At 46.2% G+C, this 144,179-nt stretch overlaps 1 protein-coding gene across 1 annotated transcript; it reads left to right on the forward strand.

Moving 5' to 3' along the window:
* Nucleotides 1-6,101: 6,101 nt before the first annotated feature.
* Nucleotides 6,102-111,646, forward strand: LOC141201378 (retinol dehydrogenase 7-like). The gene is made up of 6 exons (XM_073663379.1): nucleotides 6,102-6,248; nucleotides 40,278-40,606; nucleotides 42,284-42,542; nucleotides 89,925-90,088; nucleotides 98,502-98,744; nucleotides 110,727-111,646. Exons 2-5 carry the CDS (start codon nucleotides 40,294-40,296, stop codon nucleotides 98,720-98,722), a joined length of 957 nt encoding a protein of 318 aa, XP_073519480.1. The 5' UTR covers nucleotides 6,102-6,248; nucleotides 40,278-40,293; the 3' UTR covers nucleotides 98,723-98,744; nucleotides 110,727-111,646.
* The last annotated feature ends 32,533 nt before the right edge of the window (nucleotides 111,647-144,179 follow it).

The raw sequence follows: 144,179 nt of genomic DNA on the forward strand, positions 1-144,179 counted from the left end.
CTCCAGATGTGACAGCTGTTCATGTGAGATCTGCGTGGGAACATGTCAGGCAAGTATTTTTATGCAGATGCAGAGTTAATGCATTTCCGCGGTGGCATTTCAGTGCCCTTCGTGTGTATAGGCGCAGCAGGTTGGTCATTAAGAGAAATGCCTCATCCAATACCATCATAAAGGGAACTGGATCTGTGGAACCCGGAAAAGGTTTTGGGGCTAGGAGCATTCTGCCACCTTGAAGAATTTGCAGCCCAATCTGTGATGATCTCAACACTCGAGAGTCCCCAGTACTGCCATAAGCACCAACGTAAATGGTAACATTTGTAATGTGCATCAGCCACCGCCATCAGGACCACAGAAAAATACTTCTTATAATTAAAGAAGCGTGATCCTGATCGTGGTGACTGTTGAATCCTCACATGTTTGCCATCAACACCACCTATGCAGTTGAGGAAATTGGCCACAGTTTGAAAGCCTGCTGCAACCTGCGGCCGAGGCTCCTCAGTTGGGGAAGGCATCACGATGGGCTGCAACTTCTCCCTGATGACTGTACATATGCACCTCACAATTTGTGAAATGGTGGATTTACCAACCCTAAATTGGAGGTGCAGTGATGTATAGCTCTCTCCTATGGACAGAAATCTGCAAAGTAAAATAAGATAAATAGAAACGCAACAAAAAAAGGAATACAAGGCAACATTATTACATTAAGGCCACAGCCCTACTTTCAATATTTGGTAAGGAAAAACCTGGCCACTTACTAAATACTTTTCCAGCTCTGAGCTCGTCAATATAATTTTTTTGTTTTGTTTGAAATTTTCTTGCTGTGTTTTGTAAGTGATTTGTTTGCTCATCAGTTCAACATCAGATATCAATTCTGTTCAGTGACCATATCTCAGGGACCTTGGCCCATTCTCTCAGCCAACAGACCTTTTATGTACATGGAAAGAGTAGACGAAGAGGAGCCGTCACGACAGGGAGTCTCACATGCAAACCCAGGTGATGACTTCCACCTGAGAAAATACCTCCACAATTAGCTGGGGGAGAGAGGGGTGAGCTCTTTTGCCCATTCGGGTAGTGGAACTATTGATACCGGGTTGGAAATTCGAGGACTGAGAGAATTGCCTGTAGGACATTTATCTGGAATTGTTGTTTAGCGTGGTCAGAAGGAATAAAACTAATTGCATTGTTAATCTTCCTACGTGATTATTAAAATTCACAACCACACATCTTTACAGTCAGTATTTTTTCTCAAGAGTGGGAGCCAAAACCAGGAGTGGGTGATAAATGCAGAATTGGTGACTTGTACCTTTTCTCTGATTGTCCTACACCTGGTTTTGGCTCCCACTCCTGAGAAAAAAATATTAACCAAATACTGATAGTAGGGCCATGGCAGCATATGTAGACTATATACTTTTTTAAATTAAAAATCACAAAAAATAAACTAACACATTAAATGACTGATGAAGTTATCAGATGCAGGTCATGGCTGCAGTTAAATGCTGCCAAACTGTGACAGGGGGATTTAACATATGGCGTCTGGAAGCGCATTCTTGTAAACAAGCATTGGTGCACCCATGACATGATGGCGTGGTACCAATGCATTGCCATAACTGTATTGGCATCACATGATGACACCTGTTGCTGTCATGAACACCCTCCTCTGAACAGCAGCCCGAGGCCGGTATTCAAAGAAGACGTTCGTTTCTGTTGTTAACAAGAGGTTTTGGCACATTTAATAAAAAAAAAAAAAAATTGATAGCACTGCATTGAAAAAATACCTGATCAGCCAAAGAAGAATAAAAAAGACAGCGATAAAATATGTATATATAAAATAATCTTATTTTTACTTACCATAAGGTGATGAGTAGCCTTTCCTCAGCAGAGATGGCCCTTCTCATAACTGTGTCGCTGTTGTCCAGCTCGGGTGAGAGAAGACTCAGCGGGCTTTCAAATGCATGAATGGGAATGTGACAGAATTGCTGAAATTTATCGGGATATCTTAATATTAATTTGGGTGAAAACTAGGTAGATCCTTGTGAAGGTATGGTGCTTATTGGAGTAATATGTAAATTCTCTCGAAGTAGCAAACATAAAAAAAAACTTGTTTTAGGACAACTTTATTGATACAGTCAAGTGCAGACTACGTGTTTTTTTACCTGCTGATTTTCCACATCTAATGTGATTCTATGGGGAAATCTGCATATTAAACTCACTGCAACCGAAAAAGAATATAACATATTGCGAACTTGAAACAAGCACCGAAGGTCTCTTTTTTTTTTTTTTTCTTTTTTTTTACACAGCATAAAAAGCATGTGAACATTTATATAAATCCCACCCATACACTTTGCTGGAACTATATAAATTGCGTAGCGGCAATAGCTCATGAAAAACTCACCATGGGCATACAGCCTTAGAGTGCTGATTGGTGTAGTTATGAGTCCTGTATATAGAATTTGTAACTGAGCAGGACCGGCTGCAGGTTTTCGTGGGCCCCGGTCGAAAGAGTCTCAGTGGGCCCCTTTAAGTATAATGGGCCCCACATAGTGCTCCATACAGTATAATGGGCCCCACATAGTGCTCCATACATAAAAAGTAAATTAAATACTCACCTCTCCCCATTCCCTGCTGTTCTGGTCTCAGTGTCTTCTGACCCTCTTCATTGCTCTGCACAGAGGGCGCTCTGTAGCAACGTCATCTCACCTTCTGCGCTGAGACGTCACAGAGCTTAGACACAGAGGGGAAGATGATGGGAGAGAGAGCGTCAGATGACATTCCCTCTCCCATCATTGTTTTCAATCATATCGGTATCCAGGATAAGGCTATGTGCACGCGATCAAGATTTGAAGCAGACATTTCCTAAGCGTTTCTGCATCTCCTTGGCAGGAGAAACGCTGCAGAAATTCTGCACTTTTTTTACGCTTTTTTTAACATCAATGAATGCTTTTTGGAGCTAAATAAAGTTATTTGGTGGGATATTGATTAAACCCTTGGATTACCGGCAGAACTGGGGTGAGTATATTGGTTAATTTAAATTATTAAAGATACTTTATTTGAAATACAAGACACTATTGGCTGTCTGTGTCCATTTAACTTTTTACTTTAATTAGGTTTGGTTATGAAAAAGTATGACACCTTGACATCACCAAACAAAATAGCTAGGTGTCAGCTGATCCCATACACCCAATCTTTATTAGCATTTCTATGCATGTAATTTATGCAGCTGCTATGAGCTGCTATTTTTAGCCTGGGAAGGAGCCATTTGCAAACATGGTCCCTGGCCATTATTAACAGCTCACAGCTGGTTCATTAGCCGCTACGTCCTCATGAACAGCAACAAGCAGCGCTTTCAACGCAGCATATTTTTGTTGCGTCCAAAACGCGGTTTTCGAATGCTGCACTTTTGTTGTCAGTAAATGTGAATCCACCGCATATAATGACACTTCAATCGGCTATGTGGCCACGATGCAGAAATGCTCAGGATTTTTTCCTGAGCTTTTCTGCATCTCCCTGGCAGAAAAAAACGCATGCGGATTGCACATGCGTTTTCCTGCCAGGGACATGCGGAAGTGAAGCGTTCTTCACATGCATTTCCGCATGCTGGTTGACAAGCGCTTTCCAAGCGATTTTAGCATCACTTGGAAAATGCTTGACAACTTTGTCACACTGTATAAATCCATGCAAACGGCATGGATTTATATACTGTGACCTTTAAAGAATGGTAAAAAATAAAAAAATAAATCTATACTTACCTTCCGATGGCCCCCGGTGTCTTGATTCCCTCCGTCCTGGCTGCCGGCAGCGGTACACTGAAGTACCTGCCGACGTCAGCGTTGCGTGACCCGTCACATGACTATGACGTCAGCGCAGGTCCTTCAGTCCACTAGCTGCCGGCATGAAAGGACGAGTGCAACGGGGGCCGTCAGAAGGTAAATATAATCTTTTTATTTTTTATTTTATTCTTTTTTTTCACAGTTTCTATGGTACCCGGGTCCGGAGGAGAGTCTCCTCTCCTCTAGACCTGGGTACCATCCGCACATTGAACGCACGTATTTCGCATGTCCTTATCTAGTGAAGCGGAATGCATGTGTTTTAATGCAAGTCAATGGCGGCGAAAACGCAGCACTTCCGCAAAATAATTGGTAGTGCTGCGTTTTTTTCCGCAATGATAATCCGCAGCGGAAATTTCCGCAGCATGTGCACAGCACATGCAGATTATCATTGGGGAACATGGCAAGCCTTCTACCATGTGTTTTTTTTAAGCATTTCTGCAGCGTTTTTGCCGCTGCGGAAACGCTTAAAAAATGCATCGTGGGCACACAGCCTTAGAGCACGCTTAAAACTGTGGATACTGGGAATTATCAGAGTTGTCTGGAGTAGTGCATTGGAAAGAACTGGTGAGGCACAAGAGAAGTCCTGGAGATAAAAGTGGGAGTTTCAGATTATAGAGGTTGTTAGCCTTAGATCATTAGCAGAATGCAGAGCATGAGTAGAGCGGTAGACAGAGATGAGGGAAGAGATGTAGGGTGGAGCAGAACTCTGGAGCGCTTTGTGAGTGAAAATGATAAGTTTATGTTGTACTCTGCAGCCGATGGTGAACGAGTGCAACGGCTGGCACAATGTGGCAGCATTAGTATTGGACAGAAATATGACCCTGACTGCTACATTTAGGATAGATTGGGGAGAGCAGGTTTAAGTAAGATGGAGACCAATTGGTAAAGAGCTGCAGTAGTCCAGGCGAGAAATAATCAGAGCAACAGTAAGAGTTTTTGCAGAATCAAAGGTAAGAAAGATAAAAATAGATCAAATTCTATATATGTTTTTGAGGTGCTGGTGGCATCAGCATGTGATTGGATATAGGCAGTGAACAAAAGATCTGAGTTAAATATAACCTTAAAATAGCGAGTGTGCTGTTGAGGAGTTATAAAAGAACCACACACGGAATTAGCAATATTGGGTTTAGGTAGATTGGTAGAGGGAGGAAACACATGGGACCCGATTCATTGAGACTGGCGTTGTTCACATCGGTATTGATTAGGGTGCGTGGTAAAGTCAGACGCTCCTGATTCTGGAAAAGACGCCTTATTGCGCTACACCAGAAATCTCTCTCCAGCTAGATACTGGAGTAAGATTTCTGACATAAGAAGTGCCACAGCTCTTCATGAATTAGACAATCTGTGGCATCACATCCCTCTGTGCCCCATCCCCTCTCTGCTCTACCTATTCCAGGGGAGCTGGGAGAAATTGGCGCGAAGATGCAAAAAGTAAAATGGGGAATTAGCTTTATGGATTGCAAAATATAATAAAAGCATTGTAAATTATTATAATTCTCACAGTAGGAATATCAAGTTATCCATCTAATAACTTGTATAAAACATTGTTCCAACATTCCATCTGTATGTGTAAAAAAAAAAAAAAAAAAAAAACATGTCAGAACAAAATATTTAATTCTGCAATTTTTTTTAACTCGCAGATTTGGTCAGTGAAAAAGAAATTGCTCATCTGCTCTGCCTGATTGAATAACATTGATTGGAGTGTGGTCCATTTTTTTACGGACCGCAGTCAGACTGAAAATATGGTCATGTGAAAAAGCCCTAAAAGTGCCCTCTATCGGGATGTTCCTTTTTACTGATCATTTTTGACTGTGTATGTTTAAAAACAAAGGTTGTCGTCTTTTGGGTTTAATTCACACATGAGTCAGTAAAAACATTACTGTTTGTCTATATTTATGAATGGGTTAAAAACTGGCATTGTACATTTAGATGTTATTGGACTGTTGCTATCTAAGTTAATGATAATTTCAGCAAGGCAGCTCCAAAAGTAGAACATTAACTTTTAATGAAAGGTACAGCAAGTGTGTGGCAGCCATCCATTTTGACCTGACTGTATGACTTTTCACAGCATAGTTATAGTGGTGGTGCTGTCACTGAAATAAAGGTTTCAATGTGTTTCTTGTGTCCTTGTAAGTTTGTATAAAATGCATATACCTAAACTGTGCCAAAAGAGAGATCAACTATTAAATATTAATCTTGAGTCAATGTTAATTCAGTGAGACATACAATCTTTTTCTTTATACTTCTCCTCCCTTTTGGATCCACTCCAAGTTTTTGTGCCAAAAGCAGCCCTGAGTAAATGCAACTTGACCAATTACACAGTATGATATAAAAAACTGAAGTCCATTACTTATTTCCTGTTTGCTGAAATATCAGTTGTGATCTCTTATTATATAAAATCCCAAGAACTGGAGGTAAAAGGTAGGACTAATCTTTTATACATACCCATATGGTCACTATTCAGTAATAGCCACATTGTATGACCATAAGGCCGATCTCATACATCTGACATTCATGGTCCGAGCATGAACTGCAATGTCTGGACCAGCTGAGGGTCTCAGGAAACCAGCATTACATAGTAAACATACAGGGATTCAAGCGTCAGTCAGTGCTGAAAATGTCATAATTCAGGACGCCCGTTACCTGCATCATATGCAGAAAATCTTTTCCTCTGACATTTTGCTTGTTTCCACACATACAGCTAAAATGTTTGTAGAACATTTTACACAATCCAACTCATAGTTAACATTGTATTGTACTATTTTTATACAGCAAGCTATATTTTTAGACACAACTGAGACGCGTTTGCAACATTTGTTCAGATTAAGTTTTAATAATGAACACAGTAAAATGGTGAATAAGCTTTATGGAACGCAAAATATAAGCATTGTAGATTAAGATTCTTACAGTAGGAGTACTATTGCCAAGTTAAAGGGTTTGTCAGTCCTTGGGGTACAATCTGCAGTCACTCTGTGGATCCTTACACTGCAGGATTTGAAAGATTCTCCGGAGCCAGGAGCTGGCGGTCATGTGACTGCAAGTATGTGAGTTGCATACTTCCAGGTACATTGTGACTAGATGTCCAGCCCCGCTCAATTCACTTGTACTGAGGGGACGCAAGTCTAGTCTGCATGTGATCTCATGTATGCAAATTGCATACTTGCAGTCATGTTCCAGACCATTTCCGACGTTGGAGAATCCTCACAGTGTGCAGAGTGTGTGATGTGAGGATTCACAAGTCTGTGGTCACATAGAGTGACTGCAGACATGTATCCCAAGTCTCACAACACCTTTAATTTTCACAGAATGTGCTATTCTATAAACCTATAAATGTGACATATAATCAAGATATCAAATAAAATAATATGCATTGGTTACAAATTAAAAACAAGATTAAAACATCATAACATTGTAACAAGAAGATACTAACCCCACGATGGGCACGTGCAGGCATCATGGGGTTAGCATCTTGCTGTTACTTTATTGTGCTGCTTACATGCTGCTGTGTATAATATCTTTTCAACCTACTGTTATGATCACCTGTGGGCATATTACAATAACATAGCACTTGTTACTTTAACTGTTATATATTTTACTGCTGATATACTGATGTGTATAATATTCTTCCTATTTATTATTATGATCATTTGTGGGTATACTATAATATATATATATATATATATATATATATATATATATATATATACAGTGACAGTGATACCCCCATCTGCCTGTATTTTCTTCCCTGCATGTTTTAATCTTGTTTTTAATATGTAACTAATAAATATTATTTTATTTGATATCTTGATTATGTGTCACATTTATACACTGCTCAAAAAAAATAAAGGGAACACTCAAATAACACATCCTAGATCTGAATGAATGAAATATTCTCATTGAACACTTTGTTCTGTACAAAGTTGAATGTGCTGACAACAAAATCACACAAAAATCATCAATGGAAATCAAATTTATTAACCAATGGAGGCCTGGATTTGGAGTCACCCCCAAAATAAAAGTGGAAAAACACACTACAGACTGATCCAACTTTGATGTAATGTCCTTAAAACAAGTCAAAATGAGGCTCAGTATTGTGTGTGGCCTCCATGTGCCTGTATGACCTCCCTACAACACCTGGGCATGCTCCTGATGAGATTGCGCATGGTCTCCTGTGGGATCTCCTCCCAGACCTGGACTAAAGCATCCGCCAACTCCTGGACAGTCTGTGGTGCAACGTGACGTTGGTGGATGGAGCGAGACATGATGTCCCAGATGTGCTCAATCGGATTCAGGTCTGGGGAATGGGCGGGCCAGTCCATAGCTTCAATGCCTTCATCTTGCAGGAACTGCTGACACACTCCAGCCACATGAGGTCTGGCATTGTCCTGCATTAGGAGGAACCCAGGGCCAACCGCACCAGCATGTGGTCTCACAAGGGGTCTGAGGATCTCATCTCGGTACCTAATGGCAGTCAGGCTACCTCTGGGGAGCACATGGAGGGCTGTGCGGCCCTCCAAAGAAATTCCACCCCACACCATTACTGACCCACTGCCAAACCGGTCATGGTGAAGGATGTTGCAGGTAGCAGATCACTCAGCCACGGAGTCTCCAGACTCTGTCACATGTGATCAGTGTGAACCTGCTTTCATCTGTGAAGAGCACAGGACGCCAGTGGCGACTTTGCCAATCCTGGTGTTCTGTGGCAAATGCCAAACATCCTGCACGGTGTTGGGCTGTGAGCACAACCCCCATCTGTGGACGTCGGGCCCTCATACCATCCTCATGGAGTTGGTTTCTAATTGTTTGTGCAGGCACATGCACATTTGTGGCCTGCTGGAGGTCGTTTTGCAGGGCTCTGGCAGTGCTCCTCCTGTTCCTCCTTGCACAAAGGCGGAGGTAGTGGTCCTGCTGCTGGGTTGTTGCCCTCCTACGGCCCCCTCCACATCTCCTGGTGTATTAGCCTGTCTCCTGGTAGCGCCTCCAGCCTCTGCACACTACGCTGACAGACACAGCAAACCTTCTTGCCACAGCTCGCATTGATGTGCCATCCTGGATGAGCTGCACTACCTGAGCAACTTCTGTGGGTTGTAGAGTTCGTCTCATGCTACCACAAGTGTGAAAGCACAACCAACATTGAAAAGTGACCAAAACATCAGCCAGAAAGCATTGGTACTGAGATATGTTCTGTGGTCCCTATCTGCAGAACCACTCCTTTATTGAGTGTGTCTTGATAATTGCCAATAATTTACATCTATTGTCTATTCCATTTGCACAACAGCATGTGAAATTGATTGTCAATCTGTGTTGCTTCCTAAATGGACAGTTTGATTTCACAGAAGTTTGATTTACTTGGAGTTATATTCTGTTGTGTGTTTCCTTTATTTTTTTGAGCAGTGTAGTTTCATATTGTCTGGTGGAAACGTAACACAAAGAATCAAGTTGCAAACAGTAAAAAGCTGAAAAATAGAGCACACATGCAAATCAAAGCTGAACTTTGAATTGGTCACAAATCAGCTCTGAAAATCATTCAGGAAAGGAAAGATGTGGATTAGAGAATCTGAGCTCTGACAGATATCAATTCTGCTGCACTCTTTGTCCAGTATTACATTGCTGTTGAAAAAGCCAAAATGGTCTAAAAAGTTTTTAAGGAAACCCTATTGCAAAAATGCTTTAGATATGAAAATAATTACATTTAGGATAAGTGCACATTACTCAGTTTCTCTCCAACCAAGAAAAACAGACAGATTATTCTGATCAAAGTTTGAGAGTGGCATCAGTTTTTTTTTTTGAGGTAGAGCGAAAAAGAGATGTCTGCATTCAGTTATCATCCAAGTGCGGTCCGATGCTTTTCACGGACCCATAGACTTGCATTGCCGCTATTGATCTGACAGTCGGATCAAAATTGGAGATGTCTCCAATTTTTTTCCTTGGACCACTTTAAAATCAAACATGTACACAGGCCTGTAGAATATCATGGGTTCGAGTGCTATCTGTGAAAACCGCGGAGAGCACTTGTCTGATATAATCAGTCATGTGCATGAGCCCTTAAGTAGAAAAACAAAATGCCAGCAAAGGTGTCCATATTTTTAAACCCCTTACCAAACATTCACAATACATGGATAGCAGATGTCAGGTGCGCTTTTATGGTGCAGGCTTGGGACCTGGGTTTGGATAGGAATATATGGACAAGATGATGTTCCATAAATTATGTATTTGGGGTGGAGGTTCACTTGACTGTCTCAGGCCAAGTGAACACCGCATCTATGCACTTAGCTGAAAGCATACTTTTCCTGGTAGTATGCCATTTATCAGACAGAGACCAAAAGAGCTTTTGCACCTAAATTTTGGCAAAGGCCACACCCATTTCCATCAAAGCCACACCCCTTTTACAAGAAACCATTGAACAATTCTAAATCATGACAAATTTGATCCCTGTTATATCAATCTGTCTGTCCTGGTTTCTGTCTGTTAATTCTTGTAACATCCCTCATAATCATAGCACTAAATGCACACTTGTGTACCTGTGTCTCCCAGTATATTTTTCTAGTTGTAATTTCCTGTCCTTTGATCCCCATACACATCTCACTATCTATCCATTTTGGCCTGTCTGCAGTCCTTGTTCTTTAGCAAGTAATACACCCATATTAGCTCCTCTGTCTTAATTAACTCCTGCTGTGTTTCTCTGATCCCTGGCTTTTCCCCTCTGCTCACACCTGGTTTAATCATAGATGTATGTGCACCGATAGGTCTGATGACCGAGGTCTGTGTATCTGCAGCAACTGTATCAGCAATAAGTGTATTATTAAAGGAATAAACCAGATGGGAACAGTAAGCACTGCTTATCACATTTAACCAGCTTTCCTTTGAACCTACTCCTATCCTTTCACTATGCTTACATATACTCTTAAGCCCCCGTCACACTAAGCGAGATCGCTAGCGAGATCGCTGCTGAGTCACAAGTTTTGTGACGCAACAGCGACCTCAGTAGCGATCTCGCTATGTTTGACACTTAGCAGCGACCAGGCCCCTGCTGTGAGATCGCTGGTCGTGTCAGAATGGTCTGGACATTTCTTTGATCGTTGAGGTCCCGCTGGGTAGCATGCATCGGTGTGTTTGACACCTTACCAACGACCTTGTTGACGACTCAGACACAGAAACACATAGGCGTGCATCGTTATACAGATCATTACGGGTCGCCGCATCGTTGCTGCGTCGTTGAGAAGATCTGACTGTTTGACATCTCACCAGCGACCACATAGCGACGCAGCAACGATCCCTGACAGGTTGTATCGTTGTCGGGATCGCTGTAGCGTCGCTTAGTGTGACGGGGGCTTTACAGTTTTTGCTAATCCTCACTCTCCTTCGCTATCCCCAAACCCCAGCACCCTCTAACCAAATATTCATCTCTCCGTCCCTCTTACCTCCCCTCCTGAACTCATCTACCGACCTGCTCGTCAACTTCAGATCTATCCTACTAAAACACAAAATGACGTGGCGACTCCCTTTCTCCCACCTGCTCTCTCTCTCTGCTTCTCCTGACTTCCGGCGACATATCCCCCAATCCTGGACCCCCACAGCTGCCGATTCCCACTTATTCCCCATCCTATGTCTCCAAACCAAAAATTAACTACTGCAACCTCCGCTACCTAAAACCCGCCCTCCTGACCCCCACCCCCCTGCTCCCTCTCTCTGGAGCATTCTGGAATGCCCGCTCTGTCTGCAATAAGCTCCATGTGATTCATAACCTCTTTAACTCCCGCAATTTCTCCTGCCTGGGACTCACTGAAACATGGCTGACACCCTCTGACACTGCTTTCTCTGCTGCGCAGTGTTCCGGCGGCCTCCACTTCACCCACACTTCTCGCCCTGGCAACAGACATGGTGCAGGAGTGAGTATTCTCATTTCTAACAACTGCACGTTTAACCCAATCCCACCTCTACCCTCCCTTATTCTCTCTTCTTTTGAAGTCTACTCTGTCCGCATCTCCTCTCCCTCCAACCTCCAAGTGGCCATCATATACCGACCCCCAGGCCTAGTCGCTGCCTTTATTGACCAATTCCCCACCTGGCTTCATCACTTTCTCTCTCACATTCCCACCATCATCACGGGCGACTTCCCCATTGACACCCACTAGCCACCAGCTTCCAAACTCCTGTCACTTCACCTTTTAGACTTACTCAGTGGTCCTCGTCAGCCACCCACACAGACATACATTAGACCTTATCTTCACCCGTCTCTGCTCCCTATCTGACCACCATCTACTCACTTTCTCATTCCTGTCCTCCTCTCCTGTCACCCATGTCCAGAAACTAGCACACACACAGAAACCTTGTACATCTAGACACTCATACACTCTCTGACTCTATTCTACCACTGACATCCATAACTTCACTCCATGACACACAGAGCCACTGCCTTCTACAATGCCACTCTCACATCAGCTATTGATGCGGTGGCCGCTCTCGTGCGTGGCAGAGTGCGACAAATCAATAGACAATCCTGGCACAATAACCTTACTAAAAAGCTTCAGCAAGTGTCCAGGGTTGCGGAGCAGCATTGGAAGAAAACACATTCGCAAGATGACTTCACTGCATTCAAACAAGCAACACTCACTTTCAAATCAGCCCTCACCTCTGCTAAACAAACCTACTTCACACCCTTGTATCTTCCTTATCCTACAATCCCAGACAGATATTCAACACTTTTAACTCCATCCTCCACCCTTCACTGCCCCTTCCGACCTCCCTCATCTCTGCTGAGGACTTCAAAAATAAAATTGACCAAACAAGGCAAGTCTTTATTGTTCAACCACCACAACCTCTTTGTATACTAGGCCAATGCCCTTCCCCCTATAGCCTCCCTCTCCAACATCACTGAAGGAGAGCTTACTCGCCTCCTCTCCAAATCATACCTCACCACTTGTGCACTCGACTCCATCCCATCCCACCTCCTCCCCAACCTCATTACCATACTTATCTCGGCCCTAACCCACCTCTTCAACCTATCACTAACCTCTGGTACCTTCCCTTCAGCTTTCAAACATGCCACAATCACACCTATCCTCAAAAAGCTATCCCTCGACCCGACCGCTATGTCAAGCTATTGCCCCATATCACTGCTCCCATTTGCTTCCAACCTCCTTGAGCAACATGTTAAACTTTCTTCCCATCTCTCATCTAACTTGCTTTTTCACAACCTACAATCTGGTTTCCGTCCCTATCACTACACTGAAACTGCCCTGACCAAACTTACTAACGACCTACTTACAAAAGCTAACAGACAATTCTCTATACTCCTCCTTCTAGACCTGTCCTCTGCCTTTGACACAGTTGACCACTGCCTACTACTACAGATCCTCTCTTCCTTTGGCGTCAAAGACCTTGCCCTATCCTGGATCTCCTCATACCTTTCCAACCACACATTTAGCATCTCCCACTCCCACACTACCTCCTCATCCCACCCTCTCTCTATTGGAGTCCCTCAAATCTCTGACCTAGGACCCATACTCTTCTCCATCTATAAACTTGGCCTAGGACAACTCATAAATTCACATGGCTTCCAGTATCACCTATACGCTGATGACACTCAGATCTACCTCTCTGGCCCAGATATCCCCTCTCTAGTGTCCAGAATCCCAGCATGTCTGTCAGCCATATCCCCCTTCTTCTTCTCTCGCTTCTTCAAGCTCAATGTGGACAAAACTGAACTCCTCATCTTTCCTCCATCTCACGTATCTTCCCTACCTGATCTGTCTATCACAATAAACGACATTACGCTTTCCCCTGTACCGGACATCCGTTACCTCAGAGTAACCCTTGAGTCTGCCCTGTCCTTCAAACCGCACATCCAAGCTCTTTCCACCTCTTGTCGACTCCAGCTCAAAAATGTTTCCAGAATAGGTCCCTTCCTCAACCCTCAATCTACTAAAATGCTTGTGCATGCCCTCATCATCTTCCACCTGAACTACTGCAACATCCTCCTCTGTGGCCTACCTGCTAACACTCTCGCACCTCTCCAAACCGTTCTTAACTCTGCTGCCTGACTAATTAATCTCTCTCCTTGTTACTCCTCCGTTTCTCCCCTCTGCAAATCTCTTCACTGGCTCCCATTTCCCCAGCATATCCAATTCAAACTACTAACACTGACCTATAAAGCCATCCATAACCTTTCTCCTCCGTACATCTCTGAACTAATCTCCTGATATTTTCCCTCACGTAATCTCCGGTCCTCCCAAGATCTCCTTCTCTCCTCCACACTTATTTATTCCTCACCCAATCGCCTCCAAGACTTCTCCCAAATATCCCCCATCCTCAGGAATTCTGTACCCCAACACGTCCGACTATCTACCACACTCGGATCCTTCAGACGGAACATGAAAACCCATCCATTCAAGAAAGCCTACAGCCTGCCATGACCCTGCTGGCTCCTCAACACCACTGGAGCTGCTGCCTTATTAACACCGGACCTGCGCCTCACCAACACTGGAGCTGCTGCAACCCCCCACCTACTGTCTCCTTCCCCACCATCCTGTAGAATGTAAGCTCGCAAGGGCAGGGTCCTGCTCCCTCATTACCAGTCTATCATTGTTTGTTTCTTTGTTACTGTGATATCTGTATTTGGTATGTAACCCCTTCTCATGTACAGCACCATGGAATCAATTGTGCTATATAAAAAATAATAATAATAATAATGTACAAGGAATATAAGTCCTCACTCACATGTCAATTATTTCAGAATTCTGGTGCATTTAGCTTAGTAATCACTCCATATTCAGCTAGGTGCACTTGAGCATGATACATACAGTACAGACCAAAAGTTTGGACACACCCTCTCATTTAAAGATTTTTCTGTATTTTCATGACTTTGAAAATTGTACATTCACACTGAAGGCATCAAAACTATGAATTAACACATGTGGAATTATATACTTAACAAAAAAGGTGTGAAAAAACTGAAAAAATGTCTTATATTCTAGGTTCTTCAAAGTAGCCACCTTTTGCTTTGATGACTGCTTTGCACACTCTTGGCATTCTCTTGATGAGCTTCAAGAGGTAGTCACCGGAAATGGTCTTCCAGCAATCTTGAAGGAATTCCTAGAGATGCTTTGTAGAGATGAGCGTTGTTTGACTCGAACTGTTCGCCAATCTCAAATTCGAGCTGTTTTGGGCGGTGTTCGAGCCGTTCGGCGAACACGAACGATTTGAAAAAAATTCGGCTGTTCCAGGTTATGTTCGATAACTGTTCGTGCACCAAAATCATAACTGGATTTTTTCTCAGTAATGATGAAAATTAATGTTAATACGCAGTTTGAGTGTACAGCTGGGCGGGGGGAGGGGCAGGGGATGGATCTCTGCAGGAATAATGAAGATCTGCATTTTTTTTTCTCTTTCCCGCATTTACAGTGGGGAGGTGCAATCTGTCAGCCTATCAGCAGCGCACACACGGAGCGAAGTGCTTTTTTTCACACAAGCAAGGGCATGTGTCATTGGCAGTGTATGTCACATGTCCTTGCCCTATAAGACCCAGCCATTTTCCCCGTCGCCACCATTTTCTCACTGCTGCAGCTGCGTGTTAGACGGCACTGCTGTTGCTGTGTGCGCTATACCTTGATAATTTCAAGCCAATTTTCGCACAAATCTACAGATAGCTTGGGAGTAGGGAATAGTTGTGATTGCAGTCCTTTTAAGGACTAGGTTACAGCATTTCCTACGACTTTTATCAGGCAGGTCTGTGCTCTTAAATAGATAGGTTGGGAGTAAAGACTAATTGTAATTGCAGTCCTTTTCAGGACTAAGTTACATCAGTTCCTATCAGTTTTTGCCAGGCAGGTCTGTGCCAGTGCTGTGCAAGTTTTTTCACAGCATTTGGCTAAATCTAGCAAAGCTAATCCTTTTTGGCCTATTGCAGAGTGTGTTAGTCAGTGGAGTAGCCTATCTGTGTTGCAAGCTACACCACCTGTGTATAGAATACCAATTTTTTTACTGCACCTAGTGAAGTAAAACCTTTTGGGCATAGCATCAGTCTATTAGTCCATCTATACTGACCTCCATCAGGTTGCAAATTGAATATAATTTTTTTCTGCATCTAGCTCTGAAAAAATATTTGGGCTTCTAGCAGTGTGTGGGACTTGGTCTATTAGTCCATCTATACTGACCTCCACCAGGTTGCAAATTGAATATAATTTTTTTCTGCATCTAGCTCTGAAAAAATATTTGGGCTTCTAGCAGTGTGTGGGACTTGTTCTATTAGTCCATCTATACTGACCTCCATCAGGTTGCAAATTGAATATAATTTTTTTCTGCATCTAGCTCTGAAAAAATATTTGGGCTTCTAGCAGTGTGTGGGACTTGGTCTATTAGTCCATCTATACTGACCTCCATCAGGTTGCAAATTAAAAAAAACTTTTATCTGCATCTAGCTCTGAAAAAATATTTGGGCTTCTAGCAGTGTGTGGGACTTGGTCTATTAGTCCATCTATACTGACCTCCATCAGGTTGCAAATTCAATATAATTTTTTTCTGCATCTAGCTCTGAAAAAATATTTGGTCTTCTAGCAGTGTGTGGGACTTGGTCTATTAGTCCATCTATACTGACCTCCATCAGGTTGCAAATTAAAAATAATTTTTTATCTGCATCTAGCTCTAAAAAAATATTTGGGCTTCTAGCAGTGTGTGGGACTTGGTCTATTAGTCCATCTATACTGACCTCCATCAGGTTGCAAATTCAAAATAATTTTTATCTGCATCTAGCTCTGAAAAAATATTTGGGCTTCTAGCAGTGTGTGGGACTTGTTCTATTATTCCATCTATACTGACCTCCATCAGGTTGCAAATTGAATATAATTTTTTTCTGCATCTAGGTCTGAAAAAATATTTGGCCTTCTAGCAGTGTGTGGGACTTGGTCTATTAGTCCATCTATACTGACCTCCATCAGGTTGCAAATTAAAAATAACTTTTATCTGCATCTAGCTCTGAAAAAATATTTGGGCTTCTAGCAGTGTGTGGGACTTGGTCTATTAGTCCATCTATACTGACCTCCATCAGGTTGCAAATTCAATATAATTTTTTTCTGCATCTAGCTCTGAAAAAATATTTGGGCTTCTAGCAGTGTGTGGGACTTGGTCTATTAGTCCATCTATACTGACCTCCATCAGGTTGCAAATTAAAAATAATTTTTATCTGCATCTAGCTCTGAAAAAATATTTGGGCTTCTAGCAGTGTGTGGGATTTGGTCTATTAGTCCATCTATACTGACCTCCATCAGGTTGCTAATTGAATATAATTTTTTTCTGCATCTAGCTCTGAAAAAATATTTGGGCTTCTAGCAGTGTGTGGGACTTGGTCTATTAGTCCATCTATACTGACCTCCATCAGGTTGCAAATTGAATATAATTTTTTTCTGCATCTAACCCAGCCAATAGTTTTGGCCTAATACTACAGTTTGGCCACTCAGCTCTGCTCCGTTCCCATCCATTGTTTTTTTGTGCAAACAACTGCAGAGTTGTGAATTAGTTAACCACCAAAATGAGTGGAAATAGGCCTGCTGCTGGTGGAAAGGGGAATAGGCGTGTTGGGAAGGGGAAAAAAGGTTGTGTCCGTGGGGTAGGTGTTAAAGCAACAGTAACATCTGCAGAAGAAAGACCATCTTCCAGCCAAACTAAAATGTCTACTTCTTTTAGCGGACAATGTGATAAGATCGCTTTCTTACGGCCATGCCAATCGCTACAAATTCCAGATGAGGCACAAAAACAGCAGGTGCTTCAACGGATATCAAGTGCTCCTTTAAGTGGGCTCTCCTCCACATCAACTTCAACATCACAAATACTCCAGTCCTCAGAGGAGTCACCCCAATCACACTTGCTTCCTCACTGCTCCCAAATCTCCAGCTGCCCGTCTGAGTATGAGGTAGAACAGATGGTTGAGTCTGCAGAGCTGTTTACTCATACTATAGCCTGGGAATCAGAGGTCGGCTCCAGCGCTTCTGTGAATCCAGACGAGTAAATGATCTGCACTGATGCCCAGAATCTTTATGAGTCGGATCCAGGACCAGACGCAGAAGGTTCTGACCATAATGTAGACCCTCATTCCCAAACTGTAACTCCTGTTGGTGGAGACAATGAAGAAGACGATGATGAGACTCAAATACCTGATTGGAGCGACAACTTTAGTTTTTCGTCAGGGCAGGAACAGGTTGGCTCTGAGGACGACGGGTGTGATAACACACAGGGTGATGATGATGAGGTTGGAGATCCCACTTACGGTCAACCCACAGTCAGCCAAGAGATGAGGTCAGCAGAGGAGGTGGAGGAGAATGCTAGTGACGACGAGGTCAGGTTGCGCCTTCCTGGACAGAGACATAGTACTGGAAGCACGTCAACAACTGCATCCTCAAACACAACTCTGCCTCTCATCACAAGTCGTGGTGGCTCTTCAGGTCGCATGGGTGCTAAGCCTTGCATAGCCTGGGCATTTTTTCAGATCGATAAAGATGACCCAACTCGTGTTATCTGTAACATTTGTCAGCAAAAGCTAAGTAGAGGCCAAAAAATACATAGTTTGAGTACTTCATGCATGAACCGGCACATGGACATGAAGCATGAGTTGCAGTGGGAAGCTCACTGTGCTACAATGCGGCCTAGCCGGCCCGGCCAACCGCCGTCTGCCACATCTTGTGCATCTGCGGCCTCTTCATCCTCTGTGACTGGGGGGACAGCAGTCACACCTGTTTTGGGACGCAGACCTGCCACCTCTTTACCCTCAACAGCCAGCGTGATTGGCAGGTCATCATTTTCATTGGAGGTAGTAACACCAGCTGGTGTTGAGCGCTGTCCGACATCGATAGCACCACCTTTGGATCAAGGCAATCTAACATGTCCGCCTGCATCTTCCTCACAGACCGGCAGTTTGCCGGGGACACCCTTATGAACCCCGTATAAGCACAACAGCCAGCCCTCGGTCCCTCAGATGTGGACAAGTAAAAGACCATTTCCTCCTAGCCATGAGAAAGCTAAGAGGTTAAATTTCACCATCTGCAAGCTCTTGGCTACAGAAATGCTGCCTTTCCGCCTGGTGGACACAGAGGATTTTCGATACCTTATGTCCGTCGCAGTGCCCCAGTACCAGATGCCCGGTCGGCACTACTTCTCAAAGAAAGGTGTGCCTGCGCTCCACCAGCATGTCGCACACAACATCACCGCTTCTTTGAGAAACTCTGTGTGTGACAGGGTGCATTTCACCACAGACACTTGGACGAGTAGGCATGGACAGGGGCGTTACATGTCGCTGACTGGGCACTGGGTAACTATGGTGACAGCAGGACAAGGGGCTGCTGTCCAAGTCTTGCCGTCCCCACGAGTTGTGCGTGAATCCTCTTTATCTCAAAGTTCCTCCACTGCTTCTGCCTCCTCAATCTCCTCTCGGTCCTCCACCTGCACCCAAAGCCTGTCTGGTCATGCCACAAGCTTTCTAACTGCGCCGAAGGGATCCTGCACACCTCCTTACTATGCTGGCAGTAGGGCTCAACGTCATCAGGCGGTTTTTACTTTGAAATGTCTGGGAAATGTGAGTCACACAGCTGAGGAGTTGTGGTCAGCTCTGGAGAACCAATTTCATGAATGGTTGTCTCCACTGGTCCTGAAACCAGGGAAGGCCGTGTGCGACAATGCTGCAAACCTGGGTGCGGCCCTTCGCTGGGGCAATGTCACACACGTGCCTTGTATGGCTCACGTGTTGAACCTGGTTGTCCAGCAATTTTTAGCCCACTATCCCGGACTAGATGGCCTTCTGCAGAGGGCACGGTCGCTGTGTGCTCACGTCCGCCGTTCGCATCCTGCAGCTCAGCGACTTACATCTCCACAGAAGTCGTTGGGCCTGCCACTTCACCGGCTAAAATGCGATGTGCCTACCCGGTGGAATTCAACTCTGCACATGTTGCAGCGACTGTGGCAGCACCGACAAGCCCTGGTGCAATACGTTGTGACGTATAGCCTGGGCCAACGAGATCCAGAGGTGGGGCAAATCACGCTGGAGGAGTGGTCTCAGATCAGGGACCTATGCACCCTTCTGCACAGTTTTGAAATGGCGACGAAAATGTTTAGTGCTGACGATGCCATTATCAGCATGACTATTCCGGTGATTTACATGCTGGAGCAAATGTTAAACAGAATTCGGAGTCAGGTGGTGGCACAAGAGGAGGTGGACGAAGTAGAGGAGGAGGAGTTGTATGCGGAAGGGCTAACATCTGCAAGGTCCAGACGGTCGGCAGCACCAAGGCGGCAGGCATGTGAGGGTGGGGGAGATGGTTTTACCAGGGCGCATGGTAGCAGCCAAACTAGTGTGGAAGGTGCAGGAGCCCAGGAAGATGTGGAGGACGAACTGATGGAAGAGTCATCAGATGAGGGAGACCTTGATCACATTTCTGTTGTGCGAGGTTGGGGGGAGAGGACAGAGGAAGGAAGCATGATTGTTACCTCGCCACCAACACAACAGGGACTTGGTGCTCCTGGATGCGCAAGACACATGAGTGCCTTCTTGCTGCACTACCTGCAACATGACCCTCGAATTGTGAGAATTAGAAATAATCCTGACTACTGGGTTGCCACACTGTTAGATCCCCGGTACAAAAGTAAATTTGCAGAAATTATTCCTGCCATAGAAAGGGATGCACGCATGCAGGAGTATCAGCAGAGACTGTTGCAGAATCTTACATGTGCTTTTCCACAAAACACCAGTGGTGCACGTAGTGAATCTCACAGTTCCAACTTGCCAACCGTGGGACCGTCGAGTGTTCAGCACTCAAACCGTAACAGAAACACAGTATCTGCTGGTAACATCAATTTTGCGGAATCATTTCACCACTTTTTTAGCCCATCCTTTGCAAGGCCACAGGAGACAAGAAGTCTGACACATAGTCAACGCCTAGAGACGATGGTACAGGAGTATCTCCAAGTAAACATTGAAGCCATGACTGTGTCACTGGACCCTTGCTCTTTTTGGGCTTCCAATCTGGATAAATGGCCAGAGCTAGCCACTTACACCTTGGAGATCTTGTCATGCCCCGCAGTCAGCGTTCTGTCTGAACGTGTGTTCAGCGCTGCTGGTGGTGTGCTGACAGATAAGCGCACGCAGCTCTCCACTGATAATGTAGACAGACTCACGTTCATAAAGATGAACAAATCATGGATCCGAAAAGACTTTTCTACCCCTGTGTCATCCTGGGGAGAGTAAAAGCTTGATGATTGGTTAAAATCACCTCACCAATAGTGTTGAGCATTCCGATACTGTAATATCGGGTATCGGCCGATATTCGCGGTATCGGAATTCCGATACTTTTACAATATCGAATACCGGAATCGGAATTTCCCATAATGCCTGCGCTCTGCAGTGTCTGTGAAGGATGGCAAGTTGGATGGCAGCGCGATCCAGCCTGTCATCAGAATGCCATCCCAGCGGGGGAGAATTCTCCTGATTGTTTAAAAGCCGGCGCGCGGTAAAAAGCCGCCGGCTTTTAAACAATCGCACAGCCCCATACTGCTTCCCCGCAGCCTCCCACCCCGATCCTCCGCTCCTCTCGCCACCTCCCATCCCGATCGTAAGCTAGGACCGGGCGGGGAGTGCAGCACCAAGGAGCGGGGAGCGAAGAACCCGGGCGGGGAAGCCGGCAGTGAAAAGACTTCACCGCCGACTTTCCCGTTCTGTGCTGCGCTTTCCCGCCGGTTATTTCAAATGAACAGCTGAGGTATCAGGTGATGCTGATCAGCTGTTCATTTGAAGTTGCCGCGGTGCCCTCGGAGGGTTCATGTGAGTTCATGCTTGACTGCATTGCATGAACTCACATGAACTTTCCCACGGCCGCACAGGTCAGCCTCACCTCCCAGACCATCAGCCCGTCATGATTAGTGTGTGCAGGGTGTGTGTGCGGGGGTGTGTGTGCGGAGGTGTGTGTGCGGGGGTGTGTGTGCGGGGGTGTCTGTGCGGGGGTGTCTGTGCGGGGGTGTCTGTGCGGGGGTGTGTGTGCGGGGTGTGTGTGCGGTGTCTGTGTGCGGTGTCTGTGTGCGGTGTCTGTGTGCGGTGTCTGTGTGCGGTGTCTGTGTGCGGGGTGTGTGTGCGGGGTCTGTGCGGTGTGTGTGTGCGGTGTGTGTGTGCGGGGTGTGTGTGCGGGGTGTGTGTGCGGGGTGTGTGTGCGGGGTGTGTGTGCGGGGTGTGTGCGCGGTGTCTGTGCGCGATGTCTGTGCGGAGTGTGTGCGGTGTCTGTGCGTGCAGGCAGACATAGGCCGATGTGACACTACTACTCCCATCGGCCTATGTCTGTCCCCCGTCCACTCGTGCCAGCAGGATCAGCTCGATGGGAGCAGTAGTTCCCATCAGCCTGATCCTGCTATTTAAATTGCCCCATGGTCCCCAATAAATGTTAAATACATGTCATTGGTGGCCAGTGGTTACCTAAAATAAATTAGTTCATACATTACCTGTCCCCGCCGATCGCCACCTAAAATAAAGTAAAAAATAAAAAACTACACCTATACTCACCTAGACACCTAATTCCCCGAAGCCATCGATCTCCTGTAATAAAATATAAAATAATAAACCACAACCTTATCCTTACCCCTCCGTAGTAGTCCACGAGTGTCCCACGATGATCTCCAGTTCAGAGCAGCCACATAGAATGTGACCGCTCTGAACCGCTGCCGCCGCTAGAATGACGGGGCCGTAAGGGTTCGCCGGAGTTCAGGCAGCGCTGCTCCGGTTAGCTGCTTTACGGCCCTGCTGTATCGTGAGAAATTCCCACGGTACAGCAGTGCCGTAAAGGAGGTCTCCGGAGCTGCGCTGACTGAATGCACTCCGGTGACCTCAGTCAGTGGCTCCTGCTGCCGGGAGCGGACGTGTTCCCGGCAGCGTGAGCTTACAGCAGCCATGCACAGCTGTCACCATCTCCAGATGTGACAGCTGTGCATGGGAGATCAGCGCAGGAACGTGGACAGGTAACTATTATTTTTAGTAAACTAAGAATTAAATAAAATGGTGTGTTTTATTTCAAATAAATTATTTTTTTCTGGGTGTAGTGTGTGTTTTCTTTTTAACACTTTGTAGGTTAGTAATGGGGGTGTCTTATAGACGCCCATCATTACTAACCTGGGCTTCATGGCAGCTGGCGCTGACATGAACCCCACCACTATTACCCCCTGCCACCGCACCAGGGCAGCGTGGAAGAGCGAGGCTAAGTGCCAGAATTGGCGCATCCTATGGATGCGCCATTTCTGGGGCGGCTGACGGCTGGTGTTTCTAGCCTGGGAGGGGGCCATTATTCATGGCACCCTTCCTGGGCTATTAATATCAGCCCCCAGCTGTCTGCCTAGCCTTTGCTAGCTATTAAAATAGGGGGGACCCCACGTCATTTTTTTTGGGGGGGTCCCCCATTTTAATAGCTAGTAAAGGCTAGGTATTCAGCTGGGGGCTGATATTAGTAGCCTGGGAAGCTCCGTGGGTTTTACCCCCTTCCCAGGCTTCAAACATCTGCCCCAGCCGTCTGCTTAACCTCCGCTAGAGACTAAAATAATGGGGGATCCCACGCCATTTTTTTTTTAAATAAATCCTTTATTTTAACACTAAATGACATTTGAGGAGTTAATAAAGATGCAGTCCCTAAATTATTATTTATTTTTTAATTAATTTTTCCCAAAACTTTTGACGTGGGCTTTGCCATATTTTTGTATGCCAGCCAGGTACAGCATCCAGCTTCTATGAACGCGCCATTTTCCGGGGCGGCTTGCGGACTGCAATTTTCAGCGGGGGCGGGGGGGGGGCAGAAAGCTTGGGCCTCCCTGCGCTGCAGATTCCATCCCCCAGCTGCCTAGTTGTACCTGGCTGGATACAAAAATAGGGAGAAGCTCCACGCTTTTTTTTTTTTTAATTATTTCATGAAATTCATGGAATAATTAAGAAAAAAAGGGCTTCCCTATATTGTTGTGTCCAACCAGGTACAAATAGGCAGCTGGTGGTTGGGGGCAACCCGTTCCTGCCTGCTGTACCTGGCTGGACACAAATATAGTGCGAAGCCCCACGTCAATTTTTTTTTAATTATTTCAGGAAATTCATGAAATAATTAAAAAAAAATTATGTGGGGCTTCGCCCTATATTTGTGTCCAGTCAGGTACAGCAGGCAGGAACGGGCTGCCCCCAACCACCAGCTGCCTATTTGTACCTAGCCGGACACAACAATATAGGGAAGCCCTTTTTTTCTTAATTATTCCATGAATTTCATGAAATAATTAAAAAAAAAAATACGTGGGGCTTCGCCCTATTTTTGTGTCCAGCCAGGTACAACAAGGCAGCTGGGGGCTGGAATCCGCAGCGCAGGGAGGCCCAAGCTTTCTGGGCCCCACCCGCTGCAAATTGCAGTCCGCAGCCGCCCCGGAAAATGGCGCGTTCATAGAAGCGCCATCTTCTGGCGCTGTACCCAACTCATCCAGGGCCCTGGTGCGGTGGCTCACTGGGTAATAAAGGGGTTAAGGCCAGCTTGGCATTATCAGCTGGCCCTAAGCCCGAAATTCATGGGGTCACGCCAATATTAGACATGACCGCCATGAATTTCTAGTAAAGTATTTAAAAAAAACACAAACACCCAGAAAAAAGTCCTTTAATTTAAATAAAGACACAATTCTTTATTGTTCTAAATTAAACCATACTTACAGTCACGCCCATTCCAGCTGAAGCCAACGATCTCCTGCAATAAAAGTAAAATAATAAAGCAACCTCATCCTTACCTTTCCATGGCTCCCACGACAACTTCAGCTCTGCTACATCGAGATGACAGGCTGGACCGCAGCAGAACACTGCCATCCAGCTCGCCATGCCGCACACACTGAGAAGCGCAGGCATGCTTGCGCTCCTCAGTGTCTGGCTGTGACGGCATAAAGATGAGCAGAGGTCAAGTCCAATGAACTCAGCTCACCTCATGCACGTCACTGACAGCGTGGGAAAATTCTCCTGCACTCAGCGCTTCAGCGTGAGACTTCTCCCACGCTGTCAGTGACATACATGAGGTGAGGTCATGTCCAATGAACTCAGCTCACCTCATGCACGTCACTGACAGCGTGGGAAAATTCTCCTGCACTCAGCGCTTCAGCGTGAGAATTTTCCCACGCTGTCAGTGACGTGCATGAGGTGAGCCGAGTTCATTGGACATGACCTCGGCTCATCTGGATGCCGTCACAGCCAGACACTGAGGAGCGCAAGCATGCCTGCGCTTCTCAGTGTCTGCGGGATGACAGGCTGGATGGCAGCATTCTGCTGCGGTCCAGCCTGTCATCTCGATGTAGCAGAGCTGAAGCTGTCCTGGGAACCATGGAAAGGTAAGGATGAGGTTGCTTTATTATTTTTCTTTTATTGCAGGAGATCGTTGGCTTCAGCTGGAATGGGCGTGATGGTAAGTATGGTTTAATTTAGAACAATAAAGAATTGTGTTTATTTCAATTAAAGGACTTTTTTCTGGGTGTTGTGTTTTTTTTTAAATACTTTACTAGAAATTCATGGTGGTCATGTCTAATATTGGTGTGACCCCATGAATTTCGGGCTTAGGGCCAGCTGATAATGCCAAGCTGGCCTTAACCCCTTTATTACCCAGTGAGCCACCGCACCAGGGCCCTGGATGAGTTGGGTACAGCGCCAGAAGATGGCGCTTCTATGAACGCGCCATTTTCCGGGGCGGCTGCGGACTGCAATTTGCAGCGGGTGGGGCCCAGAAAGCTTGGGCCTCCCTGCGCTGCAGATTCCAGCCCCCAGCTGCCTAGTTGTACCTGGCTGGACACAAAAATAGGGCGAAGCTCCACGTATTTTTTTTTTAAATTCATGAAATTCATGGAATAATTAAGAAAAAAAGGGCTTCCCTATATTGTTGTGTCCGGCTAGGTACAAATAGGCAGCTGGTGGTTGGGGGCAGCCCGTTCCTGCCTGCTGTACCTGACTGGACACAAATATAGGGCGAAGCCCCACATCAATTTTTTTTAATTATTTCATGAATTTCCTGAAATGATTTAAAAAAAATTGACGTGGGGCTTCGCACTATATTTGTGTCCAGCCAGGTACAGCATCCAGGAACGGGCTGCCCCCAACCACCAGCTGACTATTTGTACCTGGTTGGACACAACAATATAGGGAAGCCCTTTTTTTCTTAATTATTTCATGAATTTCATGAAATAATTTAAAAAAAAAAATACGTGAAGCTTCTCCTTATTTTTGTGTCCAGCCAGGTACAACTAGGCAGCTGGGGGATGGAATCTGCAGCGCAGGGAGGCCCAAGCTTTCTGCCCCCCCCCCCGCTGAAAATTGCAGTCCGCAGCCACCCCGGAAAATGACGCGTTCATAGAAGCTGGATGCTGTACCTGGCTGGCATACAAAAATATGGCGAAGCCCACGTCAAAAGTTTTGGGAAAAATTAATTAAAAAAATAAATAATAATTTAGGGACTGCATCTTTATTAACTCCTCAAATGTCATTTAGTGTTAAAATAAAGGATTTATTTAAAAAAAAATTGATGTGGGGCTTCGCCCTATATTTGTGTCCAGCCAGGTACAGCAGGCAGGAACAGGCTGCCCCCAACCACCAGCTGCCTATTTGTACCTGGCCGGACACAACAATATAGGGAAGCCCTTTTTAAAAAAAATTATTTCATGAAATAATTAAAAAAAAATTGACGTCGGGCTTCGCACTATATTTGTGTCCAGCCAGGTACAGCAGGCAGGAATGGGCTGCCCCCAACCACCAGCTGCCTATTTGTACCTGGTTGGACACAACAATATAGGGAAGCCCTTTTTTTCTTAATTATTCCATGAATTTCATGAAATAATTAAAAAAAAAAATGCGTGGGGCTTCGCCCTATTTTTGTGCCCAGCCAGGTACAACTAGGCAGCTGGGGGCTGGAATCCACAGCGCAGGGAGACCCAAGCTTTCTGGGCCCCACCCGCTGCAAATTGCAGTCCGCAGTCGCCCCAGAAAATGGCGCGTTCATAGAAGCGCCATCTTCTGGCGCTGTACCCAACTCATCCAGGGCCCTGGTGCGGTGGCTCACTGGGTAATAAAGGGGTTAAGGCCAGCTTGGCATTATCAGCTGGCCCTAAGCCCGAAATTCATGGGGTCACGCCAATATTAGACATGACCACCATGAATTTCTAGTAAAGTATTTAAAAAAACACAACACCCAGAATAAAGTCCTTTAATTGAAATAAACACACAATTCTTTATTGTTCTAAATTAAACCATACTTACCGTCACGCCCATTCCAGCTGAAGCCAACGATCTCCTGAAATAAAAGAAAAATAATAAACCAACCTCATCCTTACCTTTCCATGGCTCCCACGACAGCTTCAGCTCTGCTACATCGAGATGACAGGCTGGACCGCAGCAGAACGCTGCCATCCAGCCTGTCATCCCGCAGACACTGAGAAGCGCAGGCATGCTTCCACTCCTCAGTGTCTGGCTGTGACGGCATAAAGATGAGCCGAGGTCATGTCCAATGAACTCAGCTCACCTCATGCACGTCACTGACAGCGTGGGAAAATTCTCCTGCACTCAGCGCTTCAGCGTGAGAATTTTCCCACGCTGTCAGTGACGTGCATGAGGTGAGCTGAGTTCATTGGACATGAACTCGGCTCATCTGGATGACGTCACAGAGAGACACTGAGGAGCGCAAGCATGCCTGCGCTTCTCAGTGTCTGCGGGATGACAGGCTGGATGGCAGCGTTCTGCTGCGGTCCAGCCTGTCATCTCGATGTAGCAGAGCTGAAGCTGTCGTGGGAACCATGGAAAGGTAAGGATGAGGTTGCTTTATTATTTTTCTTTTATTGCAGGAGATCGTTGGCTTCAGCTGGAATGGGCGTGATGGTAAGTAGAGTTTAATTTAGAACAATAAAGGATTGTGTCTTTATTTCAATTAAAGGACTTTATTCTGGGTGTTTGTGTTTTTCTTTAACTTTGACTATGGGGTTAGTAATGGGGGTGTCTTATAGACGCCTCTCCATTACTAACCTGGGCTTGATGTCAGCTGGCATTATAAGCTGACCTCAACCCCAGCCCTATTACCCCACTGCCACCGCTACAGGGCAGTGGGAAGAGCGAGGCTAAGTGCCAGAATTGGCGCATCCTATGGATGCGCCATTTCTGGGGCGGCTGATGGCTGGTGTTTCTAGCCTGGGAGGGGGCCAATATTCATGGCACCCTTCCTGGGCTATTAAAATCAGCCCCCAGCTGTCTGACTAGCCTTTGCTAGCTATTAAATTAGGGGGGACCCCACGTTATATTTTTGGGGGGGTTCCCCCATTTTTAATAGCTAGTAAAGGATAGGTATTCAGCTGGGGGCTGATATTAGTAGCCTGGGAAGCTCCGTGGGTATTACCCCCTTCCCAGGCTTCAAACATTTGCCCCAGCTGTCTGCTTAACCTCCGCTAGAGCCTAAAATTAAGGGGAACCCCACGCCAATTTTTTTTTAAATAAATCCTTTATTTTAACACTAAATGACAAGTACAGTAATCAACACTGTCACTGTACTTCTTATATATGTGACTGACATGTTTCTATCTATCTAATCTATGTGTGATGCTCTATTCTTTCTATTCTAAATTGTCGGGTACAGATGCTGAATTGCCGGCCGGCTTTTTTAAAGAGACGGTGCATGAAAACACTAATATTTTTTTAAATAAATCCTTTACACTAAATGACAAGTACAGTAAGCAACACTGTCACTGTACTTCATATATATGTGACTGACATGTTTCCATCTATCTAATCTATGTGTGAAGCTCTATTCTGTCTGTTATAAATTGTCGGGTACCGCTGCTGAATTGCCGGCCGGCTTTTTTAAAGAGACGGTGCACGAAAACACTAATATTTTTTTAAATAAATCCTTTACACTAAATGACAAGTACAGTAAGCAACACTGTCACTGTACTTCATATATATGTGACTGACATGTTTCTATCTATCTAATCTATGTGTGAAGCTCTATTCTTTCTGTTGTAAATTGTCGGGTACCGGTGAATGCCGCTGATGAATTGCCGGCTTTTCATGTCATTCTACATTATTCTTAGTTGTTTTACTTCATGTAGAATTAACCTACAAGGAAAGAAAGGGTTTATTTTCATTCCGATATTTGTGTCCCATTGACTTGCATTGGTTTCCGGTATCGGAATCGGCGATATCCGATACTTTTTGGGTATCGGCCCGATCCAATCCGATACGATATTTCCTGATATCGGAAGGTATCGCTCAACACTACTCACCAACTGTTTTAAGCTTTCAAATTACTAATCATGTTTATCTGTATCTTGGCTAGAAAATAATTTGGGCTTTGTAGCAGTGTGCAGTACTGATTCTATTAGGCCATCTATACTAAACTCCACCAGATTTAAAATTACTAATCATGTTTATCTGTATCTTGGCTGGAAAATAATTTGGGCTTTGTAGCAGTGTGCAGTACTGATTCTATTAGGCCATCTATACTAAGCTCCCCCAGATTTAAAATTACTAATCATGTTTATCTGTATCTTGGCTGGAAAATAATTTGGGCTTTGTAGCAGTGTGCAGCACTGATTCTATTAGGCCATCTATACTAAGCTCCACCAGATTTAAAATTACTAATCATGTTTATCTGTATCTTGGCTGGAAAATAATTTAGGCTTTGTAGCAGTGTGCAGTACTGATTCTATTAGGCCATCTATACTAAGCTCCACCAGATTTAAAATTAAAAATTTTTAGCTGCATCTAGCCCTGAAAATAATTTTGGGGCTCCGAGATGCGCAAGACACATAAGTGCCTTCTTGCTGCACTACCTGCAACATGACCCTCAGATTGTCAGAATTCGAAGTAATCCTGACTACTGGGTTGCCACACTCTTAGATCCCCCGCACTCTTTGATCAACCTTTTCATTTTAATAAAGACCAAAAAAATGGTAATTTTTGAAATTATAAGCATTAGCTGGTTATTAGAAACTGAAATCAAACAGTTTTCAACTCAAACTTTATTCTAGGTGATGTTACATTTGCACATAGGACCCCTTGTTCGAAAGGAGCTTCTGAACTCTCTCGTCCATTGAATTTGTCAGGTTTTGGATGGTTTCTGCTTCAATTGTTTTGCATGAGGACAGAATACCCTCCCAGAGCTGTTGTTACAACTCTTCTGTTAGTTTTTTTTTAGTTTGCTGGTCACATGACCAGTTTTGCCTATTTAATCCGGCTCCGCCCTCCTGGCATTGCTGGACTTCATTTGTATTTACTACTGTTGAGCTAGCTTGGTGCTCTGTTGCCGTTCTCTGTTAGTTTTGCTAGGTCTTCTGACCTCTTTACTTTTTGTTGTGTGTTTGTCTTTGACTGCTACGATTTCTGCTAGGAGGTGTCCAACTTTTCCCAGTCCCTAGTTCTTGTAGGGATTCCTCCCTCACATCTATAGGTCTTCGTACAGACTAGCCGAGGACTTTAGCGGGTCTGATCGCAGGATCAGGTTCCCCGTTACATCGTAGGGATCTAGTTTAGTTCTATTGTAGGGACAGATCTCCTGTCTTTCCTTAGTCTCTGTAGCAGATCATAACAGTAAGTCCAGCCTTAAAAAAAAAAAAAAAAAAAAAAAATTTCTCTAAGGAAAGACCTCCAGTTTTCCATCATGGTCTCGGTGCAAGATTTGGCTCAACGCTTGCAGGGACTCTCTCTGGAGGTGGCCAAGCTCCAACAACATGTGAGTAGCTGTTCTGGAGCGCATTTTGTGGAACCAAAGGTACGTCTGCCTGATCTATTTTTTGGCGAACAACAAGATTTTTTTTCTTTTAAAAATGCTTGTCTATTATATTTTCGTTTGAGACCCGGATCCTCTGGTGATGAATCACAGCGCATAGGGTTCATAATGTCACTTTTGCGCAAAGATCCTCAGGGATGGGCCTTCTCTCTCCAACCTAGTGATCCGTGCTTTAGATCAGTGGATAGTTTTTTTTCTGCTTTGGGTTTATTGTATGATGATCCTGATCGTGTCTCATCTGCTGAGTCTGAATTAAGACGTTTGAGGCAGGGATCAGGTAATGTGGAAAAATATTGTTCTCACTTCCGTCGGTGGTCTGCCCAGGTGGGGTGGAACGATTCAGCTTTGAAAAGCTTGTTTCTTGCAGGACTAGGTGAAAGGGTTAAGGATTTACTGATTGCTTATCCCACACCTGGAAACTTGCAGGAAGCAATGTAATTAGCTATACGGGTGGACAGGAGACTGCGTGCAAGGGTTAATGAGAGCAAATCCTCTGCTATGTCAGCTTCGAGTCCTGAGAGGTTCAGTGCTGACAATGGTGAGCCGATGGAAATTGGGGCGATGAAACCCGCTCTCAGGAAAAAGACCGCCGACTTTCTGAAGGCTTGTGTTTCTATTGCGGAAATTCTGGTCATTTTATTAAGAGCTGTGTGCTTCGTATGAAGAAAGAAAAAAAAATGGTCAGTCATGCCCGTATTGCCTGTTTAAATTCTAAGGGAGTATTCCTATCTGCCACTACTGCTGCTCAGGATGAATTAATTGAATTTCGGGTATTTGTGGATTGTGGATCTACTCTGAATGTGATTGATGGGGGATTCTTGGAAAAACTTAGATTAGAACCTAAAACTTTGTCATCCCCTATTGCTGTGGTTTCTGTCGATGGCTCTCCCTTGAAGAGTGTTACTCACAAGGTCTGTGAATTTCCCCTCACTATTAATGGTATTCATCAAGAGAATTTGGATTTGGTGGTATTGGATAATTTGCCTTCTCCAGTAATATTGGGGTTACCCTGGTTAAAATTGCACAATCCTGTACTGGATTGGTCTACCAATGAAATTAAGTCCTGGAGCCCTAAGTGTTATGACAAGTGTTGTAACGAGCGCATTGCTGCTGTGGATAGAGGGGAATTGCCTGTACCTTATTCAGGATTTTTGGAGAGTTTTTTCTGAGGAGTCGCAGGTTTTGCCTCCCCATAGAGACTATGATTGTACCATTGAATTTGTCCCTGGAGCGACTCTTCCTAAGAGTCGTTTATTTAATCTTACTATTCCTGAGAGAAAGGCTTTGGAGGAATACATACAGACAAGCTTGGCCGCTGGTCACATTAGGCCTTCCAAGTCTCCTGTGGCTGTTGGATTTTTTTTTGTAAAAAAAAAAGATGGCGGTTTACGTCCTTGTCTGGACTTTCGTGAGATTAATAAAATTACTGTACGCAATCCTTACCCACTGCCATTGATTCCTGATTTATTTAACCAGTTAGTGGGGGCCAAGTGGTTCTCTAAAATTGATCTCCGGGGGGCATACAATTTGTTGCGCATGAAGGAGGGTGATGAATGGAAGACTGCTTTTAACACTCCTGTGGGTCATTTTGAGAATCTGGTTATGCCTTTTGGTCTCACCAATGCTCCAGCATTTTTTCAGAATCTTATTAACGATATCCTTAGACCTTTAATCGGCAAAAATGTGGTTGTGTATTTGGATGACATTTTGATTTATTCGCCTGATCTGGAGTCTCATTGGCGGAGCGTACGTGAGGTATTACAGTTATTAATGGACAATTCGCTTTTTGCTAAGCTGGAGAAATGTGAGTTCGCTGTACAGAGAATTAGTTTTTTGGGCTACATTATCTCCAGTGAAGGCTTTGAGATGGACCCGGTTAAAGTTCAAGCTGTGCAGGAATGGCCTAGGCCTATTGGTTTGAAATCGATACAGAGGTTTTTGGGTTTCGCCAATTATTACAGAAAATTCATAAAAAAAATTTCTATTATTGTCAAACCGCTGACCGATCTCACCAGGAAAGGTGCTAATGCGGTTCAGTGGACTTCTGAGGCCATTGAAGCTTTTGTGTTTTTAAAGGAGAGGTTCACCTCTGCTCCCATCCTTATGCAGCCTGATGTGACTAAGCCGTTTTTGGTTGAGGTTGATGCTTCTTCGGTGGGGTTGGTGCGGTGTTGTCTCAGGAAAACAAGGATGGAGTACATCCCTGTGCCTTTTTTTCAAAAAAATTTTCCGAGACTGAACTTAATTACGATATTGGTAATCGGGAATTGCTGGCGATTAAACTCGCATTTGAACACTGGCGTCAACTCTTGGAAGGTGCTGATTTTCCCATTCAGGTTTTCACTGATCATAAAAATCTGATCTATCTTGATGCTGCCAAGCGCTTGAATGCCTGTCAGGCTAGGTGGGCACTTTTTTTCTCGCGGTTTAATTTTTCCGTTACTTACATCCCGGGTACCAAGAATGTTAAAGCGGATGCTTTGTCTCGCAGCTTTTCTCCCATGGTCGGTGTTGAGGAGGAAGAGGAGACCATTTTACAAGAAGGTGTTGTGATTGCTGCTTTGGACTCCGTTTTGGAGGATGAGATTCTTAAAGCACAGGAGAATGCCCCATCTAACACTCCCCATGGGAGGTTGTTTGTGCCTAGGACCTTTAGGAGAGATTTGTTTGTTGAGTGTCATGAGTCTCGGTTGGCAGGTCATCCAGGAATTTCTGAGACCAAGAGACTTGTGGGTCGCAGTTTTTGGTGGCCTGGATGGCAGAAGGAAGTCATTAAGTGGGTGCGCCAATGTACTGTGTGTGCTAGATCCAAGTCTTCGCATGCTCCTGCTGCGGGGTTGCTTTGCCCTCTGGAGGTTCCTAGTGCACCTTGGACACATCTGGCTATGGACTTTATTACTGACCTTCCTCCCTCTGAAGGTTTCACGGTCATCTGGGTGGTCGTGGACCGTTTTAGCAAGATGTGTCACTTCGTTCCCTTTATCAAACTGCCTTGCGCTAAGACACTCGCTAAGGCCTTTGTCAAGGAAATTGTCAGACTACATGGCGTTCCTACTGACATTGTTTCTGATAGGGGACCTCAGTTCGTGGCTCGTTTTTGGCGTGCCTTTTGTGACAGGTTGGGAGTCCATTTGTCGTTTTCATCCGGATATCATCCTGAGTCTAATGGCCAGACAGAAAGGAAGAACCAGGATGTTGAGCAGTTCTTGCGTTGTTTTGTGGCAGACAATCAAGAGGGGTGGTCTGAGTTTCTGCCACTTGCTGAATTTGCTCTTAACAACCATACATACTCTTCTGCTGGGTGTTCGCCTTTTTTTTGTTGTTCTGGGAGACATCCGTCTTTTAGGTCATTCTCCAAATTGGTTTCGGCTGTGCCTGAGGAGGAGAGTTTTTCCGGTGATTTGGAGAGAGTTTGGACGGATGTGCGTGGTAATCTTCAGGAGGCTAACAAAAAATCTAAGAGGTACTTTGATAGGAAATGGCAAGAGGTTTTGTTTGCTGTTGGTGACATGGTTTGGTTGTCCTCTAAGAATCTGCGATTGAGGATTCCTTCTAAAAAATTGGGTCCCAAGTTCGTAGGGCCCTTTAAGGTGCTTCAGATAGTTAACCAATCTGCTGTTAGGCTGGAGGTTCCTACGTCCTGGAGGATTAATCCGGTGTTTCATGTTTCTCTGTTGAAAAAAGCTGATGTGTCGGATGGTGACGCCTCTGCCGCTGTTCCTCCGGTGGTGGAGGACGGGGAATATGAAATTTCCCGCATCCTAAATTCTAGACGGTATAGAGGGAGTTTGCAGTATCTCGTCGCTTGGAAAGGTTTCGGACCTGAGGATAACTCATGGGTGAGGGCGGATGATGTTTCTGCTTCCAGACTTGTCCGAGAGTTTCACAGGAGGTTTCCTGGTAAGCCTGGGCCTAGGGGATCCGGAGGATCCTCTTAGAAGAGGGGGTACTGTTACAATTCTTCTGTTAGGTTTTTTTTAGTTTGCTGGTCACATGACCAGCTTTGCCTATTTAATCCGGCTCCGCCCTCCTGGCATTGCTGGACTTCATTTGTATTTACTACTGTTGAGCTAGCTTGGTGCTCTGTTGCCGTTCTCTGTTAGTTTTGCTAGGTCTTCTGACCTCTTTACTTTTTGTTGTGTGTTTGTCTTTGACTGCTACGATTTCTGCTAGGAGGTGTCCAACTTTTCCCAGTCCCTAGTTCATGTAGGGATTCCTCCCTCACATCTATAGGTCTTCGTACAGACTAGCCGAGGACTTAAGCGGGTCTGATCGCAGGATCAGGTTCCCCGTTACATCGTAGGGATCTAGTTTAGTTCTATTGTAGGGACAGATCTCCTGTCTTTCCTTAGTCTCTGTAGCAGATCATAACAGCTGTTGCTTAGATGTGAACTGCCTCCCGCCATCATAGACACTCCTTTTGATGATGCTCCAGAGGTTCTGAATGGGGTAAAGGTCAGGGGAGCATGGGGGTCACACCATAAGTTTGTCCCCTTTTATGCCCATATCAGCCAGAGATGCAGATGTGTTATGTGCAGCATGAGACGGTGCATTATCATGCATGAAAATGATCTTGCTGTGGAATACACGGTTCTTCTTCTTGAACCATGGCAGGAAGTGCTGTTTGAGAAACTCCACATACATTATGAAGTTCATCTTTACCCCTTCAGAGATCCTAAAGGGGCCGACAATCTCTCTCTCCATGATTCCAGCCCAAAACATTACTCCACCTCCTCCTTGTTGGCGCTGTAGCCGTGTTTGCGTGGGGTGTCCATCAACCAGCCATCCTCCACTCCATCCATCTGGACCATCGAGCGTTGCACCGCACTCATCCGTGAACAAAACAGTTTTGAAATCAGTCTTCATGTATTGTTTGGCCTACTGGAGCCGTTTCTGCTTGTCTGCAGTGGATAGAGGAGGTCGACAGGATGGCGTGCGCACAGCTGCAAACCTCTGAAGGACCCGGCATCTTGTTGTTCGGGGGACGCTGGAGGCACCAGCAGCTTCAAAAACTTGTCTGCTGCTATGACAAGGCTTTTTTGCCGCTGCTCTTTTAACCTGACGTAATTGCCTGTAGGAAAGAGTCCTCAATTTGCCCTTATCAGCACGCACACGTGTGTACTGTGAATCAGCTACATACTTCTTGATTGCCAAGACACTTCATCCTGATCATCGCACAATGTTGATTGTAGTCATGCCTTGACCTAAACACTCCACAATTTGTTGCTTCTCAGCAGCCGACACATCCTTTTTCTTTCCCATTTTGGCAGAAAATGTAGGCTGCTTAATAATGTGGGACAGCCTTCTTAAGTAGTCTTGCCTTTCATTGGACACACCTGCCAAACTAATTAGCACAGGTGTCTGCAATTGCTTACAGTGATATAAAGAGCCCTGACACACATCACCATCAATGAGATTAACTGACAAACAAACAAATTCTTTCCTTATCACTCCTAAACACTTTTTGCATAATAATTTGGAACACAGTGTACATGTGCTTTTCCACAAAACACCAGTGGTTCACATAGTGAATCTTACAGTTCTAACTTGCCAACCGTGGTCTGTATGGAGTTGTTCAATAAAGGGCCCAAAATTAAGATAACATAGATGGGAGAGGTCTCTATGAATAGGAATTCCTAAGTATTTGATACCCTGTGAGGGCCAGGCAAAGGGAAAGTTGGACTGGATGGAATCATGTATGGATTTGGGGAGGGAGACATCGAGGGCCTCAGACTTCGCTGCATTGATTTTAAAATTTGACCATGTAACAAAGTGATCTATTTCAGCCATAACAGCAGGGATGGATATATGTGATTGAGTGATATATACTAGGACATCATCAGCAAATAGAGAGCACTTGTATTCGGTGCCTCCCACCTCAATCCACCTAATATTGGGGTTATGGCGAATTGATGAGAGCAGGTGCTCCGTCACTAGGATATATAAGGGAGGGGACAGAGGACATCCCTGCCTTGTCCCATTGGTGATTATGAAAGGTGATGAAAATGTTCTGACGCGCCCCCTGGGCCTTGGGACACCTGGAGCCGGACCCTTTTTGGTGGATGCTGGTGGTTGTAGTCTCCGTGACGGCGACTCGGTTCCGTGGCTCAGGGCGGTCAAACCAGTGGCGGAACTATTTATGTGGTTTTGATGTTTAAACGTCCGACTACGCCACCCGTGGATTGCGGTCAGAGTGAACCGCCGCTGCAGGGCAGACCGCTGAGGCTGGTGTTGTGGGTGCAGCAGAGCGTAGCATAACTCCCCACGGGAGGAGTATAGCCTCAGGGCAGTGTATGCGGAGGATGGGGGTGATGGTGCAGGGCAGCAGCAGTAACGACACGGAGTCAGTGATGCAGTCCAGGGCCTTTACTCACAGTTCTTATTATCCAGACCTCTTCTGCAGGTAACGGCTGCCCACGTCGTACTGTGCTCACCAGGTGAGGGGCTCAGACAACTCCCAGATAACTTTGGAGCGCTTCACAGGACCCCTTTTGTGTGTCCTTTGTCTGGCCTTTCTTACCAACCCTTCTGTCCGGCTGCCTCGGGCCTCCTCTTGGTAAACTTGGCGCCAGTTTCCCTGACCCTATGTGGTGCCTTCCTAGCGGGTGTAGCGAGGGGCTGCGCCACATAAAATGTCACAGCTTCCGGTTTCTAGCTGAGGGTCGTTTCCCGCCTCAACTAGTTTCGGGGACTGGTCTCCCCCTTTGGCCTGACCCCTCCATGCAGGTGGATTCGGGCGTGCGGTGGCGACTCGCCCGTCCGCACCCCTGGGATCCCTTCGTTCCTCGTTCCTGGAGCCTTCTCCGCTCCTCTTCCTTCCTTCTCCCTCTTCCAGGCCTGGGCCTCTGTTACTAAGCCCGCCTCCGGAGCAGAGCTCATGCAGAGCCCCTGCTCCCTGTCACTTCTGCTCAGACTTCTCTGCACTGAACTAAGATGGTGCCCACCTTTTATACTCCCTTCTCAATGCACCCAGGAACTGCTTCCTCCCTGCTCCTGCACTACAGGGTTCCCCTTCCTCAGTGTTCCCTCCCCCCACTCCAGCCAGGGACAGGGACTGTCGTGCCCATCTCAGGGGCATATTGGTCGCCCTGCCCCACGGCAATGTGGTGTAATGCATGCAGGTGTCGGGTCCTGATCCACACTCCATCCTTACCTGAGAGTGAGATATCACACCTCTGGGTGAGGTGCAATACCTCTGTAGCAACCGAGCCCTCAGGGTGCTACAGTTCCATTTATCTTCAGCCTAGGTGACGTATTGCGATACAGGGCCGTGATTTTGGCTATAAAAGGGTCCCCTAGACCCCTACCCCAAGCTTTTTAAGAGAATAATATATGGCGTGCCAGGAGACTCTATGGAATGCTTTCTCAGCATCCAACGAGAGTATCTAATTACAAATTTTTAACTGCATCTAGCCCAGGAAATACTTTGTGCCTAGTAGCAGTGTCTGCTAGTCAGCTGATTATCCCGGCTATTAAGCAAGCTACACCACCTGTAGTTTGGACACTTAATTTTTTCAAAGGAAATGCTTCGGGACCACGGGATACTCAGTGAAGAGCATCAGGAGGCACCCCAAGGCATAGGGGCTGGGACTGGCGGTAGGATGCCTTGCGGTGGACAGCCGAGCTCGATCCTTATAAAAGCTTTTTAACTGCAGCAGCTTTAGTGGACGCTACTGGAGCTGGAATTACGCGGCTGCTGGCATGAGACTTGCCCTCCAATAGATCCTTGTAAAAGGATTTAAAGTGTATTCATTCAAATTAGAGAGACAATTTAAATTAAAAAGCTTAGAGCTGCCTCCACCACAGGGGGGCTCGCTCGACCCACCAGCGGACAGGCACCAGTATTGGGAGAGGGGGGCTGGCCGTCAGGGTCCACCGCGGCTCTGGCACAAACCCGGCGACACGGAGGTGGCACGGGCAGGAACGGACTGGCCGTGTCGGCTTCTCACTTTTTGGATTTTAGAAGGGCATGACATGCCTATATCTGTGTCTCCCCCTCCTTTTACTCCTCAACCTCTTTTCTTTTCACATGTCTATATGTACTTGTCACTTTTCCATGTGTTAGTTATGTCTTCTGAGCAGTTTGTCAGCTTTTGGACACCTTTGAAGGTGTTTTCTATGTGTTTCTATGTGTTTTTGTTTGCCTGTCATTGGTTTTAACGGTGTTCGAAGGTGTTCGACGAACAGTTCGGCGAACACACGGGTGTTCGACGAACCGAACCAAACTCGAACACTACGGGGGTGGCTCAACACTAATGCTTAGCACTTGTTGGACCTTTTGCCTTCTCTCTGCGGTCCAGCTCACCCCAAACCATCTCGATTGGGTTCAGGACTGGTGACTGTGGAGGCCAGGTCATCTGGCGTAGCACCCCATCACTCTCCTTCTTGGTCAAATAGCCCTTACACAGCCTGGAGGTATGTTTGGGGTCATTGTCCTGTTGAAAAATAAATGATGGTCAAACTAAACGCAAACCGGATGGAATAGCATGCCGCTGCAAGATGCTGTGGTAGCGATGCTGGTTCAGTATGCCTTCAATTTTGAATAAATCCCCAACAGTGTCACCAGCAAAGCACCCCCACACCATCACACCTCCTCCTCCATGCTTCACGGTGGGAACCAGGCATGTAGAGTCCATCCGTTCACCTTTTCTGCGTCGCACAAAGACACGGTGGTTGGAACCAAAGATCTCAAATTTGGACTCATCAGACCAAAGCACAGATTTGCACTGGTCTAATGTCCATTCCTTGTGTTCTTTAGCCCAAACAAGTCTCTTCTGCTTGTTGTCTGTCGTTAGCAGTGGTTTCCTAGCAGCTATTTTACCATGAAGGCCTGCTGCACAAAGTCTCCTCTTAACAGTTGTTGTAGAGATGTGTCTGCTGCTAGAACTCTGTGTGGCATTGACCTGGTCTCTAATCTGAGCTGCTGTTAACCTGCGATTTCTGAGGCTGGTGATTTGGATAAACTTATCCTCAGAAGCAAAGGTGACTCTTGGTCTTCCTTTCCTGGGGCGGTCCTCATGTGAGCCAGTTTCTTTGTAGCGCTTGATGGTTTTTGCAACTGCACTTGGGGACACTTTCAAAGTTTGCCCAATTTTTCGGACTGACTGACCTTCATTTCTTAAAGTAATGATGGGCACTCGTTATTCTTTACTTAGCTGCTTTTTTCTTGCCATAATACAAATTCTAACAGTCTATTCAGTAGGACTATCAGCTGTGTATCCACCAGACTTCTGCACAACACAACTGATGGTCCCAACCCCATTTATAAGGCAAGAAATCCCACTTATTAAACCTGACAGGGCACACCTGTGAAGTGAAAACCATTTCCGGTGACTACCTCTTGAAGCTCATCAAGAAAATGCCAAGAGTGTGCAAAGCAGTCATCAAAGCAAAAGGTGGCTACTATGAAGAACCTAGAATATAAGACATATTTTCAGTTGTTTCACACTTTTTTGTTAAGTATATAATTCCACATGTGTTAAGTCATAGTTTTGATGCCTTCAGTGTGAATGTACAATTTTCATAGTCATGAAAATTCAGAAAAATCTTTAAATGAGAAGGTGTGTCCGAACTTTTGGTCTGTACTGTATGTATGTATATATATATATATATTTCTTTTTTCCTCTGGGACAGATCCATTACAATTTTTCTATTGTTTTTTCTTTTTATTTAGAATTTTTTCTTCCACCATGTGGCCCCTTGTGCTGGCGCTGTTGGGTTTGCTATTTGTGTACAGATGGTACAGGCAGAGTCAGATACTTGAGAAACTGTCAGATAAATACGTCTTCATTACCGGATGTGACACTGGATTTGGAAACCTGCTAGCCAAGCAACTTGATAAACGTGGAATGAAGATTCTGGCAACTTGCCTGACAGAGAAAGGGGCTGAGAAATTGAAGAAGGAATCATCAAGTAGACTGCAAACAACGATACTAGATATTTCTGACAGCAAGAATGTGAGTTCTGTAGCTGAGTGGGTGTCTCGTATTGTTGGAGACAGAGGTAAGTTAGATAAAGAAATCACAGTAAGACCACAGCCCCACTATTAGTATTTGTATGTGATATTATTGCTCATTCTAAAAATTGTATATAACACATTCCCGTAAAGAAAAATAAATGAAAATATACCTAAAAAGGGTATTGGATATTTTAAGAAATTTTTAATAGGTTATAGTAGAGTAGGGCCCTACCAAAAGATTCTACCTTGTCGTGGTGGCAGGCTTAAACATATTTTGGGCCAAAACAAAAGTTGATGGCTTTGTATGTAATATGGTGTTTGATGGGAAATGTTAGGCCACGGTCCCACTATCAGTATTTGGTCAGTATTCGGTCAGTATTCGGTCAGTATTTTTTCTCAGGAGTGGGAGCCAAAACCAGGAGTGGGTGATAAATGTAGAATTGGTGACTTGTTTCTATTATACCTTTTCTCTGATTGTTCCTCACCTGGTTTTGGCTCCCACTCCTGAGGAAAAAATACTGATCATGGGGCCGGGGCTTAAATGGGATCATCCTAAAAAATGTTCCAATTGCAAAACACTGAACAGCTGCTTACAAACTTGAGAGTGAGGAAACAATGCAGCTGGCTCGCGCTCAAAATGCACTCACCACCGTTGGCCATTGCACAATTTTGTTTCTTGATCATACTGTCATTGGTCCCACCAGGTTTCAACTTCAGAGCCAACCACACCATGTAGCATCACCTTTAAGGCAGGGGCAGACATCCGTAGATTCTCTCATCCGAGAGAATCAGGTCAATAATGTAAATGACACTGAGAGTGTGATCCAATTCTCTCGGACAAGGAGGAGGTGGAGAATAAAAATTCTTCATCTACTTCATTCTGTCAGTTCGTGAAAATCGGATTGCACTCAGAATGTCATCCGAATATCAGATCAAAAGCTGGCATGCAGTATTTTTTTTCTTCCTTGGACAGACTGTGTCTGGGGAAAAAGTTAGACATGTGCATGGCCCCATAGACTTGCATTAGTCCAAGTGCGATCCGATGTTTTGTCGAATCACACTTGGACAGAAAATACACTCCTCTGCTCCTGCTCTAGGGGCTTGTGTACACAACTGTTTAAATTGGATGAGTGCTATCCGTGGTTTTGATGACTAGCACTCGTACCATGTAGGTTCTATGGGTCTGTGCACATAACCGATTTTCTTCTTTGACCATGTGATCCAAGGAAAAAAAATCACAGCATGCACGATTTTCCTCCAAGAGACGGATGGCACTTACCCATTCATGTCTATGCATCCATGAAAAAAAAAATCGGACTGTACCCATACCACTCACGATTTTCATATTTGATATCATGCTAACATTTTAAAGCGAAAATCATTTACTATGAAGCAAATAAAGTAGTGAGAGAGGTCTTGTTAAGTATACAGGTGGGATACATTTGGTTTTTATGCTATATAAATTCCTGTTTATAACGAGTACATATTTATGATAGGCAGCTTTGTTTTACTACCACTGACAGGCATTGACTGGATTTTAGGTCCTAGTGACGTTTTATATCTTTTTTACCTACATATTCATTAAAGATTATGTTGTAACCTCTCTCACTACTTTATTTGCTTCATAGTACCTTTATTGAGTGGTGACCTATTTTTGAAAACCCTCTTTTTTGCTGCTGTTTCAAAAATCATTTACGTTTTAAACTTTCATATTTTTCTAGGACTTTGGGGTCTGGTGAATAATGCCGCCATTCCTGGTTCAATGGCTCCTCTTGGATGGCAGAAAAAAAATGACTTTGTTAAAGTTTTTGAAGTGAATCTACTGGGGATGATTGATGTGACACTGACATTACTGCCACAGGTCAGGAAAGCCCAAGGAAGGATTGTCAATGTTTCCAGCATTGCTGGCAGAATGGCTCTTATTCCAGGTGGTTACAATATCTCCAAATATGGTGTGGAAGTTTTTTCGGACACATTAAGGTAAATATATTGTATTGAACATGTAGAGCTGGATTTAAACATTTTAATAAAATTAATTATCTTGTTGCTGTTAATAGCCAAGCAAAATGCAGTGAAAAAATGAACACCAAGTTTACACCGCTTTTTAGCTCAACTGTATGCTAAGCTTTGCGCACATCACATTGGGAGCCAACCCTTTTTTGCATATGTCAGGAGGATCACTCAACATAGATCTCAGGAAGCAATGGCAAAAAAATTGTTTTCAGAAGGGTGAGGGAGGCCCTTCAGGAATAGCATGATTTTCAACTGAAGATTTATCCCTTGTAATGCCGCGGCTTGCGGCATTACTGTAATGGTCCAGGGGGTGTGCTCTAGCTGACCATTTACCTCTCCCTCAGGTGACTGATCACATGACTGTGACATCATCGCAGGTCCTGTGCACTGAAGGATATATAAATTTTTTGATCCTTTTGAAACGGTGTGAGACACCGTTAGCCTGGAGAGGCTTAGTGAGGCCTAGAGAGGCCTGGTGAAGCCTGAAAGGCAGAGGCTGGATGCTTGTGTGTAAGAGATGCCAGTAGCCTTGGAGGGCAAGAGGTTTGGAAGAAAAGAGTCCTGAAAGGCAGAGGCTGGATCACTGTGTGTGTAAGAGATGCCAGTAGCCTTGAAAGGTACGAGGGCTGGAGACCCCCATCTGGGAAGCCGTAAAGCCACAGCTGTGGCAGAACAAATCTGATGGAAACTGCTAGACCCGGCAAAAGGTAAAAGCGGTGCGTTATCAGGACATTGATATAGTTACTTTGCTGAAGGCGGTAACTGGAGCCAAGTGGGCCTGTCTGCCACTTGAAAGGCTCTTGGATGTTATGTGTGTAAACATGCCGGTGAGCCAGTTATGAAGTGTAATAAACTGCTGGATTGTGAAATACTGGAAAACGTGGCTGGTGTGCTTTAATTGACCCGGTGCAGCGAGTGTTCCTCAGCATGATGAATAGCGCTGCCTTACACCCTGCATGCACCTCCATTTGAAAATTACTGTGGAGCAGAGAGCAACTGGCTCCCTGCCTTGCACTTACTCTAGAGCTCCAAGCCTTTCAGATGCCTGCAGCTTCAGAGCATGCCGCAGTCATGTAGCAGGCAGGGCCTGCAATATAATACCAACATGTCATTGCCTGCAATGTAAAGCTGCCATGCTCTGTAGCTGTGGGCCTTTTATAGGCTTGTGGCTGTAGAGTAAGTGCAGGGCACGGAGCCAGCCATGAGAAGGAGAGCAGAGTCGCACGATGTGGGAACGGGGACAAGTGAGAGATTTACTTCACATAGGGGGGCAATGTTACGGTATCAAGATCACATGGGGGGCAGAATTAATGTATGGGGGAACTATTACTATATGGGGCCACATAGGGGAGATATTATTAATCTAAGGGGGCCACATATGGGGATATTATTAATGTGTAGGACTACAAAGGGTAATACTACTATGATATCGGGGCCACAAAGAAGAATGTTGCACCTGTGTGGGGAATAATAGGTGGACAATACTATTGTATGGGTGCCACAGGTGGGGCAATTCTACTGCATTTCAGCACAAAGGGGACATAAGCATTACTACTGCATGGGGGACACAAGGGAACATCACTACAGTAATGTACATTATTTAGGGAGATACTATTACTAAGAGATAAAAGGGGATATTTACTGTACAATTGGGGGAAAATATGGAGAGAGTGCTCTAGAAGTGCTAAGGCATAGATGTCTGTGAGTTACATTTTGCAAAGGAAGGCAGGAAAAAGGCAGCGCGGTCTGTGCAGAATAAGGAAGCAAAGAGAAAATGAATTCAATTGGAGACATCACTGGTGAGTCACTGGATTCACCTGTACTGTGTATTCTGATACCTTTCACTGTATAGTCCTTGAATGGGGGTAATGTTAATGCTAGTATTGTTTTTTTATTAATAATCAGTAGTGATGAGCGAGCATGCTCGCTACTGCTCGGTACTCGCCCGATCATCTCACTGTTCGAAATGCTCGCCGCTCGCCGAGTATTTCCGGGCTTGCAGGGCGGGATCTCAGGTCCCTTCCCTGCATGTTTGGCGATCTTTAGAGAGACAATGAATATGCAGGGATTGTCTGCCACACACTGTAATGCCACAGCCATGTTTGTTGTGGCATTACAGTGATTGGCTGGCCGCACAGCATCATCTGGTCTATATCAGATCTGGCGCCGCCATGCTCATCAAAGTCTACTCCGGAATCGGGCAGAGTAGGGAGAGGTGCTGCTCAGCTAGGGAGAGATTTGCTTGTTTTTTAGTTAGTGTAGGTATACCACCATATATTATACACATATCCATCTCAACTAACAGTCCTTCTGAGGACTAATCCAGCTTCATACAGTACAGACCAAAAGTTTGGACACACTTTCTCATTTAAAGACTTTTCTGTATTTTCATGACTTTGAAAATTGTACATTCAAACTGAAGGCATCAAAACTATGAATTAACACATGTGGAATTATATACATAACAAAAAAGTGTGAAACAACTGAAAACATGTCTTATATTCTAGGTTCTTCAAAGTAGCCACCTTTTGCTTTGATGACTGCTTTGCACACTCTTGGCATTCTCTTGATGAGCTTCAAGAGGTAGTCACCGGAAATGGTTTTCACTTCACAGGTGTGCCCTGTCAGGTTTAATAAGTGGGATTTCTTGCCTTATAAATGGGGTTGGGACCATCAGTTGTGTTGTGCAGAAGTCAGGTGGATACACAGCTGATAGTCCTACTGAATAGACTGTTAGAATTTGTATTATGGCAAGAAAAAAGCAGCTAAGTAAAGAAAAACAAGTGGCCATCATTACTTTAAGAAATTAAGGTTAGCCAGTCCGAAAAATGGGGCAAACTTTGAAAGTGTCCCCAAGTGCAGTTGCAAAAACCATCAAGCGCTACAAAGAAACTGGCTCACATGAGGACTGCCCCAGGAAAGGAAGACCAAGAGTCACCTTTGCTTCTGAGGATAAGTTTATCCAAATCACCAGCCTCAGAAATCGCAGGTTAACAGCAGCTCAGATTAGAGACCAGGTCAATGCCACACAGAGTTCTAGCAGCAGACACATCTCTACAACAACTGTTAAGAGGAGACTTTGTGCAGCAGGCCTTCATGGTAAAATAGCTGCTAGGAAACTACTGCTAAGGACAGGCAACAAGGAGAAGAGACTTGTTTGGGCTAAAGAACACAAGGAATGGACATTAGACCAGTGGAAATCTGTGCTTTGGTCTGATGAGTCCAAATTTGAGATCTTTGGTTCCAACAACCGTGTCTTTGTGCGATGCAGAAAAGATGAACGGATGGACTCTACATGCCTGGTTCCCACCGTGAAGCATGGAGGAGGAGGTGTGATGGTGTGGGGGTGCTTTGCTGGTGACACTGTTGAGGATTTATTCAAAATTGAAGGCATACTAAACCAGCATGGCTACCACAGCATCTTGCAGCGGCATGCTATTCCATCCGGTTTGCGTTTAGTTGGACCATCATTTATTTTTCAACACGACAATGATCCCAAACACACCTCCAGGCTGTGTAAGGGCTATTTGACCAAGACAGAGAGTGATGGGGTGCTACGCCGGATGACCTGGCCTCCACAGTCACCAGACCTGAACCCAATCGAGATGGTTTGGGGTGAGCTGGACCGCAGAGTGAAGGCAAAAGGGCCAACAAGTGCTAAGCATCTCTGGGAACTCCTTCAAGATTGTTGGAAGACCATTTCCGGTGACTACCTCTTGAAGCGCATCAAGAGAATGCCAAGAGTGTGCAAAGCAGTCATCAAAGCAAAAGGTGGCTACTTTGAAGTACCTAGAATATAAGACATATTTTCAGTTGTTTCACACTTTTTTGTTATGTATATAATTCCACATGTGTTAATTCATAGTTTGATGCCTTCAGTGAGAATGTACAATTTTCATAGCTATGAAAATACAGAAAAATCTTTAAATGAGAAGGTGTGTCCAAACTTTTGGTCTGTACTGTAGATATCAGTGCTAGGCAGGCAGGGTATATAGCAAGAGGGTTCATTCCAGTTCAGTCTGCTGCTGGTGCTTTTACAGCGCTAAAAATCCATCTATTTAAAACTGTAGTTTGTCCATCACATGGATCACATATAAGTGCGCTGAAAATTCTGCATTTCTGGCCTCCATTGAAATTTTGTTGCAGTGTGTTAGTGAAGTTATTGACACCAGTTCGCAGTTAAAAATAGTTACCTACAGGCCAGCTATTTAAAACTGTGGTTTGTCCGTCACACGGATCACATATAAGTGCGCTGAAAATTCTGCCATTTCAGGCCGCCATTGAAATTTTGTTGCAGTGTTTAAGCAAAGCTATTGATGTTAGAATCTATGTTGTTTTACTTTTCGGACATCTTTTTGTGGTTTGCTGGCTTCTAGTCCTTTCCTCTGGTGCTGGGTGTCTTGGTCATGTGACCTCCTCACTCTTTATTACTCAGCACCTGTCTCCCATTCCTCGCTGGACATCAGTGTTGTTACGCTTGTGCTCTGGCTAAGTTGCCTTGTTAATTCTTTGTGCTTAGGACATTTGATATCCTGGGACTTCTTTTCCACCAGTTTTGTTTCCTTTAATCTTCGTTTCTGCAACTAACCTTTCTTTAAGGAGGTAACCTGTTTTGCTCCCAGTCCTTAGATCTTTTAGGGACACTCTTTCCCCTTCCTTCAAGTCTTCGTTTGAGTTCAGTGCAGGATCGTCGGTGGGGCTATTCACAAGGAATAGGGCACCCACCCCAGCGGAGGGTTTAAGCAGAGTCTCAGTGCAGGGACAGCTTTTCCCTCCTGTTCCTTAGATCTTAGTTGCAGAACATAACAGTATGTCCAGCCACGTTTAAAAAAAAAAGGTTTTTTTTTCTCCTCTCCTCCTCCTGGGTTTTTCTTCAGTATGAGTACCACCCAAGAGCTTGCTCAACACTTGCAAGGGTTGACTTGGGAGGTTACCGGTCTTCAGCAGTACACTGCGGAACGCTATGAAGAACCTAAGGTAGGATTACCTGAGTGTTTCTCGAGGAAACGACTGGATTTTTTTCATTTAAAAATGCTTGTTTGTTGTATTTTCTGCTCAGACCTAGATCTGGGAGTGAACTACAGCGTGTAGGGATTATTATGTCTCTATTGCGCAAAGAACCTCAAATCTGGGCGTTTTCCTTGTCTCCTAATGATCATTGTTTGAGGTCTGTGGAGGCATTTTTTGATGCCATGGGTTTGCTGTATGATGATTCTGATCGGGTTACATCAGCTGAGGCAGAGCTCAGTTGTCTCAAACAGGGTTCTCCTGCAGAGGTCAGGTGGAACGACCCTGCACTCAAGTTTCAGTTTCTGGCATGCTTGAGTAAAAGGGTTAAAGATTTGCTTATTGCATTCCCTGCACCTGATAGTTTGCAAGTTGCCATGCAGTTAGCTATCCATGTGGATAGAAGGTTGAGGGCCAGACAGAATGAGGAGAAGTTTCCTATATTGCTGGATTCTGCTTCTACCGATAATCCTGCCATCACTGGGGAACCTATGCAGGTGGGGGCAATGTCATCCCATTCCAAGGAGAGGGACAGGAGGTTCTTTGAGGGACTTTGCTTGTATTGCGGTAAGGCTGATCATTTTTTAAAGCAATGCAAGGTTTGCTTAAGGAAAGAAAAAAAAATGGTCAGTAGAAATAACACTCCCATTCGCATTGCGTTTTTACGTTCTGCTGAGGTGTTTTTTCCTGGTAATACCAACTGTTAGGGTCGTTCGATTGACTTTCAGGTAATGGTGAATTGTGGTTCTGCACTTAATTTGATTGATCAACAATTTCTTGAAAAGTATAAGTTCGGTTCTGAACCTTTGTCGTCTCCTTTTCCTGTGGTGGCGATTGATAATACTCCCCTGGAGCATGGGAGCATTTTTCGAAAAGTCACTGAGTTTCTGCTTACTATGAATATGGAACATCAGGAGCAGATTGACTTATTTGTACTTACTAAATTGTCTTCCCCGGTCATCCTGGGGTTGCCCTGGTTAAAAGTGCATAATCCTTTGCTGGACTGGTCATCTGGTTCCATAAGATCCTGCGGTCAGAGGTGTTATGGTAAGTGTTGTAACTTTCACATTGCTACTGTTGAAAGAATACCTTCAGACTAGTTTAGCTGCAGGTCACATAAGACCCTCTAAGTCTCCTGTGGCGGTTGGGTTCTTTTTTGTCAAAAAAAACGATGGGGTCTTAGGCCATGTCTGGATTTTCGGGAGATTAATAAGATCACTGTGCGCACGCAATCCCTACCCGTTACCACTTATTCCGGATTTGTTTAACCAATTGTCCCGGAGCTAAATGGTTTTCTAAGATTGACCTTCGTGGGGCATATAATTTGCTGCGGGTGAAGGATGGAGATGAATGGAAGACAGCTTTTAACACCCGGAAGGTCACTTTGAGTGTTTGGTGATGCCTTTTGGGCTTACTAACGCCCCTGCATTTTTTCAAAATTTCATCAATGACATTCTGAGACCCTTGATCGGTAGGAGTGTTATTGTTTATCTGGATGATATTTTGATTTATTCATCGGATCTTGAGTCTCATTGGCAGAGAGTGTACGAAGTTCTTCAGATACTGAGAGATAACACACTCTTTGCTAAATTGGAGAAGTGACAGCTTGCTATCCAGAAAATTAGTTTTTTGGGTTACTTTGTCTTTTGTGATGGTTTTGAGATGGACCCGGTGAAAGTTCAGGCTGTGCTGGAGTGGCTGAGGCCTGAAGGTTTGAAGTCCGTACAGAGGTTTTTGGGGTTTGCCAATTATTACAGGAAATTCATCAAGAATTTTTCTGTCATCGCTAAACCCATTACTGATCTCACCAAGAAGGGTGCTAATACAGTCCAATGGTCCACTGAGGCTACAGAAGCTTTTGAGTATCTCAAGGAGAGGTTCAGCTAAGCTCCTGTTCTTGTCCAGACGGATGAGACCAAGCCATTTTTTGTTGAGGTGGATTCCTCATCTATAGGAGTAGGGGCAGTTCTGTCCCAGGAAGGAGAGGATGGGGTGCATCCCAGTGCTTTCTTTTAAAAAAAAAATTCTGAGACAGAGCTCAACTATGATGTTGGGAATCGTGAGTTGTTGGCTATTAAACTCGCGTTCGAGCATTGGTGACATTTTTGGAGGGGGCTCGACATCCTATACAGGTTTTCACTGATCATAAGAATTTGATTTATCTGGACGCAGCTAAACGTTTGAATGCCCGTCAGGCTAGGTGGGCACTGTTTTTTGCCAGGTTTAATTTTTCCATAACCTTTGACCCGGGGACAAAGAATGTTAAGGCTGACGCTTTGTAGTTTCTCTCCAGCGGTGAATGCTGAGAGGGAGGAGTGTATTTTGCAGAGAGGGGTGGTGGTGGCCGCATTGGATTCAGAGTTGGAGAATAGCATCATTGGAGCTCAGAGTGCGGCACCAACTAACACTCCGTGTGGTAAATTGTTTCTGCCTAGAGCCTTGAGGAGAGCGTTGTTTGTTGTATGTCATGAGTCTTGGTTGGCGGGTCACCCAGGGATTTCGGAAACTAGGAAGTCTATTGGTCGGAGTTTCTGGTGGCCAAGGTGGCAAAGAGAAGTCATCAAGTGGGTGCGTCAGTGTTCTGTGTGTGCTAGGTCGAAGGCCTCTCACGCCCTGGCTGCGGGGTTGCTGTGCCTCTTGGAAGTTCCTAGTTCGCCATGGACGCACCTTGCCATGGATTTTATCACTGATCTGCCTGTAGCGGAGGGTTTTTCTGTCATCTGGGTGGTTGTGGACCAGTTTAGTAAAATGTGTCATCTGGTTCCGTTCAACAAGTTACTTTGCTACAAGACTCTTGCTAAGGCTTTTGTGAAGAAGATTTTGAGGCTCCATGGTGTTCCCCCGACATTGTTTCCGATAGAGGACTACAGTTTTTGGCTCGCTTTTGGCGAGCTTTTTGTGACAGATTGAAAATTAATTTGTCATTCTTGTCGGGGTATCATCCAGAGTCCAATGGACAGACTGAAAAGAAGAACCAGGATGTCGAGCAGTTTTTGAGATGTTTTGTGGCAGACAATAAGGAAATGTGGTCGGAATTTCTACCACTTGCGGAGTTTGCCCTTAATAATCATACTTCTTCCTCGGCTGGGTGTTCTTCTTTTGTTGTACTGGCAGGTATCCATCTTTTGGTCCATTTTCCAAAGTTGGGGCTGCTGTACCGGAGGAGGACAATTTTTCAGGTGATTTTGAGAGGGTTTGGACCTGTGTATGCCTGAATCTTTAAGAGGCTAACAGGAGATCAAAAAGGTATTTTGACAAAAAAAAGAAAGGAGTCCTTGTTTGCTGTTGGGGACATGGTTTGGGGAAATCTAGGAATCTTCGTTCGAAAATTCCTTCTAAAAAATTGGGACCTAAATTTGTGGGTCCTTTCAAAGTGGTTCAGATTGTCAACTCGGCAGCAGTGAGGTTGGGCATTCCCTCGTCCTGGAGGATTAATTCTGTGTTTCATGTGTCGTTATAAGCAGGCGAAGCCTACTGTTCCTCCTGTTGATGAGGACAGTGAATTTTAAGATTTCTCACATTTTGGATTCCAGGTGGCATAGAGGGAGATTACAGTACCTTGTGTCCTGGAGAGGTTTCGGCCCCCAGGGATAATTCCTGGGTGAAGGCCGAGGACATCTCGGCCTCTAGGTTAATTAAGGATTTTCACAGGAGATTTCCTGGTAAGGCTCAGCCTAGAGGATCCGGAGGATCCTGGTAAAAGGGAGGTACTGTTAGAATCTATGTTGTTTTACTTTTCGGCCCCATTTTTGTGGTTTGCTGGCTGCTAGTCTTTTCCTCTGGTGCTGGGTGTATTGGTCACGTGATCTCCTCACTCTTTATTACTCAGCACCTGTCTCCCATTCCTCGCTGGACATCAGTGTTGTTACGCTTGTGCTCTGGCTAAGTTGCCTTGTTAGTTCTTTGTGCTTAAGACATTTGATATCCTGGGACTTCTTGTTCCACCAGTTTTGTTTCCTTTAATCTTCGTTTCTGCAACTAACCTTTCTTTAAGGAGGTAGCCTGTTTTGCTCCCAGCCCTTAGATCTTTTTGGGACACCCTTTCCCCTTCCTTCAGGTCTTCATTTGAGTTCAGTGCAGGATCGTCGGTGGGGCTATTCACCCCTGTGTAGGGTTTAAGCAGAGTATCAGTGCAGGGACAGCTTTTCCCTCCTAATCCTTAGTTCTTAGTTGCAGAACATAACAATTGACACCAGTTCGCAGTTAAAAATAGATACCTACAGACCAGCTATTTAAAACTGTGGCTGGTCCGTCACATGGATCACATATAAATGCGCTGAAAAATCTGCCATTTATGGCCTCCATTGAAATTTTGTTGCAGTGTGTCAGTGAAGTTATTGACACGAGGTCGCTGTTAAAAATAGTTACCTACAGGCCAGCTATTTAAAACTGTGGTTTGTCCTTCACACGGATCACATATAAGTGAGCTCAAAATTCAGGCATTTCTGGCTTCCATTTAAATTTTGTTGCTGTGTGTCAGTGAAGTTATTGACACAAGGTCACTGTGAAAAATAGTAACCTACAGGCCAGCTACAGTTAGGTCCATATATATTTGGACGGAGACAACATTTTTCTAATTTTGCTTCTAGACATTACCACAATGAATTTTAAACACAACAATTCAGATGCAGTTGAAGTTCAGACTTTCAGCTTTCAGTTGAGGGTATCCACATTAAAATTGGATGAAGGGTTTAGGAGTTTCAGCTCCTTAACATGTGCCACCCTGTTTTTAAAGGGACCAAAAGAAATTGGACAGATTAAATAATTGTAAACAAAATGAATATTTCTAGTACTTGGATGAAAACCCTTTGTTGGCAATGACTGCCTGAAGTCTTGAACTCATGGACATCACCAGACGCTGTGTTTCCTCCTTTTTGATGCTCTGCCAGGCCTTCACTGCGGTGGTTTTCAGTTGCTGTTTGTTTGTGGGCCTTTCTGTCTGAAGTTTAGTCTTTAACAAGTGAAATGCATGCTCAATTGGGTTGAGATCAGGTGACTGACTTGGCCATTCAAGATAATTCCACTTCTTTGCTTTAATAAACTCCTGGGTTGCTTTGGCTTTATGTTTTGGGTCATTGTCCACGACGACCAATCAGTTTGGCTGGATCTGAGCACACAGTATGGCTCTGAATACATCAGAATTCATTCGGCTGCTTCTGTCCTGTGTCACATCATCAATAAACACCAGTGACCCAGTGCCACTGGCAGCCATGCATGCCCAAGCCATCACACTGCCTCCGCCGTGTTTTACAGATGATGTGGTATACTTTGGATCATGAGCTGTACCATGCCTTCGCCATACTTTTCTCTTTCCATCATTCTGGTAGAGGTTGATCTTGGTTTCATCTGTCCAAAGAATGTTCTTCCAGAACTGTGCTGGGTTTTTTAGATGTTTTTTAGCAAAGTCCAGTCTAGCCTTTTTATTCTTGATGGTTATGAGTGGCTTGCCCCGTGCAGTGAACCCTCTGTATTTACTTTCATGCAGTCTTCTCTTTATGCTAGATTTGGATATTGATACGCCTACCTCCTGGTGAGTGTTGTTCACTTGGTTTGCTGTTGTGAAGGGGTTTCTCTTCACCATGGAGATTATTCTGCGATCATCCACCACTGTTGTCTTCCGTAGGCGCCCAGGTCTTTTTGCATTGATGAGTTCACCAGTGCTTTCTTTCTTTCTCAGGATGTACCAAACTGTAGATTTTGCCACTTCTAATATTGTAGCAATTTCTCGGATGGGTTTTTTCTGTTTTTGCAGCTTAAGGATGGCTTGTTTCACCTGCATGTAGAACTCCTTTGACCGCATGTTTAATTCACAGCAAAACCTTCCAAATGCAAGCACCACACCGCAAATCAACTCCAGGCCTTTTATCTGCTTAATTGAGAATGACATAACGAAGGGATTGCCCACACCTGTCCATGAAATAGCCTTGGAGTCAATTGTCCAATTACTTTTGGTCCCTTTAAAAACAGGGTGGCACATGTTAAGGAGCTGAAACTCCTAAACCCTTCATCCAATTTTAATGTGGATACCCTCAAATGAAAGCTGAAAGTCTGAACTTCAACTGCATCTGAATTGTTTTGCTTAAAATTCATTGTGGTAATGTCTAGAAGCAAAATTAGAAAAATGTTGTCTCTGTTCAAATATATATGGACCTAACTGTATTTAAAACTGTGGTTTTCCGTCACAAGTATCACATATCACATCAGTTCAAATCCAGCCATATGTAGTGAACGTGGAAAATATTCTTCTCCATTTAAAATGGGCAAGGCGCGTGGCAAGGGACAGGGAAGTAAACGTGATGGTGCATGCAGAGGACGAGGCCGTGTGCTAGCTGAAATTGTACCACAACAAACACCCACAACTTCTCGCTCGACCTTCCTGTCCCATTTAATGGAGGACCGCAGAATACCACTATTGAATACAGAGCAGTGTGAAAAGGTTATTGGTTGGATAGAAGATAATGCTTCCAGTCACTTAGCCACCACCACCACCCTGTCTTCCACACAGTCAAGTCTCTGAAGCCGGGAGTCTGGACTGAATATTCCTCACCCTGATCCTCCTTCCTCCCACCATGCCGAGTGCCCGGAAATAACTGATCCCACACTGGGACACTCCGAAGAGCTGTTTACTTTTCCATTTATAGATTCGGGCCTCTTGTCCGGTCCACTTGAAGCGGGGCAAGAGGAGATCACATGTTGCGATGCCCAAATATTTGAGCAGCCATGGTCAAACGAAGGCGACAGTGGGAAACTGTCACAAGAGGTGGAGACACATTTGCCAGAAAGTCAGGAGGAGGACCAGGGTGCGGAAGTGGAAGATGAGGTTGTGGATGATATAGAAACTGACCAAACCTTGCACAGGGACATACAAAGCGAGGACAGCAGCACACAGGGGGAGGGAGGTATAGCACCACAACAGACAGGAAGAAGCAGTGTGGTGGCCGCAGACAGAAGGCGGGCAACTGTTCCCCGTAACATCAACACGACGGACGTTGCCAGTACAACTGTTAGGTCTTCCCGAGTCTGGTTGTTTTTTAAAGACTCTGCCAATAACCCCAGCATGTCAGGCACATGGCAGCAAAGCACCCGACTAAGTGGGCTAAGCCCCAGGGTCCAGGAACAGTGTCTGCGGGTGGCACCACTGCTTCTTCCGCTGTTGTTCGTGCAAGCTAATCCTCTTTCCATGGCGCATGCTAAGATGCCTCCTGCCCTGCACCTGTCATTGCATACTCTCAACTAGCACCATCAGCAAGCACATACACGTCCTTGTCCAAGCGCAGTCTTCAGTTGTCCCTACCCCAGTCCTTGGAACGCCAGCGCAAATACGCAACCAACGCCTTACAGGCCACACTACTAAATTCACACATTTCGCGACTGCGTGCCTTTTAGGCTCATGGAGACGGAAGCATTCCGCAACCTGATGGCGGCGGCCATCCCTCTGTACTCGGTCCCCAGCCGCCACTATTTCTTCCGGTGTGCCATCCCCGCATTACACGAGCATGTGTCCCACAACATTAACTGTGCACTCAACAATGCAGTTACTGGGAAAGTCCACCTAACCACGGACACGTGGACAAATGCTTGTGGGCAGGGATGGTACATCTCGCTGATGGCACACTGAGTTAACATAGTGGAAGCCGGGACCCAGTTGGACCTTGGGACGGAACACGTCCTCCCAATGCCGAGGATTACGGGCCCTGCATCAATCAGGGTTGCCCCCCCATTCTGCAGCTCCTGCACCTTCTCCTCCTCTTCAGCATCCATCTCCGAAATGACCACATCAGTCGCAAGCTGGGAGCACTGTAGCACTGTCTCGGCCAAGCAGCAACAGGCTGTGCTGAAGCTAATATGCTTAGGTGACAAACAACACAGCGCTGAAGAGTTGTGGACAGCTCTGAAAGGGCAGGCAGATCTGTGGCTGACACCGCTGAACCTATAGCCAGGTATAGTCGTGTGTGACAATGGCCGGAACCCGGTGGTGGCTCTGAGGTGAGGCGAGCTCACAACTGTACTATGCCTGGCCCATGTGCTTAACCTCGTGGTTCAGCGGTTTCTCAAAACCTACCCGGAGCTGCCGGATCTGCTTGTCAAAGTATGCCACCTGTGTGCCCATTTTATAAAGTCATCTACAGCTTCCGCTGCCCTTGCCGTGTTTCAGCAGCATTTGCAGCTTCCAGCTCACCGACTAATGTGTGATGTCCCCACGCGTTGGAACTCTACCTTTCTGATGTTGGGAAGGATTGTGATATCAGAAGAGGGCAGTTGTTGACTACCAGCATCAACAAGGCCTTCGGTATTCAGTTCAGACTCCACACATAAGACCTCTGGAGTGGACATGGACGTCAGACATCTGTACCATCCTCCAAAACTTTGAGGACTCCACCAAGATGGTAAGAGGCGATGATGCCATAATTAGCATCTCCATCCCGCTTCTCTGTCTTCTGAAACGCTCTCTGCTCACAATCAAAGAGGATGCATTGCAGGCGGAGCACGATGAGATGGAGCAAGGAACCAGGATTGGGTGACAATGATGAAGAGGAGGAGGGGCTAGTTACATGCGCTATAGACGGTACTACCTGCACATCTGTCATACTGTCTGTTCAGCGTGGATGGCCTGAGGACAGGGAGGAGGACGAGGAGAGCATGGTCAGTCATCCTCTTGGTGAGGACATGCAAGTCTTCCTGTTAGCAGTCTGCCACGCATGGCTGAGTTTATGTTACGCTGCCCTTCCCGTGACCCTCGCGTTCTCCAAATTTTGGGTGACAGCCATTACTAATTGGTGACACTTCTGCACCCACGCTACAAGGAGAACTTTCTATCTCTTATTCCCGAGGTGGACAGGCCTACTAAAATAGGGCAGTACCAGAAGGCCCTTGTTGCGGAATTATTAAAAAAATTCCCATCTGAAAACGCTGGTGGCAGAGGTCATAGTTCGTTGGACAGCTAGGCGAGAAAGACACCACTCCAATCCAGCAGAGGCAGGGGAACACTGTCAAAGTTCTGGGACAGTTTTCTCAGACCCTCCCATCTTACAGGCCCTGGGGTATTCTCACAAGGAGTGCAATGTTTGAGAAGATGGTGATGGAGTACCTTGCCAACCGTACCAACGTCCTCCGTGATTCCTCTGTGCCTTATAATTTTTGGGTATCCAAGCTGGACACATGGCATGAACTGGCTTTCTACTCCTTGGAGGTCCTGGCCTGCCCTGTCGCTAGCGTTTTATCAGAGCGGGGTTTTTAGTGCCGCTGGTGAAATTATAACTGATAAGCACGTCCGCCTGTCAACTGAAAATGCTGACAAGCTGACTCTTATAAAAATGAACAAGGGCTGAATTGGGGCAGGCTTCTCAACACCATCGAATGATAGCAGCGTAACATAAACTCAAATCCAGTGTCTTTTTTTGGGAGGTCTATTCCCATGCACCTCTTCACACCTACACATGGGTATATGCTTCCTTATTTTGTCTATTTGCTTTTCTCCTCCTCCTTCTCCTCATCCTCCATCACTATATCATTCACCACCATATCTACCATATCACCTCCTCTACATGTCTTGCAAGGGGTTTTGGAGTGCCTCCAAATTTTTGGCAGCTTTTGCATTCACTGCATAGACAAACACTAAGGGAGACCCACTTCCTAATAATGGGAACATTTTTTCATGAGGCCCTCTACGTCTCTTCCAAGGGGCATTGGAGTGCCTCCAAATTTTTGGCAGCTTTTGTATTCACTACATAGGCAAACGCTATGGGAGACTCACTTCCTAATAATGGTAACATTGCTTTTAGAAGGCTCTCTGACCTCTACATCTCTTGCAAGGGACATTGGAGTTCCTAAAATAATTTTGGCAGCTTTTGCATTCACTGCATAGGCAAACACTGTGGGAGACCCTCTTCCTAATAATGGGAACATTGTTTTTGGAGGCTCTCTGACCTCTACGTTTCTTGCAAGGGGCAATGGAGTTCCTCCAAATTTTTGACAGCCCTTGCATTCACTGCATACGCAATAATAGTATAGGAGACCCACTCGTTAATAATGGGAACAACAAAGCATAGCCGGCTGATGGCTCTCTAACAATAGCGAGGGCCGACTGCTGGCCCTTTTAGAATAGTAAGGGCCACCTGATGGCCCTATAAAAATAGGCTTTGTGACTTTCAGAGTCCCTCCATCATAAATGAAACAGGACGGGTCTGATGATGTGTCACACACCATATGGCCAGATAAGGTTGTAAAATGTTAAATTGACATTTCCCAGTGAATGCATTTGTCTTGGTTAAAAGCAATGCAAAAGTGTAAAAACGCATCAAAAATGCTACATGTGAACATAACCCAAGGTTTGGAGGAGCATTTTTGTTTTTGGTTATTTATTGGTTCCTTAACATATATCCCAGGAAAATCCATTTTGGTTTTGTTTTTGTATGTTTTATTGTGAGTCCGTAAAAGTGGCATAATAGCTCTGACAACATTGTTGACAGCAGTGACTTGGGAGTCAGAAATGCTTCCAGGGGTCTTCCCCATGCTTGTCCCATGTCATTTGAGCACTGTTCCCATCGATTTGGGCAATTTTTAGGCCCTCTGCAGACCGCGGGGGGGGGGTCGCCGGAAAAATGTTCGAGTTTCCCATAGACTTACATTGGGTTCGTTGCTTGGGTCGAGCACTCGAGCATTCCAATTTGCTCGACCAGAGCAATGAGCACCTGAGCATTTTAGTGCTCGCCCATCACTAATAATCAGTATGGTGGTATTAATCGGTCACTATTTGTTGATAATATTTTGTCATGGGATGGTGGCATTATTTGTTACTTTTATGTGGTATTATTGGTATATTGGTCTTGTTCTAGTGGTCTTTGTTCAGCAGCAGTATGGTTGTAATATGTGTTGCTTGGAAACTGTTTGACTTAATTTTTGTAAGTAATACTTCTAAATAATCTTATTGCCATGTTTTTATGTAACTTTATTCTTATTACTATTATTATTATACCGCCATTTATTCCATGGTGCTTTACATGTGAAAAGGGGTATACTTAATAAATGACAAGTACAATAATCTTAAACAATACAAGTCACCGACTAGTACAGGAGGAGAGAGGACCCTGCCTGCGAGAGCTCACAATCTACAAGGGATGGGTGAGGATACAGAAGGTGAGGGTAGAGCTGGTCGTGTAGTGTTTTGGTGGAACCAGGATTACTGCAGGGGATAGACTTGTCAGAAGAGGTAGGTCTTCAGGTTCCTTCTGAAAGTTTCCACGGTAGGCGAGAGTCTGATATGTTGGGGTAGAGAGTTCCAGAGTAGGGAGATGCACGGGAAAAATCTTGTATGTGATTGTGGGATGAGGAGATAAGAGGAAAGAGAAGGAGATCTTGTGAGGACCGGGGGGTTACGTGCAGGTAAGTACCGGGAAACTAGGTCACAGTTTTATGGAGGAAACAAGTTGTGGATGACTTTGTATGCCATGATTTGGGCGTTGAACTGGAGTTTCTGGGCAATGGGTGTTGTAATATGCAACAGTTGTGGACTTCTTTGTTTGTGTGAAGGAGGACTTTATGCTGATCTGACAGTAGATGGCGATGTTGTTTAAAGTTTCCTTGTTTACTGTATTGTAAAAGAAAAAAGTCTCTCTTATACTTTCTGTTTTGTTCTTACTTCCTGATGCAGTACTGTGTGACTGTGCATTTTTTCCTTTACCTCATGTTCTGAGAAGTAAAAGCTTGTTATCCCATGTAATCTACTCTGTGAAGTTTCTACTGCAACTGTGGGTATCCAGAAGCTGTGCAACAATGGGGAGCTAGTGACAGAGAGGAGAGGCAGGGGAATAGCAGGGGGGACAGGTGGATAATTTGGGCTGCAGAGTTCAGGATAGATTGGAGGGGTGTTAGAAGGGAGGCCACAAAGTAGGAGGTTCCAGTAGTCGAGGCGGGAGATGATGAGGGCATGCACTAGTGTTTTTGCAGATTCTTGATTAAGGAATGTATGGATCCGGGAAATATTTTTGAGTTTGAGTCTGCAGGAAGTGGAAAGGGCTTGGGTATGTGGTTTGAAGGAGAGATCAGAGGCAAGGGTTACACAATGAATGTCCTGTCTGTTAGGTATGAAGAGATCTTAGGTAAGGCCAAGTCTGTGATGCCAATGACGCGCCCCCAGGGCAATGGGGTACTCGGCAGCCGGGCCTATGGATGCTGGGGGGAGGGTATGTCACAGTGGCTGGCCCGGGCCGTGGCCCAGGGCGGTCAACCAAAAAGGGGATTGGAACTTGGATAGAGAGAAAAATAAAATAAATAGTTTGTGACGCTACCTGTGGTACCTGGTAAGGATTACCAGCGCTGCTGCAGACCTCCGGGGGGTGATGGGATGGCAGCTGGGATGTTTCTGCTCCCCACAGGTGGAGCAGGCCCCCGGGGCAGTGTGGATTTTGATGGTGGTGATGCTGGGACTTGTAGTGCAGGCGGATTGGGCAGCAGGAGTAACTGCCAGAGACAGGGGATTCGCTTCAATACCTTTACTGGTGCGGATGTCAGGTACGGTCCAGGGTACTCAGTAGGATGGGTGTACTTCAGGACTTCTCCCCAGTGAGCGGGTATAAGGCCTCCCGGTCCATGTCTGCCTCTCTGTATGCTCCTGTCCAGCCTGCAACTGGGCCTAGCTTATGTGTCGTGCTGTTCCGTCACCTGTCGCTCGGTAGTAGGACCTTCTGTTGGCAACCACTCTCCCTGGACGCTGGGGCCTTGTGGTTCCTGGTCCTGTAATGGGTCTAGCTTCAGGTCAGCCAGGGACTTGTAGTCCTCCTGGGATGCCGGTGATCCCTACTGGGTATAAAGGAACTCTGTAGGCGCGGACCCGGTGTCCGGTTTGTATATCGGGGTGAGCCTATGATGCTCCTCTGCCCCCTCAACCCTCAACTCCTCTCTCCTTTCTCCTCTTGCCTTTGGCCACACTCGGGGCCCTCAGAACTCAGCAGCAGACGCGCTGCGTCTTCGCTGCTCTCAGCGTCAGCATGCTCTCAGACTCTCTGGCTAAAAACTGAGCTTCGTGGCTCCACCCTCCATATATATATACCTAACGGGCTCCCTCTGGTGGTGTGAGGTGAAAGGGTGGAGGTGTTTGTATGTAATGAGGGCCTCTTGTGGAGAAGTCCGTCCATGCACCCTGGGTCCTGTGGTACCTGTGCGCAGCAGGGTGCCACATTCCCCCCTAGTACAATTCAGTACTCGTGGACTGAAGCATTTTTTAAAACAGGTAAAAACAATTATAATAACAACAACAAGTATAATAACATTAATTAAGTTACAGTAAGTCCCGTAACCAGGTGTCCATTTCGTCGATGAAAGAACATAAGAAACATGAGGGACCCACCTTAAAACCCTCAATGTAGGCCCTGGGCGTGGCTACAAGGCATAAGTGGTCCAGGTGCTGGACCACGTCTTCTGCCACGCCAAATGGGTTTTTGTTCTGTGGTCAACTAAAGGGGCACTTTTGACGAGTGCAACTATTTACAGGACAGTTTTTGGCTGCTCACAGTCCTCAACCTACAAATCTTTGTACCCTGACGGGTAACTAAAGGCACGTATATTTTCAGTTTACATAATAAACAATATACAATACCCACTGGGTAACTATTTACATGGTAGACACTTCATTCTTATTCCCTAAACTTGGTAGGGATCTGTCCTTGTGTGCTGCGTGTGGACCTTCGCAGCACTGGGGTGTTACTAGTGTCTGTGAGTACCCTTTCTGTTAATCTAGCAGGTGTACGTGCTAAAACTGCCTTAATCTTTCTATGGGACTGGCAAGTACACTGTCCACTGGGCCTTCAGGCTCTGCTATAACGGGTGATCCTCCTCTTACTGGGGATTCTTCCAGTTCCTGAGCAGGCTCTTCCAGGGTGCTTAGAGGTTCTTCTGGTTGTTGCTAGAAGTTTATCACCGGTACTATAACTGCTCCATCAAGTTGAGGCCAGTCTGCAGGGAAATCCCCTAGAACTGTGTGAAGCACTTCTTCCTTGGGTTATTCCGGTGCTATAGGAGGTACTTCTTGCTCCGTTGTCTTCAGTAGACCTGGGCACACTTTCAGATGGTCTCTTGAGACTGTTGCAGTTGTTTTTCCTCCATCTTTGCTAATCAGGCAGGTTTTACTGTTATCAAACTTGGAGTTCAACACTGTGTAGGGCTCTCTTTCCCACTGGTCATCGAGCTTGTGACTTTAGCACTATCTCTCCAGGTGCCAAGGGTTCTGCTGGTGCATGTTTATTGTACTGTTCTTCCTGTTTTTCCCTTACTCTGTTCAGACTGTCTTCGACACAGGCCTGTACTCTCCTGTACTGCTCTTGCCAATTTGTATCCCAGTCTTCAGTGGACATATCTGCTTCAGGTTCTACCACTCTGAGTTCCAGGTCCATGGGCAACTTTCCGGGTCTTGCTCTCATGAGGTACGCTGGAGTACAATTAGTAGAACTCACAGGTATGTGATTGTACAGATCTACCAGGTCAGGTAGTTTGTCTGGTCACTGGTTTCTTTCTTCCAAGGGTAAGGTTTTCAGCAGGTCTATGACGATGTTGTTCATTTTCTCACACAAACCATTGGTCTTAGGGTGATACGGCGTAGTCCGGATCTTCTTGCACCCATACAGATGACAGAATTCTTTAAACAGCTCGGCTTCAAAGGCAGGGCCTTGATCTGTCAGCACTTTGTCCGGGTATCCATGGGGCCTGCAGAAGTATGCTAGGAACGTTCTTGCTGCAGTTTCTGCTGTCAGATCCTTGACAGGGGCTACCACCAGGAACCGGGAATAATGATCCACCATGGTCAGTGCATAGGAGTAGCCTGACCTGCTGGGTGACAGCTTGACGTGATCCAGAGCGACGATCTCCAGGGGCTGGGTTGTCTTGATGGACTGCAAGGGTGCTTTCTGGCTGCCGTAGTCTTTTCTCCTGAGGCTACAGGGCCCACAATTCCTGCACCACCTCTCTATGGAGCTCGCATTCCAACCCAGTAGAACCGGTCCTTCAGCGGGGTTTCCAGCTTCTTCCAGCTAAAGTGACCTGCTTGATCATGGAAGGCCTCCAACACCATCTGGATATCCGTTCTGGGTACAACAATCTGCCGCACCATTTCATGGGTCTTGGGGTTGACATATCTTCTACACAGCTTCTCTCTGTAGATGAACAGCCGGCTTCTTTCATTCCACAGTTGCTTGGCTTGTGGAGGAGCATCCTTCTCCAGGTGGGAACCTTCCTGGGTGATCAGCGTCCTTCCCTGACGTCTTCTGGTGACGTGTTGCTCACGGACTACTCCGCTTCGGTGGAAAGCAGGTAACTTAACTTCCTCTAAATCATCCACTTCATCTTCGGTGTCTGACTGGTGGGGCATCCTTGACAGGGCATCAGCATTGGTATTCTTGTGACCTGCCCGGTACTTGATGGTGAACTGATAATTTGACAGTCTGGCCACCCAACGCTGTTCCATGGCTCCCAACCTGGCTGTCTCCAGGTGAGTCAAGGGATTGTTGTCAGTAAAGGCTGTGAATTTCGTTGAGGCTAGGTAATGCTTGAACCTTTCAGTGATATCCCAGACCAAGGCCAGGAACTCCAGCTTAAAGGAACTGTAGTTTTCTGGGTTCCTCTCGGTAGGGCGTAGCTTCCTGCTGGCATACGCAATTACCTTCTCTCTTCCATTTTGTTTCTGGGACAACACAGCTCCCAGTCCCTCGTTGCTGGCGTCAGTGTACAGCAGGAAAGGCTGGCTGTAGTCAGGGTAAGCCAGGATTTCTTCACCAGTCAGGATTTCCTTCATTACTGCAAAGGATTCAGCTTGTTCTTTGCCCCACTGGAATGGGGGTGTTAGGAGGGCGGTTGCAAACAACTTTAATTTAATGGAACGCAACTGACCCTGGGGTCCGCAATACAGCCTGGTGGTCTGCTGCTGAACACTTTCCGGGTGGAAAGGAAAGCGACAAACTTAAATATTAAACCCTTCCGTGTTTCTCCACACAGGAACGGGTATAGCGGTACGCTCTATCTCCGTTAACTGCACGGGAGAAGAGCGTCCGGGATAGCACCTACTGAACTGATAAACCACTCCGTGTTAAAGCAGCGGTTCACACAATCTCCAAGAACCGCAGGGAGACATGCGACCGGGGAAGAAGCAGTAGCCCTGTCTTCGATACAGGCGCTACGCAGTAGGAGTTGGCGCTAGGATGCGTGAGTGACTACGCCGACGGGTACACGTGCCTCCAGCCGGCATGCTACCGGACTGCAGGGTATTACTCCACGTGTCTGACAGACGATAGCCATGAATAGGACATCTGCAGGCTGCTCGGGGTGTTTGGCGACCCCTTTGGCTGAGCCAGACTGCTAGACGAAGCTACCTGCCTCTATGGAGCTAACCTGCCTCTATGGAGCTAACCTGCCTAGCGGAAACTACATGTGGAACAGAGTCGTCCACACACCAGCATCACAAGCTCAAATGATCTGAGCGTGTCGCCATGTTTGTGGGCGGGCCTTTTAAAGACTAAACCCTGCCCACCGATGCGCCATTGGTGACGTTACCTGTGGACCAATCAGGCGGTGCCATGTCACCGGGTCAGGTGGGTGCCAACCCACCAATCATGATCCGCCAGGTCACGGACATGCTCAGTGCGGCAAATCCTGGACTTAGTTTCCACAAGCCCTGTCTCCCTCTGCAACCCAGGCTTAACATTGCTAGGCACAACTACCTGGGAGATAAACAGTGCTCACGGACCAGCTAGGTGTTGAGGCTGATGGTGATGCTGAGCAGCATCAGCCCTGGCTGGACCCATTTCGAATCCAGCACCAGACCGATGCCTAACATTAGCCCCCTCCGCTTGATGCTTATTTTCCTCCATGAGCCGGGGGGCAAGGATGTGGTCCAAAGGGTCACAGAGAGGATTCACGAAACAGTGACCCCTCCTGTGTACAGGGTACCCTCTTTTAGGACGGGAAGCAGGATGGCAAGAAGTGACAACTGGTTCTCTATGTGTGGGATCCTTCACGGGTGACAGAAGGAAAGGACCCGCCTGTCTCTGGTGAAAAGATTTATCTCTCGCACAGACGGGACACGCAAGAACAAAGTCCTTGACGTCCTGGTGCCACCGGGGCCACCAATAGGACCGTAGAAGGGACTTAGTGGCACGTTTGACCCCCAGGTGAGCGCCGGTCTTAGGGGCATGAGCCCAGGAGAGTACCATACTCCATAGATTAGGGGAAACAAATGTCCTCCCCGACGGAACCGGGTTGGAGGACACTGCAGCCACCCTCTCTTCCTGAGAGTTCTCTGCGACATAATCTGAAAAGGCCCGGGTCCTGGAAACAGACAAGTAATCTGTACCGGATGTCGCAATGATAGGAGGATCAGAGACTACCCTCCGGGTGACTTTGACCAAACACTGAGATGTACAATTCTCACTCCAGGAAGAAATTCTCCCCGTATTCCAGTCAATGTGTGGAGTATGACAACGTACCCAGGGGAGCCCCAATAACACCTCGTCTAATCTACCGGGAATAATAAGAAATTAAATAACCTCCCGGTGGCCCTGGGGAAATGACATGGTGAGAGGAATCGACTGGTGGGTGATTTGAACATTTTGTACGTCCAGGAGTGAACCATTGACAATACTAATGTTCATTGGTCTTGAGAGTAACTCAATAGGGATGGCATGCCTCTGGGCAAATGTAGATGATAAAAAATTGCCATCAGCACCAGAATCCACCCACGCCTTGGCAGTGACTGCAGCTTTACCAAAGGACAAAGTCACATTATGTAATAATTTGGAGGAAGAAGTCCTGGAATTTAATACCCCTCCTCCAACGGTGGTAAGACCTACTCGTTTTACCGACTGCTTGGAACCCTTATTTACGGGGTGCTCCGAGATATGTGCAGAACGGGAACGAGAGGAACTAGACTTAGACCGGGGTACATCCGTAGCCTTAGGCTCCGGGTCGAGTGTCTTGGGTTTGAAAATGGGTCTAAAGGCGGATGGTGCCAACAGATACTGAGGTCTGGCAACCTCCAGCTCTAACTTGTGTTCCCCATGACGCAAGTCAATACGGTCAGCGAGAGATATTAACTCCTCCAGAGAGGTTGGGATTTCTCTGGTAGATAAAGCATCTTTAATATGCCCAGCCAGACCCCTCCAGAATACCGGGATAAGCGACCGCTCAGACCAATCCAGTTCAGCCGCTAGGGTTCGGAACTGGACAGCATAGTGGCTGGCGGTGGCTGAACCCTGGACCAACGCAAGAAGCTTAAGAGCCTTATGATGCGTGACCTGAGGACCCAGAAAAACACTTTTTAGAGTCTTAAGGAATAGACCCGCATTTACTACAACCGGGTCGTTCCGCTCCCATAGAGGAGTTGCCCACTCCAGAGCCCTGTGAAAGAGTAATGAAATGATATATCCCACTTTGGCTCTTTCGGAGGGGAACCGTGCCTCCATCATCTCCAAATGAATGGAGCATACTTTAATAAAACCCCTGCAAAGTTTACTATCTCCAGAATATTTTTCCGGGAGAGCAGAACGGGGTAATGGGGCACTTGCAGTGGTTGTAGAATTCACCGCAGCTGAGTTAATAATATTGGCTGCTAGAGTAGCTGCCTGGGTAGCTACTGCAGTGATATCAGTGACCGGAGCAGTTTGTTCCAGAGATTTAAGTCTGGCCTCCAGTTGCTGTATGTACCGCAGCAGTTGTTTATTGTCGGCCATGTTCGGCAAGACCCTGGCGCTCAGATACTGTTAGGAGGGCGGTTGCAAACAACTTTAATTTAATGGAACGCAACCGACCCCGGGGTCCGCAATGTAGCCTGGTGGACTGCTGCCGAACACTTTCCGGGTGGAAAGGAAAGCGACAAACTTAAAAATTAAACCCTTCCGTGTTTCTCCACACAGGAACGGGTATAGCGGTACGCTCTATCTCCGTTAACTGCACGGGAGAAGAGCGTCCGGGATAGCACCTACTGAACTGATAAACCACTCCGTGTTAAAGCACACGGAGCGGGTTTCAGCGGTTCACACAATCTCCAAGAACCGCAGGGAGACGTGCGACCGGGGAAGAAGCAGTAGCCCTGTCTTCGATACAGGCGCTACGCAGTAGGAGTTGGCGCTAGGATGCGTGAGTGACTACGCCGACGGGGACACGTGCCTACAGCCGGCGTGCTACCGGACTGCAGGGTATTACTCCACGTGTCTGCCAGACGATAGCCGTGAACAGGACGTCTGCAGGCTGCTCGGGGTGTTTGGCGACCCCTTTGGCTGAGCCAGACTGCTAGACGAAGCTACCTGCCTCTACGGAGCTAACACACACCAGCATCACAAGCTCAAATGATCTGAGCGCGTCGCCATGTTTGTGGGCGGGCCTTTTAAAGACTAAGCCCAGCCCACCGACGCGCCATTGGTGACGTTACCCGTGGACCAATCAGGTGGTGCCATGTCACTGGGTCAGGTGGGTGCGAACCCACCAATCATGATCCGCCAGGTCATGGACATGCTCAGTGCGGCAAATCCTGGACTTAGATTCCACAAGCCCTGTCTCCCTCTGCAACCCAGGCTTAACATTGCTAGGCACAGCTACCTGGATGATAAACAGTGCTCACGGACCAGCTAGGCATTGAGGCTGATGGCGATGCTGAACAGCATCAACCCCGGCTGGACCAAAATGGGAGACCACAGAAGGTCCTGGACCCATTTTGAATCCAGCACCAGACCGACGCCTAACAGGGGGACTCTTTCCTCTTTTGTACTGTCCTACCAGGAGGTCTTGTAGAGGTGCTACCTTTTTGGTATAGTCCTTTATGAACCTCCTGTAGTACCCGACCAGTCCCAGGAAGTGCCGTACTTCTTTGATGCTTCTCGGTTCATGCCACTTCTTTGATGCTTCTCGGTTCATGCCACTTCTGGATGGCAGTGACCTTCTCCGGGTCTGTTGCTACTCCCTCCGAGCTGACTACGTGCCCCAGGTACTGAACCTTCTGCTTGAGCAGGTGGCACTTAGAAGGTTTTAGTTTCATCCCATACCAGGACAATGCTTCAAATACCTCCGCCAGGTGCTTCAGATGGTCCTCATATGTCCTCGAGTACACGATAACGTCATCCAGGTACAGCAGCACTGTCTCGAAGTTCCGGTGTCCCAAGCAACACTCCATCAGCCTCTGGAACATTCCGGGTGCATTGCAGAGTCCAAACGGCATACTGTTGAACTCACACAGTCCCATCGGGGTGGTGAAGGCCGTCTTCTCCCGGTCTTCCTCAGCAACAGAGACTTGCCAGTACCCGCTAGTGAGATCCAGTGTAGAGAAGTAATTGGCAGATTTTAGTGCAGCCAGGGATTCCTCTATACGAGGCAAAGGGTATGCATCTTTATGTGTTATGCGAATAATCTGTCTATAATCTACACACATCCTCATGCTACCGTCCTTTTACCTGAACAGGACTAGGGGAGCTGCCCAAGGGCTACAGCTATCCCTTATTACCCCTGCCTTTTTCATTATGTGTAACATTTCCTTGGCTTGCTGATAATGTGCTGGTGGTATGGGTCTGTAACGCTCCTTAATAGGTGGATGGTTACCGGTGGGTATGTGGTGTTGTACCCCTTTGACCCTGCCAAAATCAAGTGGGTGCTTACTAAACACTTGTTCATATTCCTGAACCACTCTGTAAACACCGTGTTTTTGATGGACAGGAGTGGCGTCAGTACCAACATGGAGCTGATGACACCAATCCTCCAGCTGGGCTTCGGAGTCGTTGTCCTCCACTGCATCTGGTGGGGTCAAGGATTCCACTGTGTGTATGGCATCATCATTCACAGTATACAATCTAGCCACAGTGGCATACCTTGGCAATTTGACTTCCTCCTCCCCACAATTTAGGAGACGTATGGGTACCCTCCCATTGTGTACATCAACTACCCCCCTAGCAGTTAAGAGTGTAGGTCTGTGCTCCGAGCTAAAGGGCTCCACTACCACCTGGTAGTTCTGTCCCTTGAGACCTATTGCTGCCCTACACCAAATCAGCATTTCACTCATTGGGGGAATCACAATGGGTATCGGGTCTGTCACCCGTACATTACCAATCTCACCACCTCTTAGCTTTACCTGTTGCTGGTACAGGAGGGCTCGAATCTCTCTCTGGAGCACCTTCCTCTGCCCTGGTTTGGCAGTGTCAGCAATCTGTTGGAGCAAAAGCAACACTTCTCCCAAACAGTTACCAACACCAACAATATTTGTACCAAGTATCATATACAAGTCTGTATCACCAGGATTAGATTCTATGACAATTAGTCCTTGGTCCTTCAGTTCCACTCTCCCCACCTTCACTGTCACGTCCTTAACCCCTACTAGGTTAAGAGGAAGGCCGTTAGAGGCATACACAGAGAGGTTCGGGGCTGGCGGGTGGAGTTCATCTATGGACCAGTACCTTTTGTAGAGGACATCAGGTATGATGGTCACCTGTGAGCCGGTGTCCAGTAACGCAAGTGTAGCTATGCCATCCAGCACGATGGACAGGAAACGCCTTCCTCCTACGAACCGATGGTACCAGCTTGATGGGCTTGGTTGATTTACTTCTGGGTGTCGGCCCTCGGCCCCAGGGTTTGCCCGCTTAAAGGACAGTTCCGCGCTGTGTGGCCTGCCTTGTGGCAACGGTAGTAGATGAAGTCTCCTGGAGGGCGACGTTGGTCGTTGGTCCTCCCACGGGGTGGCGTTGTCCTCCTCCGGGGTGGCGTTGTCCTCTTACGGGGTGGTGTCATCCTCCTTCTTCTCCTCATCCAGGGGACATTCTCAGGACTGTCGGCGAGTAGGATCCTTCCTTTCGGCTCAGGCTCCATCTGTAGCTGCAGGGTGCTCAGGACATTAGCCAGGGTTTTACTTAGCTAATGCACTTCAGAGCGCAGGCTGTCCAGCTCGCTAGGGGGCACTGTTTGCATTTTTGTTTCAGCCGTTAATGAAGGAGCAGTGGGTGCCCCACCCTGGTAATACTGGATAGCAGTCCCTGATGTTTCCAGGGGCTGTAGACCCTTAATAGCCATGTCTTTCAGGGTGTCAAAGGTGGCATCTGGATGATCTAAAGCCCACCACCGTACAGTTCTGCTCTCCTCCTGGGACCTCAACCCCCGGATGAACTGTTCCGTCAGCAATTTATTCTCATCTTGTATGCTGGCTGGACTAACCTGTTTCAGGGCCCACAGGGCTTCCTGTAAGCGCCTGGCGTAGTCCCGGATACTGTCCTCTGGTTTCTGGGCACAGTGGTAGAACCTCATCTGGAGATCTGTCTCAGTGCGGTTTTCAAAGACAGTTTGCAGTCTCTTAAAGATAATGGATACTGATTCCAGGTCTGCGGCTGGCCAGGTTTCAACTTCCCGCTCTGCGGCACCAGTCAATTGTCCCAGCACAACAGCGGCTCTCTGTTTTCCAGTCATTGAGTACATATCCAGTACACCGCATATTTTCCTTTTGAATCCAGACAAGGTGTCTGGTTTGCCATCATACTGGGGAAGCCATTTTGCTCCAGGGTTATACGGCAGGGCCGTAGGCATCAACGGAGTCACGTCCTCTGCCGGTGGGGCGGCCGCTCTGGCCTGAGCAGCGCCGGGCGCAAGTTGGGCATCAGGAGAGTTAACCGGTGCTCCGGCAGCTTGCTGGTCATCGGCCATGGTTGTGCCCCCCTAGTAAACCGTAGCCTACCTTCTTTACTTGGATCGGGTAGGCCGCAGCTCCGCAGGCGACGGTCTCCTTCCAGGACCTTGCGTCTCCCTCGCGGCTGACGTCAGAGCGTGCGCTTGACAACGGTCTCCTTCTAGGACCTGACACTTCCTGGTTCGGCGTTAAGGCGCGAGGCGGGGCCTGGACTTCGCGTGCTTCCAGCGGTTACGCCTCTCCGATTCCCGCGGTTACGCCCCTCTTCTTCCTGCGCGGCGACAGGAAAATGGCGGATAATGGCGGGAAACCTCGGGAATGGCGGGAAATCTTCACAACAGTAAGTGTTACAGTCTTTTAAGGCACACAGTACCCGGTGGCAACGGGCACGGAATCCTGTTCGTTGCAACGGGCACGAAATCCTGTTTGTGACGCCAGAAGTTGACGCGCCCCCAGGGCAATGGGGTACTCGGCAGCCGGGCCTATGGATGCTGGGGGGGGGTATGTCACAGTGGCTGGCCCGGTTCATGGCCCAGGGCGGTCAACCAAAAAGGGGATAGGAACTTGGTTAGAGATAAAAATAAAATAAATAGTTTGTAACGCCACCTGTGGTACCTGGTAAGGATTACCAGCGCTGCTGCAGACCTCTGGGGGGTGATGGGATGGCAGCTGGGATGTTTCTGCTCCCAACAGGTGGAGTGGGCCCCCGGGGCAGTGTGGAGTTTGATGGTGGTGATGCTGGGACTTGTAATGCAGGCGGATAGTGCAGCAGGAGTAACTGACAGAGACAGGGGATTCGCTTCAATACCTTTACTGGTGCAGTTGTCAGGTACGGTCCAGGGTACTCAGTAGGATTGGTGCACTTCAGGACTTCTCCCCAGTGAGCGGGCATAAGGCCTCCTGGTCCGTGTCTGCCTCTTTGTATGCTCCTGGCCAGCCTGCAACTGGGCCTAGCTTATGTGTTCTGCTGTTCCTTCACCTGTCGCTCGGTAGTAGGACCTTCTGTTGGCAATCACTCTCCCTGGACGCTGGGGCCTTGTGGTTCCTGGTCCTGTAATGGGTCTAGCTTCAGGTCAGCCAGGGACTTGTAGTCCTCCTGGGATGCCGGTTATCCCTACTGGGTATAAAGGAACCCTGTAGGCGCGGACCCTGTGTCCGGTTTGTATATCGGGGTGAGCCTATGATGCTCCTCTGCCCCCTCAACTCCTCTCTCCTTTCTCCTCTTGCCTTCGGCCACACTTGGGGCCCTCCGAACTTAGCAGCAGATTCGCTGCGTCTTCGCTGCTCTCAGTGTCAGCACGCTCTCAGACGCTCTTGCTAAAAACTGAGCTTCCTCGATCCACCCTCCATATATATATCCCTAACGGGCTCCCTCTGGTGGTGTGAGGTGGAAGGGTGGAGGTGTTTGTATGTAATGAGGGCCTCTTGTGGAGAAGTTCGTCCATGCACCCTGCATCCTGTGGTACCTGTGCGCAGCAGGGTGCCACACCAAGAGATGAGAGAATCTATAGTAAGAGGGAATGGTCCACTGTGTCGAAGACAGAGGACAGGTCCAGGAGGAGGAGGTCAGAGTAGTGTCACTTGGATTTGGCAGTTAGTAGGTCATTGGTGGCTTTAGTCAGGGCAGTTTCAGTAGAATGATGCGGTCGGAAGCCAGATTGTAAGTAGTCAAAGAGGGAGTGGGAGGACAGTTCAAAATGAACGTTTTGTTCCAGTCGCTTTGAAGCATAGGGGAGAAGTGATATGGGGCGATAGCTAGACAGAGAAGATCAGTTAAGGGAGGACTTTTTGAGAATGGGTGTGATTGAGGAATGTTTGAAGCATATTTTCTCACTGTTTGTGTGGGTTTCCTCCGGGTTTTCCTGTTTCCTCCCACACTCCAAAGTCATACTGATAGGGAATCGGTGAGCATCAATGGGGACAGTGCCCATAATGTCTGTAAAGTGCTGTGGAATTAATGGCAATGTATGAGTGAGTAAAATAAATAAATAAATAAATAAGGGGAAGACATCAGTTGTTAGTGACAGGTTGAAGAGATGGGTTAGGGTTGGGATGAAGACTGTGGTGAGGTTTGGAATGAGATGGGACATGGGACATGATCAGGTCAAGTTCACAGGTGGTGATATGTGATCAGGAGAGTAGAGAGGAAAGCTGATATTCCAAAATGTCTGAGAAGCTGGTTTTGGAGGAGGAGGGCTGAGTAGCTATGAGGGGCTGTTGCGACTTCAAGCAAAAGCTTTGTCTGATGTTATCAATCTTCTGCATGAAGGATGAGGCAAAGTCTTCAGCTGAGGGGAGAGGGAGGATGCACTGGGGGACGGAGGAGAGAATTGAAAGTGTTGAATAGCTGTTTAGGGTAATGAGACATGGAGAAGAGAAGTAGGTTAGTTTTGCTGCAGTGAGTGTGGACTTGAAAGTAGTGAAGGACTGTTTGAATGAGATGAAGTGATCGTTGGAATGGGATCTTTTCCATCTGCGCACAGCATCCCTGGAAGCCCACCTCAGCTCTTCAGTCAGGCTGGTGTGCCAGGGTTGTCTGTTGGTTGTGCGAACTTTGGTATGTGTGAGGGGGCGACCGATTCAAGAGCTACAGCTGTTGTGATGTTACATAAAGCAGCAGCATCTGCATTGTGTAAGGAACTTATGTTTGCAAGAGGGACAAGGGATTTGGAAACTGAGTGTAGATTAAGGTGTTTGAGATTTCTGCAAGGATGTACGAGTTTGTGGAGTGGGGATTCTGCATGAGAAGAGGAGAGGAAAGCCAATGTTTGTAGGTTATGGTCAGAAAGATGGAAAGGTGAGTTAAAGAGGTTAGACCGGGAACAGAGGCGGATGAAAACGAGATCTAGTGTGTGGCCCTTTTTATGAGTTGTTGAAAAAGACCATTGAGTGAGGCCGAAGGAGGAAGTGAGAGATAGAAGCTTAGAGACAGCTGAGTGGGAAGTATCAATGGGGATGCTGAAGTCACCCATGATAGTGGGGATATCAGCAGAAAGGAAACGAAATAGCCAGGTGGTGAAGTGCTCAAAAAAGGTGGTGTCTGGCCCTGGGGGGCGGTAAATCACAGCCAGTTGGAGGGGGAGTAGATGGTCCATCTACATATCAAGAGGAAAGAGAACGTCGCTGGATGTGGCCAAGTTAGAAGAAACTTTTTTATTTTTTTTTTTAACTTTCACTGAAATGCTGCAATATGGGAAACAGATATGAGACTCATGGGGGGGCCGAGAATGAGACACATGGGGGCCAGCATGTGGGACATTATTGCCACAAGGGAACTGGATGTGAGACATTATTACTACTGTGATGTATTTTATTTTTGAGGATAGGGGGGCACCTTACTGTTCCGGGATGGCACTGTCGCTTTTTTCTTCATCTATGGGGAGCTATCATAGACACAATCTACTTTTATAGCTGGAATCCGGGCTGCCACCAGGAATTTTCAGGGCATCATACTAGCAAAATTTTCAGGCCCACTTGAAACTCTGCCCAGGCTCCACCCGCTCTACCTCCACCCCTTGAACCTTCCACAGTCCCACCGCCCACTCTTGGAAAAACTCCACATCTGCATCACGTACTCACCAATCACTCATTAATTCCCATCGAACACCATATCACTTACATAGCCATTAGTTTTTGTTTTGGCCCAAAAAAATTTTAAGCCACCACAACAAAGTAGAATCTTTCAGTAGGGCCCTACTCTACTGTAACCTATTAAAAATTTCTTAAAATATCCAATACTCTTTTTAAGTATATTTTTATTTATTTTTCTTTAAGGGAATGTGTCACATACATCTTTTAAAATGACCATTAATACCACATATCTCCACAAAAAAAGAGAGAAAGGTAGAAAGAGAGCGCACCAATCTAAGTGTAGTATAAAGTGCTAATATGAATATTTATAATGATCCTTTGCACTCACCTTTATTTGGTCTTTCAATTCAGCTTACCGATCTCTAAGGATCACAAAGAAAGGGATTTTCTCCTTTCAGTTGGTTTGCTGCATACACCTGGTGGCTATTCGATAGCCCTGCTCGGGTTATCATAGGAAAGAGATTTTGACAATAATGTTCATCCAGGCTAAATGCGCTCCCAAGAAGCCAGTGAATACTGTGGGTATATATTCTCCAAACGATCTTTATTACTCAAGTGAATACAACGCGTTTCGACAAGATTATGACTTCCTCAGGTATATTCTCAGAAATGTTTAAGATACAACCGCTTCTTAAAGGAAGCAAAAGCACAGTTTTGTGTGGGGGCTGTGTTCCACACAAAGCAGACACACCCATTCCCTTAGACATCAGTAATACTATAAAATCCAATTCATCAATCAACAAAAAGAATAGTATATTTTATTCTTTTAAGATTTTTTGTGGATTGATGAATTGGATTTTATAGTATTACTGATGTCTAAGGGAATGGGTGTGAACAAATAAAGTAGCACACTGTAACACTGAGTATATAGATATGAAATATGAATAGCTTAACTGCTGTAGAAAATAAAAATAAATGAAAAAAATTTGCCGCAGGTGGTTTTAAATGCATCAGGATCTGTCTTTCCCATACATAAGCAGACGGAGGTCTCTTAGAGAGGTATTCACATTATAGGTCCTGACATCGAGAAACGCCTTACCGCGGCTGTCAGGTACTAGTGTTGAGCCACCCCCGTAGTGTTCGAGTTCGGTTCGGTTCGTCGAACACCCGTGTGTTCGCCGAACTGTTCGTCGAACTGTTCGTCGAACACCTTCGAACACCGTTAAAACCAATGGCAGGCAAACAAAAACACATAGAAACACATAGAAAACACCTTCAAAGGTGTCCAAAAGCTGACAAACTGCTCAGAAGACACAACTAACACATGGAAAAGTGACAAGTACATATAGTCATGCGAAAAGAAAAGAGGTGGAGGAGTAAAAGGAGGGGGAGACACAGATATAGGCATGTCATGCCCTTCTAAAATCCAAAAAGTGAGAAGCCGAGACTGCCAGTCCGCTCCTGCCCGTGCCACCTCCGTGTCGCCGGGTTTGTGCCAGAGCCGCGGTGAACCCTGACGGCCAGCCCCCCTCTCCCAATACTGGTGCCTGTCCGCTGGTGGGTCGAGAGAGCCCCCCTGTGGTGGAGGCAGCTCTAAGCTTTTTAATTTAAATTGTCCCTCTAATTTGAATGAATACACTTTAAATCCATTTACAAGGATCTATTGGAGGGCAAGTCTCATGCCAGCAGCCGCGTAATTCCAGCTCCAGTAGCGTCCACTAAAGCTGCTGCAGTTAAAAAGCTTTTATAAGGATCGAGCTCGGCTGTCCACCGCAAGGCATCCTAGTGCCAGTCCCAGCCCCTATGCCTTGGGGTGCCTCCTGATGCTCTTCACTGAGTATCCCGTGGTCCCGAAGCATTTCCTTTGAAAAAATTAAGTGTCCAAACTACAGGTGGTGTAGCTTGCTTAACAGCCGGGATAATCCGCTGACTAGCAGACACTGCTACTAGGCACAAAGTATTTCCTGGGCTAGATGCAGTTAAAAATTTGTAAGTAGATACTCTCGTTGGATGCTGAGAAAGCATTCCATAGAGTCTCCTGGCACGCCATATATGATTCTCTTAAAAAGCTTGGGGTAGGGGTCTAGGGGACCCTTTTATAGCCAAAATCACGGCCCTGTATCACAATACGTCACCTAGGCTGAAGATAAATGGAACTGTAGCACCGAGGGCTCGGTTGCTACAGACGTATTGCACCTCACCCAGAGGTGTGATATCTCACTCTCAGATAAGGATGGAGTGTGGATCAGGACCCGACACCTGCATGCATTACACCACATTGCCGTGGGGCAGGGCGACCAATATGCCCCTGAGATGGGCACGACAGTCCCTGTCCCTGGCTGGAGTGGGGGGAGGGAACACTGAGGAAGGGGAACCCTGCAGTGCAGGAGCAGGGAGGAAGCAGTTCCTGGGTGCATTGAGAAGGGAGTATAAAAGGTGGGCACCATCTTAGTTCAGTGCAGAGAAGTCTGAGCAGAAGTGGCAGGGAGCAGGGGCTCTGCATGAGCTCTGCTCCGGAGGCGGGCCTAGTAACAGAGGCCCAGGCCTGCAAGAGGGAGAAGGAAGGAAGAGGAGCGGAGAAGGCTCCAGGAACGAGGAATGAAGGGATCCCAGGGGTGCGGACGGGCGAGTCGCCATCGCACGCCCGAATCCACCTGCGTGGAGGGGTCAGGCCAAAGGGGGAGACCGGTCCCCGAACTAGTGGAGGCAGGAAACGACCCTCAGCTAGAAACCGGAGGCTCTGATATTTTATGTGGCGCAGCCCCTTGCTCCACCCGCTAGGAAGGCACCACATAGGGTCAGGGAAACTGGCGCCAAGTTTACCAAGAGGAGGCCCGAGGCAGCCGGACAGAAGTGTTGGTAAGAAAGGCCAGACAAAGGACACACAAAGGGGGTCCTGTGAAGCGCTCCAAAGTTATCTGGGAGTTGTCTGAGCCCCTCACCTGGTGAGCACAGTACGACGTGGGCAGCCGTTACCTGCAGACGTGGTCTGGATAATAAGAACTGTGAGTAAAGGCCCTGAACTGCATCACTGACTCCGTGTCGTTACTGCTGCTGCCCTGCACCATCACCCCCATCCTCCGCATACACTGCCCTGAGGCTATACTCCTCCCGTGGGGAGTTATGCTACGCTCTGCTGCACCCACAACACCAGCCTTAGCGGTCTGCCCTGTAGCGGCGGTTCACTCTGACCGCAATCCACGGGTGGCGTAGTCGGACATTTAAACATCAAAACCACATAAATAGTTCCGCCACTGGTTTGACCGCCCTGAGCCACGGAACCGGATCGCCGCCACGAAGACTACAACCACCAGCATCCACCAAAAAGGGTCCGGCTCCGGGTGTCACAAGGCCCAGGGGGTGCGTCAGAACATTTTCATCACCTTTCACAATCACCAATGGGACAAGGCAGGGATGTCCTCTCTCCCCTCTCTTATACATCCTAGTGACGGAGCACCTGCTCTCATCAATTCGCCATAACCCCAATATTAGGTGGATTGAGGTGGGAGGCACCGAGTACAAGTGCTCTCTATTTGCTGATGATGTCCTAGTATATATCACTCAATCACATATATCCATCCCTGCTGTTATGGCTGAAATAGATCACTTTGTTACATGGTAAAATTTTAAAATCAATGCAGCGAAGTCTGAGGCCCTCGATGTCTCCCTCCCTAAATCCATATAGGATTCCATCCAGTCCAACTTTCCCTTTGCCTGGCCCTCACAGGGTATCAAATACTTAGGAATTCCTATTCATAGAGACCTCTCCCATCTATGTTATCTTAATTTTGGGCCCTTTATTGAACAATTCCATACAGACCACGGTTGGCAAGTTAGAACTGTAAGATTCACTACGTGAACCACTGGTGTTTTGTGGAAAAGCACATGTACACCGTGTTCCAAATTATTATGCAAAAAGTGTTTAGGAGTGATAAGGCAAGAATTTGTTTGTTTGTCAGTTAAACTCATTGATGGTGATGTGTGTCAGGGCTCTTTATATCACTGTAAGCAATTGCAGACACCTGTGCTAATTAGTTTGGCAGGTGTGTCCAATAAAAGGCAAGACTACTTAAGAAGGCTCTCTCACATTATTAAGCAGCCTACATTTTCTGCCAAAATGGGAAAGAAAAAGGATGTGTCGGCTGCTGAGAAGCAACAAATTGTGGAGTGTTTAGGTCAAGGCATGACTACAATCAACATTGTGCGATGATCAGGATGAAGTGTCTTGGCAATCAAGAAGTATGTAGCTGATTCACAGTACACACGTGTGCGTGCTGATAAGGGCAAATTGAGGACTCTTTCCTACAGGCAATTACGTCAGGTTGAAAGAGCAGCGGCAAAAAAGCCTTGTCATAGCAGCAGACAAGTTTTTGAAGCTGCTTGTGCCTCCAACGTCCCCCGAACAACAAGATGCAGGGTCCTTCAGAGGTTTGCAGCTGTGCATACGCCATCCTGTCGACCTCCTCTATCCACTTCACACAAGCAGAAACGGCTCCAGTGGGCCAAACATTACATGAAGACTGATTTCAAAACTGTTTTGTTTACGGATGAGTGCCGTGCAGCGCTCGATGGTCCAGATGAATGGAGTGGAGGATGGCTGGTTGATGGACACCCCACGCAAACACGGCTACAGCGCCAACAAGGAGGAGGTGGAGTAATGTTTTGGGCTGGAATCATGGGGAGAGAGATTGTCGGCCCCTTTAGGATCCCTGAAGGCGCTAAAGATGAACTCCATAATGTATGTGGATTTTCTCAAACAGCACTTCCTGCCATGGTTCAAGAAGAAGAACCGTGTATTTCACAGCAAGATCATTTTTCTGCATGATAATGCACCATCTCATGCTGCACATAAAACATCTGCATCTCTGGCTGATATGGGCATAAAAGGGGACAAACTTATGGTGTGACCCCCATGCTCCCCTGACCTCTACCCCATTCAGAACCTTTGGAGCATCATTAAAAGGAGTGTCTATGATGGCGGGAGGCAGTTCACATCTAAGCAACAGCTCTGGGAGGGTATTCTGTCCTCATGCAAAACAATTGAAGCAGAAACCATCCAAAACCTGACAAATTCAATGGACGAGAGAGTTCAGAAGCTCCTTTCGAACAAGGGGTCCTATGTGAAAATGTAACATCACCTAGAATAAAGTTTTAAGTTGAAAACTGTTTGATTTCAGTTTCTAACAACCTGCTAATGCTTATAATTTCAAAAATGACCATTTTTTTGGTCTTTATTAAAATGAAAAGGTTGATCGAAAAGTTTGGGGGATCTAAGAGTGTGGCAACCCAGTAGTCATGATTACTTCGAATTCTGACAATATGAGGGTCATGCTGCAGGTAGTGCAGCAAGAAGGCACTTATGTGTCTTGCGCATCTCGGAGCCCCAAAATTATTTTCCGGGCTAGATGCAGCTAAAAATTATTTTTAATTTTAAATCTGGTGAAGCTTATTATAGATGGCCTAATAGGATCAGTGCTGCGCACTGCTACAAAGCCCAAATTATTTTCCAGTCAAGATACAGATAAACATGATTAGTAATTTGAAAGCTTAAAACGGTTGGTAGGGTGATTTTAACCAATCATCAAGCTTTTACTCTCCCCAGGATGACACAGGGGTAGAAAAGTCGTTTCGGATCCATGATTTGTTCATCTTTATGAACGTGAGTCTGTCTACATTATCAGTGGAGAGCCGCGTGCGCTTATCTGTCAGCACACCACCAGCAGCGCTGAACACACGTTCAGACAGAACGCTGGCTGCGGGGCATGACAAGATCTCCAAGGCGTAAGTGGCTAGCTCCGGCCATTTATCCAGATTGGAAGCCCAAAAGAGCAAGGGTCCAGTGACACAGTCGTGGCTTCAATGTTTACTTGGAGATACTCCTGTACCATCGTCTCTAGGCGTTGACTATGTGTCAGACTTCTTGTCTCCTGTGGCCTTGCAAAGGATGGGCTAAAAAAGTGGTGAAATGATTCCGCAAAATTGATGTTACCAGCAGATACTGTGGTTCTGTTACGGTTTGAGTGCTGAACACTTGACGGTCCCACGGTTGGCAAGTTGGAACTGTGAGATTCACTACGTGCACCACTGGTATTTTGTGGAAAAGCACATGTAAGATTCTGCAACAGTCTCTGCTGATACTCCTGCATGCGTGCATCCCTTTCTATGGCAGGAATAATTTCTGCAAATTTACTTTTGTACCGGGGATCTAACAGTGTGGCAACCCAGTAGTCAGGATTATTTCTAATTCTCACAATTCGAGGGTCATGTTGCAGGTAGTGCAGCAAGAAGGCACTCATGTGTGTTGCGCATCCAGGAGCTCCAAGTCCCTGTTGTGTTGGTGGCGAGGTAACAATCATGCTTCCTTCCTCTGTCCTCTCCCCCCAACCTCGCACAACAGAAATGTGATCAAGGTCTCCCTCATCTGATGAGTCTTCCATCAGTTCGTCCTCCACTTCTTCCTGGGCTCCTGCACCTTCCTCACTAGTTTGGCTGCTACCATGCGCCCTGGTTAAACCATCTCCCCCACCCTCACATGCCTGCCGCCTTGGTGCTGCCGACCGTCTGGACCTTGCAGATGTTAGCCCTTCCGCATACAACTCCTCCTCCTCTACTTCCTCCACCTCCTCTTGTGCCACCACCTGACTCCGAATTCTGTTTAACATGTGCTCCAGCATGTAAATCACCGGAATAGTCATGCTGATAATGGCATCGTCAGCACTAAACATCTTCGTCGCCATTTCAAAACTGTGCAGAAGGGTGCATAGGTCCCTGATCTGAGACCACTCCTCCAGCGTGATTTGCCCCACCTCTGAATCTCGTTGGCCCAGGCTATACGTCAGAACGTATTGCACCAGGGCTTGTCGGTGCTGCCACAGTCGCTGCAACATGTGCAGAGTTGAATTCCACCGGGTAGGCACATCGCATTTTAGCCGGTGAAGTGGCAGGCCCAACGACTTCTGTAGAGATGTAAGTCGCTGAGCTGCGGGATGCGAACGGCGGAAGTGAGCACACAGCGACCGTGCCCTCTGCAGAAGGCCATCTAGTCTGGGATAGTGGGCTAAAAATTGCTGGACAACCAGGTTCAACACGTGAGCCATACAAGGCACGTGTGTGACATTGCCCCGGCGAAGGGCCGCACCCAGGTTTGCAGCATTGTCGCACACGGCCTTCCCTGGTTTCAGGTCCAGTGGAGACAACCATTCATGAAATTGGTTCTCCAGAGCTGACCACAACTCCTCAGCTGTGTGACTCACATTTCCCAGACATTTCAATGTAAAAACCGCCTGATGACGTTGAGCCCTACTGCCAGCATAGTAAGGAGGTGTGCAGGATCCCTTCTGCGCAGTTAGAAAGCTTGTGGCATGACCAGACAGGCTTTGGGTGCAGGTGGAAGACCGAGAGGAGGTTGAGGAGGCAGAAGCAGTGGAGGAAAAATGACATAAAGAGGATTGACGCACAACTCGTGGGGACGGCAAGACTTGGACAGCAGCCCCTTGTCCTGCTGTCACCATAGTTACCCAGTGCCCAGTCAGCGACATGTAACGCCCCTGTCCATGCCTACTCGTCCAAGTGTCTGTGGTGAAATGCACCCTGTCACACACAGAGTTTCTCAAAGAAGCGGTGATGTTGTGTGCGACATGCTGGTGGAGCGCAGGCACACCTTTCTTTGAGAAGTAGTGCCGACTGGGCATCTGGTACTGGGGCACTGCGACGGACATAAGGTCTCGAAAATCCTCTGTGTCCACCAGGCGGAAAGGCAGCATTTCTGTAGCCAAGAGCTTGCAGATGGTGAAATTCAACCTCTTAGTTTTCTCATGGCTAGGAGGAAATGGTCTTTTACTTGTCCACATCTGAGGGACCGAGGGCTGGCTATTGTGCTTAGACGGGGTTGATAAGGGTGTCCCCGGCAAACTGCCGGTCTGTGAGGAAGATGCAGGCGGACATGTTAGGTTGCCTTGATCCAAAGGTGGTGCTATCGATGTCGGACAGCGCTCAACACCAGCTGGTGTTACCACCTCCAAAGAAAATGATGACCTGCCAATCACGCTGGCTGTTGCGGGTAAAGAGGTGGCAGGTCTGCGCCCCAAAACAGGTGTGACTGCTGTCCCCCCAGTCACAGAGGATGAAGAGGCCGCGGATGCACAAGATATGGCAGACGGTGGTTGGCCCGGCCGGCTAGGCCGCATTGTAGCACACTGAGCTTCCCACTGCAACTTATGCTTCATGTCCATGTGCCGGTTCATGCATGAAGTACTCAAACTATGTATTTTTTGGCCTCTACTTAGCTTTTGCTGACAAATGTTACAGATAACACGAGTTGGGTCATCTTTATCGATCTGAAAAAATGCCCACGCTATGCAAGGCTTAGCACCCATGCGACCTGAAGAGCCACCACGACTTGTGGTGAGAGGCAGAGTTGTGTTTGAGGATGCAGTTGTTGACGTGCTTCCAGTACTACGTCTCTGTCCAGGAAGGCGCAACCTGACCTCGTCGTCACTAGCATCTTCCTCCACCTCCTCTGCTGACCTCATCTCTTGGCTGACTGTGGGTTGACAGTAAGTGGGATCTCCGACCTCATCATCATCACCCTGTGCGTTATCACACCCGTCGTCCTCAGAGCCAACCTGTTCCTGCCCTGACAAAAAACTAAAGTTGTCGCTCCAATCAGGTATTTGAGTCTTATCATCGTCTTCCTCATTGTCTCCACCAACAGGAGTTACAGTTTGGGAATGAGGGTCTACATTATGGTCAGAACCTTCTGCGTCTGGTCCTGGATCCAACTCATAAAGATTCTGGGCATCAGTGCAGATCATTTCCTCGTCTGGATTCACAGAAGCGCTGGAGTCGACCTCTGATTCCCAGGCTATAGTATGAGTAAACAGCTCTGCAGACTCAACCATCTGTTCTACCTCATACTCAGATGGGCAGCTGGAGATTTGGGAGCTGTGAGGAAGCAAGTGCGATTTGGGTGACACCTTTGAGGACTGGAGTATTTGTGATGTTGAAGTTGATGTGGAGGAGAGCCCACTTAAAGGAGCACTTGATATCCGTTGAAGCACCTGCTGTTTTTGTGCCTCATCTGGAATTTGTAGCGATTGGCGTGGCCGTAAGAAAGGGATCTTATCACATTGTCCGCTAAAAGAAGTAGACATTTTAGTTTGGCTGGAAGATGGTCTTTCTTCTGCACCTACCCCACGGACACAACCTTTTTTCCCCTTCCCAACACGCCTATTCCCCTTTCCACCAGCAGCAGGCCTTTTTCCACTCATTTTGGTGGTTAACTAATTCACAACTCTGGAGTTGTTTGCACAAAAAAACAATGGATGGTAACCGAGCAGAGCTGAGTGGCCAAACTGTGGTATTAGGCCAAAACTATTGGCTGGGTTAGATGCAGAAAAAAATTATTTTTAATTTGCAACCTGATGGAGGTCAGTATAGATGGACTAATAGACCAAGTCCCACACACTGCTAGAAGCCCAAATATTTTTTCAGAGCTAGATGCAGAAATTTTTTTTATTCAATTTGCAACCTGATGGAGGTCAGTATAGATGGACTAATAGACCAAGTCCCACACACTGCTAGAAGCCCAAATATTTTTTCAGAGCTAGATGCAGAAAAAAATTATTTTTAATTTGCAACCTGATGGAGGTCAGTATAGATGGACTAATAGACCAAGTCCCACACACTGCTAGAAGCCCAAATATTTTTTCAGAGCTAGATGCAGAAAAAAATTATTTTTAATTTGCAACCTGATGGAGGTCAGTATAGATGGACTAATAGACCAAGTCCCACACACCGCTAGAAGCCCAAATATTTTTTCAGAGCTAGATGCAGAAAATTTTTTTATTCAATTTGCAACCTGATGGAGGTCAGTATAGATGGACTAATAGACCAAGTCCCACACACCGCTAGAAGCCCAAATATTTTTTCAGAGCTAGATGCAGAAATTTTTTTTATTCAATTTGCAACCTGATGGAGGTCAGTATAGATGGACTAATAGACCAAGTCCCACACACTGCTAGAAGCCCAAATATTTTTTCAGAGCTAGATGCAGAAAAAAATTATTTTTAATTTGCAACCTGATGGAGGTCAGTATAGATGGACTAATAGACCAAGTCCCACACACTGCTAGAAGCCCAAATATTTTTTCAGAGCTAGATGCAGAAAAAAATTATTTTTAATTTGCAACCTGATGGAGGTCAGTATAGATGGACTAATAGACCAAGTCCCACACACTGCTAGAAGCCCAAATATTTTTTCAGAGCTAGATGCAGAAAAAAATTATTTTTAATTTGCAACCTGATGGAGGTCAGTATAGATGGACTAATAGACCAAGTCCCACACACCGCTAGAAGCCCAAATATTTTTTCAGAGCTAGATGCAGAAATTTTTTTTATTCAATTTGCAACCTGATGGAGGTCAGTATAGATGGACTAATAGACCAAGTCCCACACACTGCTAGAAGCCCAAATATTTTTTCAGAGCTAGATGCAGAAAAAAATTATTTTTAATTTGCAACCTGATGGAGGTCAGTATAGATGGACTAATAGACCAAGTCCCACACACTGCTAGAAGCCCAAATATTTTTTCAGAGCTAGATGCAGAAAAAAATTATTTTTAATTTGCAACCTGATGGAGGTCAGTATAGATGGACTAATAGAACAAGTCCCACACGCTGCTAGAAGCCCAAATATTTTTTCAGAGATAAATGAAGAAAAAAATTATTTTTAATTTGCAACCTGATGGAGGTCAGTATAGATGGACTAATAGACCAAGTCCCACACACTGCTAGAAGCCCAAATATTTTTTCAGAGCTAGATGCAGAAAAAAATTATTTTTAATTTGCAACCTGATGGAGGTCAGTATAGATGGACTAATAGACCAAGTCCCACACACCGCTAGAAGCCCAAATATTTTTTCAGAGCTAGATGCAGAAAAAAATTATATTCAGTTTGCAACCTGATGGAGGTCAGTATAGATGGACTAATAGAATGATGCTATGCCCAAAAGATTTTACTTCACTAGGTGCAGTAAAAAAATTGGTATTCTATACACAGGTGGTATATCTTGCAACACAGATAGGCTACTCCACTGACTAACACACTCTGCAATAGGCCAAAAAGGATTAGCTTTGCTAGATTCAGCCAAATGCTGTGAAAAAAACTTGCACAGCACTGGCACAGACCTGCCTGGCAAAAACTGATAGGAACTGATGTAACCTAGTCCTGAAAAGGACTCCAATTACAATTAGTCTTTACTCCCACAATCTATCTATTTAAGAGCACAGACCTGCCTGATAAAAGTCGTAGGAAATGCTGTAACCTAGTCCTTAAAAGGACTGCGATCACAACTATTCCCTACTCCCAAGCTATCTGTATATTTGTGCGAAAATTGGCTTGAAATTAACAAGGTATATCGCACACAGCAACAGCGGTGCCGTCTAACACGCAGCTGCAGCAGTGAGAAAATGGTGGCGACGGGGAAAATGGCTTGGTCTTATAGGGCAAGGACATGTGACATACACTGCCAATCACACATGCCCTTGCTTGTGTGAAAAAAAGCACTTCGCTCCGTGTGTGTGCTGCTGATAGGCTGACAGATTGCACCTCCCCACTGCAAATGCGGGAAAGAGAAAAAAAAATGGAGATCTTCATTGTTCCTGCAGAGATCCATCCCCTGCCCCTCCCCCCGCCCCGCTGTACACTCAAACTGCGTATTAACATTAATTTTCATCATTACTGAGAAAAAATCCAGTTATGATTTTGGTGCACGAACAGTTATCGAACATAACCTCGAACAGCCGAATTTTTCTCAAATTGTTCGTGTTCGCCGACCGGCTCGAACACCGCCCAAAACAGCTCGAATTTGAGATTGGCGAACAGTTCGAGTAGAACAACGCTCATCTCTATCAGGTACACATGAATTGGCCAATTTATGCGCGAAGATTTCTCATTTATTTACAGCAGTAATGCTATTCATTTTCCATACTTCATATTTACATGCGCAAAAAAATTTTTCAAAAAATTTTTTTCATTTATTTTTATTTTCTACAGCAGTTAAGCTATTCATATTTCATATCTATATACTCAGTGTTACAGTGTGCTACTTTATTTGTTCACTATATATGGAGGTAGCTGCTCTTGGTAAGCACCTGTTCACACCTAGTTTTTGTAGTGGAAGTGCCGTCATTTTCTTTGTTACTAGATTTAGCGTTGACTGAGCACTCCACCCCCATGCCGCAGGTGGTTTTAAATGCATCAGGATCTGTCTTTCCCATACATAAGCAGACGGAGGTCTCTTAGAGAGGTATTCACATTATAGGTCCTGACATCGAGAAACGCCTTACCGCGGCTGTCAGGTACACATGAATTGGCCAATTTATGCGCTAAGATTTCTCATTTATTTACAGCAGTAATGCTATTCATTTTCCATACTTCATATTTACATGCGCAAAAAAATTTTTCAAAAAATTTTTTTCATTTATTTTTATTTTCTACAGCAGTTAAGCTATTCATATTTCATATTTCATATCTATATACTCAGTGTTACAGTGTGCTACTTTATTTGTTCATTATATATGGAGGTAGCTGCTCTTAGTAAGCACCTGTTCACACCTAGTTTTTGTAGTGGAAGTGCCGTCATTTTCTTTGTTAAGGGAATGGGTGTGTCTGCTTTGTGTGGAACACTGCCCCCACACAAAACTGTGCTTTTGCTTCCTTTAAGAAGTGGTTGTATCTTAAAATTTTCTGAGAATATACCTGAGGAAGACATAATCTTGTCGAAATGCATCGTATTTACTTGAAAGAGTAAAGATCGTTTGGAGAATATACGTATATCCACAGTATTCACTGGCTTCTTGGGAGCGCATTTGGCCTGTATGAACATTATTGTCATTAATACCACATACAAGGGACAAATACAGTCACACCATGGCTGGACCACATATTACCACCATATAGTGATCGAATACTACAATACTGATCATTAATAAAAAAAAAACACAATACTAATATTACCATCAGTGCCATTACACATAGAATACAGTGTATAGTGTAAGTGTACAGGTAACACACTGACTCACCTCATCGTTGAAGTCTTTCATCTTCGCTTTTCTTCTTCATCCAGCACAGACCGCCATCACATCTTCCAGCCAAGACTCGTCTCTGCAGAAAATAACAGTTATCTAGAGCAGCTTCCAGATCACTTTCCCCACTTTTTCCCCAACTTCTACACTACACCAGATGAAGAAAAAAGTGACATATTATCACCCTGCACGGTAACAGTCCCCCCCTATTGAAAACCATGTCTTCAAAAATAAAATACATCACAGCAGAAATAATGTCCCACATCTTGGCCCCTTCCAGTAATAATGTCCCACATTCTCGCCCATATATCTCATTTCTGGCCCCCATATATCTGTTCCCCATATTGCGGCTATTCAGTGTAAGCAAATTAAAAAGAAAAAGTTTCTTCTTACCTGGATGTGGTCCAGCGGCGTACTCTTCCTCCTTGATATGCGGCGTGGATGCGCGCTGACGTCAGCTGCCGGCCTATGATTGGCTGGCAGCTGTTAACTATTGCCGTGGAGAAACCGGTTACTTCCTGCACGGCAATATGTTTCAACTGATCATGTGTCCGAATTCTTTGGTGAATCAGGGTCTAAAGGTATGTCAACAAGGATGTGTTTACAGTGAATTTTCTTTCTGGATGTATAATCCATAATATATTACAGCCAGTGTGGTGGATGGGATTTTATTAAAAGGAACCTTCCATGTAAAAAAAATGCTATTAACCTGCAGATATGGGGTTATTCTGCAAATTACCAGTGCTCTGAAGTTGTGCACTGAAATCCCAACTACCAAGAGGACATGAACTTCCCAGCAGCCTTGGGCTTTCAGTTAGAGGCGCGACCTCAGTTACTGCTCAGTTCACCGGCATTGACTGACAGCTCTTTACTGATGATTTTCTGAGCTGACTGTCACTGTTGGGACGTGGTTACAACTGTCAATCTCTATGTACAGAGCTGTGACTGATGCCACGTCGGCCGTTTCTCTGACTGAAAGCCCGAGGCTTTCAGAATAAAAAAGAAATAAAGCTAATTTCCTCCGGTAGCAGCTTCAGAACGCTATTAATCTGCAAATTATCCCCATATCTGTAGTTTAACAGTATTTTTGACATGACAGTTTCCCTTTAAATCTCATCAATGTGCCGCAGAAAAAACTTGCCATGTAAGTTGATCAACCTGTCAACTTTTCCGTGCGGATTTCAGTTGAAGGCATAACTTCAGCGATATGATGATTTAGGCTATGTGCACATGATGCGGATTTAATGTGTTTTAGCGGGGGATTTTCGCCTCGAAAACGCATTAAAATCACTTGTAAAAGTTCTGCCATGTACTGCAATGCAAATTCGCATACGCTGTGCACATCATGCCGAAATTTCCGCTGCCGATTCACATTGCGGTAAAAACCGAAGCAAGACCAATTCTAGTGCGATTCCGCTGCAAAATCGCCGCCATTGACTTGCATTGGACCGCATAAGATCCGCATGACTACATGTAGTCATGCGAATCTTATGCGATTTAATGCGCAGATGGTACCTGGGTCTGAAGAAGGGGAGACTCCAATCCGACCTAGGTACCATCGAATCTACAAGTTAAAAAAGAATTCTAAAGTTAAAAATAACAAAAAAATAATCATACTCACCTCTCCGGCGCCCCCCCAGTGTCCTTCCGGTGTCCTCCTGGCGACGATGCGCTCTCCTCGGCTCCCAGTGGTGACAGTGCCGTAACTATAAACTTCGGGGCCCCGGGGCAAAACTTCATAGTGGGGCCCCTCAACATTTCAATCACTAGAGGTTGTGCGGAACGTGGTGAAGCCTGCCACGCATTGTTGTATACAACACACAGGCTTCACCACGTTCCGCAAGACCTTTAATAGATTTTGTTGTTTATGATGCAAGTTTTAGAAGTTAAATATTCAGTGAATATGTTTGGAAAATTAATAAGGTGAATAATTCCAAATATTGCACAATTTTCAAATAACTATATGTTTATTAAATAGCAGGGCTTCTCACAGTTTGTCACAGAGATATTTGTGTCTGTTGAGACTGTCTCCTCTCAATGATGCTGAGAGTTTGTTACAGTCAGTGTGCACTGTGCCTGCCTTGCCAACTCTCTGTGATCTCCAGACTAACATATTGTTACAAATCTTGTGCTATGAGATTCTCCAGGCCAGTGCAGGTTTCCATTCATTGACAGCTGGCAGAGCTCCTGGAAATTATTGAAATGATAGTCTCTCCTGTCCTCCAGGTGACATTGTCTGACAAGAATATAGGAGCTGGGTATTTTATGAGAAATTAAAGTATTAAAATACTATTTTTTACCATCAGTTTGGGGCCCCTTGGTTGGTTGGGGCCCTGGGGCAGTGCCCCGGCTGCCCCGGTTGTAGTTACGGCCATGAGTGGTGATCTGCAAGGACCTTCGGTGACGTCATTTAGTCAGCTGATGGTCACGCGACCATCACCTGACCGCTGACGTCAGTGGTCAGGTGATGGTCGCGTGATCATCAGCTGACTAAATAAAGTCTTCGAAGGTCCTTGCAGATCACCACTGGGAGCCGAGGAGAGCGCATTGTCGCCAGGAGGACACCGGGGGCCGGCGGAAGGTGAGTATGAATATTTTTTACTTTGTAATTACTTTTTTTAAACTATGTTATGGTCACACAATATAAATCCATGCCAGTTGCATGGCTTTATATTGTGTGACCAACTTGTCAAGCACTTTTCCAAGTGATGCTCAAAATCGCTTGGAAAAGTGCTTGAAAAAATGCATGCGAAAACGCATGTAAAAAAGCTAAAACTCTTCTTCCTGGCAGAATAAATGCATGTCAATTCCGCATGCGTATTTTCTGCCAGGGAGAGGAAAAAACGCATGCGGATTTTGGCAGGAATTTCCGCATCGTGTGCACATAGCCTTATAGTGGAAAATGCTGATGTACCAACAAACAAGCAGTGGGCCACATATTTAAGCCTGTCTAGTAAAAGAATAACCTATTATTTTTTAGTTGTATTTCAAGGTTCCATACAGTTTACAGACAGTTATTATGCTCTAGTCTGTTGTCTTATTTACAATGCACTTGAATATTTTTTTTCACACATATGTATATTCATGCTTTCAGGCAGGAACTTAATGATTTTGGGGTAAAAGTTTCAATAGTGGAGCCAGGGGCTTTCAACACAAGCCTTACTATTTTGCCTCTTATTAAGAAGAGCATAGAGGATAAATGGCAGATGTTACCACCTGAGACCAAAATGATCTATGGAGAAGAATACTTCAAGAAATGTAAGTTTGTTTTAAACTCTGTTCTTGAACATTTTTTTTGTGAAGGTGAGAATAAAATCTACGTTGCAAATCGAAAAATATTAAGTATAGTTAACTGTGTTTTTTTTTTATATATATATACAGTACAGACCAAAAGTTTGGACACACCTTCTCATTTAAAGATTTTTCTGTATTTTCATGACTATGAAAATTGTACATTCACACTGAAGGCATCAAAACTATGAATTAACACATGTGGAATTATATACTTAACAAAAAAGTGTGAAACAACTGAAAATATGTCTTATATTCTAGGTTCTTCAAAGTAGCCACCTTTTGCTTTGATGACTGCTTTGCACACTTTTGGCATTCTCTTGATGAGCTTCAAGAGGTAGTCACCGGAAATGGTCTTCCAACAATCTTGAAGGAGTTCCCAGAGATGCTTAGCACTTGTTGGCCCCTTTGCCTTCACTCTGCGGTCCAGCTTACCCCAAACCATCTCGATTGGGTTCAGGTCTGGTGACTGTGGAGGCCAGATCATCTGGCGTAGCACCCCATCACTCTCCTTCTTGGTCAAATAGCCCTAACACAGCCTGGAGGTGTGTTTGGGGTCATTATCCTGTTGAAAAATAAATGATGGTCCAACTAAACGCAAACCGGATGGAATAGCATGCCACTGCAAGATGCTGTGGTAGCCATGCTGGTTCAGTATGCCTTCAATTTTGAATAAATCCCCAACAGTGTCACCAGCAAAGCACCCCACACCATCACACCTCCTCCTCCATGCTTCACGGTGGGAACCAGGCATGTAGAGTCCATCCGCTCACCTTTTCTGCGTCACACAAAGACACTGTGGTTGGAACCAAAGATCTCAAATTTGGACTCATCAGACCAAAGTACAGATTTCCACTGGTCTAATGTCCATTCCTTGTGTTTTTAGCCCAAACAAGTCTCTTCTGCTTGTTGCCTGTCCTTAGCAGTGGTTTCCTAGCAGCTATTTTACCATGAAGGCCTGCTGCACAAAGTCTCCTCTTAACAGTTATTGTAGAGATGTGTATGCTGCTAGAACTCTGTGTGGCATTGACCTGGTCTCTAATCTGAGCTGGTGTTAACCTGCGATTTCTGAGGCTGGTGACACAGATAAACTTATCCTCAGAAGCAGAGGTGACTCTTGGTCTTCCTTTCCTGGGGCGGTCCTCATGTGAGCCAGTTTCTTTGTAGCGCTTGATGGTTTTTGCAACTGCACTTGGGGACACTTTCAATGTTTTCCCAATTTTTCACACTGACTGACCTTCATTTCTTAAAGTAATGATGGCCACTCGTTTTTCTTTACTTGGAATTTGTATTATGGCAAGAAAAAAGCAGCTAACATTCTATTCAGTAGGACTATCAGCTGTGTATCCACCTGACTTCTGCACAACACAACTGATGGTCCCAACCCCATTTATAAGGCAAGAAATACCACTTATGAAACCTGACAGGGCACACCTGTGAAGTGAAAACCATTTCCGGTGACTACCTCTTGAAGCTCATCAAGAGAATGCCAAGAGTGTGCAAAGCAGTCATCAAAGCAAAAGGTGGCTACTTTGAAGAACCTAGAATATAAGACATATTTTCAGTTGTTTCACACTTTTTTGTTAAGTATATAATTCCACATGTGTTAATTCATAGTTTTGATGCCTTCAGTGTGAATGTACAATTTTCAAAGTCATGAAAATACAGAAAAATCTTTAAATGAGAAGGTGTGTCCAAACTTTTGGTCTGTACTGTGTATATATATATATATTTATATATACATACAGTTAGGTCCATATATATTTGGACAAAGACAACATTTTTTCTAATTTTGGTTCTAGACATTACCTCAATGAATTTTAAACAAAACAATTCAGATGCAGTTGAAGTTCAGACTTTCAGCTTTCATTTGAGGGTATCCACATTAAAATTGGATGAAGGGTTTAGGAGTTTCAGCTCCTTAACATGTGCCACCCTGTTTTTAAAGGGACCAAAAGTAATTGGACAATTGACTCCAAGGCTATTTCATGGACAGGTGTGGGCAATTCCTTCATTATGTCATTCTCAATTAAGCAGATAAAAGGCCTGGAGTTGATTTGCGGTGTGGTGCTTGCATTTGGAAGGTTTTGGTGTGAAGTAAACATGCGGTCAAAGGAGCTCTCCATGCAGGTGAAACAAGTCATCTTTAAGCTGCAAAAACAGAAAAAACCCATCCGAGAAATTGCTACAATATTAGGAAAGGCAAAATCTACAGTTTGGTACATCCTGAGAAAGAAAGAAAGCACTGGTGAACTCATCAATGCAAAAAGACCTGGGCGCCCACGGAAGACAACAGTGGTGGATGATCGCAGAATAATCTCCATGGTGAAGAGAAACCCTTTCACAACAGCCAACCACGTGAACAACACTCTCCAGGAGGTAGGCGTATCAATATCCAAATCTACCATAAAGAGAAGACTGCATAAAAGTAAATACAGAGGGTTCACTGCACGGTGCAAGCCACTCATAAGCATCAAGAATAAAAAGGCTAGACTGGACTTTGCTAAAAACATCTAAAAAACCCAGCACAGTTCTGGAAGAACATTCTTTAGACAGATGAAACCAAGATCAACCTCTACCAGAATGATGGAAAGAGAAAAGTATGGCGAAGGCGTGGTACAGCTCATGATCCAAAGCATACCACATCATCTGTAAAACACGGCGGAGGCAGTGTGATGGCTTGGGCATGCATGGCTGCCAGTGCCACTGGGTCACTAGTGTTTATTGACGATGTGACACAGGACAGAAGCAGCCGAATGAATTCTGATGTATTCAGAGCCATACTGTGTGCTCAGATCCAGCCAAATGCAGCCAAACTGATTGGTCGTCGTTTCATACTACAGATGGACAATGACCCAAAACATAAAGCCAAAGCAACTCAGGAGTTTATTAAAGCAAAGAAGTGGAATATTCTTGAATGGCCAAGTCAGTCACCTGATCTCAACCCAATTGAGCATGCATTTCACTTGTTAAAGACTAAACTTCAGACAGAAAGGCCCACAAACAAACAGCAACTGAAAACCACCACAGTGAAGGCCTGGCAGAGCATCAAAAAGGAGGAAACACAGTGTCTGGTGATGTCCATGAGTTCAAGACTTCAGGCAGTCATTGCCAACAAAGGGTTTTCAACCAAGTACTAGAAATGAACATTTTATTTACAATTATTTAATCTGTCCAATTACTTTTGGTCCCCTTAAAAACAGGGTGGCACATGTTAAGAAGCTGAAACTCCTAAACCCTTCATCCAATTTTAATGTGGATACCCTCAAATGAAAGCTGAAAGTCTGAACTTCAACTGCATCTGAATTGTTTTGTTTAAAATTCATTGTGGTAATGTCTAAAACCAAAATTAGAAAAATGTTGTCTCTGTCCAAATATATATGGACCTAACTGTATATATATATATATATATATATATATATATATATATATATATATATATATATATATATATATAATCACAGTATAATACTTATAATGCAAAGTATAATACTTTTTTAAATTATTTATTCAGTAGCAAATATATGCAACTGTATAATAATACAGTTACATATGTTGGTTCATTTGTTCAGTGTCATGCCATGCAACAAGTGCTTTGTGAAAGGAAATGAAAGGCTTTCTGACAAATCTATTGGGATGCATTCACAATCAACATTTTCTGTGGGGTAACATAACACAAAATATTCCCACAAATGTGGGCCATTGATTGGAAACAAGATTTGTTATTTTGCACACCCAAAAAATTTATTTTCCCCAACAAGTTAATTCAAGACCACGTTGCAAAAAAGAGTAAACTGTAATGAAATTGTTAGGAGCAAAGCTAAAGTTTAGACTATGAAGTTCTAATTAACAGTATTTCAACTACAGGTACGTGTACAGTAATTATTCATTAAACAGGTGTCTACAAGACAGATGACTATAAAAGGGTGTTATTTAACAAAGAAAACCCCTTTTCATTTTATGGTGTCAGCAATGGCATCACATGAAAGAAAAATGACACAAGACCTGAGAGAAAATAATGTCTTTACATAAGATAGATGAAGGCTACAAGATGATCAGCAGAGCTTTACTTATCAGTCAGAATACTGTAGAAAAAGTGATTAAAAAATTTAACAAAAATGGCCCTGCAACCATCTCACAGACGTCTAAGCCAATCACAGAAGTTAACACCTAAACAAGAGCGTCTTCTGATGAAAAGGGTTGAAGAAAATCGACATGCAAGTTCGCTACAGTTAGCTAAAGAAGTACAAAGCTAAACCGGGGTGAGTGCTTCCCATGACACAATATGGCATACACTTCAGAGGAATGGCATGCATGTGACGCGCCCCCTGGGGCCGTGGGGTACTCGGTAGCCGGGCAGGTCCTTTTCGGGGTAGTCACGGTGGCAGTGACCCAGTCCATGGCCCCGAGCGGTCAAATAAAGGAAAAGTAAAAGTCAATTTGAGGAATAAAGTTTTTGGGATTATGTTCGTGACGCCACCCGTGGTATGCGGCTATATGGGGCCGCCGCTGCGGTGCAGATCCACTGGGGCTGATGGTGACGCAGCAGAGTTGGTTCAGCTCTCCACGGGCAGAGCTAAGCTCCAGGGCAGTGTATGGTGATTTGAAGAGCTAGATGTTGTTGGCAGGGACAGTGTAGTGTAGTGAAGGGCAGATGACGCAGTAATTAATCAAGGACACAGTGGGGTGCAGTCTTCAGGCTTTACTTACAGTTGTTAAGCTGCTCCAAGTTACAATGGCCAGGTTGTAACCGCCCACGTCGTCCTGTGTCCTCTCAGATATCTTGGGAGCACTTGAACAGGACCCCTTTCTGTGTAACTCTCCAGGTCGTCTCTCTGTGCTGGCTCTCGCCCTCCTGCCCTGCGTCTCACACACAGTGTCCCAAGCCAGTGGCCGCGGGCCTTATCGGGCGATGTCCGGTCTGTCCCCTTTTTCCTATATGGCCACCTTTTCGGTGATTGTGTGTGGACTGTGGTTACGACACATGAAATACTGCAACCTCCGGTTTGCTAGCTGAGCCTTAAAGTACTCCACTAGGCTGGGGATGGTCCCCTAATGCGGCCTGATCCCTCCACGTCAGCGTGAATTTGAGCGCACGGGTGGCATCCCGCACTCGACGCGTCCCTGGGATCCCTTCTCTCTCTCTGGAGCCCTCCTCACAGCTCCGGTCTTCTCTCCTCACTCTCCACTTGGGCCTCTCTGACTGGGCCCTACTCCTCCACGGTCCTCCCTTCCTCTCTCATTCCTAGGACCAGACTCCCTCTAGAACTTTCTACCCTTCTCTTTATACTCTTCTGTCAGTGCTCCCCTAAACTACTTCCTCCACCCACCTCCTCTACTTAGTTCCACCCTCCAGACAGGGACCAGGGACTGTGCTCTCCCTCAGGAGAAATCTCACCCTTCCCTAATGAAGTGGTGTGTGTTGGATGTGGGTGTGTAGGTCCCGGGTAGTGCACCCTCTTTACCTGAGAGTGGGGTACCACACCTCTGGTTGAGATGCTGTACCTCTGTGGCAACTGGACCCGCAGGGGCACCAGACATGGGTGTTGTCCAGGAAGGAAGCCTCTCCTAAAGTCCATACACAAAAAAGCCTGTATACAATGTGCCAGATAGAAGATTTGTATTGAAAGTTATATTATTAACCTTACTTTTATGTTATGGATTAAAAAAATGTTCTATGAAACTCAGTCTTGTCAAAATTTTGGAAATTGTTCTTGTGTTCAGTAAGATATTGATAAAAATCTTACTTTTCAAAGAAGATGTACTCATTTATGCTGAGTACTGTAAGTAAAGGGATTGACCAGCTTTACACTGTGTGCCGAATTATTAGGAAATGAGTATTTTGATCACATGATATTTTTTATACATGTTGTCCTACTCCAAGCTGCATAGGCTTGAGAGCCAACTACCAATTAAGTAAATCTGGTGATGTGCATCTCTGTAATGAGGAGGGGTGTTGACTAATGACATCAACACCCTATATAAGGTGTGCTTAATTATTAGGCAACTTCCTTTCCTTTGGCAAAATGGGTCAGAAGAGAGATTTGACGGGCTCTGAAAAGTCCAAAATTGTGAGATGTCTTGCAGAGGGATGCAGTAGTCTTTAAATTTCCAAACTTTTGAGGCATGATCACCGAACAATCAAGCGTTTCATGGCAAATAGCCAACAGGGTTGCAAGAAGCATGTTGGCCAAAAAAGGTGCAAAATAACTGCCCATGAATTGATGAAATTCAAGTGTGAAGCTGCCAAGATGCCATTCGCCATCAGTTTTGCCATTTTTCAGAGCTGCAACGTTACTGGAGTATTAAAAAGCACAAGGTGTGCGATACTCAGGGACATGGCCAAGGTAAGGAAGGCTGAAAAACGACCACCTTTGAAAAAGAAACATAAGATAAAACATCAAGAATGGGCCAAGAAATATCTTAAGACTGATTTTTCAAAGGTTTTATGGACTGATGAAATGAGAGTGACTCTTGATGGGCCAGATGGATGGGCCAGAGGCTGGATCAGTAAAGGGCAAAGAGCTCCATTCAGACTCAGACGCCAGCAAGGTGGAGGTGGGGTACTGTTTTGGGCTGGTATCATCAAAGATGAACTTGTGGGACCTTTTTGGGTTGAGGATGGAGTGAAGCTCAACTCCCAGACCTACTGCCAGTTTCTGGAAGACAACTTCTTCAAGCAGTGGTACAGGAAGAATTCGGTATCGTTCAAGAAAAACATGATTTTCATGCAGCACAATGCTCCATCACATGCATCCAACTACTCCACAGCGTCGCTGGCCAGTAAAGGTCTAAAAGAAGAAAATATAATCACATGGCACCCTTGTTCACCTGATCTGAACCCCATAGAGAACCTGTGGTCCATCATAAAATGTGAGATCTACAGGGAGGGAAAACAGTACACCTCTCGGAACAGTGTCTGGGAGGCTGTGGTGGCTGCTGCACGCAATGTTGATCGAAAACAGATCAAGCAACTGACAGAATCTATGGATGGAAGGCTGTTGAGTGTCATCATAAAGAAAGGTGGCTATACTGATCACTAATTTTTTTGTTTTTGCATGTCAGAAATGTTTATTTCTAAATTTTGTGCACTGATATTGGTTTACCTGGTGAAAATAAACGAATGAGATGGGCTTATATTTGGTTTTTATTAAGTTGCCTAATAATTCGGCACAGTAATAGTTACCTGCACAAACAGAAATCCTCCTAAGATAGCCAAATCTAAAAAAAACCTCACTCCAATTTCCAAAAATATTAAGCTTGGATATTTATGAGTCTTTTGGGTTGATTGAGAACATAGTTGTTGATCAATAATAAAAATAATCCTCTAAAATGCAACTTGCCAAATAATTCTGCACACAGTGTATTATATTGATATCCTAACATTGGAATAGGTCATCAATATCAGATCGGTGGGTGTCCGACACCCATTTCCCCCACTGATCAATTGTTTTCAGCTCCAGCTGGATATAAACCATGAATGTAGCCAGAATAGCAAGGCTGTGTCCGCTGACAGCTGTTGACGAGATTTGTGGCTCAGCTCCCATTCAACTGAATAGGAGCTAAGCTGCAGTTTTTGCCAATGGCCACACAACACAGCTATTGGAGACATGCTGTTCCAACTGATTACATCCTGCAGGAGCTGTAAACATTTGATTGTGGGGAAACTGTGTCTTGGACACATACCAATCTGATATCAATGAACTCTCCTTAGGATTAGAGATGAGGAGATCTTGAAGTTTGAGTTTGCCTAATTTTCCCCAAAACTTACATTCGTGGTGGACATATTTGCACAAATCTTAATAATGGAATGCTTGTCATTGCTCGGAAAATACACGTGGGGGAGAGAGAGCGAACCCCAATGACCATAAGAACTTACACTTTACAGCCAAGATAGAGGATTCCGCTGACCATAAGAACTTACATTCTCCAGGTGGGAGAGAGAGGGAACGCCACTGACGATAAGAGTTTGCTCACTAATAGAGTGAGACTTAGCCAGTGACTTTTTGAGATGGAAAACGACTCTGTCATACAAACTGTGCTCCACTGGGAATTGTTGATCTCTGATGGACCAGGTACTGACCACCACTGCACAAGGTATGGTTATCTGTAAGATATCATAGTTGCAGGGCATTATGGGGAGGCATACGCAGCAGTCGAATTACAAAATGTTCAAATTTGCCTGAAACCACAAATTTCAACAAGTCCAGCCTAAACTCAATCCTCCACCGATCAATCCGCTCATCTCTACCCTGGATAAGTCATCAACATCATAAAGCTGGACATACCCTTTAATATATAACATTTCCAAGCTCTTAGTTCATTTAAATGGGATATCACACAATTTACATTAATTATTATTTTTATTGTATGTATGCAGTTCGACAAAATATGGAACAAATGGTGACCACAAGTTCTGCCAAGCACTACAGGGTAACAAACTGTATAGAGCATGCATTGACTGCCTGCCATCCCTGGACAAGATACTCTGCTGGATGGGATGCAAAATTATTTCACATCCCTCTTTCCTACTTCCCAACATTTATTAGTGACTACGTGGCATCATTGAAAGCACCAAAACCTGCTCAAAGAATTAAGTGATGCACAGAAGAACATAAATGAGGTGGGTAAAAATCAACGCACTCTAGATATTTGTAAGAGCCTAGACTACAAATACTTGTTAATGTAGGGTTGATGACCCTAATTTTTCCCTTTACTGTAACCACTAAAATGATTGCAATCCATGTAACCTGCACAAACTTCTCTAACTCCATAAAAATCCAATTTACGTCTTTTTTTTTTTTTAATTATTATTAACAGTGATGCACTATTTCTATGAGCTGTTGGAGAACCTTCAGATTGGTACAAGTAGAGGAAACATTGACCATTCTGGCCACGGGGTGTCTGCTATTCTCACATGTGATATACAAGCTCTCTTTAGTGACATCAGACATTACATGTCAGGGCCACACAAATTGGGGTTTCTCCTTTTCCTGGAACCCATTCAGCAATTTCCACTAATATAGCTTAAAGGGGTTGTCCACTACTTTATATGATCCCCCAATGTATTCCCCCAGGGCCCATAAGTGTTTCTCTAAATACCTTGTGGTGCCTTTTCTGCCTGTGAGCAGCGCTATCAACTAGGGTTGTCACTGGACAACCCCTTTAACATTGAGAGCTAGAATATCCAAAAAAAATCAAGAAAGTCACATTGTATAAATTAGATAATTTTTTTAATACTTAGTGGCAAAAGCCTTGTTGGCAAGCACAGCAGTCAGATGTTTTTTGTAGTTGATGATGAGGTTTGCGCACATGTCAGGAGGAATTTTGGTCCACTCCTCTTTGCAGATCATCTCTAAATCACTAAGATTTTGAGTCTGTCGCTTGGCAACTCGGTGCTTCAACTCCCTCCAAAAGTTTTCTATGAGATTAAGGTCTGGAGACTGGCTAGGTGTTACGGATCCGGGTGGTGGAACCTCTGTGCTGCGGTGCAAGGAGGGGCCCAGAGGGGCGTAACTAAGAATCAACTCGGACCGACCCTGGTCGTACGGCGGCTAACGACTCCGTGACTGGGGAGGGACTGAGCAGAGGGACCAGGTGCTACTCTGGGGACGACCTTGTAAGGGAGCAGGTGACTCCCACGGGTCAGATGGCTGAGACTGACCGATACTGCAGATGGGCACAGCAGGCAGGCTGACGAGAGGTCCGGGTAGATGAACTGGCAGAGACAGCAGGCGACAGGCAGAAGTCTCTAGGTAGACTGTCAGGTGGTCACGGCAAGTGACAGGCGGGAGCCTCTAGGTAGGCTGTCAGGTGGTCACGGCAAGTGACGGGCAGAAGCCTTCCGGGTAGGCAGACAGGTGGTCATGGCAAGTGACAGGCGGAAGCCTCTAGGTAGGCTGTCAGGTGGTCACAGCAAGTGACGGGCAGGAGCCTCCGGGTAGGCAGACAGGTGGTCACGGCAAGTGACGGGCAAGAGCCTCCGGGTAGGCAGACAGGTGGTCACGGCAAGTGCTTCCAGGTAAGCAGGCGGGTGAAGCCCATAGACAGACTGGCGGACTGAATGGAAGACAGACTGTCGGGCTGGAGAGTAGTCCGGCTGGTGGACAGGACTGATAGTCAGGCTGGCGGGCAGGCAGGACTAGTAGTCAGGCTAGCAGCGGGACCGACCTGAGGGCTGAAGCAGAGGTTAGAACACTGTGCATAAACTGTTGCTCAGGCACCTCCATTTTGGAGGAGGTGCCCTATATATGGGAGGACCTCCGGCAATAAGCCAGGGACTCCTTAGGGCGGCGCGCACGGCCCCTTTAAGAGGAAGGGAGCGCGCGCGCTCTAAGCACAGTGCCCGGGAAGCTGCACGCGCCGGCAGCAGAAGCAGGAAGAGGAGCGCTGGAGGAAGCTGGGCAGGGAGCGCGGCGGTGAGAGGGACGGCGTCTCTGCCTGGCAGAAGGCAGAGACGCCGATGCTACACTAGGCCACTCCATGACCTTAATGTGCTTCTTTTTGAGCCCCTCCTTTGTTGGCATGGCTGTATGTTTTGGGTCATTGTCTTGCTGGAAGACCCAGCCACGACCCATTTTTAATGTCCTGGCGGAGGGAAGAAGGTTGTCACTCAGGATTTTACGGTACATGGCTCCATCCATTCGCCCATTGATGCGGTGAAGTAGTTCTGTGCCCTTAGCAGAGAAACACACCTTGCGGGCACTGCAGGATTTTAAACCTTTAAGGCGTAATGTGTTACCAATGGTTTTCTTGATGACTGTGGTCCCAGCTGCCTTGAGATCATTAACAAGTTCCCCCTGTGTAGTTTTAGGCTGATCTCTCACCTTCCTCATAATCAAGGATACCCCACGAGGTGAGATTTTGCATGGTGCCCCAGATCGATGTCGATTGACAGTCATTTTGTATTTCTTCCATTTTAATAATAATAATAATAATAATAATAGTAATAATAATAATTGTTATTTATATACCGCCAACATATTCCGCAGCACTTTACAATTAAGTAGGGACATGTACAGACAATATAAACAGTACAATGTATCATATTTCAACAGTTACAGGAGGAGTGAGGGCCCAGCTTGCAAGCTTACAATTTATATGGAAATCGGGGGGGACACAATGGGAAGAACATGGTCATCAGCCAGTATCTATCTAAGGGCAGTTACCGTGTGGTATTTGGTGCATGGAGGATGAGGAGACTGATGAATACACAGGGGCAGATTAAGATTAATATTTAGGAGGGAACAGAGTAGAGTTAGGTTGGTGAGTTGAGGTGGTAGGCTTGTCTAAACAGATGTGTTTTTAAAGCACATTTGAAGATATGGGGGCTAGATATTAGTCGGATCGTTTGGGGCAGTGCATTCCAGAAAACTGGCACAGCATGAGAAAAAGTCTTGGAGACGGAGGTGTGAGGTTCGGATTAAGGAGGATGTTAGTTTTAGATCAGTTGCAGAATAGAGGGCACGGGAGGGGTGATAGACAGAAATGAGGGATGAGATATAGGGCAGTTCAGAACTGTGGAGAGCTTTGTGGGTGAGAGAGAGGAGTTTGTATTGTATTCTGTGCTGAATGGGTAACCAGTGCAAAGACTGGCATAGGGTAGAGGTGTCGGTGAATCAGGCTGATAGAAATACGATCCATTTTCTTATTATTGCACCAACAGTTGTCTCCTTCTCACCCAGCGTCTTACTTATGGTTTTGTAGCCCATTCCAGCTTTGTGCAGGTCTATGATCTTGACCCTGACATCCTTAGAAAGCTCTTTGGCCTTGCCCATGTTGTAGAGGTTAGAGTCTGACTGATTAATTGAGTCTGCAGACAGGAGTCTTTTAGACAGGTGACTATGTAAAACAGTTGTCTTTAATGCAGGTAACAAGTTGATTAGGAGCATCTACCTGGTCTGTAGGAGCCATAACTCATAATGGTTTGTAGGGGATCAAATACTTATTTCTCACTGCAAAATGCAAATAAATTTATCAAATTTTATTTTTGGATATTCTATCTCTCAATGTTAAAATTAACCTACTCTTAAAATTATAGACTGTTCATGTCTTTGTCAGTGGGCAAACTTACAAAAACAGCAAGGAATCAAATAATTATTTCCTTCACAAAAGTGCCTCACAAGTGCACTGCCATATATCCCCAAGTCTATCAGCGCTGGAAAAACAGCATGCCCAAAGAGCGAGGAGGAGCGAGAGGAAAGACTAATCTCCAATGGTCTCTGGATGTACCATGACATACCTGTAATTTAGTAGCCGACTGCGCAGCATATACCCCTAACTTGTGAGGCACTTTTGTGATATATACATTGGATTACGGAGTTAGATATATACTTTTTCATGAGATTACATTGAATTTCCTACCAATGTGATGTGCATGGATCTGTCCTTTTCTCTCTGGGTCTGGCGATATGAGTCCGGACTCAGTTAAAGCATAATATTTAATTTTTATATGGACAATGGAGCATGCTGTTTGATGGGACAGATTGCTATATATATTTTCATCTACTTTCCTGTTAAGTAAATTGCCATCATGTGTTATATATGAATGTACTATACGTTACGTGCTGCGCACATATTTCTTTTCTCCTTGTATGGTATACCATTTTTCTATTTAATAAAGGTATTTTACTATTTATTTACTATACTCAGCTATTTTCTTCTGGCCTAGGGACCGTGTGTTCAGTTGTTCTCCTTTTTCCTTCATCACCTGTATGTAGCAGAGCCGATCAGGCAAGTGCTTCTTTTAGTCCCCCATGGAGACTATTGAAGCAAGTAAAAAAAAAATGTTTTTAAAAATATTAAAATAAAAAAAATATAAAAGTTTAAATCAAAACCCTTTAAAAATTAAAACAATAAAAAAAAACACACACATACACATATTTGTTATCGCCGCGTTCATAATCGCTCAATCTATCAATATAAAAAAAGCATTAATCCGATCGGTAAACGGCGTAACGAGAATAAAATTATAAACGCCAGAATTGCGTTGTTTTGGTCGCAGCAACATTGCAATAAAATGCAATAACGGGCGATCAAAACATCGGATCTACCCCAAAATAGTATCTATAAAAAGTCAGCTCAGCGCTCAAATAATAAGCCCTCACCTGGCCCCAGATCCCGAAAAATGGAGACGCTACAGGTCTCAGAAAATGCCTTTTTTTTCTAGTTTGTTTTTTTTTTTAGCAAACTTTTGGACTTTTTTCTCACCACTTAAATAAAAAAGAACCTATTCATGTTTGGTGTCTACGAACTTGTAATGACTTGGAGAATAATAATGGCACATCAGTTTTAGCATTCAGTGAAGGCAATAAAAAAAACAAAAACAAAATACAACTGTGGAATTGCATTTTTTTTTTTGTAATTTCACCGCACTTGGAATTTTTTTCCCGTTTTCCAGTACACGATATGATAAAACCAGTGATGGCGTTCAAAAGTACAACTCGTTGCGACCCGAAAAATAAAAAAGTTATGGCTCTGGGAACAAGGGGAGCAAAAAAAACAAAAAAGTAAAAACAGAAAATGCTCCGGTCATGAAGGGGTTAAAGTTCATTGACATCACAAACACTGGAATAGAAAATATCAACAATATAATAAACATTTTTAGGAAGATATATCAAAAAGCAAAACGGAATGTGGTTTTACACATCCATAGCCTCCTGCACACATTAGTTTCTTCTGCAGTGTACAATATACAGTATTAGCAGAGGTGATGGAAACTTGTTGTCAGTGCTAGTGCCCCCATATTATTTAAAGGTGAATTCCCATCTTCATAAATGGGTATTTGCAAAATTGCTCTTATTCACAAGCATTATCCATATGATTATAAAATGTTAAGCTATTTTTGAGATATTATGGTAATACATTTCTTTCATTTACAGCTGGTTGCCTTGGAGACCAACCACTGCTACTAGAGAGCAGAACATATTCTGTGCTTACAAGCTCTGTCATATTACACTTGTAAGCACTTTTTTGAAGCTGGTCAGGATCGCTGGTGAGCATTACCTCCTGCCAGCTTCACTGCACTGCTTACAAGCTAGCAAGCTAGACAGCAGCAGTGGTCGGTCTCCTAAGCAACATGCTGTAAACTAAAGGAAAGTGTTAATTTCTCAGTAACAGTTGCAAATTTCAATTAGCAGTAAACTGCAAAAGTGCTTGTAAAAATAAGCGCTATCAAACAGTATTCACCTCAGGGATGTTAAACTCAAATACACAGAGGGCTAAAATTAAAAGCTTTGACATAGTCATGGGCCAGCCTTGATATTTATTAAAAAAATGTCTACAATTGAGGAACTTTTTCCTTATCAAATATAACGATTAACTTTTTCATATGACAACAAGCTTAAAGGGAAGGTGCCATGAAAAAAAAAATCAACAATTGAAAAAATGAAGTAAAATATGAAAAATAATTTAAAAAGGTTTGATATTTCCACTTTTAAATACTAGTGGAGCAGCTGCTGTACAACTCGCTCACATTACGACTGCAGTATATGTGGGCGGGATCTGCTCACGTGTGTGATCTCTCTTCTCCTCACCTTCTGGGTGTTTGCAACAGGAGATTAAAGGATGAAGTTTAGGATCACAGTGATTTTGTTGGTGACTGCGAAGTGATACAGACATGTGGACAGTGTCACCGGGAATGGCTGGCAGCACCGATTCTGTTAGTTGGTGCTGCTGTGTAACACACGCTTGGATCATTCGCATATCCAGATACAGGGCTCAGTGTAGTGTATCGCATGATGGAATTAGATACACTGGTCTGGGGCATATTGCGCATGATAGGATTAGATTCACTGGTTTGAGGCATATAGCGCATGGTGGGATTAGATATACTGGTCAGGGGAGTATCACGCATGATGGGATCAGGTATAGATTATATAATCAATAATTATTAATACAAAAATAAAAATCACGGCACCTTCCCTTTGTAGGGATTGTCCAATGAAGCAAATACATTTTAATTAATAGATCTTAGAATAAAAAAATATTGAAATATGTTCTGTAAGAGCAGTACAAAGTAAATGGTCCAGTAGCCTAATTTAAATATGTGATATCAAAGGATAAAAAGCATTGAATAATACGGATAATAAAGTATAATGCATGTGAAGATTAGTGTTGAGCATTCCGATACTGAAATATCGGGTATCGACCGATATTCGCGGTATCGGAGTTCCGATACTGAGTTCCGATACTTTTAGAATATCGAATACCGGAATCAGAAGTTCCCATAATGCCTGCGCTCTGCATTGTCTCTGAAGGATGACAAGCTGGATGGCAGCGCTCAGCTTACTGTACTTGTCATATACTGCAAAGGATTTATTAAAAAAAATAATAGTGTTTTCATGCACCGTCTTTTAAAAAAAGCCGCAATTCAGCAGCGGTACCCGACAATTTAGAATAGAAAGAATAGAGCATCACACATAGATTAGATACATAGAAACATGTCAGTCACATATATAATAAGTACAGTGACAGTGTTGCTAACTGTACTTGTCATTTAGTGTAAAGGATTTATTTAAAAAATTAATAGTGTTTTCATGCACCGTCTCTTTAAAAAAGCCTGCCGGCAATTCAGCAGCGGTACCCAACAATTTACAACACAAAGATAGAGCATCACACATAGATTAGAGAGATAGAAACATGTCAGTCACATATATAAGAAGTACAGTGATAGTGTTGATTACTGTACTTGTCATTTAGTGTTAAAATAAAGGATTTATTTAAAAAAAAATTGGCGTGGGGTTCCCCGTAATTTTAGGCTCTAGCGGAGGTTAAGCAGACAGCTGGGGCAGATGTTTGAAGCCTGGGAAGGGGGTAATACCCACGGAGCTTCCCAGGCTACTGATATCAGCCCCCAGCTGAATACTTAGCCTTTACTATCTATTAAAATGGGGGACCCCCCCAAAAAAATGATGTGGGGTCCCCCCTATTTTAATAGCTAGCAAAGGCTAGGCAGACAGCTAGGGGCTGATATTAATAGCCCAGGAAGGGTGCCATGAATATTGGCCCCATCCCAGGCTAGAAACACCAGCTGTCAGCCGCCCCAGAAATGGTGCATCCATAGGATGCGCCAATTCTGGCACTTAGCCTCGCTCTTCCCACTGCCCTGTAGCGGTGGCAGTGGGGTAATAGGGCTGGGGTTGATGTCAGCTTATAATGCCAGCTGACATCAAGCCCAGGTTAGTAATGGAGAGGCGTCTATAAGACACCCCCATTACTAACCCCATAGTCAAAGTTAAAAAAAAACCACAAACACCCAGAATAAAGTCCTTTAATTGAAATAAAGACACAATTCTTTATTGTTCTAAATTAAACCATACTTACCATCACGCCCATTCCAGCTGAAGCCAACGATCTCCAGCAATAGAAGTAAAATAATAAAGCAACATCATCCTTAACTTTCCATGGTTCCCACAAAAGCTTCAGCTCTGCTACATTCACATGACAGGCTGGATCGCTGCAGAAAGCTGCCATCCAGCTTGCCATGCCGCAGACACTGAGAAGCGCAGGCATGCTTGCGCTCCTCAGTGTCTGGCTGTGACGGCATCCAGATGAGCCGAGTCCAATGAACTCAGCTCACCTCATGCACGTCACTGACAGCGTGGGAGAATTCTCCTGCCGAAGCGCTTCAGCGTGAGAATTTTCCCACGCTGTCAGTGACGTGCATGAGGTGAGTTCATGTCCAATGAACTCAGCTCACCTCATGCACGTCACTGACAGCGTGGGAGAATTCTCCTGCTGAAGCGCTTCAGCGTGAGAATTTTCCCACGCTGTCAGTGACGTGCATGAGGTGAGTTCATGTCCAATGAGCTCAGCTCACCTCATGCACGTCACTGACAGCGTGGGAGAATTCTCACGCTGAAGCGCTGAGTGCTGGAGAATTTTCCCACGCTGTCAGTGACGTGCATGAGGTGAGCTCATGTCCAATGAACTCAGCTCACCTCATGCACGTCACTGACAGCGTGGGAAAATTCTCCTGCACTCAGCGCTTCAGCAGGAGAATTCTCCCACGCTGTCAGTGACGGGACACAAATATAGTGCGAAACCCCACGTCAATTTGTTTTAAATTATTTCAGGAAATTCATGAAATAATTAAAAAAAAATTGACGTGGGGCTTCGCACTATATTTGTGTCCAGTCAGGTACAGCAGGCAGGAACGGGCTGCCCCCAACCACCAGCTGCCTATTTGTACCTGGCCGGACACAACAATATAGGGAAGCCCTTTTTTTTAAATTATTTCATTAAATAATTTAAAAAAAATTGACGTGGGGCTTCGCACTATATTTGTGTCCAGCCAGGTACAGTAGGCAGGAACGGGCTGCCCCAAACCACCAGCTGCCTATTTGTACCTGGCCGGACACAACAATATAGGGAAGCCCTTTTTTTCTTAATTATTTCATGAATTTCATAAAATAATTAAAAAAAAAAAATACGTGGGGCTTCGCCCTATTTTTGTGTCCAGCCAGGTACAACTAGGTAGCTGGGAGGCCCAAGCTTTCTGCCCCCCCCCCCCGCTGCAAATTGCAGTCCGCAGCCACCCCGGAAAATGGCGCGTTCATAGAAGCGCCACCTTCTGGCGCTGTACCCAACTCATCCAGGGCCTTGGTGCGGTGGCTCACTGGGTAATAAAGGGGTTAGGGCCAGCTTGGCATTATCAGCTGGCCCTAAGCCCGAAATTCATGGGGTCACGCCAATATTAGACATGACCGCCATGAATTTCTAGTAAAGTATTTAAAAAAAACACAAACACCCAGAAAAAAGTCCTTCTCAGTGTCTGCAGGATGACAGGCTGGATGGCAGCTTTCTGCTGCGGTCCAGCCTGTCATCTCGATGTAGCAGAGTTGGAGCTGTCCTGGGAACCATGGAAAGGTAAGGATGATGTTGGTTTATTATTTTTCTTTTATTGCAGGAGATCGTTGGCTTCAGCTGGAATGGGCGTGATGGTAAGTATGGTATAATTTAGAACAATAAATAATTGTGTGTTTATTTCAATTAAAGGACTTTATTCTGGGTGTTTGTGTTTCTTTGTAACTTTGACTATGGGGTTAGTAATGGGGTGTCTTATAGATGCCTCTCCATTACTAACCTGGGCTTGATGTCAGCTGGCATTATAAGCTGACATCAACCCCAGCCCTATTACCCCACTGCCACCGCTACAGGGCAGTGGGAAGAGCGAGGCTAAGTGCCAGAATTGGCGCATCCTATGGATGTGCCATTTCTGGGGCGGCTGACGACTGGTGTTTCTAGCCTGGGAGGGGGCCAATATTCATGGCACCCTTCCTGGGCTATTAATATCAGCCCCCAGCTGTCTGCCTAGCCTTTGCTAGCTATTAAAATAGGGGGAACCCCACATCATTTTTTTGGGGGGTCCCCCATTTTTATAGCTAGTAAAGGCTAGGTATTCAGCTGGGGGCTGATATTAGTAGCCTGTGAAGCTCTATAGGTATTACCCCCTTCCCAGACTTCAAACATCTGCCCCAGCTGTCTGCTTAACCTCCACTAGAGCCTAAAATTACGGGGAACCCCACGCCAATTTTTTTTTTTTTTTATAAATCCTTTATTTTAACACTAAATGACAAGTATAGTAACCAACACTGTCACTGTACTTATTATATATGTGACTGACATGTTTCTATCTAGCTAATCTATGTGTGATGCTCTATCTTTCTGTTCTAAATTGTCGGGTACCGATGCTGAATTGCCGGCCGGCTTTTTTAAAGAGACGGTGCATGAAAACACTATTATTTTTTTAAATAAATCCTTTACACTAAATGACAAGTATAGTAAGCAACACTGTCACTGTACTTATTATATATGTGACTGACATGTTTCTATCTATCTAATCTATGTGTGAAGCTCTATTCTTTCTGTTCTAAATTGTCGGGTACCGGTGTATGCCGCTGCTGAATTGCCGGCGTTTCATGTTTCACTGTGAGCACTGTTCCCATCGATTTGGGCAATCACCTCCCCCAATACATTCTACATTATTGTTAGTTGTTTTCCTTCATGTAGAATTAACCTACAAGGAAAGAAAGGGTTTATTTTCATTCCGATATTTGTGTCCCATTGACTTGCATTGGTTTCCGGTATCGGAATCGGCGATATCCGATACTTTTTGAGTATCGGCCCGATCTGATATTTCCTGATATCGGAAGATATCGCTCAACACTAGTGAAGACTCATCCTAATTCATCAGCACATCATTTCCACTGTGGGCATCTCAATGCATCTCCTAGGCAGCTTATTTGCCATTTTGGGGGTGACAGACTCCTTTTAATTACTAACTACCAGGACTGAAAGGGACTTGCCTACCAGGCAATATTTTGTCTTTGCACATTTTTTTAGCCCTAACTTTTTAAGTTTTTTAAAAAGGTTGTCCACTACTTTTACAATGATGCCTTATCCATAGAATAGGGCATCAATGTCTGATTGGCCGGGATCCGACACCTGGCACCCTCATCGATCAGCTGTTATTGGTCGCGTCCTCCTTGGGCCGGAAGTGCTAACTTTCGGAGCTTGGCCTTCTACTTGTAGTGGCAGCCGCTGGGTAGTGCACATTCGCCTCCCATTAAATTGAATAGGAGACGGATGTGTAGTAACAAGCCCCAGCCACTACAACTAAACGGCCAAGCTCCACCCATAACAGCTGATCGGCAGGGTGCCGGGTGTCGGACCCCAGCTGATCAGACATTGATGGCCTATCCCAGGGATAGGGCATCAATATAAAAGGAGTGAATAACCTCTTTAACTTACATAGCCATTTAAGGCTTTGTTTTATACAGGAGAAATGTTTTTGAGTACATATAAATGTGTAATTTATATAATTTTTTTCAAGCAAACATAGAAAAAAAAATAATTTTTAGTATTTATATTTATTTATTTTTTCACTGTTCATGTTCCACACCAAATAAACTGTTTAAGAGCCCCTGTTACAGTGAAAAACATAAGTTACTGGCAGAGCTGCTCTGCGTATGCTAGGACTCTGCATCTCTGCTATGGCAGCCAAATTACTCATGCTTTTATTCAGTGCATAATGCTATGGGGCTGGAAAGTGAAGACAGAAGTGCTAATAAACCGATTCTGTCTTCTCTTTGGAGTCACCGGCTATGTCTGACAGCCAGAGACTCAACCTACTCCTGCTAGACTGGAGAAGTCGCGTTCACCCCATACTGTAAATTTACAATGCCGCAGCATTAAAGCACATGGCCAGGTGCCTTCATGCCCAATGGCATTTGGTCGTTATCAGGTGAAAATCTTTAGTGATATATAAAACACCTTTTTGAATTGATCAAGTTTTCCTCAAAACATGGCTTACTCTGGATAATGCATTTTTTCTAGCATTTTTCCGCGGGCTAAAAAAAAAAAACCAAAAAACGGGAAAATCAGACTGAGGAAAAACCACCATCTGAAATACATGTAAAATGATGTAAAATTGCATGTTACAATTAAAAATGCCGGCATTTTTATATGTGTTTTTCATGAAGTTTGAAACATCAGAAAATTGTGTGATGGATGTCTAACTGATCCAAGTACTAATATATTACTGTTACGTATAGAATATTATAATATATAATATATTTACGATGTCTTTTTTTATCTTTGACAGATGAGTTGATTCTCAGAATATCCCTGACCTGCAGAATTGCTAGCTTCACAATTATAGGATATGAGACCTTCTTCTTTTTAAATGGAAGTGACAAAATTATTCTTTTCATTGAATCGCACAATTGAGCTTTATAGTGAGACTATAACAATGGGATGGAAATATATAAAGTATATTCTGACTAAAAGTACATAAACTGCTTTTTCTGTGTGTACATTTTTTTTCACAAAAATACTCATACTTTTAGTGTGTTCTCTGTATGAGACTGCCCCATGCACATATCGTCAGCCTCTCGTATTTTCCATATAGTGTTTTACTAAAATGCTGCTTGAAAACTAATAGAGAAATTGGTCTGTGACTGGATGCAATGTTTTTCCCTCCCGATACCGGCCAGGGTTCGGCACCATGCACAATATTTGATGAAATTCTAATGTTTTTCATGAAGAAAGAGTGATCTGATCAGCTGACATATGCCTCCATCAGCTGTGGGTGGAATCGCAATTCACCCTCAGCTCTTAACAACATGTTAAATGCTGCTGGCAATCACTGACAGCGGCATTTAACTTGAGCGCCCCGAAAGCGCATAATAAGACCCTCCCAACGGCGCCCCTATCACATGATCGCGGAGCACAGATGGGTTGGCATGACAACCGGGAGTCTGCAGAAGACCCCCAAGCTTGTCATTGCAGATCTCCTATGACTGCCAACCCTGCTATGTGTAGCACAAGCGATTGGGAGAGCACAGCTTCTAGTCTACTAAGGGGACTATTGAAGCAAGCAAACAAGGAATTAAAAAAAAAAAATTTTAAAAATATAAAAGTTCAAATCACCCCCCTTTTGCCCTATTCAAAATAAAACAATAAAAACCACGTTTGGTATTGCCACAAGCAGAAATGTCCAAGCTATTAAAATCTAAAGTAAATGATTACAATCGGTAAACGTCGTAACGAGAAAAATATCAAAACCCCATAATTAAGGTTTTTTGGTCATCTCAATATTGTAATAAAATGCAATAACAGGCGATCAAAACATTGTATCTACCCCAAAACGATATCAATAAAAATGTCATCTCGGAGCGCAAAAAATAAGCCCACACCTAAATCCCAAAAAATGGAGACACTACGGGTCTCGGAAAAAGGCACCATTTTTTTTTATTTTACAAATTTTGGAATTTTTATACCCCTTAAATAAAAAAGAACCTGTATATGTTTGGTATCTGCGAACTTGTATTGACCTGGAGAATCATAATGGCAGGTCATTTTTAGCATTTAGTGAACATGGTAAAAAAAAAAAAAAAATTGTGGAATTGAACTTTTTTTTTGCAATTTCACCGCACTTGCAATTTTTTTCCCATTTTCCAGTACACTTTATGGTAAAATTAATGGTGTCATTAAAAATTACAACTCATGCCGCAAAAAACAAGCCCTCACTCGGCTATGTTGACAGAAAAATAAAAAAGTTATGGATCTAGGAAGAAGGGGAGCAAAAAATGAAAACGCAACTAGGGAAAATGACAAGGTTGTGGTGAAGGGGTTAGGTTGAGGGTACAAACCATTTTGTCAGGCCCATTTTTGTGTAAAATTATGTCCAATTTGCCTTTTTCTCTCATTTTTTGTGTTGTTCCAATAAACACAAAGGAAATAAACGTGTACCGTATATATTCAAGTATAAGCTGACCCAAGTATGAGCCGAAGTACCTAATTTTACCACAAAAAACTGGGAAAACTAGGGTGGGAAATGCAGCAGCTACTGGTAAATTTCCCTATCCTGGTAAGTATTGCCCACTCATCCCCAATCCTTGTATGCATGGCCCCCTCGTCCCCAGTCCTGGTATGTATAGGACCCCTTATTCCCCAATCCTAGTATGCATGGCCCCCTCATCCCCAATCCTGGTATGCATGGCCTCCTCATCTCCTAATCCTGGTATGTATGGCACTCCCAATCCTGGTATGCGTAGGACCCCTCATCCCCCAATCCTGGTATGTATGGCACCCCTCATCCCCCAATCCTGGTATGGATGGTCCCCTCATCCCCCAATCCTGGTATACATGGCACCCCTCATCCCTCAATCCTGGTATGCATGGCACCCCTCATCCCTCAATCCTGGTATGTATGGCACTCCTCATCCCCCAATCCTGGTAAGTATGGGATCCCTCATCCCCCAATCCAGGTATGTATAGGACCCCTCATCACCCAATCCTGGTAGGCATGGCCCCCTCATCACCCAATCCTGGTAGGCATGGCCTCCTCATCCCCCAATCCTGGTAAGTATGGCACCCCTCATCCCCCAATCCTGGTATGGATGGCCCCCTCATCACCCAATCCTGGTATGGATGGCCCCCTCATCGCCCAATACTGTTATGCATGGCCCCCCTCATCTCTCAATCCTGGTATGTATGGCCCCATCACCGCACACATAAAAAAATAAACACTTATACTCGCCTTCCTTCCTCACCTCTGCTCCAGCGCTGCATCATGTTCTCCTGCTGCAGCTCATGTCACTCTCAGACACTGATGTAAGCTGCTGCCGGCATATTCACTCCTCTCCACACCGGGACTATGTGCATGGAGAAGAGTCAATACACTTTCTCTTTAGTAGCAGGCACTGTCAGCAGGAGCCGCGCCTCAGCGCTCCTCCGTGCCCACTACTAAAGAGAATTAATATGGGCGTGGAGAAGAGGGAATATTCATTTCCCTTTAGCAGTGGGCACACAAAGTAGCTGCAGCAGCCAGCTACTGCGTGTGCCCTGCTCTTCTGCTGCCGCAACCTGCTCCTCCACCAAAGCAACCCACCTCCCCACTATCCACCAACTGAATCTCTATATATTCGGGTATATACCAGAGCATAAGCCAAGGGGGGCTTGTTAAGCACAAAAAATGTACTTATACTCGAGTATATACAGTATGGTAATTTAAATAATTTTCTGGGAGAAATACTTCATTTTCTGGAACAATTTCAAGGGTGCCTACACTTTTGGTCATGAGTGTGTATAATGTATATGTGTATGTACTGTGTGTAAATACGTGTGTGTGTGTGTGTGTGTTTATATATATATATATATATATATATATATATATATATATATATATGAGTGTGTGGATGTGCTGTGTGTGTGTGGATGTACTGTACAGTTGAAACCAGAAGTTTACGTAAACTATATAAAAAGACACATCTGCATGTTTTTCTCAATATCTGATGAGAAATCAGAATAAACTTTCCCATTTTAGGTCTATTAGGATTACCACATTTTTTACATCAAATTCAAAAGTTTACATACATTTCATTTCATTAGTATTTGGTACAATTGCCCTTAAATTGAGTGACTTGGGTCAAAGGTTTGGAATATCCTTCCACAAGCTTCTCACAATAGTGGGTTGGATTTTGGGCCCATTCCGCCTGACTAGTGATGAGCGATCGTGCTCGCCACTGCTCGGTACTCGCCTGAGCATCACTGCGCTCGACGTTCTCGGCGAGTGTTTCCAGGTTGCTCGGGCATCAACTCGGGTCCCCTCCCTGCATGTTTGGCACTCTTTATAGAAGCAATAAGCATGCAGGGATTGCCTGCCATGCACTGCAATGACGTAGCCATGTTGGTTGTGGGCATTACAGTGATTGGCTGGCCGCACAGCATCATCAGGTCTATATGAGACCTGGAGCCACCATGCTCGTCACAGTCTACCACGGAAACAAGCAGAGTAGGGAGAGCTGCTGCCGCGTCAGGGAGAGATTTGCTTGTTTACAGTTAGTATAGGTATTCCACGACATAAAGCTATATCTATCTCAACTAACAGTCCTTCTGAGGACTAATCCAGCTGCATATATTCAGTGGTGATAGCAAGAGTTAGGCAGGCAGTGTATGTGGCAGACTGCAGTGCATGATACAGCACAAGAGGGTCTATTGAACGTCCTGTCTCCTACTGCTGTAAGAATTACAGATATTTCAAGACATAGCCCCAGATATCAGGGGCCAGGGCAAGTTTGTTTTTGATCTTAATCCTGGTTATTTGCTTAAAAAGCAAACCAGAGTACACAATTTTTCTGCTCAATTTGCTTGTTCTCACTGCAGAATAAAGCCAGATCTGTTCCATATTTCAGCGATAAAAATCCAGAAATTTGAAATGAACATGGAAAATATTGGCGTACTTTTCCATTTCAGGGCTCCTCCTTGACTCTATTGGGTATGATTGCAATACTTTAATACTGATTGCCTGGTTCATAACTGTTATTTGGAATATTTTGTAAATTGTCTCCTTTGGTTTACTGGTACAGCCCATTTTTTACAAATATCACTATTGTACTTTGCTTTGAATTTGAAGTTTGTAATAGTATTGGCTGCTCTCTTATCAAAAATGTAATATCATTCCACCATGTGAGACTTGTAAACCGTTGTTCTTTTCCATGACAATTAAGTACTGTGAAGCGTGTCACAATTGTAGCTTAACCCATGGATTGTGATGGTTTACAATCACACCATCTGTGTCTTATCTCCCCTAATTGCCCTGTCTGTCCTATGTAACTTTGTACTTATTATGGTTTGGATCCTGTGTTTTTCTCATTGTATTAGTAATTATTAAACATTTTGTAATTTGCATATAAACACATGGTTTACTCCCACATTTACTTTGGGTACTGTAAACACTTTTTGTTCTTTTGAGTCTATTGATCTAATTGAGTGGTGTACCCTCTATTACATATGAGATCCACAAATTCCCCTACTAATTTTGTTCCTTTTCTATTCTGTTGCAGTGTGTCGGTGAAGCTTTTCACACTAGGTCTCTGTGTAGAATAATATTAGTAAATTACAGGCCTGCTATTTAAAACCGTGGCTCTCTGTCAGACATATCACCTATAAGACTGTTCCAAAATCATACATTTCTTCCATTTTCATTCCGTTGCAGTGTGTCGGTAAAGCTATTCACACTAGGTCTCTGTGTAGAATAATACTAGTAATTTACAGGCCTGCTATTTAAAATTGTGGTTGTCTGTCAGACTTATCACATGTAACTGCGTTCCAAAATCAGCCATTTCTCGTGAACGTGGAAAATATTGTCCAATAGGCAAGGTGCGTGGCAAGGGAAGGGGAAGTGGACGTGATGGTGATGCTGCATCCAGAGGCCGAGGACGTGGCCATGGGGAAGGTGAAATTGTGCCACAACAAACACCCACATCTTGTCACTCGACCTTCCTGTCCCAATTAATAGGGGACCGCAGAACACCACTATTGAACACAGAGCAGTGTTGTTGGTTGGATAGTAGTAGCAGATAATGCTTCCAGTCTCTCTCCACCACCACCTCCACCCTGTCTTTCACACGGTCAAGTCTCAGTAGCACTGAGTCTGGACCGTATATTCCTCACCCTGATCATCCTTCCTCCCACCATGCCCGGAGACAACTGATCCCACACTTGGACACTCTGAAGAGCTGTTCACTTTTCCTTTTGTAGAGTCGGGTCTCTCGTCCGGCCAGCTTCAAGCGAGTCAAGAGGAGAACGTGTGTAGCGATGCCCAAATATTGGAGCAGCCACGGTCACACGAAGGAGACAGTGGTAAAGTGCAATTATAGTTGCAAGAGGTGGATGATGATGATGCGACACAATTGCCAGAAAGTCAGGAGGAGGACCAGGGTGCAGAAGTGGAAGAAGAGGTGGTTGATGATATAGTAAGTGATCCAACCTGGCAGGGGGACATGCAGAGCGAGGACAGCAGCACGCGGCGGGAGGGAGACGTAGCACCACAACAGGCAGGAAGAAGCAGTGTGGTGGCCGCAGACACAAGGAGGGAAAGCGTTCCTAGTAACGCCAACACGACGGAAGTTGCCAGTACAACTGTTAGGTCTTCTCGAGTCTGGTTATTTTTTAAAGACTCTGCAGATAACCCCAAAAAGGCCATTTGCACCACCTGCCATGCCAGCTTCAGCAGAGGTGGCAAAAATAGCATCCTGACCACCACCAGCATGATCAGGCACACGGCAGCAAAGTACCCGACTAAGTGGGCCAAACCCCAGGGTCCAGCAACAGTGTCTGCGGGTGATACCACTGCTTTTTTCGCTGTTGTGCATGCATGCCAATCCCCTGTCCAGATGCCTCCCGCCCTGCACCTGTCATTGCACACTCTCAAGTAGCACCATCAGCAAACATGTCCTTGTCCCAGTGCAGCGTTCAGTTGTCCCTACCCCAGTCCTTGGAACGCAAGCGTAAATACGCAGCCAACGCCCCACAGGCCACATTACTAAATTCACACATTTCATGAATGCTTGCACTCGAAATGTTGCCTTTTAGGCTCGTGGAGACAGAAGCTTTCCGCAACCTGATGGCGGCAGCCGCCACTATTTCTCCCTGTGCTGTCCCACCATTACACGAGCACGTGTTCCACAATATTAAACGTGCCCTCAACAACGCAATTACTGGGAAAGTCCACCTAACCACGGACACGTGGACAAATGCTTGTGGGCAGGGACAGTACATCTCACTGACGGCACACTGGGTTAATATAGTGGAAGCCGGGACCCAGTCGGACCTTGGGACAGAACACTTCCTCCTGGTGCCAAGGATTGCGGGCCCTGGGTCAATTCCTGTTGATCCAACATTCTACAACTCCTGCACCTCCTCCTCTTCAGCATACATCTACGAAATGACCACATCAGTCACAAGCTGGAAGCACTGCAGCACTGCCTCGGCCAAGCGGCAACAAGCTGTGCTGAAGCTAATATGCTTAGGTGACAAACCACACAAGGCTGAAGAGTGAAGAGTTGTGGACAGCTCTGAAAGAGCAGGCAGATCTGTAGCTGACACCGCTGACCCTACAACCAGGCATGGTTGTGTGTGACAATGAGCGGAACCTGGTGGCGGAGAAATGACAGCTGGAGTAGATACGGTTTCCCTCTATGCCAGTCCTTTCACTGAGCTAAAGAATATGGCTGTGCTGAAATACAACTCCCATTGAGAAGCAGTTTCAGACTGAAAAACATTGGGCCCACCAGAGGATTTGATTCCGAGGGCTCACCTTTCTCCCCTGCTCAAGAGCCCCATAGCTGCTGCAAAGTTTGCACTATCATGAACTCTCCTGATTGAGAAGCAAGGGCCCACCCGTGGATTCTCTGCTGGGATTGTCCAACCCTGCCGAGAATCAGTCCTGGCTAAGAAAAGTGTGCGGGAAAATTCCCGGACACTATGGCTGCTTTTTTACTGAGGTGGAAACCCACGCAAACACGGGGAGAACATACAAAATCCTTGCAGATGTTGCCCTTGCTGCCAGGTTTCAGTGCTAAACACTGAGACAATGTGCTGCCGTCCACCCTCTGATATCTAACGGGTGGAGAAACTTGCACCTACTGCCACTCTATCTTCAGCTCCTTTGTGAAAAACTAATGTATTTGGGCAGCCACTCAGTCTACCAAATAAAATTCCTGAGAAGGAAATTGGGGATGGCTTCGCTACTGGTGCTGGGGGCAGTCATACCATAGTTTACTGGAAATATTCCAGGCTAGTAGGAGGTAAGCAGATTCCCACAGAAAAGTACCAGCAGTAATGTTCAGTGACCCGTGCTTGTGTAAGATGGAGACAATACCGGGAGAAATAGTGGCGGCTGTGGACTGAGTATGGACACTCAGCCGCCGCTGCTATGAGGTTGTGGACAGCTTCCGCCTTCACGAGCCTAAAAGGCCACATTTCAAGTGCAAGCAGCTGCCCAGAAATTTAGCAGTTTACTATTGCGGCCTGTGGGCGGCTGGCTGCATACTTGCGCTTGCATTCCAAGTAGAAGAAAACTAAGCAGATGGTGGCCTCTATCATCATCATGGCCTCACCTTGGCACTATGAACTCTCCTGAAGGAGAAGCCAGGGCCCACCGGAGGAATCTCCAATTCTCTGGTGGGCCTGTCCAACCCTGCCGAGAAGCAGCCCTAGCTAAGAAAAGTGTGTGGGAAGGTTCCCGGACACTCTATGGCTGCTTTTTTAATGTGAACAGTCTCCGTACCGTCCCTGGCCACATTCACCTGTCCACGTATTTGTGGTTAGGCTGTCCTTCCCAGTAAGTGCACTAGGGAGGGCACGGGTAATGTTGTGGGACCCGTGCTTGTGGAAGGTGGAGACGACACCGGGAGAAATAGTGGTGGCTGGGGACCAAGTATGGACACCCGGCCGCCGCCATGAGGTTGTGGACAGCTTCCGCCTCCACGAGCCTAAAAGGCCACATTTCAAGTTCAAGCAGCTGCCCAGAATTCTGTCAGTTTACTATTGCGGCCTGTAGGTGGCTGGCTGCATACTTGCACTTGCATTCCAAGGAATGGGGTAGGGTCAACTGAACGCTGCGCTGGGACAAAGACGTGGACGGTGATTGTTGAAAGTCTGCAACGACAGATGCATGGCGGGAGGCATCTTCGCATGCGCCAAGGATCACTTATGATGGGCTGGGCACACTTTTAGGCAGTGACCTGGGAGTCAGAGATGCTTCCAAGGGTCTTCCCCATGCTGTTCCCATGTCTTTTCAGCACTGTATGCATGTGTCTGGTGATGTGTCACACACCACATGGCCAGATAAGGTTGTAAAATGTTAAAATATTTCCCAGTGAATGCATTTGTCTTGGTTGAAAGCAATGCAAAAGTGCAAAAACGCATCAAAAACGCTACGTGTGAACATACAGTAGCCCAAGGTGTGGAGGAGCATTTTTGCTTTTGGTTATTTATTTTGCCTTATATACAAGTCATTACCCTGGAAAGGATGTTTCTTAACATATTTCCCAGGAAAATCCATTTTGGTTTCTTTTTTGCATGTTTTATTATGAGTCTGTGAAAGTGGAGTAATACTTCTGACAACATTGTTGACAGCAGTGACCTTGGCGTCAGAAATGCTTCCAGGGGTCTTCCCCAATCTGATCCCATGTCATTTGAGCACTGTTCCCATCGATTTGGGCATTTTTTAGGCCCTCTGCAGACCGCCGGGGGGAGCCGCCGGAAAAATGCTCGAGTTTCCCATAGACTTACGTTGGGCTCGTCGCTCGGACCGAGCACTCAAGCATTCCAATTTGCTCGACTCGAACAACGAGTACCCGAGCATTTTAGTGCTCGCTCATCACTACTCCTAACAAAACTGGTGTAACTGATCCAGGTTTGTAGGTCGCTTTGCTCGCACCGGGCTTTTCAACTTTGCCCATAAATTTTTAATAAGATTAAGATCAGGCCTTTGTGATGGCCACTCCAAAACATTGACTTTGTTATCCTTAAGCCACTTTGTTACCATTTTGGCAGTATGCTTCGGGTCACTGTCCGTTTGGAAGACCCATTTCCGCCCAAGTTTTAACTTCTTGACTGATGTCTTGAGATGTTGCTTCAGTATTGCCACATAATCTTTTTTTCTCATAATGCCATCTATTTTGTGAAGTGCACCAGTCCCTCCTACAGCAAAACAACCCCACAACATGATGCTGCCACCCCCCGTGTTTCACATTTGGGATGATGTTGTTAGGCTTCCAAGCTTCTCCCTTTTTTCTCCAAACCTACTAATGTTCACTATGCCCAAAAAGTTACATTTTAGTTTCATCAGACCACAAGACATGTCTCCAAAAATTAAGGTCTTCATTCCTGTGTGCATTTGCAAACATAAATCCGGCTTTTTTATGTTTCTTTTGGAGTAATGGCTTCTTCCTGGCTGAGTGGCCTTTCAGCCCATGTTGATACAGTACTCGTTTCACTGTAGATACTGACACAATTTTACCAGCGTCCGCAAGGTCTTTTGCTTTTGTCCTTGGGTTGATATCCACATGTCAGACCAAAGCATGTTCACCTCTGGAATACAGAACTCATCTCCTTCCTGAGCAGTATGATGGCTGGACATTCCCATCTTGTTTGTACTTGTGTATAATTGTTTATACAGATGAACGAGGCGCCTTCAGGTATCTTAAAATAGTACCCAAGGATGAGCCAGACTTGTGCAAGTCCACAATTCTCTTCCTGATATCTTGGCTGATTTCTTTAGACTTTTCCATGATGTTACACAAAGAAGCAGTGTGTTTCAGGTGTGCATTAAAATACATTCACAGGTGTGTCTCTAATTAACTCAGATGTTGCCAAAAAACCTCAGAAGCTTCCAAACACATGACATCATATGGGCAGTCCAGAATTATTTAAAGGCATAGTAATTTTAGTGTATATAAACTCTCTCTCTTTCTCATTATTCTGGCATTTGGTAAATATTAAAAATGATGGTAATCCTAAGTGACCTAAAACGGGAAAGGTTTATTCTGATTTCATGTCAGATATTGAGAAAAACATGCATATGTGTCTTTTTATATAGTGTATGTAAACTTCTGGTTTCAACTGTACGTGTATGAATGTGGATGTGCTATGTGTATATACATTTGTGGATGTGATGTGTCTGTATATACATGTCTGTTTGTATGTGCTATGTTTATAAATATGTGTGCATGTGCTCTGTGTACATGCATGTGTGTTTGTGATGTGTGTGTGTATGTGCTCTGTGTATATATGTGTGAGCTGTGTATAAATACATTTGTGTGTATACTACGTGTCAAATACAGTGTGTGTGAGCTTGTTAGTGTAATAATGTTGGTAATCGCCAAAAGAACAAGAAAATGATGCTAATTCATAGGGTGATTGGATTGTTTATGGGGGAACAAAAATCATTATATTCAGCAGCACATCGCTCGCTGTAAACATGAGATGTGCTGCCAATAACATGATACTGTATGGGAACAGAATTATCTATTAGAGATCCTTCTATGCCATCATTCTTCATCAGGACATTACATTTAAATGGCTTCCCAAGGGTAAGGTGTTCACAGTTCTTTGTCTGCCCTTCACATGTCACTTCAGACACATGGTAATGGTTTTAATGTTAGACAGTGTAGGACTGCCCTGAATAGTGTCACCTTGCCATTGGTGGTATCATGGCTTTTATGCTATTTCAATCAAAAATAGTGTTACTAAGAATCCTACATTATTTAAATGCACTTTTGCTTTTTACTTACTTAGTTATAGCAGGATTTATACTCAATGTGTTTCTTGTGGATTTCATCATTCTTCATCAGCCTGTGTAAAGAGGCCATTAAACAAGCGGCAAATGACTTCAGCTTGAAATCAATTTGTCCAAATGCACCATAAATATTTATGTGTGATCTTATCTATTTAAAGTTTGCCCAGGTCCCCACTTTGTCTAAAACTAGGCCTGCTTAAGGCTGTGTGCCCACGATGCGTTTTTTAAGCGTTTCCGCAGTGGCAAAAACACTGCAGAAACGCTTAAAAAACGCATGGTAGAAGGCCTGCCATGTTCCCTAATGATAATCCGCATGTGCTGTGCACATGCTGCGGAAATTTCCGTGCGGATTATTATTGCGGAAAAAAACGCAGTACTACCAATTATTTTGCAGAAGTGCTGCGTTTTCGCCGCCATTGACTTGCATTAGAACGCATGGATTACGCATCATTGTATATGTAGATGCGCAATCCTCGCGTTCCAATGTGCGGATGGTACCCAGGTGTGGAGGAGAGGAGACTCTCATCCAGACCCAGGTACCATAAAAACTGTGAAAGAAAGAATAAAATAATAAATAAATATGATACTTACCTTCTGGCGGCCCCTGGTCGGCTCCTCCTCTCATGCCGGCAAATCGCAATGGACTGAAGGACCTGCGCTGACGTCATAGTCATGTGACGGGTTACGGGACGCTGACGTCAGCAGGTCCTTCGGTGCAGTGTACCGCGATCTGCCGGCAGTCAGCACCGAGTGAAGCAAGACTCCGGGGGCCATCGGAAGGTAAGTATAGATTTATTTTTTATTTTTTTACATTCTCTCGGGTCACACTATATAAATCCATGCCGATTGCATGGATTTATATAGTGTGACCAAGTTGACAAGCACTTTCCAAGTGATGCTAAAATCTCTTGGAAAGCGCTTGTCAACCCGCATGCGGAAATGCATGTGAAGAAGGCTTCACATCCGCATGTCCCTGGCAGGAAAAACGCATGTACAATCCGGTTTGTACATGCGGTTTTTCTGCCAGGGGAGATGCAGAAACGCTCAGGAAAAATCCGGAGCATTTCTGCATCGTGGGCACATAGCCTAAGGCTAAGTTCCTATGATGAGTTTTAGACAATGTGTATTTTCGCTGTGCAGATTACAGATTTATAGACATCTTATATCCACTGTGGATTATTTTTGTGAAAACAGACTTCCTTTGCATTTATCAAATCAACAACAAGTCAGTTTCTCTTGCGGGTACGCTGAGTTTTGTGTATATTTTCCTCATAGAATTCCACAGGTTAAAAAATACATGTGCATTTATACTGCGTTTCAGCTGCGGAAATGCATAAAAGTGCATGTAACCCACACATGACTGTATCAATAAAGTGAAAAATTAAAATAAACACAAGTGACCTAATTTATCTAATAGAAGTAGAGTTGCTGCAGAAAATCTGCAACATTAAAAAATCACCAAATACTCATTAATGGGAACGTAACCTAAATGGGTTATTGACCACTTTTATCTGGCTTCTACACTTTTTCTCTGCTGAAATTCCTATCATCATCATGGGTGATTTCAACATCCCCACTGACTCTTGCCAGCATGCAGCCTCCAAGCTCCTATCCCTTGCTTCGTCCATTGGTCTTACTCCGTGGTCCTCTGCATCCACCCACCCAGATGTACATACGTACACTAGACCTTATCTTCCCCCTTCTCGGCTCCCTAACTCTAGCCTCACAACCTCACCTCTTCTCCTGTCTGACAACCATCAACTCACTTTCTCATCCATGTCCTCCTCACCTGCCTTCCATGCTCAGAAACTAGCAGACCCCTCCCCCCACAGGAACTTTGCACATCTATACATTCCCACACTCTCTGACTCTATTCTAGCGCTGTCCGCCATCTCTTCACTCCACGACACAGACAGTGACACCGTTTTCTACAACACCACACTGGCATCAGCTATTGACTCAATCGTCCTTCTCACGCATGGCAAAGTGCGACGAATCAATAGACAACCCTGGCACAACAACCTCACTAAACAGCTCTGGTGAGTGTCCAAGGTTGAGAAGCGGCGTTGGAAGGATGCAAACTCTCAAAAAGACTTCACCACATTCAAAACAGCAACTTTCACATTCAAATTAGTCCTCACTAGTGTTGAGCGAGCATGCTCGACACTGCTCGGTACTCGCCCGAGCATCGCGCTACTCGGGATGTTCGGCGAACACCGAGCATTTCCGGGTTACTCGGGCGGGAGCTCGGGTCTCCGCCCTGCATGTTTGGCGCTCTTTACAGAGCCAATGAACATGCAGGGATTGCCAGCCAGTCACTGTAATGCTGCAGACATGTTGGTTGTGGGCATTACAGTGATTGGCTGGCCGCACAGCGTCACCTCGAGTATTTAAAACCGGGCGCCGCCATCTTGGACACTGTCGCTCCGGATTAGACAGTGTAGGGACAGCGCTGCTGATTTAGGGAGAGATATAAACTGTGAAATAGTTAGTGTAGGGTCTGTAAAGGCTGCCAGAACAAACAAACAGTCCTTTTCAGGACTAATATCCATCCCAGATACCAGGCAGGCAGGCTGTAAAGGAGACACAGTGGTTATACCAGCAAACGCTGCATTACAGTCCTGTGTGCTCCTGTTGCTGAAATTGCTGGACTTAGCACCAGGTGTCGGGGGCCAGGAAAAATCCTTTTTTTTTCATCTAAATCCTCCTTTTTTTTTCCTCCTTCACACTGTACAAATACCCGTCTTATTAACCTTTTGGTGTCCCCCCCCCCCCCAAGAAAATAGTCTTGTGTAGGCCCGACATCCCAGTGTGGTTTCGCAGTTCCACGGGTAAAATCGCTGTACTATCCAGTTTTGGGCCTTTGGTATCTAAAAAAAAAAGCAGTTGGAGTGTGTCGCTCACTGTTCAGCCGCAAATATCTCTATTTAAAAAAGTGTGGTATACCCCAGTAAACAAGAGATCCCATGTTGCGATGCCCAAATATTTGAACAGCCACGGCCACAGGAAGTTGACGTTGGCAATCTGTCACAAGAGGTGGACGATGACGAGACACAATTTCCTGGAAGTGAGGAGGAGGATCGTGGTGCGCAAGTGGAAGAGGAGGAGGTGGTGGATGATCTAGTAACTGACCCAACGTGGAAGGAGGACATGCAGAGTGAGGCCAGCAGCCCACAGGGGGAGGGAGGCAGAGTACCCCAACAGGCAGGAAGAAGCAGTGTGGTGGCCGCAGACAGAAGGCAGGCAACCGTTCCCCGTAACACCAACATGAGGGACGTTGCCAGTACAAGCGGTAGGTTTTTCAGAGTCTGGAATTTTTTTAAAGACTCTGCTGATAACCCCAAAAAGGCCATATGTTCCACCTGCCATTCCAGCATCAGCAGGGGTGACAAATCTACCAGCCTGACCACCACCAGCATGATCAGGCACATGGCAGCAAAGCACCCGACTTTGTGGGGCGAAACCCAGGGTCCACGACCAGTGTCAGCGGGTGTCACCACTGCTTCTTCCACTGTTGTGCGTGCAATAGAACCCCCTGTTGTGTGTGCAAGGCAATCCTCTGTCCATACTGCATGTAAAGATGCTCCCTCCTCTCAGTCTTCACTTGTTATGGCAGTTTCTCAAGAAACAGCATCAACGTCCACGTCCCACCGCAGCGTTCAATTGTCCATATCCCATACCTTTGAACGAAAGCGAAAATTCGCAGCTAACGCCCCACAGGCCACAGTCCTAAATTCGCACATTTCACGACTGCTTGCGTTGGAAATGCTGCCTTTTAGGCTGGTTGAGACGGAATCCTTCCGCAATCTTATGGCGGTGGCCGTCCCTCGGTACTCGGTCCCCAGCCGACACTATTTTGCCCGGTGTGCCATCCCCGTACTACACAAGCACGTGTCCCAAAGCATCTGTCGTTCCCTCAACAACGCAGTTACTGGGAGAGTCCACCTGACAGCGGACACGTGGACAAGTGCTTGTGGCCAGGGACGGTACATCTCTCGGACGGCACACTGGGTAAACATAGTGGAAGCCGGGACCCAGTCGGACCTTGGGACGGAACACATACTCCCCACACCCAGGATTGCCGGCCCTATGTCACTCAGAGTTGCCCCCACAGTGTACATCTCCTGCGCATCCTCCTCCTCCTCCTCATGTTCAGCCTCCATCTCAGATATCACCACATCAGTTACAAGCTGGAAGCATTGCAGTACTGCCTCCGCCAAGCAGCAACAGGCTGTGCTGAAACTCATAAGCTTAGGTGATAAACCTCACACTGCTTGTGAGTTGTGGACAGCTGTGAAAGAGCAGGCAGATCTGTGGCTGAGACCGCTGAACCTACATCCCGGCATGGTCGTGTGTGACAATGGCCGTAACCTGGTGGCGGCTCTGAGGCGAGGTGAGATCACACACGTACCATGCCTGGCTCATGTGCTTAACCTCGTGGTTCAGCGGTTTCTTAAATCGTACCCCGAGTTGCCAGATCTGCTCGTGAAAGTACGCCGCCTGTCAGCTCATTTTCGCAAGTCGGCTACAGCTTCCGCCGCCCTTGCTGTGTTGCAGCAGCGTTTGCAGCTTCCGGCACACCGACTGGTGTGTGATGTCCCCACACGTCGGAACTCTACCCTCCACATGTTGCAAAGGATTTGTGAGCAGAAGAGAGCAGTTGTGGAGTACCAGCTGCAACAAGGCCGTCGATATTCAGGTCAGACTCCACACATAAGACCTCAGGAGTGGACCTGGATGTCTGACATATATACCATCCTGACAAACTTTGAGGAGGCCACCAAGATGGTGAGTGGCGATGACGCCATCATTAGTGTCAGCATCCCATTTGTCTGTCTTTTGCAACGCTCTCTGCAGAGAATTAAAGAGGAGGCATTGCAGCCAGAGTATGATGAGATGGATCAAGAAGCCGTAGCGGGCGATTACACACAGCCCAGCCTCATCTCATCCCAACGTGCATTGGGGGACAATGAGGGAGAGGAGGAGGAGGAGGAAGAACAGGAGCTGCTATCATGCGCTGTAGACGGTAGTACCTGTACAACTGTCATACCGTCGGTTCAGCGTGGGTGGCCTGAGGACAGGGGGGGAGGAGGAAGAGGAGGAGGAGGAGAGCATGGTCAGCTGTCATCTTGGTGAGGACACGGATATCTTGCCCGTTACCAGTCTGGCACGCACGGCTGACTTTATGTTACGCTGCCTTAACCGTGACCATCGAGTTGTCAAAATGTTGGGTGACAGTCATTACAGGTTGGTGACACTTGTAGACCCCCGCTACAAGGAGAACTTTCACTCTCTTATTCCTGAGGTGGAGAGGTCTACACAAATGGGGCAGTACCAGAAGGCCCTTGCTGCAGAACTCTTAAAAAAATTCCCATCTGAACACGCTAGCGGCAGAGGTCACAGTTCATTGCCCAACCAAGGCGTACAGGCGAGAGAGATACAACTCCAATCCAGCAGAGGCAGGGGAACACTGTCAACGTTCTGGGACAGTTTTCTGACACCCGCCCAGCTTACAGGCCCTGAGGTGCGGGGTACTCTCACAAGGAGTGGAAAGTTTCAAAAGATGGCGAGGGAGTACCTTGCCGACTGTACCAGCGTCCTCCGTGATTCCTCTGTGCCTTTTAATTATTGGGTATCCAAGCTGGACACTTAGAATGAACTCGCTCTGTACGCCTTGGAGGTCCTGGCCTGCCCTGCCGCTAGCGTGTTATCGGAGCGTGTTTTTAGTGCCGCTGGGGGAATTATAACTGATAAGCGCACTCGCCTGTCAACTGACAATGCTGACAAGCTGACCCTTATCAAAATGAACAAGGGCTGGATTGGGCCAGACTTCTCATCACCACCAAATGACAGCAGAGTAACATAAAGTCAAATCCACTGTGTTATTTCGGGAGGTGTATTCACATGCACCCACACCCACACATGGGTATACGCTTCCTCGTTTCGGCTGTTTTATCTTCTTCTCCTTATCCTCAGCCTCCACCACCACTATACCACCAGGGTGCCAGCATTGCAAGTTCCTCCGTCCTTATTTTTGGCAGCTTTTGCTTGCAAGGCATAAGCAAATACTATGGGAGACCCACTCCCCAATAATGGGACTTATGTTTGTAATATGCTGTACTGCATGGCTCTTGTAAGGGGCATTGCAAGTTGCTCCATCCTAATTTTTGGCAGCTTTTGCTTGCAAGGCATAAGCAAATACTATGGGAGACCCACTCCCCAATAATGGGACTTATGTTTGTAATATGCTGTACTGCATGGCTCTTGTAAGGGGCATTGCAAGTTGCTCCGTCCTAATTTTTGGCAGCTTTTGCTTACAAGGCATAAGCAAATACTATGGGAGACCCACTCCCCAATAATGGGACTTATGTTTGTAATATGCTGTACTGCATGGCTCTTGTAAGGGGCATTGCAAGATGCTCCGTCCTAATTTTTGGCAGCTTTTGCTTGGAAAGCATAAGCAAATACTATGGGAGACCCACTCCCCAATAATGGGACTTATGTTTGTAATATGCTGTACTGCATGGCTCTTGTAAGGGGCATTGCATGTTGCTCCCTCCTAATTTTTGGCAGCTTTTGCTTGGAAGGCATAAGCAAATACTATGGGAGACCCACTCCCCAATAATGGGACTTATGCTTGTAATATGCTGTACTGCATGGCTCTTGTAAGGGGCATTGCATGTTGCTCCGTCCTAATTTTTGGCAGCTTTTGCTTGCAAGGCATAAGCAAATACTATGTGAGACCCACTCCCTAATAATGCGACTTATGTTTGTAATATGCTGTACTGCATGACTCTTGTAAGGGGCATTGCAAGTTGCTCCGTCCTAATTTTTGGCAGCTTTTGCTTGGAAAGCATAAGCAAATACTATGGGAGACCCACTCCCCAATAATGGGACTTATGTTTGTAATATGCTGTACTGCATGGCTCTTGTAAGGGGCATTGCAAGTTGCTCCGTCCTAATTTTTTGCAGCTTTTGCTTGCAAGGCATAAGCAAATACTATGGGACACCCACACCCCAATAATGGGACTTATGTTTGTAATATGCTGTACTGCATGGCTCTTGTAAGGGGCATTGCAAGTTGCTCCTTCCTAATTTTTGTCAGCTTTTGCTTGCAAGGCATAAGCAAATACTATGGGAGATCCACTCCCCAATAATGGGACTTATGTTTGTAATATGCTGTACTGCATGGCTCTTGTAAGGGCCATTGCAAGTTGCTCCGTCCGAATTTTTGGCTGATTTTGCTTGCAAGGCATAAGCAAATACTATGGGACACCCACTCCCCAATAATGGGACTTATGTTTGTAATATGCTGTACTGCATGTGACACGCCCCCTGGGCCGTGTGTACACGTGTGTGGGATACCCGGTGCCGGGTCTCTGGGGTCTGTAGTCTCCGTGGCGGTGACCCGGTCCCGTGGCTCAGGCTGGTCAAACCAGTGGCAGTCTTTCTTAGGTTTTGAGGTTAATTGTCCGACTGCGCCACCCATGGATTGCGGTCAGGGAGTACCACCACTGCGAGGCAGACCGCTGAGGCTGGTGTTGTGTGCGCAGCAGACAATGGGATAACTCCCCACGGGAGGAGTATAGCCTCAGGGCAGTGAGTGTGGATGATGGGGGTGATGGTGCACGAGCGCAGCAGGAACGACTCAGAGTCTTTGCAGTGCAGTTCAGGATCTTTACTGATGAATATAAGGTAGACCCTCCCGGGAGTACTGGCTAGCATAAGAGGCCTGGTCAGTCTGTGAGCAAGCAGGAGTTCCCCTGGCCAGGTGGAGTTGTAGGCCTCCCCGTCTGTCTGCACTCTTTCTGGCTACCTTGCTGTAAGCGGGTAGAAGTAGCCCACGTCCCTGAGTGTACCGTGTAGTGCTCACCCATATGGCTTGTGACTTGGGGCCTTCTGTTAGCCTCCGCTCCACGACGGCGGTGCTGGTCCCTTGCTTGTGACTGAGCCTCCGGGCTTCTATGGCCAGAGGACCTGAAATCCCCTGCCGGCTGGTTTCTGCTGCTGGATATATAAGTCCTCACAGCCTCGGACTCCTGTGTCCGGTTCCTATTGTCTTCTGCCAGGGCGAGCTCTGCTCAGCTTCCAGCCCGTGGTCTTTAGCTCCTAGCTCCTACAGAGCTCCTTGCTGTTACTTTCCCTTGCTCTCACTCTGACTGTGATTGTTCTCTGTTCTCTGACTCACTCAACCCCGCCCCAGATCCAGTTTATAAGGGCAGAATTCTCCCCTCCCAGGACTGGGGCAGGAGGATGTTGCATGTTTAAGGGATCCTGACCAGGAAACCTCCCACTTGCTCTCCGACGTAATATCTCTATTACTGTAGTTACCAGACCCCTGGGGTGCCACACATGGCTCTTGTAAGGGGCATTGCAGTTCCTCATAATTTTTGGAAAGCCTTCCATTCACTGCTTAGGCCAACAGTGCACAGGAGACCCAGTTGCTATAAATGGAAAAAAAGGTTTAGTTAACGCCCTCTGACCTCCATGTCATTTCCAAGGGGCATTGGAGTGCCTTGAAATTTTTGGTAGGCATTGCACTCACTGTATGCCCTATAACTGTGTAGCCGAACCCCTCCTTTTGTTGTAGAAACATATCCTACAAGACATATCTGGTTGACTGGCCTGATATGATGTGAATGGTCCCTGTTCCTCCTGCTCTTTCTCCTTTGCCACTACCTCATCCATCATTTATCACCTGAAGCTTTGTTTTAACGGGAGTCATAGAACTTGGATAGTAGCAGGAAAACATCCAGCAATCCTCAGAGGAGGTAGGATATGCGCCAAAACGCTGACCACCTCAGGCCTAGCCGCTACTACATACATGCGCTTGCATTACAACAAAACAAAGCAGATGCTAACTTCTATCATCCTCATCATGCTCCTCACCTTGGCACTCTCAACTCCCCTGATGGAGAAGCCAGGGCCCACCGGAGGAGTCTGATAGTCCGGTGGGCTCGGCCAATGCTGCCCTAAAGCAGGCCAGGCTAAGAAAAGTGTGGGAAAGGTTACCAGGACAAATAGGGGTGGCTGGGGACCGAGTATGGACACCCGGCCACCCCCTGGAGGCTGGGGAGCAAGCGGGGACACCCGGCCACCAGGCGGCTGGGGACTGAGTATGGATACCAGGCCGCCGACACAGCCATGGCGTGGTGGCCAGATTCCGCCTCCACATGCCTAAAAGGCCCAATTTAAAGTGCAAGCAAGCAGTATGGTATTGCAGCCAGGGGGTGGGTGGGTGGCAGGCTGCATACTTGCGCTTGCATTGCAAGGAATGGGAGAGGTACAATTGAACACTGCCCTGGGACAAGGACTTGAATGGGGATAGTTGCAAGTCTGCAACGACAGGTGCAAGGTGGGAGGCATCTTCGCATGTACCATGAACAGGAGTTTGGCATGCACACACTACAGCGGAATAGGCTCTCCTTCCCACTAAATGCACTGGGGAGGGCACAGGTAATGTTTTGGTATACGCGCTTAATCTTATGCATAAGGCACACCAGGACAAATAGGGGCGGCTGGGGACTGAGTATGGATACCTCGCTGCCGAAGCAGCCATGAGGTAGGGGCCAGCTTCGGCCTCCTCCAAACTAAAAGGCCCCATTTCAAGTGCAAGCTAGCAGTATGGAATTGCAGTCTGGGGGTGGGTGGGTGGCAGGCTGCACACTTACACTTGGATTAAAAGAAAACATAGCAGATGCTAACTTCTGTCATCATCATCATGCTCCTCACCTTGGCACTCTCAACTCCACCGATGGAGAAGTCAGGGCCCACAGGAGGTGTCTGGTTCTCTGGTGGGCTCGTCCAATGCTGCCTAAAGCAGGCCGGGCTAAGAAAAGTGTGTGGGGGGATGTTCCAAGGAGAAATAGGGGCGGCTGGGGACCGTTTATGGACACCCGGCTGCCCCCAGGCGGCTGGGGACCGTGTGTGGACACCCGGCCGCGGGGCGGCTGGGGACCGAGTATGGACACCCGGCCGCCCCCTGATGGTTGGGGACCGTGTGTGGACACCCGGCCGCGGGGCGGCTGGGGACCGAGTATGGACACCCGGCCGCCCCCTGATGGTTGGGGACCGAGTGTGGACACCCGGCCACCGGGCGGCTGGGGACTGAGTATGGATTCCAGGCCGCCAACACAGCCATGACGTGGTGGCCAGATTCCGCCTCCACATGCCTAAAAGGCCCAATTTCAAGTTCAAGCAAGCAAGAAATATGGTATTGCAGCCTGGGGGTGGGTGGGTGGCAGGCTGCATACTTGCGCTTGTATTGCAAGGAATGGGGGAGGTACAATTGAACACTGCCCTGGGACTAGAACTTGCATGGGGATAGTTGCAAGTCTGCATCTTCTGATGCGGCAAGGATCACTTATGATGGGCACACTTTTAGACAGTGACCTGGGAGTCAGAGATGCTTCCAGGGGTCTTCCCCATGCTGTTCCCATGTCTTTTCAGCACTTTATGCATGTGTCACACAGCACATGGCCAGATAAGGTTGTAAAATGTTAAAATGACATTTCCCGGTGAATGCATTTGTCATAGTTGAAAGCAATACAAAAGTGCAAAAACGCATAAAAATGCTACTTGTGAACATAGCCGAAGGTGTGGAGGAGTATTTTTGTTTTTGGTCATTTATTTTAACTTATACACAAGTCTTTTCCCTGGAAAGGATGTTCCTTAACATATTTCACAGGAAAAAAGTTTCACTTTCGTTTTTGAACGTTTTATTGTGAGCCCGTAAAAGTGGCTTAATACCTCTGACCACGTTGTTGACAGTAGTGACCTGGGGGTCAGAAATGCTTCCTGGGGCGATCCCCATGCTGTCCCCATGTCATTTGAGCACTGTCACTATCGTTTTGGGCACTTGTTAGGCTTTTAAAAGACTGCCGGGGGTGCCACCGCAAAAATGCTCGAGTCTCCCATAGACTAACATTGGGCTCGTTGTTCGGGTCGAGCACCCGAGTATCACGGCGAGCTCGGCCCGAGCTTCGAGCACCCGAGCATTTTAGTGCTCGCTCAACACTAGTCCTCACCTCTGCTAAACAGGTCTGTTTCACAACCCTTGTATCTTCTTTAACCCACAACCCCAAACAGCTATTCAACATATTTACAGTAAGTCCTTACTGGGCCTTTCACTGCCCTCTCCGACCTCCCTCATCACTGCAGAAGACTTTGCCACACATTTCAAAAACAAGGTCGACCAAGCAAGGCAAGTCTTTACTGTCCATCCACCACAACCCCTATGTATAAAAGACCAGTGCTCCTCCCCCATAACCTTCCTCCGCACCATCACTGAAGGAGAGCTTACTCATCTCCTCTCCAAATCACACCTCACCCCTTGTGTACTTGACTCCATCCCACCTCATCCCGGTCCTCACCACCAGGCTTATCCCAGCCCTAACCCAATGTCACGGGTGTGTCAGGTGTGACACAGTCGCTCTGGATTTGGCTGTAGAAGGTCACTGCGGATGGCACTGCAGACCCCTTCTTGATCCTCTCATCTCTGTAGTATAGTTATGTCCTTCTCCCTTTAAGACCCAGCAGCTACCTCCACCTTCTGCTGCTGATTGACACACCCTTGCTTAGTAGTTTCTCCAGTGAGTCGCCAATGATAGTTCTATGTGCCTCTATGCAGGCTTGAAGCATTAGCAGTCAGCTAGTTTCTTCTTTGGTGCCCTTGGAGGATAGTTGGCTTTATCTCTCTGGTGTCTGCTCAAGCTAAGTGTATCCCATTTGTTTGTTTACCTTGTTGTCTTTAGTTTGTACTGGGACCTGACTAGAGCTCACCCCATCACCTCCCTATCTAGGGCCAAGCACTAGAGACATTCAGGGCTTAGGGTCCTACTTGGCAATAGGTGTGGAACCTACATAGGGATGATAGTGTAGGCAGGGTGATATTAGATCTGCCTAGGGAGTGGACACACAGCTAAAATAACAAAGGAGTGGCTTCAGAACAACTCTATGACTATTCTTGACTGGTCCAGCCAGAGCCCTGACCTAAACCCAATTCAGCATCTCTGGAGAGACCTGAAAAAGGCTCTCCACCGAAGTTCACCATCCAACCTGATGGAACTGGAGAAGATCTGCAAGCAAGATTGGCAGAGGATCCTCAAATCCAGGTGTGAAAAACTTGTTGCATCATTCCCAAGAAGACTCATGGCTGTACTAGCTCAAAAGGGTGCTTCTACTCAATACTGAGCAAAGGGTCTGAATACTTATGACCATGTGATATTTCAGTTTTTCTTTTTTAATAAATTTGCAAAAATTTCTACATTTCTGTTTTTTTTTCAATCAAGATGGGGTGTAGAGTGTACTTTAATGAGAAAAAAATTAACTTTTTAGAATTTACCAAATGGCTGCAATGAAACAAGAGTAAAAAAATTAAAGGGGTCTGAATACTTTTCGTACCCACTGTATAGTAGATTTTTTAATGAGCCCTTATGGCGATTAAATTTATTATTTCATCTTGGGCTGTTTCTTTTACCTTGAACCACGAAATTCATGCATGTTGTTCGGTCAAGACGCGGTACCAAGCTGATTTCTAGCCCGATATAAGTCTGTTAGAGCTGCCACCAGTTTCTATACAGGCCGACAAGGCTCTGCTTCACTGGAGTAGTGAAAGAGCCTCTCAGCCTGTCAGCAGTGTGGGAGAGTGTGGGGCCATGTCAGTGTCTGAGTGGACCACCTTGTCCCACTTCCTGGTGCCTCTCTGTACCCATGTGGAGGTGACGGTGTAGAATTGTGCTGATCTGACCTTACGTGTCCTCGAGGGGGTGCGGAACGTCACGTTGGTGCAAAGGGTAGATAAGTATCACGTGCTCTGTCTTGCGTATTGTGACGTCAGGTGGATGGCGGGGTGTGGATCCACTGGAAGAAGCGGTGACAGCGGGATTCTGCGGGCCCCCCTGGTGCCGTTCCTTCACATTGGTGGCAGCGGTGTGTTTCTGTGGGGTCTCTCTGCTGCCATTTCTTCACATTGGTGGTAGCGGTGAGATTCTGCAGGGTCCCTCTGGTGCTGTTTTTTCACATTGGTGGAAAGCAGTGTGTGATCGAGATAATAGTGTGTGAGTGTTTAACGCATGCTCACAGACAGTAAGGACTGCCAGTAGTAGCTTTTGCTGCTGGGGTCCCAAGATCAGCTCAGCACTAGACAGTCAGAGTGCAAATACTGTAAGGTGTATGGGTGCATCAGGTTGCAGTTTGGTGTCAGTGACCGTAGCGTGCAGTGGCACCAGGAGCAGAACGAATGAGATGTTCAATTCTCCAGATGGTGTTGAGGAGGTGGAAGACAATGTCGCTCTAAGAGAAGGGAAGTCCTGCTCAGGCACCCCAGGGAGAGAGTCGCTAGCAGTTGGTCCTGCAGTAGACCGCCCACCACCTGCTCATCCTTCCAGCCCAGCAGTCTCTGACCCCCTCATGCAAGTTGCCCTTGCGAGTCTCCTGCCTGGGGACAGGGCCATGTTAGAGACCCTCATGGCGGAACGTCGCGAGGAAGCAGCAGAACGTCGCAAGGCAACAGCCGCAGCAGAATGTCAGCGGGAGCGAGAGCACCAGGAAAATATGCTTCGGCTCCAGCTCAAAGGAGGGTGCTTGGACACTTTCTTACTGGCATTTGAAAAAAACTGCCATCATTACCATCTGCCTGAGGACCAGTGGGTCTGGTTCTTAACCCCTCACCTTAGGGCTAAGGCCCTGGAGATCTTTGGGTACATGCTCAGTGAGACCACCCTGAGCTATGCGGACATCAAGCAGGCTCTGGTCCGGCAGTATAACCTGACACTTGAGACGTATCGGAAGCTCCCGAGTCTGCAGCGGGGTCCTGCAGACAGCTGGATCGATCACATGCGGGCCCTACTAAAAGCTGTGGATCAATGGAACGCAGGACTGAAGCTCACCACGGTCCAGCAGCTGAAGGAGCTCATCGTGACTGAGCAGTTTCTGTGGAACTGCCCGGAGGACCTCCAGCAATACCTCCGTGACCGGAAGCCACAGGGGGCCTGTGCCACAGCGACACTTGCCGACGAGTATTCCAACAACACGACTCCAGAGGCCAAGAAACTTGCCGGCTGGAGAGAGATTAAGTCTAACGTGATGCCTGCTGTCCCTGCCCCCAAGCCAACAGGGACACCTACCCATGCTTCTCTCTCCACGCCGATAGGGGAACCCCGACTGTGTCACTTTTGCCAACAGCTGGGCCACTTCAAAGCCATGTGTCCCCAGCACCACAAGGGCCCGTCCCCGTCCCAGAGACCGGCCACTGTTTTGTGTGTGGGTGAGGGTGGTGGGAGGTCCCTTGACAACCTGCAAACTGTCCCCATAGGCCAGGCCAGGGCCATAGGACTTCGGACACTGGCGCTGAGATGACTCTGGTGTGGCCTGAACTGGTGTCGTCTCAGGATTTGATACCTGGAAAAACTCTCGCCGTCTCCGGGATTGGAGACATTGAGCCGGCGCTGCCTGTCGCCAAGGTGTATTTGGACCGGGGCGCCAGGAGGGGAGAGCGGGAGATGGGGGTAACCCCGAGCATTCCCGCAAGTGTTTTGCTTGGGAGGGACTTGGGGCAGCTAGTGTCCCACTTTGTGGCCACTGAACCCCCAAGTCCAGACTCCCCTGACAACATCATGTCCACCCCTATTGATTCCAATGTTATTCACATGCCTACTAATGGGGATGCGGGGGTAGGTGATGTGCTGTGTCCCTCTCCCCTAGGGGAAAAGGGGATTGATCAAGTTGGCTGTACCTCGTGCAGCAGCAGCTCAATGCCGTGACGTACCTGGTCACCCTGGACCCGCGCAGGATGAAAGCGACGGAGCTGCGAGCTGAGCTGCAGCGGATGGGGCTGGATTGCCGGGGACTGAAGGCCGAGCAGAGCGATCGGTTGCAGGAGGGGCTGGATTCCGAGATGCTGAGAGGAGGTGAGGAGGAGAGAGCACCGGGCAGCATGGAGGAGGAAACGGAGGAAGAGCGGGCCCTCGATCTCGGCGAGGGAGCGGAGGAAGACGAAGCGGTGGCTGGGGATCCACTGGAAGAAGCGTCGACAGCGGCATTCTGCGGCACCCCCCTGGTGCTGTTTCTTCACGTTGGTGGCAGCGGTGTGATTCTGCGGGGTCCCTCTGGTGCAGTTTCTTCACAATAATCATCGCCAAGAATCTACCGGCAGGTCACCATTGTTTGGTGCATACGGTTTCCATCCACAGTTTGGTACTTTTAGTGGGGGAGGGGCTTCAGGAGTTCGTGAAGAGGAACGTTTTGCTTCGTCACTCTCCTCTGTGTGGCAGAGGGTTCTGAGTAATTTGAAGATCATGGGAGAAAGGTCCGGACCTGGCGAGCATTTCCTGTCAGCCATACATTTTGTACCTATGTGTGAATGACTTAGTGTGGTTGTCCACCAGGACTAGCAAGTTGAAGGTTCCTTCCTGGAAGCCGGGACCTAGATTTATTGGTCCCTATAAAATAACCGCTGTCATTAACTCAGCAGCTTTTTGTCTTGAGCTACCTCAGGCACTTAAGATCCACAATGTGTTTCACAGTTCTCGGCGTTATCTCTCTGGTGTCTGCTCAAGCTAAGTGTATCCCCTTTGTTTCTTTACCTTGTTGTCTTTAGTTTGTAGTGGGGCCTGACTAGAGCTCACCACATCCCCTCCCTATCTAGGGCCTAGCTCTAGGGACATTCAGGGATTAGGTTCCTGCTTGGCGATAGGTGTGGAACCTATATAGGGACGATAGCGTGGGCAGGGTGATATTATATCTGCCTAGGGGTTTCCACTCCCCCCTTCCCGTTGTTTTACACTTGTGCCTTCCCTCACCTTGCTTGACACCCAACTTTCAACCTATCGCTAACATCTGGTACCTTCCCTTCTGCTTTCAAACATGCCACTATCCCACCTATCCCAAGTCATTCCTCACCCAAACCTCTATGTCCAGCTATCTCCCCATATCTCTGCTCCCGTTTTCTCCAAACTCCTCGAACAGTATGTTCATCTTGAACTTTCCTCCCATCTCTCATCTAACTCACTCTTTGACAACCTACAATCCGGCTTCCATCCCCACCACTTCAGCGAAACAGCCCTGATCAAAATTACCAACGGCTTACTGCCAAAGCTAACAGACAATTCTTTATACGCCTCCTAGACCTATCCTCTGCCTTCGACACAGTCTACCACTCCCTCCTACTACAATCCTCTATTTTCTTGGTGTCAAAGGCCTTGCACTCTCCTGGATCTCCTCATACCCCTCAAACTATGCATTTAGCATCTCCTATTCCACACTACCTCCTCATCATGCCCTCTCTCAGTTGGTGTCCCTCAGCCATATCCTCCATCTTATCATCATGCTTCCTAAACCTCAATATAGACAAAACTGAACTCGTTACCTTTCCTCCATCTCACCTAACTCTCCTACATATGTTATGTTCGAGTCACTGCGTCTGCATGATTTATAGCTGTTAGATAGCTTCAACACATGCAGAGATTGCCTGTTTGTTAAGGAATCCTCACATGTGGATAAATCGTGCAGACGCAGGGACTCCAATATAATATGCGAGCATGCCGGAGATACTCAAAGCACCCAAGCGTGCTCAGTGAAAGGGTTAAACGAGCACGCTCTTTCAGCACTACATGCTATACTCACAATCCCTGAGTACAAGGGTGATTCTCTTCCGCTGCTATCGATATCTAGCATGGCTGCAGTGCTGATGTCAAGTAGATGTCTTCTCCACATCCGAGAAAATCAGAGTACACTATGATCACACTCTTATTAAACTCTGATCAGAATCTGAGGAGAGTGTGATTAGCATAATCAGACTGATTTTCTCATTTGAGAGTGACGCGCCCCCTGGAGCCGTGGGGTACTCGGTAGCCGGGCCGGTTGGTTCTATTTGGGGTAGTCACGGCGGCAGTGACCCGGTCCGTGGCCCAGGGCGGTCAATCAATAAAAAGTCAATTGGGGGAATAAAGAATAGGGGAATAAAGTTTGTTACGCCACCCACGGTATGTGGCTATATGTGGCCGCCGCTGCTGTTCAGATCCACTGGGGCTGTTGGTGACGCAGAAAAGATGGTTCAGCTCTCCACGGGCAGAGCTAGGCCCCAGGGCAGTTTAATAGGAAAATCTGTTGAGGTAGATGTTGCTGGTAGGCTGTGTGCCCACAATGTGTTTTTTAAGCATTTCAGCAGCGGCAAAAACGCTGCAGAAACGCTTAAAAAACGCATGGTAGAAGGCTTGCCATGTTTCCCAATGATAATCCCCATGTGCACATGCCGCGGAAATTTCCGCTGCGGATTATCATTGCGGAAAAAAACGCAGCACTAACAATTATTTTGCGGAAGCGCTTCGTTTTCAACACCATTGACTTGCATTAGAACGCATGTATTCCGCTTCACTAGATAAGCACATGCGGAATACATGCGTTCAATGTGCGGATGGTACCCAGTCAGAGGCGCACATAGGAATCATGGGGCCCCATAGCAGAAGCTCTAATTGGGCCCCCCCCAAAAAGAAAATGTAAATAATAGTCGGGGTCACCAAAGATCAGATCTCACAACTTTAAAACTTTCCATCCTTTATATAGTAATTTTCCTCCTACTGAAGTCCTAGATCTCTCTTTCATTGCCCCATAAAGTGTGATGCCAATAAAAGGGCCCCCCAAACACAGTATGATACCCCCATGGTGAATTCCTCCACATACGCAGTATAATGACCCTACTATACCCCACCTCAACTCCCAGGCAAAGTATGCTGACCCCAACATAGTATGATCCCCCAACTGTGAGCCCCTAGAGCTAGAGAGGATGGTACATAATAAGGGAGGGTGTTATACATAATAAAAGAGGAAACTATATAACTAAGGATGGCGCTATACATAATAAGTGAGTACACTATATACTAAGGGACTGTGCTATACATAATAAGGCTACATTCCTGCATCTGTGTGCAATGTCGGTGTGCTGCCCTGTTTTACCAACGCATTGAGCATGTCCTATTCTAATCCTCAAAATCGGATCAGAACAGGACATTCTCTGACCCTCTTAGATCTCATTCTCAGATCCATGATTTTCATGGATGTGTGAATGGATCTATAAAACTCTATGAGTCCGTAGACCATCCTATAAAAAAATCTGGCAGCACACGGACATTTCACACAAATGTGAGAATGCAGCCTAAGGGATTTTACAGATAACATTATCACTCCAAGTCACACAGCGCAGATACAGAATAATATTTACATCCAGGCACTTACCGCTGACGTGTCATATGATCAGAGTCGGTTTCTGCCGCTAGAAAATAACAAGGTCACACATATTGTATGCATACATGTGTTTCCCCCGCTCTGCGTCCTCGAATACAGATATGTACCCCCCCATTAATATACTTTTAGCCACTTATTAATCAAAATATAAAGTGATAAGCAGCACTGTGTCCCTCATTAACTATAATCTCCACCAGCCAATAATATAAATTATTCAGTCTCTGTGACTCTCTCCAATTAACTGTAAGTCTATCTGCACATGGAAAACATACAAGGCTTCACAGTACAAGCAAAGTGAAACCCCCATCATTGCTCTCTCCCACCACCTCCATCATTGCTCTCTCTCAGCACCCCCATCATTGCTCTGTCCAAGCACCCCCGTCATTGCTCTGTCCCAGCACCACCGTCATTGCTCTGTCCAAGCAGCCCCGTCATTGCTCTGTCCAAGCAGCCCCATCATTGCTCTGTCCAAGCACCCCCGTCATTGCTCTGTCCCAGCACCCCCATCATTGCTCTCTCTCAGCACCCCATCATTGCTCTCTCTCAGCACTGCCATCATTGCTCTGTCCCAGCACAGCCATCATTTCTCTGTCCCACCACCTCCATCATTGCTCTCTCTCAGCACCCCCATCATTGCTCTCTCCCAGCACCCCCGTCATTGCTCTGTGCAAGCACCTCCGTCATTGCTCTGTCCCAGCACCCCCGTCATTGCTCTGTCCCAAAACCCCCGTCATTGCTTTGTCCCAGCACCCCCATCATTGCTCTGTTCCAGCACCCCCGTCATTGCTCTCTCTCAGCACCCCATCATTGCTCTCTCTCAGCACCGCCATCATTGCTCTGTCCCAGCACCGCCATCATTGCTCTGTCCCAGCACCGCCATCATTGCTCTGTCCCACCACCGCCATCATTGCTCTGTCCCAGTGACGAGCCCCTTGGGCTGTGGGTTACTCGGCAGCCGGGCCTCTGGTTGCCAGGGGATATCATGGTAGCTGGCCCGGTCCGTGACCCAGGGCGGTCAGTAAAAGGGGGGGATATTTATAAGGGATTTAAAGTGTTCGTGACGCCACCTGTGGAATGCGGCTAAGGGGTGCCGCCGCTGCGGACCAGTCCTCTGGAGCTGGTGTTACTGACGCGCCCCCTGGGACATATTCCTTTTTGAGGGGAATACCCGGCACCGGATCAGATGGGGGGTTGTAGTCTCCGAGCGGCTGTGACCCGGCCCGTGCCCAGGGCGTCAAGCTCAGTGTGATGTGGCAGTCCTACAGATGTTATTAAGTTCTTAATGTCGACTACGCCACCCGTTGTGTTGCGGTCACTATGGCCGCCGCTGCAGCAGGGTCCGCTGAGGCTGATGGTGTAGGTGCAGCTTGTGATGGTATAACCCCCAACGGGTGGGGTATAGCCTCAGGGGGTCAGGTGCAGAGGATGGGGGTTGTAGTGGTGCAGCATAGATGTTAAAGGAAGACAGAGTCGGGTTGTGCAGTTTAGGGTATTTACTCACTGCTGATGTTCCGGTCACTCCAGCTTCAAGTGACCACCCGAGCCGTGCTGCGTCCACCAGGTCCTGGATCCAGCCAACCCCCAAGCGAGTCCGGAGCATGACCCTGAGCTCTCCTTCTGTCCTTTCTCCGGCCGTCCCCACTATTGATCCACCCAGGTCCAGCTCCCTCGGGCCTTCTGTTGGGTGACCCTTGGCCTTGGGTTCCCTGACCCTCCGTGTGGTATGCCTTCGTGGTGGATGTGGTGGGTGGGTGGCCGTGGCAGACGCTGCCCACGGCCTCCGGTCTCTGGCTGGGGTGTGTTTTTGCCCCCACCAGCTTGGGTTCCGGTACCCTGTGCCGACTCCTCACCCGGTGCTTTAATTTGGGTTCTTGGGTCCTCTCTGTTCTCCCCTCTGGGTCTCACTTTCTTTCTCCTCTCTCTCTCTGGATCTGCTCTGCTCCTCTTCCTGTGACTCCTCTGCAAAGGCTGACAGACTGACCCTGATCTTAGTTGGTGCCCACCTTATATACACCCTCTATGTGTGAGCTCAGGTGACCAGCACCCAATGAGCTCCTATCTTTACCCAGGCTGCTCCCCCTATCTGCCCCTACACTACTTGGGATGTACCACCCCCCTCCCACTCCAGCCAGGAACAGACTCGGTCGTACCTGCACATTTCTAAGTGGGAGTACCGTCGGCCTGTTCCCCGGAAATGGGATGTGTGTAGTGCATGCAGCCTACCGAGCTCAGTTCCACACTCCATCCTTACCCGGGAGTGGAATATCACACCTCTGGGTTGAGGTGCAATACTCCTGTAGCAGCCGAATCCTCAGGGTGCTACATTCCCCCCTGGTAAATCACAGCACGTCCTCGGGCTGTAAGACATAACACCAAAAACATACAAAATTTTCATATAAACATATAAAACATTATATAAATAACATATCTTAGCAGATAAAACTTTCTCGTCGTCTCAGGCTCCTCCTCCGGTCACTGTGCGACGTGTGTCCGGGAAAAGTGCGACAGTCTCTTAGAAAAACTGGTTTTCCTATAAAACCGGTAGGGGGCGCTTTAGGACGCGCAACTATTTACAAGGGAAGTTGGCCGCTCTCAGTCCTCGGCCAGGTAAGGAGGGAAAGGGAATGGCTGCTCACAGTCCTCAGCCTGTGGGATTAAGGGGTTAACGGGTAAACAGTTCACTCAGCTGGTCCCAACGGGGACTATATATATGTAGCAACAGTTTCAGTTTCTTTATACCCCGATTGGGTAACTTATTTACATCACTTGCTCTGCCGCACTCAACGGCGTCTTCCTCCTGCTCTTTGCTTACAGCTGGTTGTTACTTCAGACCCGTCCGGGTCCTCTTGCTCCTCCTCCTCGCACCGCAACTCCTCCTCCGTCAGGCGGTGTACGTGGAGGGCATAAGGTCCTTTGGCACACTTGTGCCGGGTGAAGGTGACCTCATCTCCGATGTAGAGGTCACGACCTCTGTGCCCCTCCGGCAGATGGGACTCCACGTCTCTGCGCGTGACAAAGACGTCGCCGGGGGTGTTGTTGTCTCGAATGAAGCCCCACCCATGCTGCTGGTTGAACTTGATTACAGTCCCGGTGGTACGGGGACTGTGCGCTGCACGGGGGTCCCTCCTGGTCCGGCTCTTTTGCTCGGCGCTCCTTATTTGGGCCTGTTGTTCCCGGACCCGCCTCTCTCTCCGATCCCTCGCAAACTCCTCGAGCTGTTGGCGGCAGCACTCCGCACGCTCTGCTGCAGCTGCCCTAGTTTCCTGAGTGAACCCCATTAGATCTTCTCCGGTGGGGTCCCACTCAAACTGTGCTTCCGCTAGCGGGGGCGAGATCCTTATTACGGGCTTCGGAGCCGGAATCAGGGGTGCACACATGGCCCCAACCCTCCTCTGGTGCTCCAGTTCGTAATACTTCTGGGGCCAGACGAAAGGCTGCCCGTCCGGCCACGTGTGCTGGGCAAACAAGTCCTCTCCCAGACGCGGCACCCTTGGTTTTACGGGTGCGGGCGCGGTGGTGGTGGCGCCCGGGTTGCCCAGGCCTTGCGGCCAGGCCTGGGGCACCTGGAAGGTGAAGGGCACCGTTAATACGGCGGCGCCCTGGGCTACCTGGCCTTGCGGCCAGGCCGGAGGCTCCGCGGAGGTAGGGGGCGCTGTTGGTATTGCGGCGCCCGGGGGTACTAGGCCTTGCGACCAGGCTGGTGGTACTTCCTGCTTGGTCACGCTCGGGGTCGAGGCGTGTGACGTCACAGGGGTCGCGGCGGCGGCTTCCGGTTGGGGCCTAGTCTGCGTCGGTGACATGGCGTTTTCGGGCACAGCAGGGGGACTTTCGGGCTCTGCGACGGGGAGCTGGGGCAGGTAAGCGGTGTCACGGCTTGGGGTATAGGCGTCCACTTTACCTGCCTCCATGCGTTCGGCTCCCTCCTCGGCGCCGTCTCCGGCCTTGGGTCCTCCCGCGCCATCCTCAGAGGCGGTCTCCTTCCTCATCTCGGCTGGCGTGCTCCGGGTCTTGGTTTCAGCTTGCGTCTTGGTTTCAGCTTGCTGGGCCATCTCCCGGCTCCATTCCGCCAATATCTCGCGCTGTACCCGGGCCATCCTCCGTGCGAGGCCCTCCAGGGCAGTCTGCGCACACTCCCGGTCTCGGGGGAGCTGTGCAAGGACCTCCACTAGGCCTAGTGGGGTCGTGGTGTCCAGCAGGCTCCTGACCAACGGGTCGGTGCTGCTCTGC

Source organism: Phyllobates terribilis, unplaced genomic scaffold, assembly GCF_046119375.1.
Source record: "Phyllobates terribilis strain yellow unplaced genomic scaffold, ASM4611937v1 Scaffold_2__4_contigs__length_985480577, whole genome shotgun sequence".
Lineage (NCBI taxonomy): Eukaryota > Metazoa > Chordata > Amphibia > Anura > Dendrobatidae > Phyllobates > Phyllobates terribilis.

Coding starts and splice junctions, on each gene's coding strand:
- LOC141201378 (XM_073663379.1), top strand. CDS start 40,294: ATGTGGCCCCTTGTGCTGGCGCTGTTGGGTTTGCTATTTGTGTACAGA. Junction 40,607..42,283: donor TCGTATTGTTGGAGACAGAG/GTAAGTTAGATA, acceptor ATATTTTTCTAG/GACTTTGGGGTCTGGTGAAT. Junction 42,543..89,924: donor GTTTTTTCGGACACATTAAG/GTAAATATATTG, acceptor TCATGCTTTCAG/GCAGGAACTTAATGATTTTG.